The 144179-nt window shown below is 38.2% G+C and overlaps 1 pseudogene; it reads left to right on the top strand.

The window, feature by feature from the left end:
• The first annotated feature begins 34156 nt into the window (after nt 1-34156).
• Nucleotides 34157-112370, top strand: LOC101432512 (ribosome biogenesis protein BRX1 homolog pseudogene; annotated as a pseudogene).
• The last annotated feature ends 31809 nt before the right edge of the window (nt 112371-144179 follow it).

The following is a 144179-nucleotide window of genomic DNA, read 5'->3' as shown; positions in this document are numbered from 1 at the left end:
AATTGAAAACACAATCATTAAATTTATTTGGAAGGGTAAGGGGTCCTGAATAGCCAGAAACATCATATAAAGAAAAAGTAAACCCTAATCTCCAGACTTTAAATCATAATATCTACCTAAAAACAGCATGGGACTAACCTAAAACAGACACAAAAGACCAATGGAACCAAATTTGTAGTTCAGAAACAGACCCTCACAGGTATGGTCAAGTGAGTTTTGACTAACCTGTTAAACTCACACAGCTTGGGCAGAACAATCCATTCAACAAATGGTGCTGAAAGAACTGGATATCCATAGCTGAAAGAAGGAAAGAGGACCCCTATCTCACACCTTATCCAAAAATTAACTCAAAATGGTTCAAAAAACTAAAAATGAAAGCAAGAACCATAAAACTTCTAAAAGAAATTATTAGAAAATATCTTCAAGACCTGGAGGTAGGTGGTGGATTCTTAAAGAAGAGAAGGACTGAGTGGACTACTGATGTTTAATGTATGTAGAAGTTTTAATTAGCTTTCCTGTAAAATTGTGGAAATATGTAGAGTGGATGGTAACACACAGTGAGTAAGAGCTAGCTTATAAATTGGGATGTGACTGAAAATGGTAGTCTAGTTATGTAAATGCCAATTGACAGAATGCTTGAGAATAATCTAGGAACTGGATAGCACAGTCAATCAAGAGGTGGATGAGAATTGTGGTTGATAGTACAGATGTAAGAGTGTCCTTTGTTAGCTAGAACAAATGTATATCACTACTGCAGGATTTTGGGAATGTGGAGAAGCATGGAAAAAATGCAGCTGGGATAACATGGACTGTGGTTAGTAATAACAATATAATATTCTTGCATCTATGCAAAAGATGTACTGTGTTGATACTGAGGCAGTATGGAAAATGTGAGCCAAATGTACACTATGGACATGGTAATAATCAGATGATATTATCTTATCTGTAGCAAAGGACACACCACATTGTGGTGTGTTGATGGAGGGGTGTTGTTTGGGAATTCTGCACATGATGTGCATGATTGTTTTCTAAGTTTACAACCTCTGTCATAAAAAATATATATTTAAAAAATGTAAAATAAGGACTATGATTAGTAGTAAGATTTTGACAGTGTTCTTTCATAGTTTGTAACAAATGTCTCATGACAATGCAAGGTGTTGGTAGGGGTTGATGTATGGAATCCCTGTGTGATATTATGCATGTTTGCTTTGTAAGGTCACAACTTTTACTATACACTTAATTGTTTATGCATGTTTATATATAAATGATATAAAGATAAGAATAATTGGATTGGTTAGGGGAAAAATACTTTGTTTAGTAGTAATATTTTGACAATGCTCTTTAATCATTAGTTAAAAAAGTTTAAAAACAATGCAAGTTATTGGTGATAGGTTGAGATGTTATATATATGTTACTTTTGTAAGTTCACGACTATTGTACATTTATTGTTTATGTATGAGTGATATACTTCAATAAATTAAAAAATAAATAAAAATAATTAAAATATATATGTAAGAGTTTCCCATATACCCTCCACCTCGCTCATCCCAGTCTCCCACATCAACTACTTCTTTCATCATCGTGGCACATTCACTGCACCTGGTAAATACATTTTGGAGCACTGCTACACCACATGGATAATGGTTTACATTGTAGCTTACACTCTCCCCAGTCCACCCAGTGGGCCATGGCAGGACATACAGTGTCCAGCATCTGTCCCTGCAGTACCACCCAGGGCAAATCCAAGTCCTGAAAATGCCCCCACATCATATCTCTTCTTCTCTCTCTCTACCCTCAGCAACTACCGTGGCCACTTTCTCCACATCAATATTACAATTTCTTCCATTACTAATCACAATAGTTCCATAGTAGAATATCAGTAAGTCCACTCTAATCCATACTCTATTCCTCCATCCTGTGGACCCTGGGATGGTGATGTCCACGCCACCTCTATATCGAGAGGGGGCTTAGATTCCACATGGATGAATGGATGCAATTCTCTTGCTTGCATTTGTAGGCAGTCTTGGCTCCCTGGTGTGGTGGTTGACCTTCTTCACCTCCCTGTTCATTGGCCAGGGCAAGTCCAATAAACTAGACAGTAGGAGTTGCAAGTCTGCTAAGGCTCAGGGTCTGGCTGATACATGGACAGTTCAGAGATTCAGGTCTCCTGAGTATACACCAAACCCAGCACCAACCACAGATTCAGTAAAAGTGAGAGAAGAGGCATGTGTAGAAAGATCACAGGAATGCAAACTCCAAAGTAGGGTCAACTGACATGGCACAGAACTCCAGAGCCATTTTCATAAGCTGAATGCTTTTAATAAATTTCTATCAATTTCAATGGGGTGGAGAGATAGATGGCAGGTATATTTCTTTAAATGATTTCACTATGGAAATTTTTGCAGGGGGCAGATGATATCTCAGTGGCTAGTGTGTGTTCTTTGACTACTTTGAGAAATACTGGACCCAAAATTGGGTGTGTAGGTGACTCCATTCTCCATGCAGCCTCCTAAGACAACATTTTAATTTCAATGAGACAACATTTTTACACTTATTAGATCAAATATTAGAAAGAAACAAGCAGGGGAGTGGATGTGGCTCAAGTGGTTGAGTGCCTGCTTTCTTGGGAGGTCCCAGGTTCTGGTCCTGGTGCCTCCTAAAAAAAAATACAAATCTTTGTAGTGGTTGAGGGCTGGCTTCCCACATACAAGGTCCCAGTTTCAATCCCCAGCCCCTATACAACAAAACAAAACAAAACAAAACAAAAACAAAACAAGCAGGCAAAGAAGCAAGCAAATCCAGCATCAACAGTCCAGAATTCTGCCCTTTTGCCATTTCATTTTGAAAGTCTCAAAGATATTTTAAATTAGTCTCTCTAGTGCCAATTCAAAATCCTCCCCTTTGAATTCCACCCATCCCAGCCCCCTTCCAGCTTTACCTGTCTCATTGAGAGACACCATTGTCCTGCTAGATTTGCCCATCAGAAGTGGAAGAACCATCCATGACACCTTCTTCTCTCTTGTTCCTCCCATCTCCAAATCCTTGGAGTCATGTTTTCCTCCTATTTACTTCTCTAAAACCATCTCTTGTCTCCATCTCACACAAGATGTGTGCTATCTGGCAAGTCTGGTTTTATGACCCATCATGTACCACATCTCAGTTAGTCCTGGGTGTGAACATTTATCTCTAGTTACTAGATAAGGAAACTGAGGCTCAGGGAGCTTAAGGAACTTGCCTAAAGTCATATAGCCAGTCTACTAATAGTTAAATTGAGAGACAACCCAACTCCAAAGCACTCTTTTGAGTAATCTTTGCTACTTCCCTGAGTTAACTCAAGTCCAAGTTTTCCCGTTGTTCAAATGTGATTTTTAAAAAAATTTTGCCTTGCCTACATTAAAGTATTGCTGTAAGTATAGCAATCAGGACAGAAATGGATAGCACTTTAGAAATGTAAAAATTGCTGTACAAAGGCAAGGTCTTATTACTCTACTAGGCTGCAGATTTCAAACAAGCCAGGAGAGTGCATCTCAATTGGAATAATCTCTGTGATAACATCTGAGGACAATCTTGCAAAAAGAAAGTACTATCTGAGCACTCTGTCCATCTCTGTGAATAAGACCTCTTACAAAATTTATGAAAGCCTGGAGTCATACTCCATTTGAGCTGCATTCCTAGTTTCTCAGATCGGTTGATCCAGAAGTCAATGTCCAGAGCTTTAATGCTATTAAACAGCATCTAGTTCATCTCTCTCATTTTACAGATGAGGAAACTGAGGCCTAATTCTATTTTGTTTTTCCTCCCTACTCTCTAATCCCCAAGCCCAGCTTAGGATGCTTTTCCGGGATTTTCTCCACTTTCCTCTACTCTCTACATTCCTAAAACTGAGACTGAAGCTGATCCAGAGTAAGAAATCCCTGGATAAACCAGAAAACTCCAGGCCTCCTAAGAGAAGTGGCCCTTGTTGCATTTGCCTTAGGGAGACGGAAAGCTCTTCTCCGAAAGGATGAGGCTGGCCAATGGAGCCACACTCTCTGTGGGTTCCTTGGGCAAGGTGTTTTACCTCTGCTCCCGAGGACCTGCCATCCCAGCAGTTCAGGCACTGGCTCAGGCCAAAAAGGAAATGACACGAATCAGAGCCTTTCCTACCAGTATCCCTTCTACTCGAGGTGCCCCTCCATCTGGGGCTCCCCACCATTATCCCCAAATGCTCAAGTTATAGGCCAAATACTCTCTGAAGGTTCTGACAGTCCTCTCTGGTATTTATAAGTTTGTTTTCTTAACTTATAAAGTGACACTGCCTTCTAAACAGTGTGTAAGTTTATGACAATCACGTAAGCCTGCTTGCCAGCACCCGGTTGATGCTCTCTTCCCACCCCTGGATCTCACCTTTCCCTCTTCAAAAGTGGAGCTGTTCAGTTTGCATCAGTTTGTCTTTCTGGTATATCTTCATCAGCAGGGGAGGGAAGGGTTCAACCAAAACGCCTAGGGGTAATATCCATATGCAAAGCAGGCTGCTTTACAAAGTGCAGCCCTGTTCACAGTGCAGCCACCACCCCGGTCCCAACAATTGCTGCTGCTTGGGAATGCAGGTCTCAGCATTGTTCCATGCTGCAATTTCTTAAGACTGGTCCCAAATCCAGATCTTTTCTATGAAAAACCCTGACTTTAAGATGTTGGCAATGGATTTTTAGAAATGCTGCAGAGACCAAATAAGATAATTGTATAATAGATGCAATTCACAGGTTTACAGCCTCTGCTTTATAAAAATATGTACATAAATGGGGATACACTTTTTCCTGTGATTTTCTTTATTTCCCCCACTCCATACTGTTCATAGTCATCTTCCCATGTCAGCACCTAGAGAGCATATCATAAATGTTAATAATAGTTGTATAGTTTTCTGACATGGATGTATTATAGCTCACCTTTTATTTCTCCTATTGATGGGCATATAGGTGGTTGATACTTTTTCAATATTGTACAGATTCAACAGATCTCCTCTTATACATTTCCCTGATGCCTGCATGTGTGAGGGCTCACAACATTTTATTCCTTTGTCTATTCCCCTCAGTGTTTAATTAAGCATACAACCCCCAAGTGAATGACTAAGTTAATGGACTGAAAAAATAAGTCACTAAAATAAAATTTTAAAAACCTGATTTTTACCTCCAATTTTCTGGTTGACTTTTAGATAATTACTCTCCTTGTCCAAGCCTTATTTTTCCATCTGGAAAATAAGTTTCATTCAATTGTTCAACAAGTATCAAATATTTTTTGAGTACCTACTGTGTTTTAGACATTGTGTTAAATGTGAGGGACATGGACCTGGATCTTCTAGTGGATTTTCTCTAAATTCCTTTCTAGCTTTAACCTTCTTTGATCCTAGATGTCCTGCCATGCCTCTTAACCCCAAACCATATGCATATTTGAAAAGGAAAATAGTGTTTCACTCTCCCAAGAGCAAGTGCTTAGAGCCCTCTAACGAACATGTATACTATGGGGATTATTAAATGCTATGTATGGACAATTGCTAAGAGAAAATTATTCATAAGCAGGTTTCACTGTTGAAACTTGTATGCTTTGGATAATTTCCCCTGTCCTGTGAAAACTCATTATGGACTGTATTCAAAAAGCATGGTTTCCCCCAGTTAAGGTAATGGCAATTAGAAGGCATCTTTTTTTTTCTGTCAGCTGGAAAGGTAGGGTGTCCCAGCTTTGTTAAACTTATCCTTCAGGTCAGAAAGGAGTAAAAATAGGAAAAGTGAAAACAAGTAGGACTTCACACTGTGGGGAATAAGGCAATAAACTCATTAACTGTCAAAGAATGGCACAAGGGAGCCAGTATATTATAGAAGAAATAAAAATCACATTGAAAAGGGAGGCAGTATAGTAGAGTGGCTTAAATACCTGGTTTGGGAATCATGCAGACAAGGGTTCAATTTCTGCTTCAACAATTGCTGGTTGTATAAGTGTTAACCAGGCAGCTGTCCCATTTTCTTTGTTCATTGTTGACAATGCCACCTATCTCACAGGACTATTGGGTGTATTAAATAAGTATCTCTATCTATCCATTTATCTAATTTTAGTCTAGTGTCTACATACAAGGAAATCATCAATAATTTTTAATATGGTAGATTCAAATGAACTATTGTCTAGTTTCACTTGTAGCCTGGACTAGCTTTATGACCCTGGGAAAAACGTTTTCTTTCTTGGGGTTGCTGTGATATTATCTCTTTTTTATTTTATTTATCTCCTTCCACCTCCCACTGGTTGCACTCTCTGTGTCTACTCCCTGTGAGTTCATCTGTGTCTGCTTGTCCTCTCTCACAGGGAATCAATCCTGGGACTGCCGATGTGAGAGAGTGTGTAGAAGTTTGATATGGTTATGAATTCCAAAAATAGATATTGGATTATGTTTGTAATCTGATCTGTACCTGGGCATGATTGAGTTATGGTTAGGTCATTGAGTTCTCACCCTCAGTGGGTGGGGACTCACAGATAAAAGGCATGGTGAAGAACAGAGTTGAGGGTTCTTAATGTTGGAGTTTTGATGTTGGAGTTTGAAGCTGAAGTCTTAAGCTGGAGCCCTGGGGAAAGAGACAGAGCTGTTCACCTTATAGTCTACAGCTTTCCTTGTGGAGAAAACAGAGGAACCCAGGAAGCCTGAACCCTCACAGACGTTGGCAACCATCTTGCTCCAACAGTAAAAATAGACTTTGGTGAGGGAAGTAGTGTATGCTTTATGGCCTGACATCTGTAAGCTCCTACCCCAAATAAATACCCTTTATAAAACCAATCAATTTCTGGTATTTTGCATCAGCATCCCTTTGGCTGACTAATATAGAGAGGCACCCAATCACTTGAGACACCTCAGCTCCCTGGCTCTGTTGCATCTCTCATTGTCTTTCCTGTGTCTTTTTTTGTGTGTGTGTCATCTTGTTGCATCAGCTCGAGGTGCAGGCCAGCTCGCCTTCACCAGGAGGCCCTGGGAACTGAATCCAGGGCCCCCATATAGTTGATGGGAGCCCAATTGCTTGAACCACATTTGCTTTCCAGTGTTATCTCTTAAAATGGGCATCAAATCTGCCATAGCTACTTCAAAGAGCTGTAGTGAGCCTCTAAGCAAAGGAGTAAATGACTGTGAAAGCATTTGTGTGGCAATTAACCCAAAGACTCAGGTTACAAGTTTTAAAAAGTTATGGATTGGAGAATTTTACCAACATTTGATGTTGAGGTCATCTCACAATTTCATCAGGGAATAAAAATTCAGCAGCTGGGGGCAGGGCATACATCAACAACTTAATTAGATTCCATTTCTGATCCATTCATTCAAATATTGACCTCTGCTGGTACCAGTAAGAAGCTAGGAATTACTATGGTGAGCAAAAGCAACAAAGACTGTTCTCATAGAGCTTAGAATCCAATGGAGAGTGCAAATACTGATTTAATTACCATCCAATCATAGTCAGAAATTGTAATAAGCGCTATGGTAAAAGAAAAGATTAAAAAAAGCAAAGAACGGAAGGGAGACCTGATTTCAACTGGAGATTCTGGCCAGGTGAAGGGTCATGGTGTTAAGATTGTATATACATGAATACCAAGCCCCCACCCATATAATCACTGCCTCCTTCCTGATCCTGATTTGATTAGTCAAGAAATTTCCAGTCACAAAATGATGTAAAGAAAAGATCTGATTTTTCATTTAGATAATATACAGCTATCATTTATTAAGCCCTACTATGTGCCAAGAAGCATTCTAAGCATTTTACAAGTATTAATACTTTTCAGATATTCCTACCAAATAAGCACTGCTATCTCCATTTCAGAGGAGGAAATAGAGGTGCAGAAGCCCAAAGTACCAGTCATAATTCTCCTCTGAGGGAGAGAGCAACCTTGAGCAAATGACTCAGTCTCATTTCTCTGTTCTGTAAAATGGAGGTAAGAGATGCACCTGGCTTCTTAGGACAGACACAGATATCACACAGGATAATAAATGCCTTCTATATACTGAGGAAAATACCATGTACGTATAAGAGATTATTGTTTGAGGTATCACAGTTCGTGTGGGTTGAATTACCACTCTGTTAATATTTGCAACAATAGATTTTGCTCATACCTTGTAATTTCCCAGGTTCATATTTTTCATTTTTTATATATATATTTGTGCCATGATAATTCTGGGTCCCCTTCACACTCTTTTCTTTTCTGGGATATTTGAAACTGTGTTGGTAGCTGTAGAGGGCACTTAGCATCATCCATTCTTTGTATGGAGGGAACTTTATGGAGCATATTATGTTACTGTACATCCGATGCTTCAATATCCTCTAAGATACCACATATATAACTTTGCCTCATATAATATAATGGGGCAAATATCAAGGTAATTAACATCCAATGATACTGATTCTGTGAGGCTAACCCTGCCGTGGGGCTAAGCAATGTATACTTGCCTGCAGAGCTGAGGACAGCAGAACTAATTCATACCTCCTTAGAAATGGAGAAGAATCAACAACTGATAGCATCACCGGCAATGCCCTCAATAGTGAATTTTCAGATACCCTTTCTCTAATATGCCACAAAGGCCTTCAAGTCTGGCATGCCCTAAATCATGCTGGCTACTCCCCCAGGTTGGACAGAAGGGAGCATTAGCTACAAATTCCCAATCTGGGATTTGCTGAGAGCAAACCATGATGCTTTTCCTAGTCATACCGCCAGTCACAAGGGATTGTCCATCAGATCAGGTGGTGTGGCCAGCAGGATATTCTCCTTGCCTCCCCGAAGATGCCCATGTCCTAATCTCCAGAGCCTGTGAATATATCACCTTACATGGCAAAAGGGACTTTGCAGATATGATTACATTAAGGATCTTTAGATGGGGAAATATCCTGGATTATTCAGATGGGCCCAAATGAAATCACATGGATCCTTTTTCAAGGGAAAAAAAAGGGTCAGAAACAGAGAAAAGGAGATGTGACAATGGAAGCTGGGTCAGAGTCAGAGAGACATTTGAAGATGATATTCTGCTGGCTTTGAAGAGAGGGAAGATCCCATGAGTCAAGGCATGTAGGCAGAGTCTAGAAGCTGGAAAGAGCAAGGGAAGGATTCTTCCCTACAGACTTCAGGGTGGCTAATCCACTACTTGGATTTTAGTCCAGCAAGACCTACTTTAGATTTCTCACCTTCAGAACTGTCACTAATACATTCTTGTTATTTTAAGGCACCTAGTTTGTAGTAATTTCCTATAGCCACAGTAGGAAATTATTGCAGGTGGTCTGCAATTGCAGTCTGAATCTGAGAGAACTAGGTGAGTGAGTGCAGGAGAAGCAAAGCCATTGTTCAGAGAGGTAGAAAAACCTGGCTTAACTTGACTGTATTTACTGACTGCAATGCTGCCATCCCTAGATACAAAAGATCCAACAAGATGTGTATAAACCTCATGTGGCCTGCATTTCTGCCAAATTCTGTACCATATGCTAGCTCAGATCTGCCAATCAGTCATTCTCCTAGTGTCCTAACTACTAACAAGTATGTTTCCCCCTATACAAAGAAGAATTTTATAAGAACTAGATTTCTCATCAGATTATTTTCTTGGGTTTCCAGCAGTTCTAATTATCCTTATGGGTAGAATTCTGACTCAAAATTAGGGAGAGAAATAGAATCTCCTTTAATTCTCTTTTTTTTTTTCCCTTAAAATTTTAAGTTTATTATGTGTTGTTTACGTTTCCTGGCTGCTGAAGCAAATTCTATGCCATGGGTTTGCTTAACAATGGGAATTTATTGGCTCATGATTTTGAGGCTATAGGAAGTTCAAAATCAAGGTGTTGTCAAGTCGATGCTTTCTCCTAGAAGATGCATTCTGGGACTAGCTACTGGTGATCCTTGGTCCTTGGTTTTTTGGTCATGTGGCAATGTACATGGTGACCTCTCCTGGCATCTCCTCCCTTTTTCTGGGTTCTTTTACTTGCCACTTCTGGCTGTTCTCTGTGGCTTCTTCCTTCTCTGTAGCCTTCCATGTAGGACCTTCAGTAATAGGATTAAGCCCCATCCTGATTCAGTTGGGCCACACCTTAACTGAAATACCTCATCTAAAGGTCCTTTTTACAGAGGTTAACACCTACAGGAATGGATTAAGAACATGTTTTTCTGGGGTACATAGCTCCAAACCACCATATGTATGCAAGGCATTTCTACTCTTATGAAGGTAAAAATAGATACAATAAAACACGAAACACCTACTTTCATTTTTCCTCCCCAAAATTTGTTGGTACATATAGTTCTTCTCATAAACACTGTTTGTGCCTATCCATAAAGTAAATGTATACAAATTCAATTTGTTCCCTATTGATGGACTTCAAAGTCACTTCTGATTTTTCACTATTGCATGTAATATGCAATGAATAGCCTTGCGAACTCCTCTGAACCCTTACAGAAGTGCTTCAGGAGAAGAGAGTCCTGTTAGGTGGGATTGTTCAGAGAGCTGTGCATTTTAGATAATAGATTTTGCCAAAATGCTTTCCACAAGGTTTATCAGATTTACATTCCCATCACCTGTATATGAAACACCACTTTCCGTACCCTCACGATTATACTCTGGCTATACATCTTTTTAATATTTACCAATCAGATATGTGAAAATTGCACTCTGGATGTTGCTTTTATTTGCATTCCCATGGTTAGTAATGAACCTGAACATCTCCATACTCATTCTTTGGATATTTATTTTTCTTCCTTTGTGGATGTGATCCACTTTCAATGGGTTTCACAATGAAATTGTGGTGGCAAGGGATTTACAGGTACTATCGCAGTTGCAAATCAAGGCCATGCAGTCCAAGGTTCAGATTCCAACATTTTCCTGTGATGTTTGTGTGGTAGCCAAAAGCAGCAGACATAATGGAAAAAATGCCATGTCTATTTTAAGCCCACCAGAGAGAGGTTCCATTGGTACTCGTGTTCTCCTGTCACTTTGTGACTTTGAGTCATGCATTCTCCCTTCCTCAGTTCCTTTATTTATACAGTGAGAATCCTAGGAAAGGTGACAAATCTGGTCTTTTGCGCTCTCAAATGTTGAGGATCTCAGAATGAGTACCAATCTCCTCCAAGATCAAGCCTTCAGCAAAATAAATAGTCCTCCCTCATACATTTTTTGATGGGAATTTAATGGTATAGCCACTATGGAAAAGAGGTTGGCAATTCCTCAGAAAGCTGAGTATAGAATTACCCTATGACCTGGCAACCCCACTCTTAGGTATATACACAAAATGATTAAAAGCAGGGTTTTGAACAGATATTTACACATTAATGTTTGTAGCAGAATTTTTCACAATTGTCAAAAGATGGAAGCAACCCAAATAGCCATTAAGTGATGAAAGGATAAACAAAATGGGGTATATACATACAGTGGGATATTATTTGGCCATAAAAAGTAATGCCATTCTGATGCATGCTACAACATGGATGAACCCTGAAGACATCATGTTGAGTGAAATAAGCCAGACCCAAAAGGACAATTATTGTATGATCTCACTTATATAAAATAAGCTGAATATACAAATTCATAAAATCAGAAACTTCAGAATACAAATTACCAGAGGCCAACTGAGAGTGGGGAATGGGGAGTTAATGCTTAATGGGTTTGACTTTCTGTTTGAGGTAATGGGAAAGTTTTGGTAATGGATTATGGTGATGGAGGCACACTTTTAGAAATGTAATCAACACCACTGGATTACATATTTGAAAGTGGATAAAATGGGAAATTTGGGGTTGCATTTAAGTTACTAGGAAAAACACACAACACACACACACACATAGAACTGTCCAAAATGAAGTGTCGCCTAATGTAAACTATAGGCTATAGTTAATTGCATAATTATAGTAATATTGTTGTATCAATTGTAACAAAGTTATCACACTAATGCAAAATGTTAATAATAGGAAAAACTATGTGTGTGAGAGGGAGATATACGGGAACTCTGTACTATATGCATGCTTTTATGTAAACCTACAACTGTTCTAATAAAAAATTAAGTTAGTCCATTTGGGCTTCCCTAGTCTCTGACAATACCTAGAGGAGAGAATAAAAGATTACTTCAGACAGAGCAGCTTCATGAAGAGAGGGAATGTGTAATGTTTGAGGAACAGAACTAAGGCAAGGGGGAGAGTCACATGGAATAAGGCTAGAGAGGACAGGAAGAGTCAAACCATAGAGGCTTTGGACCATGTTACAGATTTTGTTGCATTCCCAAAGAGCAAAGGAGAGCCACTGGACAGATTGGGATCAATTTTAAATAGAGGGAATGATCTGACCTAATTTTTCTTACAAAAGTATCACTCTGACTACAGCATTGACTTTCATATCCAAAAGAAGGGTTCAGAACAAGGATAGATCACTTTCTCATTAGTAAGTTTTTGAAAAGAGATGAAACCAAAGCTGGTCTTTGAGGGATTCTAAGAGCACTATCATAATATTGCCTAATCTTTCCCCCAATCCTGAAAGGCATTCATTTTATATATTCAAACACAGGGTCAACAAACAACTTTCCCAAAGTTATTTATTCAGTGGTTGATGGAGTGAGAGTTGGAACGCTCATCTGTGGGTCTATTAGGACTTCCCTCTCTTGTCACATTTTTGGATGTATACAATAGAACATCAGGGTGAAATTAGTCTACCCAGGGGAAATGCTTTTCAAACAATTTCTGGAGAGAGAACAGGCTCATGAAGTAGAGGATTTGACTCTTTGGGTTCTCATTCTGATCATTTTCAAGTTTCCATTTTTAATTATCATTTATTAAACAGTTACTGGCCACTCAGAGCACTCTGCTTTTATGTATAGCTCATTTAACCATGACCCAATTAGGCAGAAAATGTCATTATCCCCATGTTAATTTAGGAAACTCAAACTTAGCAAGATTAAATAATACACAAAATTTAGTAAGAACTACGTGGCAAAGCTATGGTTTGGATCTAGTTCCAACTGCAAAACCCTCACCCTAAATGGCTATGTGAACTGACTTAAAGGTCAAGGGAATCGAGGAAGAAAGAATGCATTTTAGATTGCCTGCAATTAGCTCAATATCTGTGTATCCATAGTGCATTTGGCACTTTTAATTTCCTATATGAAATATATGTTCCCTACCCCACTGCAAGGGCTTCCCACATGCTTCCTTCTATGTTGAAATTTGCTGTCTAGAGACAGTATAGCATGATAGTTAGGAGGGTGACTGTCTAGTGGGTCCAAAATGATTTCACTCACATGCTTACAGCCTTGGTCAGGCAGCTGAAGGGCAAGGCTCAGCTAGAATTGTCTGTCTGCATTTTGTCTCAGAGCCTCCCATATGGTCTCTCTAGAAAGAGACTACACTTTTGGTAGTAGGTAGAGACAGAGTTGGATGACTCCATAAACCACTACACTATAACAACACTATTCAATTTACGTATACTAGTCAGGATTGAGACCTCTTTAGCATTGTCTCTGGGATTACACATAATCCCCAGATCTTCTTTGCCAGGGAGGGTATCACTGGGGTCAGGAAGCCTGAATTCTGCACCCAGCTTTGTCACTTCCAAATATCATGTGGGAAGCAACTTTTCTTCACATGCCTCAGTGTCTCCATCTATAGAAAAGGGTACCTTCTCCCCTGACGATTTCATAGGTTAAATGGAATGACTATGTTTGTATCAAAGAGATCACAGGAATCAGGGTACCCCGTTTCTATTCCAAATTTACTTTATGCCATTGAGCCATCATTTCTCTGTTTCTGAAACAGTTTTCCTGACTCGTGAAATGGTCTCTTCAGATCCTTCCCATCAGATATTGACAAAGATACCTTTAGCAAACAGACTCTGTGAAGCTCAAAGGGAACACTGCCATGATTAAGACTTTAAGGGATGGTATGTGCTCAGAGTGTGTCCTTGATAAGAGCAGGTCTACTTTCCTAGGGCTAGTGACAGCATCTATGAGCCTAGATCAGAATAAAGCTGAGCACCCCATATGGAACTGCATTGAGCACCTTGGCCTTGTATTAAGGTACAATTAACCAACAAATTAACCACTAAGCATTCCATATATGACTTGACATCCAAATACCAACCTTTTGAACTCACTATATGAATCATTTGTATAACACTTTTTTTTAAAGATTTATTTATTTCTTTATTTCTCTCCCCTTCCCCCCCACCCCAGTTGTCTGTTTTCTGTGTCTATTTGCTGTGTCTTCTTTGTCCGCTTCTGTTGTTGTCAGCAGCACAGGAATCCATGTGTGCGGCACCATTCCTGGGCAGGCTGCACTTCCTTTTGCACTGGGTGGTTCTCCTTATGGGGCTCACTCCTTGTGTGTGGGGCTCCCCTATGTGGGGACACCCCTGCGTGGCAGGACACTCCTTGTGCGCATCAGCACTGCGCATGGGCCAGTTCCACACAGGTCAAGGAGGCCCGGGGTTTGAACCGCAGACATCCCATGTGGTAGATGGATGCCCTAACCACTGGACCAAGTCCGCCACCCACATATTTTAAATTAACCAGAGTAGCCTAAGCCTAAGGCTAGATATTGAATGAGTGATTAAATAAATTTGAATTGATTATTATAAGTAAGAGACTTTTTATCCACTTCAGTATCCCCAACATCTACAGCAGGGTCTAGCAAGTACATCGTAAGACTCAAATATTTGTGACTGAATAAAATAAATGGTTAATGTTTAATGGACATATTTAATGGGACTCTTTAAGTCCATGCTTAATAGCAACTGTCAATTATACAAAGCACCACTTCAAATTACTTTATCTGCTTAATTGGTTATACTTAATTGAGCCTTAATAGAAGGAGATATTATTTAAGAAAGAAATTATAATGTGTGGGCATGAGCCAAAAAGGGCCCAAAAAGGGTTTGTTGCTCATGAGAAGCAGCCCACAGCTATGGCTGTGTTCTATTGAGTATATGTCACCTTCTGAGCCCTTAGGTTGCCATATCTGTAGAATTGTAATTAACTTAAAATTCACTCTGCTTCTAAAAGGCTATGATTGTGAGAAAATTCTCATTTTGCTGATACACAACATGATGAGACAAAGATTAAGCTATATTCCGATTGCTTAAGATAAATTTTGATATAATAACAATGAAAAAAAGATATTAGGGATACTTCTGGGAAGATGGATATTAGAGAGGTAGAGGACTCACTTCTCTCCCAGAAAAATAGCTAGAGGACAGGCAGAAACAGTCTGGACAACAGTTTTAGGGCTTAGGACATCAGGTGAAGGCTAGACACTACCCAGAAGAGAGAGAGGCCAAGAAAGGAGTCTTGGCTGGCTAGAAAAATCCTATAAGTAGATCTGCAGCAGTTGCTGGCGCCCATCCCCCCACCTTTGGAGCAAACAGCACTGGCTCCTCCAGCACCTGGCAAGCAGCTACAGGCTGAGGGGTTTGCAGGGGCCGTCTTCTCCAAGAAAGGGGGAAAGACAAATTCAGATTTAGGCCAGCAAACTTGGTCTGCTGCATGGAGGGGTGCACATTTTCAGGCTGGGGGATGGGGTGCTGTGACATTGTTTGCCCTGAGAGATGGCAAGGAGCTCAAGATAATTTGTCTTTTCAAACACCTTATCTACTGCCCTGGGTTGGTTGCTGAGGACACAGAGGGAGGATGTGGCCTCCCAAGGGAGGAGAGCAACTACTGAGAAGTTTGTGAAGCTTGACCCACCCTGAGGACATTGCTTCTGAACTGTCCACTCAGCCAGAGTTATAGTCAATGTGTTACCACCTAGCATAAGGAGCCTGAGCTGAGCAGTCTGCTGAAGAGTGCCATCTGCTGGCAGAACTGGAAAGTACATGCAGAGAAGGGAAAAATAGTAAGAAATAAAGAAGCAATCTGGTGCCTTTACTACCCCCTCTCTAAGGCCCTTGGAAACCGGCCTGCACCCCACTACAGGGTCATTAGCCTTGGTTTGAACAGTTAGACAGGGGCAAACCTAATTATCGAGAACAAGTTGAACCAAGAAACAAAGAACAGTGGTAGTATAAAGCAACTTAAAAGTCAATCCCTAGGCAAGGAAGAGAAGCTGAACATCACAGTAAACACAGCAACATAATCAAATGCCTAGACATCAGTAAAAAACAAAACAAAACAAAAACAAAAACAAAAAAACAACTACAAGCCATACTAAGTAAAAGGAAGATAGGACTCAGCCAAAGGAACAAGTCAAAGTTCCAGATGAGACACAGGACTTGAATCAACAAATGATGATATTCATACAAGCCTCTTAAATCCAATCATGGAGTTGTAGTACAATATGTGTAAAGAAATAAAAGACTTCAGAAGACACTGAAGGAGGCAGAATAATTAATGGTTTAAAAAGCAAACAGGATATCAAACCTCCCCTGTTCTTGCTTTCTACCCCATTTTTTCTTTCTTCCCCCAGCCAGGAACAACAAGCAAGTAAGACCTGGGCTTTTGTGATCTGTAATGGGAAACTCAGTCTGTAAATCAGCCCTCTTTATCACTTTTCAGCCCCTTCCTCTCTACCTGGGACCCATGATCTGTTATTTTCTCCCATTTCTCTTCCCTCCCTACCTTAATAAATTACTGGCCTAAGGCACTGGGTGAGAGAACAAAGAAAAGTTTGAAACCTTGGATAATGAGAGACATAATAAGTCAGATTAAAAATACAAAAGCAAGTTTGAGATCATGGAAGAAAGAATCAGTGATGTAGAAGACAGAACAGCTGAAATGGAAGAGAGAAAAAATATTGGGAGAAAAGAAAGGGAAAAATTGAGCAGGAGCTCAAGAAGTTGAATGATAATATAAAGTGCACAAAAATATGTATTATGGGAGTTCTAGAAGGAAAAAAGAAGTGAAAAGGGGCAGAAAAAGTATCTGAGGAAATAAAGGCCTAAAATTTCCAAACTCTCATGAAAGACATGATTATATGTGTTTAGAAAGCACAGCATGCTCCAGTTAGAATAAAGCCAAATAGCATCTCCAAGACACATAAAATTCAGAATGCCAAATGCCAAATAGAAAGAGAAAATTTTGAAAGCAGTGAAGGAGAAGCAGAATATCACAAACAAGGGATGTCCAGTAAAGCTTAGCACAAATTTCTCATCAGAAACCATGAAGACAAGAAGGGAGTGGTATGATATAATTAAGGTACTGAAAGAGAAAAACCACAGGCCAAAAAAAAATTTTTATGTGGCAAAATTGCCCTTCAAATAAGACGGTGAATTTAAAATATTCATAGATAATTAGAAACTAAGAGAGTTCATAAACAAGAATCCAACTCTATAGGAAACACTAATTGAGCCAGAAAAGAAAAGAAAGGAAAAGAGAAAAGAAAAGAAAGGCTTGGAGGAGAGTGTATAAGTGAAGACCATCAGAAAAGGTAACCAAAAGGGCAAAAAGACAGACAAAAATAAGATATGAAATATGAAAGTCAAAGGATAAAATGGTTGAAGTAATAACATTGAATGTTAATGAATTAAATTCCCCAAACAAAAGACATAGGTTGACAGAGTGGATAAGAAAACAGGAGCCACCCATATGCTGTTGGCAGGAGACTCACCTTAGACCCAAGGATGCAATAAATGGAAAGTTAAAAGTTGGTAAAAGATATATCACATCTACAGTAAGCAAAAGAAAGCAGGGGTAGCTATACTGGTGATGGGCAAAACAAACTTTAAATGCAAAAAAGCAATAATAGATACAGAAGGCCATTATATATATTAATAAAAAGAACAGTCCACTAGGAAGGAGTAACAGTTATAAATATCTATGCACCTAAGCAGGGTACCCCAAAATACATGAAGCAAACTCTGGCAAAACTGAGAGGAGAAATAGACATCTCTATGGTAATAGTTAGAGACTTCAATATGCCACCCACATCAATAGAACAACTAGACAGAAGATCAACAATGAAACAGAGAACATGAACAATATGATAAATGAGGTGGACCTGACAAACACTGTACCCCAAATCAGGAGGCTATACTTTCTTCTCAAGTGCTCAAGAAACTTTCTTCAGGATAGACTACATGTTGGGCCACAAAACAGCTCTCAATAAATTTAAGAAGATTGAAATTATACAAAGCACATTACCTTATCATAATGAAATGAAGCTGGAAATCAATAATAGGCAGTAAAGGGGAAAATTCACAAATAGGCATAGACTAAACAACACACTCCTAAACAATTCAGTGGGTCAAAGAAGAAACTGCAATAGAAATTAGTAGATATCTTGAGATGAATAAAAATGAGAAAACAGCTCATCAAAACTTATGGGATATGAGGAAGCAGCTGTGGCTCAATCAATTGGACTTCCATCTACCATATGGGAGGCCCTAGGTTTGTATCCCAGGGTCTCCTTGTGAAGACAAGCTGGCCCATGCCTGTGGAGAGCTGACGACCTGTACCCATGGAGAATTGATGGCCTGCACCCAAGGAGAGCTGGTGCAGCAAGATGATGCAACAAAGGAGACAAGCAGACACAGAAGAATGCACAGCAAATGGACACAGAGACAGACAGCAAGCAAGCTTTGGGGGGAATAAATAAAAATTTTTAAAAATCTTAAAAAAAACCTTATGGGATACAGCAAAGGCAGTACTGAGAGGAAAATTTATTGCCCTAAATGCCTATATTGAAAAAGAGGAAAGAACTAAAATCAAATACCTAACTGAAAAGCTGGAGAAACTAGAAAAAGAGCAGCAAACCAATCTCAAAGCAAAGAAAAAGTGAACTAAAGATTAGAGCAGACATTTTAAAAAAATTGAGAACAAAAATAACAGAGAAAATCAACAAAACCAAAACTGATTCTTTAAGATGATCAATAAAATTGACAAACCTTTGGCTAGAATAAAAAAGAAAGAAAGTAAAAAAAGAGAAGATCCAAATAAATAAAATCAGGAATGAAAGGGATGACCTTACTACTGACCCATATAAATAAAAAGATTAAAAGTGGATATTATTAGAAACTGTGTGCCAATAAATTAGACAATCTAGATGAAATGGAAAAATTCCTAGAAATGCACAATATACATTGACTCTATGATGTACATTGATTCCTACAAAGAAAACAAACAAACGAACAAACATAGGAGATTGAATCAGTTATCAAATATCTTCTAAAAAAGAAAAGTCCAGGACCAGATGGCTTCACAGGTGAATTCTACCAAATATTTTGAGAAGAATTAATACCAATACTGTTTAAACACTTTCAAAAATTGAAAAGGAAGGAAAATCATGCAACACATTTTATGAAGCCAACATCACTTTAATGCCAAAGCCAGATAAAGATACTACAGGAAAAGGTAGTATTACGCTCATGAACATACATGTAAAAATTCTCAACAAAATCCTTTCAAATCAAGCCCAAAAGCATATTTAAAAAATTATATACCATGATCAAGTGGGTTTTATTCCCATTATTCAAGGGTGTTTTAACATAAGAAAATCAATTAACATAATATACCTCATTAACAAACTGAAGGTAAAAAACTACCTGATAGAGGGACAACCAGCAAGATGGCAGCAGAGTAAGGAGCTCGTAGAGTCAGCTCCTGCACTGAGAGTCATCTGGAGCTAGCTGAAACACCTGTTTGGGGGCTCTGGGAGGCCAGAAGAGCATCCTGCAACATCCTTGAAGGAATGGAAGAATGAGGCTGCCCATCTGCAGAGAAGACTTGTAAGTAGAGCACTCCGCACAATGGAGGCTGGTGCCCATCCTCCACTAGAGGCACAAGCCTCTTTAGGAGCTGTTCTGCAGCTGGGATTGAAAGCTCCACTTCCCAAAAAATGGAGTAGAAAGAGGTGGTTGGGCACGAACTTCAGCTACTGATGAGTAAATTCAGCAGGCTAAAGCATAATCCTGAGACTAGCTAAAGTTTGAGCCTGTCCAAGTCAGAAAGAGGCTGGGAGCTGCCATCTTAACTCTGTGCCTGGCACAAGGGGAAGTGGGGCAGACTGAAAATCAATGTGCTTGTGGGGACCAGCTTCTTTTCATCCAGGTCAGATTGCAGCTCTAGCCCAGGCCCCAGTGTCACTTCTGGCAGGGAGGAAGCTGCAGGGACCTTTGCCAGCCTCTCTGGGAAATTACCAACCAAGCATCAGAGACCGGTAATTTTCTAACTCTGGCAGCACAAGCTGCCCCAGGATCTATTCTGTGACTGGAATTGGAAGGTCCATTTCCCAAAAATAGGGGAGGAGAAGACAGTTGGCCACTGATTTTGGCTACTGATGAGTACTGGCTGGCTAAGATATAACCCTGGGAACAGCTGGAGTTTGAAACTGCCCAAGTTGGAAAAAGGCTGGTGGCCACCATTTTGGTGCCACCCCCAGCCTGAGGGGAAGCCAGGCTGACCAAAAATCACAGTGATGGTAGGAACCAGTTTCTTTTATCCAGATTGGCCTGCATCCTGAGACTAGGCTTCAGTCATGCCTTTGGCAGGGAGAAGGCTTGCAGGCCCTGAACCAGCCAATCCAGGTAACTGCAGGGACCTTTGGCTGGCACAACTGAAAATTGGAAGTCTACCAGGGCAACTACAGTCATCTTGGACCCACACTGCATGGATTGCTGCCCACACTTGCAGCTCTATCCCCATTCCCGGCAGGGGAGAAAGAGTCGTGAAGTTTCATCAGTCTCTCTGGGCAACTACAGTCTTGCCTGCATGTCCTGGATTACTCCACACAGCTGTGACTCTGTCCCTACCCCTGGCAAAGCTTTCAGGAGAACCAGTACCTAGGCTTGTATCTACTTAAGCTGTTTCTGGTGTCCTGCTGAGGTGTGTGTAAGTGTGACCCCTCTAATGACATCCTGACTCTTTTTTGAAGACTCTTAGCCATATAAACTCATTTCTCTTTGCCATTTCCCCCTTTTATTAAAGGTCAAAGAGCAATTTTTAACACTTGATCCAACAAATAGGCTGAGATATTCTGCTGGTCTGAGTTGACCCTTTCATTCAAGGTCTCCTCCTAGTTGCATCACCAGTTAGTGATTGGTAGTAATCCCTCAGCACCAGGGAGACTTATCCACATGTCCCACACTGGGGGGAAGGTATTGCTGAGTTTGGCTTAGAGAGTGGTACATTTGAGCAACATGGAGGCTCTCAGGAGGTAACTCTTAGGCATCCTGCAGCTAGGCCTAGTACATATTTCAGGCACACAGCCTCATAAACATAGTCATTAGTATCAAGGGCTCATCATTGGACCATCCTTTCTTGTTGTTCTTTGCCCTTGCACTTGGGGGATTATTGCTGTTCCACTGGGGAATGTGACAGAGCTCCCCTGAGTAGGAACTCAGCACTCCCTCAGTTGTAGTTTGTAACTGTAACTACTATGGAAATACCCAACATATATCAGAACATTTTTATGCCCCTTATATGCATACCCTGGAGAACTCCCTCCCAACCATGTGCCCCCCCTCAATACCATTCCACAGCAGTGTTCCTCCCCTGCCATAGTTGAACCTCTCCGTGGTCCAAAACTTCTTTAGCAATGAAACCTAATATATTGCCCAATTCAATTAACAGGAAAATGAAATATAGTGATGGGTTTAAAGATTAGCAATGTACATACTAATTTAGAAATAACTAAGATAAAGTAAAAATAAATTGGTGTATTAATAAAAATGAAAAATATTATAAAGCTTTGTTTTTAACATTTTGACTTTCATCACTGTAATACAGGGGCAATGCACTTTCTTTCATTTCTTCCTCAGTGTCTACATCGCTTCTTCTTAAAAAAGTTTTTTCTAATTTTTAATTTTGTCTTCAAAAAAGTTTTAGATCACAGTAATTCACATATACAATATAGGGGGACTCCCTTATATTCAATATCAAGCCCTTTCTCCCTTCCCCACCAATGATCTTTTTACATGTTCATGTTACATTTGCTGCAGCTGATGTACAGATTTTGAAACATAGCTTTCAAACATGGTTCCATTTTGGTTTACATTATGGTTTATATTTTAGACTGTACAAATTTCTAAATTTTTAGTTTTCTTATGTTTTACATTATGGTATACATTTTAGCTTATAGACTTGTATACATTTTTGGTGTATGTTAACATGTCCTATATCCATCACTACGTGATCTTGTGGAGCACTTCCATTGCCACCTAGTTACCCTGCTTCTATCTATTCTAAACCTCTTTCCCTCTCCCCTCAGAGCCCACAGTGAAAATCAATCTTCACTACCTGAGGGACTAGATTTACAGATACTTGCAACAATGCTGAGGGCTTGACATACTAGACTACCTTAACCCATTGGGAGCCGATTCTATCAAGGGACACAATTCTCTCTGCTTGAGAACATCAGGTCTCCCCAGGATGTGGGTATACCTTCACACTCATTTTATGGTCCCCACCCAATGATTTAACACACTATGACAAAAGGAGTACTCACACACTCCCTAACAGCCTGCCCCCGTGTCAGAAGCCCCCCCCCTTAAGCACCTTAAACATGTAATCCTTCCTTATTATATTTTCTAAAGAGTTTCCTCAACCTCATAGTTTCAACCATATATTCAACTGTTCCCTCCCAAATTCAACTGTTCCCTCCAGCCCTCCCCCCATTTCCTTGGGCCATTTGACCCATCCTCCCAACTCCAGTCCCCCTCAAGCCTGCAAATCTCCACCCAAAGGTATCCCTATGTCCCCATCTTATCCCTTCCCTCTACAAATACTTACCTCCAACTTATCATAGACTTCACCCATGTAGGCTTCAGTTCACAACCTTCCTTCCCCCCTTCCCAATTCCTTTAAGCCTATCTTCCAGTCTTTAGTTCTCTGAGACAGCTTGGTTTGCTTGTTTCATATCAGAAAGGTTATGTAGTATTTGTCTTTCAATGCCTGGCTTGCTTCACTCAACTTAAGGTCCTCAAGATTCATCCATGTTATCACATGTGTTTGTACTGTATTCTTTCTTATAGCTGAGTAGTATTCCATTGTATGTATATACCACATTTTATTTGGGTTGATTCCAACTTTTGTCAAAAGTGAATAATGCTGCTATGAACATTGGTGTGCATATATCTGTTTGTGTCCTTATTTTTGGTTCTTCTGGTATATATCCAGCAGTGGAATTGCTGAGTCGTATGACAATTCTATAGCTAACTTATTGAGAAACCATCAAACTGTCCTCCAGAATGGCTGGATCCTTCTACATTCCCACCAGCAGTGGATGAGTGTTCCTATTCCTCCACATGCTCTCCAGCACTTGCAGACTTCTGTTTTTTTGATAGCTGCCAGTTTTATGGGAGTAAGATGGTATCTCATTGTAGTTTTGATTTGCATTTCCCTAATAGCTAGTGATTTTGAGCACTTTTTCATGTGCTTTTTAGCCATCTGTATTTCTTCTTTGGAGAAGTGTCTGTTTGGGTCTTTTGCCCATTTTTAAAATGGGTTGGTTGTCTTTTTATTTTCGAGATGTATGAGTTCTTTATATATGCAGGATTTAAGTCTCCTATCAGATATATGGTTACCAAATATTTTCTCCCATTGGGAAGGCCCTCTTTTCACTTTCTTGACAAATTCCTTTGAGGTGCAAAAGACTTTAATTTTGAGGAAGTCCCATTTATCTATTTGATCTTTTGCTGCTTGTGCTTTGGGTGTGAAGTTCATGAAGCCATTTCCTATTACAAGTTCCTGTAGGTGATTCCCTATATTATTTTTTAAGGTCTTTATGGTCTTGGCTCTTATATTTATGTCTTTGATCCATCTCGAGTTGATTTTTGTATAAGGTGTGAGTTGGTAATTCTCTTTCCTTCTTTTGCATATGGTAATCCAATTCTCTAGGCACCATTTGTTGAAGAGGCCAGTCTCTATAGTTGAGTGTGCTTGGTGGCCTTGTTGAATATCAGATGACTGTATATATGAGGATCTATATCAGAACTCTCAATTTGGATCCATTGATCAGTGTGTCTATTCTTGTGCCAATATCATGGCATTTTCACTACTGTAGATTTGTAATATATTTTGAAGTCAGGTAGTGTGATTTCTCCAATTTCATTTTTCTTTTTCAATATGTCTTTGGCTACTTGGGCCCTTTTCTTTCCAAATAAATTTCATAGTTAGCTTTTCTAGTTCATTTAAAAGCTGTGTTGATTTTTATTGGGATTGCATTGACTCTGTAGATCATTTTTGTAGGATAGACATCTTAATAATATTTTGTCTTCCTATCCATGAACAGGGAATATTCTTCCATTTATTTAGGTCTTCTTTGATTTCCTTGAATAGTGTTGTGTAGTTTTCTGTGTATGAGTCTTTTACATCTTTAGGTACATTTATTCCTAGGTATTTGATTTTTTAATTTACTATTGTAAATGGTATTTGTTTCTTGATTTCCTCCTCAGATTGCTTATGATCAGTATACAGAAATGCCACAGATTTTTGTGCATTGATCTGATCTTATATCCTGCAATTTTACTGAAGTCATTTATAAGTTCTAGAAGCTTTGTTGTAGATTTCTCAGGGATTTCTATGTATAGGATCGTGTCATCTGGAAATAGTGAACTTTTGATTTCTTCCTTTCCTATTTGGATCCCTTTTATATCTGGTTCTTGCCTCAGTGCACAAGCAAGTACTTCTAACACAATGTTAAATAGAAGGGGTGATGGCGGGCATCCTTGCCTTTTTCCTGATCTTAGAGGTAAATATTTTAGGATTTCACCATTGCAGATGATATTAGCTGTCAGTTTTTCACATATATCCTTTATCATGTTCAGAAAGTTTCCTTCTATTTCTATCTTTTGCAGTGTTTTTTATCAAGAAAGGGTGCTGTATTTTATCAAATGCTTTTTCTGCATCTATAGATATGATCATGTTTTTTTTTTCTTCAGTCTGTTTATGTGGCATATTACATTAATTGGTATCCTTATGTTGAATCATTCTTGCATACCAGGAATAAAACCCACTTGGTCATGGTGTATAATTCATTTAATGTGTTGTTAAATGCAATTAGCAATTATTTTGTTGAGGATTTTCACATCTAGTTTCATTAGAGAGATTGGTCTGTAATTTTCCTTTCTTATGGTGTCTTTGTTTGGCTTTGGTATTAGGGTTATCTTGGCATCATAAAATGAGTTAGGCAATGTTCTTTCTATTTTGATTTTTTGGAAAAGTTTAAGCAAGGTTGATGTTAGTTCTTTCTGTAATGTTTGGTAGAATTCACCTATGAAACCACCTGGCCCTGGGCTCTTCTTATTTGGTGTGTTTTTAATGACTGATTCTATCTCTTTACTTTTGATTCATTTGTTGAGATCATCAATTTCTTCTTTCAACAATGGAGGGTGCTTATGTGTTTCTAGAAATCTGTCCATTTCCTTTAAGTTATCTTTCTTGTTGGAATATAGTTTTTCAAAGTATCTTCTTATGGTAGTCTTTATTTCAATGGGGTCAGTGGGGATATCCCCTTTCTCATTTCTTATTTTGTGTCTTTGCATCTTCTCTCTTCTTTTCTTTGTTAGTCTAGATAAAGGTTTTTCAATTTTATTGATCTTCTCAAAGAACCAGCTCTTTGTTTTTGTTTGTTTTTTTTTTTTAGCACTTTCTTATTTTCTATGTCATTTGATTCTGGTCTGATCTTTGTTATTTCTTCTTTCTTTGCTTTTTGTTTTTTGTTTTTTGTTTACTAATTCCTCCAATTGTGCAGTTAGTTCTCCAATTTTAGCACTTTCTTCTTTTTTGATGTATGAATTTATGGCTATGAACTTCCCTTGCAGTACAGCTTTTGCTGCATCCCATAAACTTTGATATGTTGTGTTATCATTTCGTTCATTTCAAGGTAGTTATTGATTTCTGTTGAGATTTCTTTCTTGATCCACTGTTTTTTTTAAGAATATGTTGTTTAACTTCCATATCTTTTTGTCAAATTTGGGTCTCTGGCCCTTGCAGATTTCCAGCTTCATTCCACTGTGGTCAGAGAAATTGTTTTGTATGATTTCAATCTTTCTGAATTCATTGAGACTTTCTTTGGGACATAGCATGTGGTCTATCTTGGAGAATGATCCATGTGAACTTGAAAAGAATATATATCCTGTTGTATTTGGGTGTTATATTCCATATATGTCAATGATGTCCAGATCTTGTAACATATTATTCAAAGTCTTTTTTTCTTTATTGATTCTCTTTTGAGATGTTCTGTCCAATGGTGACAATGGTGTATTATAGTCCCCCACTATAATTTTTGAGGCATCTCTTCCTTCTCTTAGTTTTTGCAGTGTTTGCCTCACATATTCAGAGGCACCCTTGTTAGGGGTATAAATATTATGATTGTTCTTTCTTCTTGAAAGATTATCCCTTTTACTAATATGTAGTGTTCATCTTTGTCTCTCACAATAGTTTTGCATTTAAAGTCTTTTTTGTCCAATATTAATATAGCTACTCTTGCACTTTTTTGGCTATTGTTTGCATATAAGATTGTTTTCCAGCCATTCATTTTCAATCTTGAATCCCTGGGTCTAAGATGTGTTTCTTGTAGACAGCATATCAATGGGTCATATTTCCTTATCCAATCTTCCAATCCGTGTCTCTTAACAGGTGAGTCTAATCCATTGACATTCAGTGTTATTACCTTCAAGGAATTACTTATATCAGCCTTATTTTCTTTGTATTTGTGTTTATCACATGTTGTTTGATTTTTTAAAAATCTTTTTGTCATTTAGTTGTTCTTACACTCTCCTCCAACTCTGTCTCTCCTGTTTTTTTTTTTTTTTCTTTTCTTTCCTTTTGCAGAACTCCCTTTAGTATTTCTTGAAGGACAGGTTTCTTGTTGGTATACTCTTTTAGTTTCTGTTTATCTGTGAATATTTTGAACTCTCTGTCAGTTTTGAATGCCAGCTTTGCTGGACAGAGTATTCCTGACTGGGAATTTCTTTCTTTTAGTACCTTGACTATATCATGCCACTGCCTTCTTGCCTCCATGGTATCAGATGAGAAATTAGCACTTAATCTTATGAAGTCTCCTTTGTAAGTGATGGTTCTCTTTTCTCTTGCTGCTTTTAGTATTTTCTCTTTGTCTTGTGTATTGGATAACTTGACAAGTATATGTCTTGAGGCAGGCCTGTTGGGATTTATGCTATTTGGGGTGCATTGTGCTTCCTGGACATGTACATGCATCTCATTCAGTAGGTTTGGGAAGTTTTCAGCCATTATTTCCTCCAACACCCCTCTGTCCCCTTTCCCTTCTCTTCTCCTTCTGGGATGCCTGTGATGTGTATGTTTGTGCATTTTGTATTGTCATTCAGATCCTTAGGTCCATGCTGGTTTTTTTCTATCTTTTTATTGATCAATTCTACTATCTGTTTAATTTCAGATGTACTGTCTTCTACATCACTGATTCTTTCCTCTGCCTCTTCAAATCTGCTATTATTTGCTGAGAGTGTATTTTTGATTTCTTGGATTGTGCTGTTCATCCTCATCATATCCATTATCTTTTTGTGCATGATTACAATTTCTTCTGTATGCTCCCCAAGTGTTTTCTTAATACCCTTAATCTCTTCCTTCATTTCATTAAAGTGGTCCATGATACATATTTTGAAAGCTTTAATTACTTGTTTGGTGTTCCACTCCTCTTCCTGATTTTTAGTTTGTTCATTGAATTGGGTCATGTTTTTTTATGGTTTGTAGTTTTTTGTTCCTGTCTGTTCATCATCTTATCTTGATCGGTTTATTCAGTTGATTAGTTTTTTTGTGTTGGGTTCAATTATTTGTTGTTTTTGTGTGTGTGTTAAGTCTTCCCTTTGTCACTTTGTTCTTCTTATTCTATTTCCTTGTGGTTGGCTAAGATCCCTTGAAGGAAAATATAAGGGCCAGAGAAAGCAAAAGGGGTAAGAAAAGAAAAAGATAAAAGTAGTATTGATAGTGAATGGTAGCAGAAGAACCATGTGAGATCTAGGAGAATGGATATTGAACTCATGTAAGCTGTGTAGGGTATAACAGTAAAAAAAATGTAATTATAATGAGATAGTAAAGTGAATGTGGGGAGAAATATAGTATGAAATAAAAGACCAGTTTGGTCCAGAGAGGGGGAAAGAGAAAAGAAAGCACAATAATATAAAGTGTGAATAAAAGATAGAAAACAGAATAGAGATATTAGAGATAAAAAGTCAGAAGTATTGGAGTCTAAACAAAGAGAGGTGGAATGTAAGAGAAACAATAAATGATGGAGGATAGAAAGGTGTAAAGAAAAGGGGATAGAGTTGGTAGCCCAAATCTGTACACACAATAAAGAGGAAATTGAGGATAAGGAAGCACAGTAAATAAGAAATGTTACCTGCAGCACCTAATATAAGAAAAAAGAAAAAGAAAGAAGAAGAAAAAAAGGGAAAACAGAAAGAAACAAAAAAACAAGAAAAAGAGAAAAGAAAAAAAGTGTCATGGGGTGATAAAGGGCAAGGAAAAACAAGAAAACAAACCAACAAAAAAGACCAGACCAGGCCTCAAGAAAGGAATCCTTTTTGCAATTGAATAAACTGCTTAGGAGTCTGACCTTCCCCCATTCTCCCTTCATTTCCCTTTCTCCCAGGGCAGCAGGAAGGCTGTTGAGGACTCCCTACAAGATTCAAATGGGTCCCTGGTGAACCAACTCACCTCAGAAAATAATGTCTCTTAATTTCTTGAGAGGGAGCACCCACCCCTTGCCAGGAACCCTAAATATGCTATTGTAAGCCTGCAAAGCACATCCTATTGTCCCTCTCCCTTAGGTGTGTTACGGGGGGGGGGGGGGGGGGTGTTAATTTTCTGACTCCACTTTCTCTCAGTCCAAGTTTCCTATCCCAGGGAATTTAGCTAAATCAGACTCTCTCAGCAGATTCATCTCTCCTCTCTTCCTAGGCTCTCCCCAAGTCAGCTGGTATGCACCTCCAAACTCAATAAAAGGCAGGGGGATCAGAAAATTGAATCTGCTCTCCTTGAGCCCCTCTATACCTGCCACCTAAACCCTCCCACTCCTGGAGTTACCTGGTCGGCTAGGGCAATGCCAGAGTTTCTGGGAGTGCTGGGCTTGGGAAACAGAGGCCTAGGAGAAAGTGGACTCAGGGTACATGGGTCTGTGAGATGTGGATTGCACGGGTTCAGAGAACACAGGCTTGGGGTGTACGCATTTAGGGAATACAGGGCTTGGGAACTCTGCTGCGAGGTCAGTAGTTCTCAGGGAAATCTGCAGCCTTTTGCCCTAGGGGGAAGGGATTTACCTTCCCACACCTTCCAAGTTCAGTGTTAGAAACCTGCAGTTTTACCTTGAGGAAGCACTAATTTTGTTGCAGTCTCTCCAGATCAACGTCCAGACACCTCCTGTTTTGTAGGTTCCTGAAATAGCCTGCTCTGGTAGGATCACATCACCACTCAGCTGGTCCTGGGATCCATGTGGGTCTTTCGTGGAGAGCTGTGTGGATGCTTTTTAGTCTGGCAGGACCTTGGTGGGCCCTGCGTCCAGCTTGCACTCACAGTCCTGGGACTGCAGGGGAACTGCAGGGTGGGGGTTCTTGCTCCTAGCAGCCTGGCTCGCAGTAAACCATAAAGTCCCCTTTCTGGACCTGAGGACAGGCACTATCTGTCTGCCAGTGGCTCCCACTCCCATGCTCTCTCCCACTCCCATGCTCTCTCCCACTCTCATGCTCCCTCCCACTCTCCTGTAGAAGTTTTAATTAGCTGTACTGTAAACGTGTGGAAACGTGTAAAGTGGAAACGTGTAAAGTAACACATAGTAACAGCTAGTTTATACATGGGGATGTGGCTGAAAATGGTAGTCTAGGTATGTAAATGCCAATTGAAAGAATGCTAGAGAATAATCTAGGAACTGAATAGCACAGTAAATCTCGAGGTGAATGAGAATTGTGGTTGATGAATGTGGAGAAGCATGAGAAAAATATAGCCGGAGTGACCCATGGACAGTGGTTAGCGGTAATAATATAGTATTCTTGCATCTATGCAAAAGATGTACTGTGTTGATAATGAGGCAATATGGAAAATGTGAGCCTAATGGACACTATGGCCATGGTAACAATCAGATGATATTTCTTATCTGTACAAATGTTCCACCACAGTGTGTTGATAGAGGGATGTTTTTTTGGGGAATTCTGAATATATGTATGATTGTTTTATAAGTTTACAACTGTGTCCTAAAAATATATATTTAAAAAATAATAATAGGTGGGTTTGGGGAAAAACACACCAAATGTAAAATAAGGACTATAATTAGTAGTAAGTTTTTGACACTATTTTTTCATAATTTGTAACAAACAACTCACAACAATGCAAGGTATTGGTGGAGGATTGACGTATGGGAGACCTGTATGATGTTTTGCATGTTTGCTTTGTAAGTTCACAACTTTTACTATACACTTAATTGTTTATGTATGTTCATATATAAATGATGTAAAGATAATAATAATAGGGTTGGTTGGAGGAAAGATACCTTTGGATAGCAGTAATATTTTGATAATGTTCTTTAATCATTAGTTAAAAAGTTTTAACAGCAATGCAAGTTATTGGTGGTAGGGTGAGATATGAGAGTCTTGTATGATGTTATATATGTTTGTTTTTAAGTTCACAACTATTATTATACACTTATTATTTATGTATGTTGATATATGAGTGATATACTTCAATAAATTAAAAAAGAACAAACTACCTGACCATCTTGATTGATGTAGAAAAGGAATTTGACAAAATCCAGCATCTTTGTTTATAAAAAGACTTTGAAAGATAGGTATAGAAGGAAAGTTTCTCACCATAATGAAAAGGCATATATGAAAATCCCACAGCCCACACTGTAGTCAGTGGGGGTAAGGTTGAAGGCTTTTCCACTAAGATCAGGGCAAGACAAGGATGCCTACTGTCATCATTGTTATTCATCATTGTGCTAGAAGTTCTAGTTAGAACAATAATCAAGAAAAAAATAAAAGGCATCCAAATTGGAAAAGAGGAAGTAAAACCCTCACTATTTGCAGATGACATGATCCTATACACAGAAAATTCTGAAATATCTATAACAAAACTATTAGAGCTAATAAATGAGTTCAGCACAGTGGCAGGATATAAGAACAACACTAAAAAATCAATCAGTAGAGTTTCTATATACTAGTAATGAGCAAGCTGATTAGGAAATCAAGAAAAAAAATTCCACTTACAATAGCAACAAAAAGACTCAAATATCTAGGAATTAATTTAACTGGGAACATAAAGAATCTGTATTCAGAAAACTACAAAACATTGCTAAAAGAAATGGAAGAAGACCTAAACAAATGGGAGGACATTCCATGTTCATGGATTAGAAGATTAAACATTGTGAAGATGTCAATTCTACCCAAACTGATTTATAGATTCAATGGAATCCCCGTCAAAATCCCAATAGCCTACTTTACAGAAATAGAAAAATCAATTACCAAATTAATTTGAAGGGAAAGATTCCTGAATAGCTAAAAGTTTTCTAAAAATAAGGAGTAAATTTGGAGGACTCACACTTCCTGACCTTGAAGTTTATTATAAAGTTATAGTTGTCAAAGCAGCATAGCATTGGCATAAATATAGACACAATGATCAATGGAATCAGTTTGAAAGTTCAGTAATAGACCCAAGACCTCTATGATCAACTAGTTTTTGATAAGCCTACCAAGCATATTTTTTTGGGACAGAACAGTCTCTTCAACAAATGATGCTGGGAGAACTGCATATCTATAAACAAAAGAATGAAAGAGGACCAGTTTCTCATTCTCTATACAAGTATCAATTCAAAATGGATCAGAGACCTAATTATAAGAGCCAGTACCATAAAACTCCTAGAAGATAACATAGGGAAACATCAACAAGACCTTGTTGTAAGTGTGGGTCTCTTAAATCTTATACTCAAAGCACAAGCAACAAAAGAAAAAAAATAGATAAATGGGACCTCCTTAAAATTAAACACTTCTGCACCACAAGGGACTTTGTGAAGAAAGTAAAAAGGCAGCTTACTCAATGGAGAAAATGTTTGGAAATCATATCCATCAAAGGTCTAATATCCATGGTATATAAAGAGATCCCACAACTCAACAATAAAAAGACAAATGACCTGAATTTAAAATGGGTACAGGACCTGAAAAGGCATTTTTCTAAAGAAGAAATAAAAAGGGTGTAAAAAAACATAGAAAAAATGTTCAGCATCACTGACTGTTAGAGAAATGCAAACCTAAGCTACAATGAGATGTCATTTTATGCTTACTAAAATGGCTACTATTTAAAAACAGAAAACTACAAGTGTTGGAGAGGATGTGGAGAGATAGCAATGCTTATTCACTGTTAGTGGGAATGTAGAATGGTAGAACCACTGTGGAAGTCTGTTTGGTGATTCCTAAGGAAGTTAGATATAGATTTTCTGTGTGACCCAGCAATGGCAACAGCACTACAAGATATACACCAGAAGATTTGAGAGCAGATACATGAAATGATATATGCACACTGATGTTCATAGCAGTATTATTCACAATTGCCAAAAGATGGAAACAACTCAAGTGTCCATCTACTGACGAATGGATAAACAAACTATGGTATAGGCACAATAGAATATTCTGTAGCTGTAAGAAGAAATGAAGTCATGAAGCATATGACAACATAGATCAACCTGGAGGACAATATGTTGAGTGAAACAAGCAGACACAACAGGATAAATATTGTATGATTTTTCTATTACTAAATATAATGAGCAAACTCATGGAGTTAATAGCTAGAATATAAGTCACCAGAGAAAAGAATGTGGTTAGAGAATGGAAAATGAGGTTTAATCTGTTTAGAATTGGTGAAAAGTTGTTTATAAATGTTTGGAAATGAACCAAAATGGTGAAAGCACATCATAAGGTTTTTAATCAGTAGTGCTAACATATGGATATGATAGTGGTTTGTTTTTTATTTTTTTCTTATTTTTTGGAGTAATGAAAATGCTCCAATATTGATTAAAGTGATGATCGCACAACTCTATGATTATACCAAATACCATTGATTGTACACTTTAGATAAATTGTATGGTTTATGAAAAAAAATGAATAGGGTTGGGGAAAAATACACTAAATGTAAGATATTTACTATAGTTAATAGTAAGACTTTGACAATGCTCTTTCATAATTTGTAACGAATGTTTTACAACAATGCAAAGTATTGGTGGCGGGGTGATGTATGGGCACCCTGTATGATGTTATGAATGCTTGTTTTATAAGTTCACAACTTTTACTATACACTTACTTTTTATGTATGTTCATGTATGAATGATATAATTTCATAATTTTTTTTAAAAGGATATTAACCTTGGGTTGTTAAGCTTAAGGTTTAGATATGGTTTCCTGTATTTGTCTAGAAGACCTTAGGTAAGTCAGCTTACTTATCGGGGTTTTACTTTCCTCATTTATCAAATTACCACCTACAGTAAAGGTTTTTGAGATAAAAAATTAAATAACAGGTCTGTCAATGACAAAATTGCATGTCTCCTTAGAGAAAACTTTGCTGAGTCTTCCAAGAGTCCTGATGAGGAAATTTAATATCTAGAGAGGAAAAGTGACTTATCCCATGTTAAACAGTATAATCACAAAGACCTGGGACAGAGAGTCTAACTCTTTTAACATTCATTATATTTTTCAAAGAGCAAATTAATAGTAACAGTTAACATTTGAGGACTGACTAGAAGACAGGCACTCTACTAAGAACTTTATATGAACTAATGTGTGATTCTCAACATAACCCAATGAGGTAGGTATTATTATTATTCTCATCCCACAAATGAGGAGTCTGAAGTTCAGAGGGACTAAATGGATTTCTCGAACTTGCACAGGTAAAAACTGATAGAACCAGGAATTAAACACAGGAAGTTACTCTTTTAACCATTAAGTTATATTGATCTCTGCCACCATGACAGACACACAGCAACATTAAGATACACATTGGCAGATTTCACAAATGTTCTTCCATAAGCCCCAGTTACAGTATACCCAAAGGAATGCTCTGAAAAAAGAAACTCTGGCATCTATGGCATCATAAGGATCCAGAGAAAGGGTGTGAAAGCCTATGTCACTGAGCTGCCAAAGAAGTTCTGTCTAGTCTGTGGCTTAAAAATGGGGCATAGGAACGGAAGTTGGAAAGCAGGATGTTCCAGGCAGAAGGAACAGCATGTGTGAAGAATACAGCTCATCTGAGGAATTGCAGAAAGTACAGTCAGGATGAGGAGAGATGAGCAGCTGGGGAATAGCAGTGAGCATATCAACAAGGGCTTTGTGGATCCCAGCTCAGAATTTAGACATCTCCATGAGGGCAGTAAGAATCCATGGGATGGTTTTAGTCAGGGCAATGACACAATATAGTACCAGCTTTGAAAGATCACTGTGACCACAATGAGGAGAATACAGCAGAGACAAGCAAGCCTGGAGCCTGAGAGAGAGGTTAAGAGGTGTAGTAATGATCGGGAACACTTTTTCAAAATTTCTAGGCAAAATAAGGGCACTGTGAATGCGTAAGTGCCAGGCATCACCTGATTAGTTACTGACTTGCATCCCAAAATTGCTCAGCACCCACTAGGGCCTTAATGTTGATAAATCCATATCCAAATAATTTCACCAGAGTTTTCTGAGACAGAACTGGGGCTCTGCTCTTCTCTGTTGCTCCCTAAAGTGCCCACAAATCTAAGTGCTGCTCAACCCTGAGCAATGATTTGCTATCAAGCATTGCCTGTCTAGAGGTGCCTTTACTCCACTGTCCCCTGCCTTGTAGACAAAAAGGAAAACTTCAGGATGAGATGCTCTGGAAGCTGACAGATAGGCCAGACCCTGTTTGGAGGCATTTAAACTTATTTCACAGTTAATACAGCATCTGGGGCACATTTTCCTGCTTTTATGCCAATTTTTATGTGTTTCTGCCATACAGTCGGAAGCCAGGATCATAAAAAAGAAGGAAACCGGTTCAAAAAATAAAAGTAAATAAGCACATTCTGCTTTAACACTCCCAGGAGCACTGGGTCCAGTGAGTTTATGAGCTAGAGAAAAAAAACCCCAAAAATCAAAAATACAAAACAAAAAACCACATACCACTATAAATAAAGGCAGGGAAATGCTGCCCGATTGTATTAGAATACATCAAGCTCAGGAGGGAAGGGGAAGTCTGAGCTGAGAGTAGACAGAACAGCATTTTAGTCTAGAATCTATTTATCACTGATTGTCCAGGTGACCTGGAGTCAATTCACCTCTTCTCTGGGTCTGTTTTCTTATTGTATTCATTTTCCAGTGGCTAAAAAAAATACCATATAGTAGTTGAGATAACAATAGGAATTTATTGGCTCATTGTTTTGAGGCTAGGTAATGTCCAAAATCAGGGTGTTAGGAAGGTCATGATTCCTCTAAAAGACTGGTGTTCTGGGACTGATCCTTGGTTCTTGGCATTGCTGTTGCGTGGAGAGACACATGGTGGTATCTTCTTTCTCTCCTGGGTTCTGTTGACTTTCAGCTCTCTCTCTCTCTCTCTTTCTCTCTCTCTCTCTCTCTCACTTTCTTTCTCTCTCTCTCTCTCACTCTTACTCTCTCACTCTCACTCTCATTCTCTCTCACTTTGCTTATAAAGGACTCCAGGATTTTGGATTAAAGACCAACCTGAATGAGTTAGGCCACACCTTCACTGAAGTAACACCTTCTAGAAATCCAGTTTACAATAGGTCCACACCCACAGGATCAGACACTGGGGCCTGAACATACCTTCTGGGGTAAATATAATTCCCCAACATTATATGAAAATACAAATAAAAATAGAATATACATTTTATACTAAATGCCCTCCAACAGTTTCTAGTTCTACAATTATATTTATCATCTTTCACTTTGTGTGTCAAAACAGATATATAAGACCTGATTTTTTAAAATCTCAGTGAATTGAATCATATTACAAAAACAAAACTAATCCTATCTCACCTCTTTGGAGCAGGGGTTTCTCTAATAACACCTCTGTGGAACAGTCTGAAGCCTTAAAAATTGACTAATGTGGTTTTACTTCTAATTTGGAGGGAGAAAATAAATTAATGGATAGACTTGCCAATGTCCTCCCAGTATAGATAATTTATACACATCTGTTTATACTATAAAAACAAATGCAGATTCTATTTCATTTAGGACAAAATTATATTTGGCTACTTTGGTTTAAAATAACGTTTTTTTTCTGACTTTACATAAATAGCTTAAACTTTGAGGTAGGCAAAAGCTCTGAGGTTAAAACTATAAACTTCTACATTATATCTGATTTTAAGTTTAGGCTCTGATACTCTATAGCTATGAGTCTTTGAGAAAAAATATTCTCAGAAGCTGTTTCCTCAACTCCAAAATGGGGACAATAATAGCATTACCACATGTATTTATTATGGGGATTAAGTCAGATAAGGTTTTAAAGCTCTTAGCACAGTGTTTGGTAAAATAAGTGTTTTGCCAATATTATATAATGGGATATGTAGCATGATGAAAATAACTCATAAATTTGAACTGGGTCTTGAAGGAAGAGGAAGATTTAAACAAGCAAAAATAAATAACTGAAAATTCCATTTGGTGGTTTTGGTAGCTTGATTGCAAGAATAGTTCCAATTCTCTACTACACTCTGCATTCACATACTTTGTAATATGGGTTTGCCCCTCCTCCCATAAAGGGAAAGTCTGTCTCTCCACTTCTTGTATGTAGCTGACTTCATGATTTGCTTTGGCAAACAGAATATGGTAGAAAGAACATTGTGCCAGTTTCATGACCAGACCTGGTATGCCTCTGCTCATTCCCTTGAAAGCCTGTCTTTATCTTAAGTCTACATTCACTGAAAGTACAGGCTAGCCAGCTGGAGGACAAGGGTCATGTGTAACAGAGGTGAGTCAGTCAAGTTGTCCAAGCTGAGACCCCATACAGCTAAGAGAGACCAGCTAGAACCACCTATTTGACTTTAGCTGATTTCAGAGGCATGCATAAGCCCTGCCAGTCCAGCTGAGATGAGCAGAGTCACCAGAAAACCCATAGACTTCTGAACAACAACAAATGATAGTTATTTTAAGGTACTAAGGATTGGATTGTTTTGTTACACATTAGCTAACTGATACAGTGTTGATGTTGGTTGTGGTGGTCCAGAGAGAGGAAGGGGAAAGGAGTTTCAACTGGTAAGAGGAGATTAAACTGAATAAAAAAAAAGTCATACATCTATGAGTGGGGGAAAGTGAGTTTTTGTAGAAGAAATAAAGACAACTTATAGAGTGTTTTATAATTCACACAAAAATAAATGAAGAGCCAGTGATTGTAATTTATACAAAAGGAAAAATATTTTCTGATTGAAAGCACCATAAATTAGAGTGTAAAGAAAGGGACAAATGATGTTTAAAATAAATGACATAAAATATTAATAACCTTAATATGCAAAGTTTAAGAAATCTATCAAGAAAAATAAGCCATAAAACCCTTTAAAACCAATAGAAAACATGTCCCTTATTTTAGGATTGTTGTATATGTTACCAGCTTTCCCCCTCATCTATCTACATTCTATTCATGTTTTAGATCTCAGATTAAATATTTCTTCCTCAAGGAAGTCTTGCCTGAACCATGAGATTATAATAGGTCCTTCTGTTATATGCTATCAAACCAACCTGCTTTTCCCATTTCACTTATCATTATTTGTTCAGTGTCTGTTTTCTCACTTGGACTAATTCCATAAACCATGAATTGAAACTATTTTGTTCACCAATATGATTCAGGCATCTGGCAAAATTTCTGACATAGGGTAGACATTCAATAAATATTTGAAAAGAAATGAGTCCCTGAGTAATGACCATGAACAAAACAGCTTAGGCAAAACTTGAATTAAAAATAAAAAGAGACCATGATTACAAAAAAAATCTAATACCCATGAATACAAAAATCCAGCTAAACATTAATCAAGAAATGCAAAGGAAAACAAGATATTTCAGACTAAAAATAGTCTGACTTAAGTCCATGGTAAGCATGCAGCACTAAACTGATATAATTGTTATGGAATGTAATTTAAATATAAAATATTAATTCAAATATTCATATACTTTAACCTAGCACTTTCACTTCCAGAGGAAAAAATTAGATGGAGTCCAAGTTTTATGAATAAAGATGATCACAAGGCCTAATTTTAATAGAAATAACATGATGATCAGTAATATTATTGTACTTACAGTCAATATAATTTGGAGGTTGAGAACATTGGCTCTGAAATACAAAGAAAGTTAAGTTCTAATCCTGGGTCCATCCTTTAGCTATATAGCAAAAGCCTAATAATTTAACTTGACTGACCCTTGGTGGTTTCATCTGTAATGATGATAGCACATTAATCAATAAATGTGTGGATTTTAGGAATTAGGCACTTATCTTATTTTCAATGCACACACTTAATGCTCTTTGAGGAAGTAGTATCTCTCATTGACATTTCAAAATCTCAATTTGCTTTTTTCTGTTCTTTGTGGCCCTAAGCAGCTGAGAGAGGCTGATTTGTTCTGTGTACTAATGTGGTTAAATGTAGCTTAGAACTACATGAGTAAGGAAAGGACAACCGCACATCTGTGTGAGTGTCCTTGGTCTTTTGCTACTGTGGTTTCCTTTGTTCTGAGCTACCTTTCTTCTCACAAAGAGTCAACATTTGAACACAAAGTATCCATCCCTGCAGGAAAACAAAAAACAAAAAACGCACTAGTGGCTGGGACAATATAATAATAACTAACAGGTTTACTGGGCTGTGTGGTATGTTTAAGTTCTTGACAAAAGATAAGACTGTGTCACTAAAAATAGATTAAAAAAGAATACGAAGTTCTTGCACTTTAGGGTTATAAAACTAACACAGTTGCTTTTATCTTTAAAAACCTTTCTGGAGCCTAGTTTGGTATACAAATGAATTTGAGGTTAGAACAGCTATCACTGTTACCAAATTTTTGCAAAACAATTGGTGTTTTGTGTAAGAGAAGACTGCAAGAAGAAAGTGTTATGTAAAAATAATTTAAAATTGTTTCATTAATTTTGGGGCATTTTTAAATAATTTGATTTTTATTTATCAGAGAGCTTAAACCCTGTGTTTTATAGGGATAAATATTAAATCCAAAATACAAAGTTTTATTAAAAAAAAGATTAAATAAAACAGTTCAGCTAATTCCCAGTTGGTAACCAATTTACCAATTTAAGTTGGTAACTTAAATCCAGGTACCAATTTAAGTTGGTAACTTAAATCTGTAATTTAAGATTTACAGAAAAATTACAAAGATAGTACAGAGAATTCCCCTCATACTCCTCACCCACTTTCCCCCATTATTAGCATTGTACATTACCTTACCATGTAATATTTGTCACAACTAAGAAACTGACATTAATTATTGCTTTAACTCAATTTTATTTGGATCTCACCATTTTTGTAATAATATTCTTTTTCTGTTCCAGGATCCCATCCAGGGTACCACATTGCATTTTATTTATTTAGTTTTTTTTCTTTCTTTCTTTTTTAAGTTACATTTAAAAAAATGAGGTCCCCATATACCTCCCACCCCCCTCACCCCACTCCTCCCACATCAACAATCCCCTCATCATCACGGGACATTCATTGCATTTGGTGAATATTCCGGAGCACTGCTGCACCACATGGGTAATGGTCCATACCGTAGTTCACACTCTCCCAGCATCCATCCAGTGGGCCATGGCAGGACGTATAATGTCCAGCATCTGTCCCTGCAGTACCACTCAGGACAATTCCAAGTCCTGAAAATGCCCCCACGTCATATCTCTTCCTCTCTCTCCCTACCCTCAGCAGCCACCATGGCCGCCTTCTTCACATCAGTACCACAATTTCTTCCATTATTAACCACAATAATTCCATAGCAGTATATCAGCAAGTCCACACCAATCCATACTCTATTCCTCCATCCTGTGGCCCCTGGGATGGTGATGTCCACTCCACCTCTATATCGAGAGGGGGCTTAGATTCCACATGGATGATGGATGCAATTCTCCTGTTTGCAGCTGTAGGAACCATCAGCTCCCTGGAGTGGTGGTTGACTCCCTTCACCTCCCTGTTATCTGGCTGGGGCAAGTCCAGTAAACCAGAGGATAGACGTTGCAAGTCTGCTGAGGCTCACAGCCTGGCTGTCACATGGACAGTCCAGAGATTTAGGTCTCCTGAGTATATACCAACTCCAGCACCAACCACAGGTCTGGTAAAAGTAACAGAAGAGACATGTGTAGAAAAGTCACATCTGAGTTCAACTCCATCACACTCAGGAACACAAACTCCAAAGTAGGGCCAACTGACATGGCACTGAACTCCAGAGCCATCTGCCATGACCATAGAACCTGTGGGTCTCTATAGCCCTCAGGAGAACCAGTACCTGGGATTGTATCTACTTTGGCTGTCTCTGGGACCCTGGTGAAGTGTGCATAAGTGTGACCGCTCTGATGACCTCCTGACTCTTTTTTGGAGACTCAAAGTCATATAAACTCATTCGTCCTTTCCATTTCCCCCTAAAATCACTAGCTATTAGGGAAATGCAAATCAAAACTACAATGAGATACCATCTTACTCCCATAAGACTGACAGCTATCAAAAAAACAGAAGACTACAAGTGCTGGAGAGGATATGGGGGAATGGGAACACTCATCCACTGCTGGTGGGAATGCAGAAGGATCCAACCATTCTGGAGGACAATTTGGCGATTTCTCAATAAGTTAGCTATAGATTTGCTATATGACCTAGCAATTCCACTGCTGGGTATATGCCCAGTAGAATGAAAACAAGGACACAAACAGATATATGCATACCAATGTTCATAGCAGCATTATTCACTATTGCCAAAAGTTTGAATAAACCCAAATGCCCATCAACAGATGAATGAATAAATAAAATGTGGTATATACATACAATGGAATACTACTCAACTATAAGAATGAATATAGTACAATCACATGTGATAACATGGATGAGTCTTGAGGACCAACCCAGGCATTGAAGGACAAATACTACATGACCTCTTGGATATGAAATAAGTAAACCAAGCTGTCTTGCATTGCATTTTTAGTTGTCAGCATCTCTAGGCCCCTCTGGGTCTGTGACAATTCTCAGTCTTTCCTTGCTTCTCATGGCTTTGACAGTCTTGAGAATACTGGCCAGGCAGTTTGTGAAATGTCCCCTAAGCTGGGTTTGTCTGACATTTTCCTTATGTTTAGACTGGGGTTTGGGGCTTATGGAAAGAATGTCTCTTATCAGCCACAGCACAATTGATGTTAACTGTCATCACGTGGTTAAGGTAGTGTTTGCAAGATTTCTCACTGTAAAGTTATTTTTTTCCCTTTCCTTACTCTATTCTTTGGAATTGAGTTACTAAGTGCAGCCCACATTCTAGATGGGAGCAGGGACTCTACTCGTTTTCTGAAGGAAAAGGTATTTATATATATAATTTGGGATTCTTCTGTCGGAAGGATTTGCCTCTTTACTTTCATTTTTCCTTCCTTCCTTCCTTCCTTCCTTCCTTCCTTCCTTCCTTCCTTCCTTCCTTCCTTCCTTCCTTCCTTCCTTCCTTCCTTCCTTCCTTCCTTCCTTCCTTCCTTCCTTCCTTCCTTCCTTCCTTCCTTCCTTCCTTCCTTCCTTCCTTCCTTCCTTCCTTCCTTCCTTCCTTCCTTCCTTCCTTCCTTCCTTCCTTCCTTCCTTCCTTCCTTCCTTCCTTCCTCAATAATTCATTTATATCATTATGGACTTGTATATATTTATTTTATACTTTGAGTTACAATCTAACCTTATGTTATTTATTTTCTTGCTCAAATTGTTCCTGCTTTGACTATAACAGTCTGTAGCAGTTTGATATTATTGATGAATTCTAAAAAGAATTACTGGATTATGTTTGTAAACTGGTCTTTTCCTCTGAACATATGAGATTATATTTGATTCAGAGGTTTACTTGATTAAGTAATCAGTAGGGCATTGAGTCCCCACCCCTTGGTGGGTGGGGACTCAAAAGATAAAAGCCATGGCAAAGGACAGAGTTGAGGGTTTTTGATGTTGGAGTTTGATGCTGAAGCCTTAAGCTGGAACCCTGAGAAGTAAGCTCACAGAGAAAACAGAAGCAAGCTCCAGGAAGAGAGGAACTCTGAGCCCAGGATGAAGCAAGCCCTGGGAAGAGAGAAACCCTGAACCCAGAGAGAAGCAAAACCCTGGAAGAGAGGAACCCAGGAAGCCTGAACCATTGCAGATGGCAGCAGCCATCTTGCTCCAACATGTGAAAACAGACTTTGGTGAGGGAAGTAACTAATGCTTTATGGCTTGGTATCTGTAAGCTCCTACCCCAAATAAATACCTTTTATAAAAACCAACCAATTTCTGGTATTTTGCATTAGCACTCCTTTGGCTGACTAACACAGGGGCTCTTTTAGGTTGGTCCTGTGTCCCTTTGACATGCCCCCATCCTTTTGTTTGCTGAGTACTTCCTTACTTTCTAGTACTATTAGATACACCAGGCTTACCTTTACTTCCCCTGCCTTGGAATAAGAATTTTTGGCTTTTTAAATAAGATTTCTTTAGGGTACCTTGATTTCCACCATTCATTTATACCATTTAGGTGATTACACATATTTGGCACTGGCACTGGGTGCTTGGGTGCTGAGCATACTGTGATGATTGTCTCCCAGTAGTCTCTCACTGCGTATCTCTACTCCCTTTCTAGTGTCTTTGGTTAGAATAAAAATAATGTACTTAAGAACATTCCTGATAAACAAAATGAAATTATGATGGGACTAAGCGAAAACTACCTTCTCACCAAACTCTTTTTCCGAAACCTCTAACGTCTCACCAAACTCTTTTTCCGAAACCTCTAACGTCTGTGGCTTGGGTAAGTCTCCATCTTGTGAGCATTACTAGCCAATTTTAAATATGGGCTAATAACTGCAAAAGAAACAGAATGTTAGAGTGATTCCAGTGCAAGATGTAATAGGAAAGGGTGTGGGTGAGAGATGCTTTGCCATTTGATTGATCATAGGTCTTCTGCAGAATGAGGCAAAGAGGTCTGTTTGAAGGAGAGGGAAAAATGAAAATACACTCTTAGCCTCCCCCTTTTCTTCCCTCTGACTTCACATTACCATCTCCCACCCCTTGAATTCCCTAAACGTTCAGTCTGTATCAAACCCATGGAAACACTAATGATGCTGATTTGTCCATGCTTTCGATCAGAATTTTGTTCTCTCTACTCACCAAGTGCCATTTGAGGAAACATTCAGTGCTGGCTTCATTCACCTGAGTTTTATGATACCCACATATTTGAGGGTTTCCTTCAGCCTGTTCCAGGGCCTTCACAGTATAATTCAGAGAATGTACATTTCAAGCCCTCCCTCATCCTATTTCTATACATTTAGTCAAATGCAAGGCAGAGTTTGGGGTATGCTTGTTTCAACCAAAGGTTTAACTGTATCTTCAATGTCCTATGGAAGACCTGCGCTTTGTTTCTAAAAAAAAGACATAGCTTTATCCAATCAGTTGCCACTTTCCAAAAAAAAGTTTTTGTCTGGTGGTCAAGAGACCTCAGTATGAAGGAAGAGTCAGTCTTAGATCCTACATGTCATAGTATTGGTGGACTCAGTTTCCTCATCTATAAAATGGGGCTAACTGCATTTGTATTGATAACTTTTGTGGGAAGGATAGCTGAAATATCTGAACATGCTTTATATGGAAATGAATGTTATCAAGTAGGGGAAAAAACTATCTGACATAAAAATTTGCCCAGTCCTACAGGTTAATTGGCTTAGATTGAGCAAATACTGATGTTGAAAACCAAGGATATTTTGTTTAACTTATGGAGACCTGATAAAGAGAAGAAAGCACAGCTCACAAAGGACTATGCCCCAGCATTTAGCAATTAAAGTTAGGTCAGAAATGACCTAACTTGGAATCTGAATCTTTGAGGACTATTGCTGGAGATGCCAACAAGTTCTCTGTCCCCTTAGTCCATTGTCCCCAATGCCACCTCAATAAATCCACAATGTAATCACACCTTAAAATATCATTCACATATTCTCCCAAATCTTATATCATAGTTTCTCAAGCTTCAGGGTACATCAGAGGCCCTTGGGGGGTTTGTTAAAGTATGAATTCCTGGAATTCAGGAGGGGTGGAATGGAGCCACAATCTTCCCTTTTAACAACCAGATCAGGTGAGGCAGGAACCACATAAAAGATAACCAGACCCCAGGATGAAGTTTGGACTACTTAGCCTGACACTCAAGGCTTTTCTAAATCTGTTTCTCACCTGCCTTTTTCCTCATGTTATTTATCTTCCACCACAATTGGCTTGGCAACTAACAGGAATAAGGAATACAGAGCTCTCATCTTTAGGAAGCATGCCAACATCTGAACATATTATTTCAGGATGGTCCCTGACGTTACCTATCCAGAGTGTACTCCCAATCCTTGGCAGCTGATAGCAGAGTCCCCATCCTCTGAAGTTTCATTGCATGAGAATTACTGAATTGCATCTTTGGGAAAGTGAAGGGGATGGCATTGAGGGAAGTTTTCCTAGAAGTTCTATCATTTGAGTTGGGGATATAAGGAAGGAAAAGACTTCCACAGAAAGAGTTCACTCATAAATGAGGAGGAGCACTTCACACAGAAAACCCAGCACAAGCAAAGGTAGAATGTGTGCACATTAAAAAGTAAGTTGCCTAGAGGGTGTGAAAATGCTTAATGAACATGGAAACTTGAAAGTTTGTCCAAGGCCAGGTCACAGTGAGAATCTTGAATGCCCTTTAAAACTTCTTTGCCTTTCTTCCTGGCAGAGAGAATGGTTGAAGTTTTCTGGGCTCTTACAACAGAGCACTTTCTCACCCAAGCTCATGAAAGGCTCATCCTGGTCTGGAGACTGACTGCTTAAGTTCAAATCTCAACTTCTCTATTTCTCAACTGAGTTACCTTGGGCCAGTTATATCACTTCTTTGAGCTAATTTTATCATCTGGATTAAAGTAATAATAATAGATCCAATTTTATGGGGTTGTTTCATATGTATGGCAAAGAAACATCCTTCACTATGTATGTGATAAGTGTTTTATACTCAAATAGCTTACAGGAAATGGATACCTTTCCCTTATCCAAAAATGAAAATTACACAGAAAAGATAACTTGTTTATAAATTCACAACTAGTAAGAGTAGAATTGGGAAGTATTTTGCCCTACATAAAAGCAAGGCTGGACTTAGGGAACCATTTATATTAACACCCACATGTTCTAGTAAAGAAACCCGAGAATCATGCTGGGTTTAAGATATATGTAGGGGATTCGAATCTCTGGACTGATAATATGACACCCAGGCCCAGAGCCTCAACAGACTTCAGCTCCTACACTTTGATTTATTGGACTTACTCCACTCAGCTAACATGGAGTTGAAGAAGGTCAACCACCACAACATGGAGCCTAGAGTGTCTACAACTGGAAGCGGGAGGAGTGCATCCAGTACCCATATGGAATCTAAGCCCTCACTTGACATAGATGTGCAATGGACACAACCAATCCAATGTCCACAGAGAAAATGTGGAATGGGTGTGGGAACGGTAGCCATGGTGGCTGCTGGGTGTGGGGAACGGGAGGAAGAGATGAGATGTGGAGGCGTTTTCGGGACGTGGAGTTGTCCTGGATAGTGCTTCACGGACAATTACGGGACATTATAGATCCCCCCAGGGCCCACTGGATGGAACGTGAGAGAGTCTGGGCTATGATGTGGACCATTGACTATGGGGTGCAGTGATGCTCAGAGATGAACTTACCAGGTGCAATGGATGTGTCATGATGATGGGAGAGAGTGTTGCTGTGGGGGGAGTGGGGGGGGCGGTGGGGTTGAATGGGACCTCATATTTTTCATAATGTAATTAAAAAAAAAAAATGACAACACCTTCCCAACATCCTATTCTCCTAATTCTTAATTAATTCCTGTTTTTCATAACCTTGATAATACAGTCATACTATGTAATGGTTATTTAATGAATTTATATAATACCATAATGAAAAATACTATAGCATAAAAAAAAAAAAAAAAGAAAAAAAGAAACCCGAGAATCAGAGTGGTGCAGTGAGGTGATTAACATCACACAGCAAGCTCTATGAAGACATCCCAGTGCTAGGTAATATAGGAAGTATAAAGATGAGCAAGACAGACTGCCCATAAGAAGCCTTCAGATCAGCTGGCAGATAGCAGGTGAAGCAACAAGTCTGAAGTGGAAGAAATCAGATGGTCTGGGATGGTCAGAAAGAGGTAGATTGAGTCTGAGTCTTGAAATCTGAGCCCACTGACCAATAATCAAATGCGGGAGACCTAAAAGATTAAAATCAGGATTATACTGGAAATACCTTACAACACCTTCTCAGCAATATGCAGTTCAATTTTTGGAAGAAGTGGGTGGCGGACTTGGCCCAGTGGTTAGGGCATCCATCTACCACATGGGAGGTCCACCGTTCAAACTCTGAGCCTCCTTGACCCATGTGGAGCTGGCCCATGCGCAGTGCTGCTGCTCAGGGGTGTCCCCCGCGTAGGGGAGCCCCACGTGCAAGGAGTGCGCCCTGAAAGGAGAGCCGCCCAGCGCTAAAGAAAGTGCAGCCTACCTAAGAATGGTGCCGCCCACACGGAGAAATGACACAAGATCACGCAGCAAAACGAAACTCAGATTCCCGTGCCACTGTCAACAACAGTAGCGGACAAAGAAGACACAGCAAATAGACACAGAGAACAGACAACCAGGGTGGGGTGGGGGGAGACAAATAAATAAATAAATCTTCAAAAAAAATTTTTTTTGGAAGAAGTAACACTGAAACAACCATAATCAATTAAAACTGTGTATACTTGCATTTGCTTAACAAAAGGAAGAAAACTGGAGCAGCAGGGAATAGACCTTGGTAGTTAGTCCTAAATCCTCCTGGCCCAAATCCCCCGGGGCACAGGCAGTGACAGCTGTCACTCCCCAAGTAGCTTAAAAATCCTGAAGTGGCCTTGAAGTTGAAACTAGAACCAAGGAAGCTGCCTCTGCCCCCCCCCCCCCCCCCCCCCCCGCTGGGGAGGCCTCACACAATGTACTGGCAGAAACCTTTGAAGCACAGCCCAGAATCTAGAGGCACCACAGGCCTCAGCAGCCCCGTTCTTTCCCCTGACAGGCAACTGCTGTGCTTCAGTGTGGACCCTTCTCCCAGCTGACAAACTCTAAGACAGATCTGAGGGCTGGAATCCCTCTCCAGAGCCTTCTGGGGCTACCCGCATCGTTAATCACTCCGATGGCCTCACAGGAGAAGAGGGTAGGCAGGAGAAGTGGTCATTAAAAAGAGACCTTGCTGAGAGCAGACAGCTGGGGTTGCTTTGGACTGAGGAGCTGGTGATCCAATTGTACATTTCAAGGGATCCTAAATTTGGGAGAGACTGGACACAGGTTAAATGCAAAGCTCAACAAGAAAAGGCTGAGTAACCCTGTGGAAATTAAATTTTTTGTTAATGAGAGGGAAATCCATGCCACCTCCCCTTGTGGTCTGCTACCTTCCCTGAAATTCTATCTTTAGATGGCCACACTTCATTTCTTTGGTTCATGAAAGGTTTTTTTTTAAGGATCAGCCCTTAGAAGCAAGCTTTAGTTGTCACCAAATACCATAGAGAGGAAATTCATTTAGTCTCCCTTCCAAACCTGACCACTAGTTGAGAAGGAACAAGCCACACTGAACACCACTGGGGCTTGGGGCTAGTCACAGTGGAAACTCTGAATGAGACAGGTGGTGAGTGCCTTTGCTACATTTTGCCATGACCATCGACGGATCTTTCAGTCCCCATAACTGGAAGTGCTGCCAACTTTCTCAACTCAACAGGAATCAAGAAGAAGCTTTTTAATCAGACCTAGCCACTATCTATCTCTTCTGCTGGCTACACTGTGTCATCTCAGCAAGGTGGTAAATTATCATTTGCTCATAACTACAAAGAGCTACTGTCCGTATTGTTCTTTTCAGAGAATTTTCTGGTCCTTAGTCCTACACATCTTTTGAAACCCTAGAGCTGTGCTACCTCCCTCAGGGAAACTTCATTTCCTGCCGGCAGCCATGGGGATTCTCTTTCTCCTCCAAGCTACTATACCGTTACTTTACTCCTAAGAATCTAAGAGTTAGGGATCCTCCTTAATGAATGTTTGCTGCATTTTTTTGACCTTTAGGAGTTCCTATGAAAGTAAAAATTACAACCCAATACATTCACTAATTCATGATATCTTATAAAATCGATATCTATATTACTATCTCTATTCACCGAACACTAACACCAATGTAGCCCATGGCTCAACAAACTTTTTCCATAAAGAACTGGATAGTAAATATTTTAGGAATTTTTGGCCATAAAGTCCCTGTTGCGACTACTTAATTCTGCTGTTTTAGCATGAAAGCAGTCATAGACAATATGTATACAAATGAGCACAGCAGTGTTCCAATAAAACTTTATTTACAAAATAGTCAGCCAGGTTTGGTTCTTAGGCTATAGTTTGCTGACCTCAATATAGACCTTCATATAGACCTTCAATGGACAATATTGTATTATCACAGATTTTACTATTACAACACAATGCAAAGCAGTTGCAAAGTCAATTTGCACACTACAATATGTCATGATGTCCATGAAAGTGATGTTGGAAAATTGCATGAACTACACTTAAGCCATAGACAAATAAGAATCTGGTGGAATTAAATTGGGAAAGGAGGAAGAGTCACAATAGCATAGGTAAACAAATGAGATGGAATTGAGTATCGAAAGAATCAAAAGAAGTGGAATGTCCTTGAGAAAATTGATTAAACCATCAAATATTTTTGCTAAAATAACTGATTTTATGTTCATGATGCAAAGAATGATACATTGGTCTAAGCAAAATTAAAGGAAAATTATGTCAACAGATAACAGAGTTCATTCTTTATTGGGATATTGTAATTTTAAATGAAGTTCTAATAAATGTAAAAATAAACCTGTTTTTATAATTTTAATTTCATTTTTTAAGATCATTGCTTGGTCAATTTTTACCCTTATATATTTATTATAAAAATTTGGTCCCTATTTGAAAAGCATTTATTTTAAAGGAGCTTTCTCTATAGGAACTATCCTTAAACAATAAAGATTTCCTTTATGTACGGTGCTCATCTTTTTTTTATTTAAAGATTTATTTTTTATTTATTTCTCTCCCCTTCTCCTCTGCTCAGTTGTCTACTCTCTGTGCCCATTCACTGTGTGTTCTTCTGTGTCCGCTTGTATTCTTGCCAGCAGCACTGGGAATCTGTCTCTTTTTCTTGCATCATCTTGCTGTGTCAGCTCTCCGTGTGTGTGGTGCCACTCCTGGGCAGTCTGTACTTTCTTTTACATGGGGTGGCTCTCCTTATGGGGTGCACTCCTTGGCCCGTGGTGCTCCCCTACACGGGGGATACCCCTGTGTGGCACGTCACTCCTTGCACACATCAGCACTGTGCATGGGCCAGCTCACCACTCAAGTCAGGAGGCCCTGGGTTTGAACCCTGGACCTCCCATGTGGTAGGCAGAAGCTCTATCTATTGAGCCAAATCTGCTTCCCCTCATCTTCTTAAGGAGAACTTGAAGTCCTTTAGCATAGCAAGTACATCTGATTCATTGTTTTCTCCCACTGCTCCCAGAATCATATTTCACAGCCAGTAAGTGAATACTTACTTCATTTGTGACTCATGCCACCCAAATTCTTCCTTTCGAAGGTCTATTTTTCTTTTCTCATATATTGCTGGTAGGAGTATAAATACACATAAACATCACAGAAGACAACTTGCTAATATCTATCAAGATATAAATGCACATGGGCTTTGCCTTAGCAGTTCCATTTTTTGGTATTCATTCTACTATTATAATTATATATGTACAAAACAATATACAACATGTTTGCTTATTTATTGCCACCTTGTTTATAGGAGCAAGAGATCATAACAACCTAAAAGGTTTCTCAATAAATAAGTGGTTTAATAAGTTGTATACATATATACCATGGATTATTATACAGCTGTAAAAAGAAATGAGAATGTTTTTGATGTATGGACATGGGAAAGTTTCCATATATGTTAATTGAGAAAGCAAGATGTAGAATATTATGTACAGTATGGTACCTTTTTACAAAATGGAGGAGAGAGAGCAAAAATAAGAACATTTGTATGTATTTGCTTATATTTGTAAAAAATAAACTGTGAAATGATGCAGTGAAATCAATGGTGTTTCTTGTGAAACTTGAGAGTGGGAACTGGCAAATGGAAGACTGGAGTGAAAGGGAAACTTACTATAAGTGTGTGTGGGTGTGTGTGCACACATATGAACATACACACACATATATGTAGTCTTTGCTTTGGGCAGTTGTGTGGGGCCACAAAAGTGACTGTACAAACTGAAACCATGCAAAACAATCTTTTCTTTTTTTCTTTCTTTTTCTTCTCTCTCTCTCTTTTGGCTTTTCTTCCTTTATTTTATTTATTTACTTATTTAATATACTTTTTAATTTTTTTAAAAAAGATACTTAGATTACATAAATGTTACATAAAGAATATAGGGGATTCCCGTATACCCTGTTCCCTAGCCCTACCACATTTTCCTACATTGACAACATCCTTCATTAGTGTGGTATATTCATTGCAATTGATGAACACATTTTGGAACATTGCCACTAAGCATGGATTATAGTAAACATTGTAGTTTATTCTTTCTCCCACACATTTTTGTAAGTTATTACAAGGTACATAATGGCCTTTATCTGTCATTCAACATCATTCAGGGCAATTCCCACGTCCCAAAAATGCCCCCAAATTACATCTAGTTTTCCCTATCCCTTCAGAACTTCCAGTGGCCACTGCCTCCATATCAATGATAAAAGTTCTTCCATTGCTAGAATCACAATAAGTCTATAGTGGAATACCAGTAAGTCTACTCTTTTCCATCATTCATTTCCCAATAGTGGTTTGAACAGTGCTTGCAGTTTTCTTTTTGTATAACTCATGACATGGAGTGAGCATCTTTTCCATGCCTTAGTGAATTGTTATATACCTTTCTAAGTTAAAGTAAGTTTCTAACATTTCTTCCTTTGTTCTTTTAAGGACATGAAATATCTCCAAGAGTTCTTTTAATGTGAAGTGTTTTGCTGGTGTCACTTCTGGGACATCTTTGCCCTTTACATCATGATCATGTATGTTCCTCATTTATGGCGATAATTTCACCTTCACTAACTTCCTCTGTTTCCACATGTCTCAAATGAGGGCAATATCAACATCCCACTATCAACAATGTCTTCTATTAACTCCACTGATATCCAGTCCAAATTTCACTTCCAGGGTTATCACTTTTTGTTTCTTTGCTACACTTCCATCTTTGTTGGCCAATATCAGTTATTCATTTTTGCAAATTGTCTTGTGGGTTTATCACTGGAAGACAAGAATGCAAAATAGCTATATGCTTTGCTATCTGTGCATGAACTTAATAATAGATGTACAGTGTATAATTACCAACAGAATTTGAAAGAAGTGATGATTGGTCACTGATCATAATGTATATCTGTTAATTTTGTAGTGATTTGTGGGCTGAAGAACAAACTGTAGATTTTACTTTATGCAATTACTATCAGTTAATATAATGTGGAAACTGAAATTTGAACCACGATGCTAGGGGACTAGTGTTATTTAACTAAACTGTGGTAAACACAATTTGTTCATGGAATTGTGCAAAGCAAAGACTGCCTGTATATAGTCCAAATTTTACTTTTGACCCATTGTTTGAGTTTCCTGGCTGCTAAAACAAATACCATGCAGTGTGTTGGCTTAAACAATGGGAAAATAATGGCTTATGATTTTAAGGTTAGGAGAAGTCCAAATTTAAGGTTTCATCAAGGTGATGATTTCTCCCAAAAGACTGGTTGGTATTCTGGGGCAGGCTGCTGATGATCTTTGGTCCTTGGATTTTGTATCATGTGGGAATGCACACGGCAGCTTCTCCTGGCTTCTCCTTTCTCTTCCAGGTTCCATTGTCTTCCAGGTTCTGGCTGCTCCTTGTGTCTTTCTCCTCTAAGGTCTTCTCTATAAGGCAATCCAGGAAAAGGATTAAGGTGCATCCTGATTGGTTAATTTGGGCTGCATCTTAACTGAAGTAACCTCATCAAAAACTTGGCTTCTATTTACAAGAAGCGTTCATACCCACAGGGATGAATTAAGTTTAAGAACTTGTTTTTTTTCTGGTGTGTATAGCTCTAAGCTACTATACTCATACCAATTATTATCAATTCAAATACTCAAGAAAAGTTTTTACATTAATTACTTCTTACTGTTACACCCCAAAGAACCTCACTGCACCAAGAAAGTTCTGTGCGCATCTCAACCAGTGGAATAAAATATGTTCTTTGGTCAATGATCCATCCCATGCCTCACAATGGGGAACACAGCTATTCTTGTACATGAGTAGATGGCTGTGTCCCACCTTCTGGTAAGCCACAACAAAGGCCTACACCTCACTCCTGGGCACACATCCTAGGGTGAAATAACTCAACAAGTGCAGGAGAGTTAGGAGGCAGCATGCTGGAAGTGGGTACACAGTAAGGACTAACACCAGGCTTGGGAAGGGGCAAAAGCTAAGTAAGTTAAACAGAATTGGTAGTAGTTCACAACATGAGGGTTTAACCTCACAAAATAATAGATAATTGACACTTTCTATCATCTGACTGACCCTGTGGAATAACAACATTAGGTAATATTTCACCTCTATAAATCCACAGTGAATGCACATAAATTTCTTTACCCTGAAGATTCTTCCCAATATAACACCACTACTCTACGACTCACAAATACAACACATTGCATTTTTCACAATAAACCAGAGGTAACTGAAGTCTGGAGTAGATTGCAGCATGCCCAAAGTCCCACTGAAGTCTGACTTCTAGCCCATGACAGACATAGTCACAGATGCCTTAGAAATACGTGAAAGGCAAGACATCTTTTGGGGTAAAAATTATACTTCCCATAAACTTACGGAGGAGAGTCAGTGATGGAACTCCATGATGAAGTGGGAGCTACGTGGGAGGAAGTAAACTTGGTATTATACACTAGTCTCAAAAGAACATTCCTCTGGTCTCCAAATCCAGGGATGAGAATTTTGATGACTCTTATAATTTTTACAACATGGTAATTAATAGTAATGATAGATAAAAATGTGAATATAGAAAAACAAGGTTATACGCCCTCACCCTAGAGCACAAGTAATGTACCTACTCATGGATGAATTCTCATTCTCATGCACTAATGATTATCTCTCTTGATAAGCATCTAAGAGCAGACTCCACCAACTAGCCATTTCATTTTAGAGGGCACTTTAAAGCCTGCAGCAAGGCATCTTTAAGTTCTGTGGTTGGGGTATCTTCTATAGCGTCAGCATAGGCACTGGTAGGGGACATGGTGCCCCAGGAGGTACCTGCTGGGGTTGGGGTAGGAGTATAAGATTAAACTATTGGTTTAGTAGAGAGAAATTTAAACCAAACTGGGGACTTCCTATCTGCTGTAGACCTCTCTCCCTATGTTCAGTACATGTCCTCCCTGTGTCCTCCTTCTTCTATAATATTATCTTAGTTTCCTTCTAAGGAAAAGTTCTCCTACCTTTCATTCTCATTTCATTTGACCCTAATGACCACTGAGGCTCCAGAAATTAGAATGATCCAGCCCTAGTTAAATCAACCCATCCCAACCACAGTGACTGTTCAGGGACAGACACATAATGCAAGGCCAGAAATGATGCTTAATTCTAGTTCTTTTGTCAGAATGGTGAAATGGGATACTCCTTCCCTATGCCAGGCTTAGGCCTGGACAAGTATAAGACTTTAACTGCTAGGACCCACCATGCAGAAAGCCTGCCTAAGAGTAAGGTTAGAACCAGTACATAGAGTGTGGCAGGGTTCTGCAATCCTGGTAGAGTCCCTAGTTACAACCATGGCCAGAAGCCTTTTCAGCTTTGTGATCTGATAATATTCCTAGGGTAAGAATGGAGAAGAAGAAATTTCAGTACAGCAAAAGGAAGGGCTTTACTCAAAGTTACATGGCTGGTGTTTTAGTTTGCTAAAGGCTGACAGTGCAATACACCTGAAATGGGTTGGCTTTTACCATGGGAATTTATTAGGTGAAAGGCTTACAGTTCTGAGGCTGTGAAATGTCCACAGCAAGGTATCATCAGGTGATGCTTTTCTCCACAAGGATCAGCTGCTGGTGTTCCTGGATTCTTCTCATGTGGCAGGGCACAAGGGCAGCATCTGACAGTTTTGATCTCTGCCTTCTCCTTCAGGTTTCATTGCTTTCAACTTCAGGCTGTTCCACCTGTACCTTTTCTCTCTCTTGGGTTCATCAACTTCTGGAGACTTCTCTCTGTCTCTGAAGATTTGTGTGTGTGTGTCTGTGGCTTTTTATTCCTCCAATTATAAAGGACTCCTGTAAGAGGATAAGACCTACCCTGGGCTATGCCCTGCTGGAACAATCTAATAAGACAGCCCTTAACTAATCTAATCTAATCAACGTTTCACAATAGGATCAAATTAAGAACATACTTTCCTGGGGTCCACAAAAGACTCAAACCAACACACCTGGTAAGAGTCAGAGTCAGAATCATGACCTAGGTCTTTGGACCCAAAATTCAGGCCTTCTTTTACTTTCCTGGCCCAAGGATCAAGGCTTTTGAAGCTAACAAAAAATATGAGAGATAAAATTAGCAGAGTCACAGTCCAGACTAGGAGTAAAATGCACTAAAATGACTCCACAGAGGAACATATGTCAAACGTCCAAACTAGGCACAAGGCAGAAATGTTACAGCATAGTTTTGGTCAATCAGACAGGACCAAATAATGTGGTTGATGAGGCACCTAAAGCAAAGGTTTTATGATTTATTCAGAAATCACAAAGTGAGGTAATGAGGACTTTAAAGGTAGGTATTTAGATTTCTCAATTGTTTAACTTTGATAGCACAGGAAAATATTCCTAATCATTGAATTCTGAGTAGGTACCAATGTTACTGTGTTCATCTTGATGGGTTGAAAGATTGGTTGGAAGGACCGACACTTCAATTCAAAGAGCCCACAGTACCACCTTTCAGGGTTTGCAATTATTTTCATTTGGACCCCAAATCTTCATGAAATTCATGAAGGTCATATTATTTTTCTGCTGGATTACTACTTTATAAAAGCCAAGTCCCAGTAAATTACACAAAAGTATGGTAGAATTATAGGTGTTCTAAAAATGTTCCTTGGAAAAACATAATTCTATTGAGAAGCCAGAACTGAGGCCTTTCTCTTATGGAATTGCCTGTCATCAATCTTGCCTCCAGACAACCCAAGAAAGAACATACCACAATGTCTTGTGTATGTCCTTGTAACTCTCAGGAGCACATTTGGATCTCGTCATCCATTTTGTTTTTAAGACAACTCTGCATGATATTATGAGGTTGAGTGACAACAAAACATTTCTATTTTTCTTCAGAATAAGAAAATCTAAGGAATTAATGCCTGTGTTTGATGACAGAGAAAATCAAATTCTGTTTTATATATTTTTTCTTTGGTTTCTGGACAATGAGAATAATCCTTACAAAACAAATGGTAGAATGGCTTTTATTAGTGGAGAATGGAAACCCAATATCTGAGAAACGATGGTAAGAATTACTCTCAGAAAATTCAATTCTCCTGGCTTGGAAGAACATACTGACACAATTGCCAGATAAGATTACTGAACCACTGTTTTGAGGAATCCTGCTAAAACCACAAGTTTTGAGGAATCCTGTTAAAATGGAAAAGGTCCTAGAAAATTTGAGATAAGTAAGGGGATTCAAACAATTCTTGACCAATGAATATAATGTTAATTTTGGAGGAAAATTTATAATAAAGTATTCAAAGATGCAAATTGTGACCCCATTTAAAAAGAAGTTGTGCTAGTAAGAGCTGGTTTGTTTTACTCAGAATTATTGATTTAACCTTAAAACATAAGTGGAGATCCAGGAATTGTTTTGGCTGTTCATTCATATATGTTGTTGGGTAACTCCAGTCCCCACTCTTGTGGTCTTTACAGTCTAGTAGAATGAGAGAGACAAGTAAACAGATACGATACCTTCAGTTAGTGGTTAATACTATAAAATATATATATATATTATGCTTAAGCAATAGCAAAATAAATTAATCCCCTTTACCTCCTTGATATTATTTTTTCCAGAGCAAGTGGTTCTTAACTGGGAATGATCCCACAAAGGATCTGTGGTGGCACAGGGCAATGGGGCTCCTGCCAGTAACAGGGAAGCTGACACAGTGGAACTGGCCGAACTGGGACCCCTGCTAGAAGAGAAGGGCAAACGGGTAATCGCCAATCCAACCAAAGCTGAAGAAGAGCAAACATGCCCAGTGCCCCAAGAAGAAGAGGAGGAAGTGCGGGTACTGACACTTCCTCTGCAAGCCCACCATGCCATGGAGAAGATGGAGGAGTTTGTATATAAGGTCTGGGAAGGACGTTGGAGGGTCATCCCATATGATGTGCTCCCTGACTGGCTAAAGGACAATGACTACCTGCTACATGGCCACAGACCACCCATGCCCTCCTTTCGGGCTTGCTTCAAGAGCATCTTCTGCATCCATACTGAAACTGGCAACATCTGGACCCATCTGCTTGGTTTCGTGCTGTTTCTCTTTTTGGGAATCTTGACCATGCTCAGACCAAATATGTACTTCATGGCCCCTCTACAGGAGAAGGTGGTTTTTGGGATGTCCTTCAAGGGACATTTGGTAGTGTCTAGAGACATTTTTGGTTATTTCAACTTGGGGGGAGGGTAAGCTACCACCATCTAGTGCAGGTGTTCTTAACAGGGGGTCTGTGAGCTTGAATGGAAATTCAGAAAAACATTATTCTTGGGGGCCATGTTGGTGTGGGTGTGATATAATAATTAAATAATACACAGGATAGTATGGATTTAGTAAGGGGCCCGTGGAACAAAAAAGGTTAAGAACTGATTCTAGTGGGTAGAGGTGACGGATGTTGCTACACATCCTAAAATGCACCCGACAGCGGCTACAACACAGAATCATCTGTCCCAAAATGTCAATAGTACTGAGGTAGATAAACCGTGGTGTAGAGCATTCTCAGCATGACAGATACTTCCCCCAAGGGAGTGAAAATTGGTTTTTGGAGAGTGAAAAACAAAACAAAACAACCTTATTCTTTTTATGTGTGAAGCACAGATATACATATCATACATAAACAGATGTGTAGTATATCTGAAATATTAAAATGTCAGAGGGTAGGGCTGACTAGGGAAAAATGTATTGAAAGAATCCTGGGAGAAATCATAATGCAAAAAGAAAAAAGAGAGAGAGAAAGACTGGTCTAGAATAGGGATTGGTACTTTTTCTGCAAAGGGCCTAATAGTAGATACTTTTGTCTTTGCAGGCCATAAAATCTCTATGGCAACTATCCAACTCTGCCATTGTAGCAAAAAACAGTCATAGGCAATACATAAACAAATGAGCATGGCTATATGTTCCAATAAAACTTTATTTACAAAAAGCAGAAGGCTGAATTTGGCCCATGGGCATTAGTTTGCTCAACCTTGGTCTAGATTCCAGAAAAAAAAAGAATCAGATAAATTATTTCCGGAAGTGCAGATACATCAATGATGGTATCACTTTTATATTTGGAGGAACAATAAGAAAATACTTTGTTTTATGAATGCTCAATTAAGGGAATTTTTCCTTTGAGAACAATTGAGCAGTTGTCCCTCAATATGTGATTAGTTCATGAACATGGAATTTGAGGGAAATCCCTCATGATATTCTACGAGATAGTATTGCTGGCCTTTCAGTTAAAAACAACCAAAATTTTAAGAAATAAATTCAGGAGGCATAATTTTCACACAGAAAACAACTGGTTATAAGGAGGGAGAAAAATGCTTTAAATAGCAGGTTAGTGACTACAACAGAAAGGAATGGTGTTTGCATTTGGGATGAAGAAATATAGTGAAGTTTTAGTAACAAACTGAAGTCTCGAAGAGCACTCAGTTTGCATTCTGAGACAGCCCCTGGCATAACGACGGTGACTAGCTTTAGCTTACAATGTTTACATCTTCTCCATGTACTCCCCAATACTAAAGCAATGCTATCATATATTTTGGCTAGGTTTTAGCTGCTGAACTTCACCTCTGGAACCAAAATGCAGGGCTCTGGTACTGTTAGTAAGCTGTAGGTCAAGCTGCGTGTAATAGTCTTAAGTGCACAGTGACTTAAATAAGAAAGGTTTATTTCTCCATCAGGTAACTTTCTAAAAGTGGGTAGTCCATGGCTGGCAGAACATCTCTGCTCCATAAGATCATCCAGGGACCCATATTCCTTCTTAATTTGTTGTCCTGCCTGTCCCTAAGATGTGGCCCCTTATCTGCATGGTTCAAGATGCCTTGTCACCACATCCATAATCCAGGCACCTGGATTAAAAGGGGAAGGAAAAAATACCTTCCATTAAGATTATGATTGAGAAGTTGTATGCATCACTTGTATTCCCATTTCATTTACCAGAACAGCCATATTCTGTAAATAATATAAACTATATTATAGTATATATAGAACCATGTACCTATATTATGTAAGAAATGGCATATGGATACTGAAGGCCAACAGGAAGGCTATAATACAGAATTTAAATGAAGACAAAATTGTTACATAGCTCAAGGTGGGTGGTCAGTGTGTTTGAGGGACCTGAAGCCGTGTCATAGACAGAATGAAAGGATATTGGATTATAAAAGAAAAGATACTGAGGAATTATATAATCAGTCTTCAAGTGCTTGAAAAATAGGTAGAAGTTCTTTATATACACTGTCAATATGGACCAATCCTAGGATCAATAGCTAGAAGTTACAAGGATTAAATTAAGAAGACTGAAAGAGAAGATACCAATATGAGGTCAAATAAAGTAGAACTGGCTACTTGTGAAAGAGAACATGCCCCTTTTAATTGTAAGTTTTCAAACATGTTCTATAAATTAAACAAATATTTATTTGGTACTTACTCTTTACCAGGCACTGTTCTGTGGGCCAAGGATACAGAGATGAATAAAACAGCTTTGTCCCCTGCCCTACTGGATAATAATAAGCAGTGAGTAGTGTGGAGCGTATGTGTGTGTATGATATGGGAGAAATGGTTGTATTGTAAACTGACAGGAACTTTTGGAAATTTAAGCACAATATAAGGGGTTCTTCTGGACTTTTAAGATCCAGAAATATTTTCCATTCTCAAGTGCCACCAACCATTTGCCTTGGGATCAAAAGCAAGAAATAGTTTAAGGGGTGGTAGACTTAAAAAAATCCAATATTTAAAATACAACAATTCTTGTTTGTTTTAAGGACTCTAAATTAAATATAGTGCCGAGGGAGTCTAATTGGCGGTTGTATTTATTCACAAGTCATGGCCCTTTTCATTCTTGTAGAAAACTATAATCCTCATGCTGGAGCACCCTGCAATCTGTCACTAGGGGGTTCTGATGCCCAGTGGGGAGCAATTTAAATGCTCGGGTGCCCTGGTAAGAGCAAGCCCATGCCCTCAAGCACTGCTTAAGGTACCTCTATGAATAAATCTTTTCAGCCAGTAGGAAATCAGAGCTCATTTACAGCAATAAAAGCAAGAGATGTTTTGCAGGGAGTGGGAGGAGATATATCCAGGGCAGTAGAAGGAGCCCTGGCCAAAGATAAAAGGATGTCTGGGTTTCATGTCAAACCTGACCACTGAAAAACAGTACAACCTTGGCAGTCCCCTCTGCTTCTCTTGGCCTCGGTTATCTCACCAATAAACTGGGGCTCATGATCCCAATCCATCCTTTCTATAGGATTTATTTGACTTATATTTGCTTTTTAAAAACTACCCAGAAAATCTATAGATAGGGTGTGACCTGTCTAGTATGCTACAGTCCCCACCACTCCCTAATGTCATGCCTAAGCCCAGCTTACTCCTGGTCATTGCCTGCTTATTCTACACATTTGAATTTGAAACCTGAACTCATAGTAAGTGAACATTTACTGTGGGCCAGGCATTTTCAAGCATTCACATATATTATCTCATTTAATTCTCAGAGTAATCCTCTGAGGGGGGTATATTTTATAGATTAAAACACTGAGCCTATAGTAACTTGCTCAAGCTTATATAGCTAGGAATTGGTTGAGACAAAATTCAGATCTAGACATTTGACTCCAGAAATTGTATTGCTCACCCTCTATATTCTGTTATCCATCAAATTTCTTAGGTTTTGGGAACAGAAAGGAATGTGTGGGGGATTAAAGAGCTTGGAGAGTTAACAATATCCAGATCCAAATCTAGGCTCCACAGTTGCTTGCCTGCATACTTCTAGGTTCTTAGGAAGCTTAAATGAATTAAAACATGCTAAATACTCAGCTCAGAGAACTCGTTCAGTAATTATCCATTACTATGCCAAAGTGTTCATGTAGTATATATAACAAAAACAGTAGTTGAATGAATGAAATGTCATTCTTTTGGGTATATCCATTATTATGCTAAAGTGTTCATGTAGTATATATAACAGAAACAATAGTTAAATGAATAAAATGTCATTCTATTGGGTCAAAGATAGTGGTCCAAAGCTGAAGGACCTGGACTAGTTTGATTATTGGCATACTCCATAATGTTCTTTTCTCAGTTACTCTTGTATCAGAAGAATATACCCCTAAACCAGTAGTTCTCAATTGGAGTGAATTTTGTCCCCACAAGACATTTGACAATGTCTAGAGACATATTTGGCTGTCATAACTGGTAAGGGAGAGTTGCTATTGCATCTAGGGTGTAGGGCTGAGGGATGCCACTAAACATCTTATAGTACACAGGTCCAGCACCCTACAATAAGGAATCATCCAACCCAAAATGTCAATGGTGCCAAGATTGTGAAACTCTGACCTAGACTAGAGTGAAAGACCTCTAAATAATCTTTACTTTAATCTAGTTGAGTAGAACAAATGTTGTTGTTGTTTTTAAAGACCAGCCTTTGCACAGCATTACTATATTCTCTCCATCCCCTCATGGCTTCTGATGTAAGAAATGTACCAACCATACGGTACATTCAAAGTGCTTTTGAAGGAAGGGTGTAATACTGGGTAAGGCAGCATGGTCCAGCTCCCAGGCAGCCTGACTCTGATGAAGAAGGACTTTTCTTGTTTACATGTGGACTAGGTAATGGCCAAATCTCCATTTAGCCTATATCCAAGTTGCCTACTTAATAAAGCACATTGTGCTAGACACACAGGGGAATTTCAATCGACAGAAAAGATGCTTGAGAAATTATAACTTGCAAAAATATGCACAGATTATTTACTTGATTCATGCATCTGAACTCTAACCTAAGGATCCCAACTTCATTAAGCAGATCTAGAAATACCAGCATTTTGTTAGTACTCCTTTTTCTACTTCAGAGATGTAATTTTCCTTGGTATTTGTTGCTCTTTAAATGTATTTCATGATTTAAGAGCCCTATAAAGTTCATGACCCTAAATTGGTCTTCTGAGACGAGAGCCATAGCTGCTAATAACCAGAGAAATATTCCATTTTATTGTGTAAGCCATATGAAGACCAACTTCTAATCCTTTTAATCGTTTAGTGGATTTGATTCACAACTTATTTCATTTAAAAGAAACTCAGCAAATTTAATCCCATTGGTATCTCAGAGTAGTTTAAAATACAATAGCCATAAACTAGTTAACCAGATGAAAGATTATACATTTTATTTTAGTGCTATAAACCTCAAAATGTCCCTGGCAAAAAACATTAAAGTATCATTATGGACATAAAAGAGATTCTGTTAAAGTGGTATCCTGGTGTTTCATATTTGTTCTTCCATTGTGTAGCATTTGAAATCAATTTTACTTTCTGAAGTTTAAGCAGTTTTCTCTCTAATTGTCAACAGAGTGCATTCTGAGACTCCAGGAACAGGAGGGTAGAGGCTGACAGACACTGTGAGTGCCTCTGATTCAATCTTGTGGTTTTATAGATGAGGAAAACAGAAACATAAAAATGGTGTCTTGTTCTAGGTCACAGTAAATTTGAGGAATCTATCCCAAGTCTTAGGCAACACTTTCTTTCCTATATAATTGCTTCCATTAAAAGAAATTCAAGGTATTTCTAGTCACCTTCTTAAGCTAGTTACCTCCTTATCATATTTTGGTTGATTTGTCCCGAAATTTAACTAAAAAGAGAGGATATTCTAGTAGGATCTTAAACAGAGGGATGATAGTGATAGTAAATCGAATTCAGTGTAGTCTCATTCATTCAACCATCTATTCATTTAATGATCTATGTGCTAGTAATTGTGCTAGACAAAGCAATATAGGGATGCATAGGGCCAAGAAGATTCCCCTTCTCATGACATTACATTCTACTGGAAAGCAGAAATACCCCACATTAAGCAAACATGATAATTATAGAGTTTAATAAAGGCTGTGAAAGAAATAAAGGGGTGAGGCGATAGAGATTAACTGCACGTACGAGGGCTATAGGTAGCAGAGCTATGTCAGAAAAAATGGTCAGAGATGTCCTCTCTGAGAAGATGTGATCTGAAGTGAGACCAGAAGGATGGGAAATCTCTTCTAGAGAAAGAAAATTCCAGGCAGAGATTATAACCAATGCAAAGGTCATGCTATCATAGTGGCTTTGGGTGTTTGAGGAACAGAAATGAAACCAAAGGAATGGTACACAGTGAGTAAAGGAAAGATGGATGAGATAAGTTTTGAGAGGTAAACAGGGAATCAGATCATGTAGGGCTTTGAAAGCTATGGTAAGGATTTCTGATTCTAGAAATTCATATGAGCTATATAAACTATTAAGTGTATATAAGAAATATAAAACTAATTTGCTCTATCAATGAAAATGGCATAATATGGATCTCCAAAAATCCTCTTTTCCATAAAGTCAACAAGAACACTGGCAAAAAACTGCCAGAAACAACATTCTTAGAACTCTGGAAGTTAGTTGTGATGGTTAGGTTAATGTGTCAACTCAGCCAGGTAATGGTGCCCAGTGGTTTCGTCAAGCAAACACTGTGCTAATTGTACTACAAGGGCATTTCATAGACTTTAATTATCAATAAGTTAGTTGCATAGGTTGTTGGTTACAACTACAATCAACTGAGGAAGTTGCTGTCAGCAATGAGTGTTGTCTCATCCAATCAGTTGAAGGCCTTAAAAGGAAATGTGATTTCCCACCTCTAATCAGATCCCCTGGTTTGCAGCCTGCCCAATGGAATTTAGACTTGTGAATCCCCATGGTTGTGTGAGACAATTTTATAAAATTGCATACTATTTACAGGTATCTCTTGTCAGTTCTGCTTCCCTGGAGAACCCTAATGCATTGGTTAACCAAAGTCTTACAGCATTAAAAGGAGCACTTATTTAAGACAGCCAGCTGAATATTGGTAAGAACAGCAAACTTTGTGGCATTTTAACTTGCCCTATCTGCATGCCCAATTCCTCAGTTATACAGTAGCCTTGAAAACCAACAGATGGCAATGATGGTGGAAACCATCAGCCTGGCAGTCTCTAGTGGGAACAAATAGGGTCGAGCTCCTTCAAAGCCCCATTCCCAGAGAACTGTGATCATTTTACCTGTTTGGTGGCTCCATGGAAGATTCCATTTACAAAGCTGCATTTATTTGACCTGTCTTGGGAGCTTGTCCAATGTAAAAAGACTTCTCCCTGAGAGCATTAGTTGAAGACAACCAGAGGCAGTTATTGGACATTGCAGTACCCTGAGGTGGTTAACAACACTTGGAACAAATATGAGATGTAACCAAAACACTTAAAAGGAAAGCGTGGGAAATGAGATGCCAACAGGGAGTTGTGAAAGACCTCAACATATTCCTGGCAATCTAGAAGGCCATGTTTGTGCAAAGGGCTATGTGCACGCCCAGGGCTGTGTAAATATTCAGGGAAGACAAGGCCCTAAGAGCTCACATCTGGCTAAACTTGAGGTTTTGAACAAGCATGAAGTGGAGGCTAAGGTGGATCATAAGCTGCTTGGCTAAATGATGAAGGTATGCCCCCAAGAAGCTCAACAAATTCCAGGTAAGATAAAATCAAAGAGATCCACACCTGGACAAATAGTAATGAAACTGTCAGAAGCCAAAGACAAAGAGAATGTTGAAAGCAGGAAGAAATAAGTGACTCATTATGTACAAGTGATCCTCAATAATAACAACAGCTGATTTCTCATTAAAAACCCAGGGCTAGAGGCATTGGGATATTCAAAGTGCTGAAAGAAAAAGATGTCAACTAAGAATTTATGTATTCAGTAAGACTGTCTTTCAAAATTGAAGGTGAGAGAACCAGCAAGCTGGCAGCAGAATAAGGAACTCCCAGAGTCAGCTCCTGATACAGGGTAGTTAGTTAACACCCAGAGCTATCGGGAGCTAGCTGAAGCACCTATTTGGGGGCTCCAGGAGACCAGAAAAGCATCCTGCCACTTCCTTGAAGGAATGAGAGGAGGAGACTGCCCATCTGTAGACTTGTAAACAGAATTCTCCATGCCATGGAGGCAGGTACCCATCTTCCACTGGAGGCACAAACCACCTCGGGAGCTATTCCACAGTTGGAATTGCAAGCTCCACTTCCCAAAAACAGGGGAGAAAGAGATGGCTGGGCACCAACTTCAACTACTGATGAGTAAATTCAGCAGGCTAAAGTATAATCCTGAGAACAGCTAATGTTAGAGCCGGTTGAAGTCAGAAAGAGGTCAGTAGCTGCCATTTTTAAAAAAAAGATTTATTTATTTATTTATTTCTCTCCCCTTCTCCCCCCCACCCCAGTTGTGTCTATTTGCTGCAAGTTCTTTGTCCACTTCTGTTGTCAGCGGCACAGGAATCTGTGTTTCTTTTTGTTGTTTCATCTTGTTGTGCCAGCTCTCCGTGTGTGCAGTGCCATTCTTGGGCAGGCTGAACTTTCTTTCCCACTGGGTGGCTCTCCTTATGGGGTGCACTCCTTGCGCGTGGGGCTCCCCTGTGTGGGGACATCCCTGTGTGGCACGGCACTCCTTGCGCGCATCAGCACTGTGCATGGGCCAGCTCCACACCGGTCAAGGAGGCCCACGGTTTGAACTTCAGACCTCCCATGTGGTAGATGGATGCCCTAACCACTGGGCCAAGTTCGCTTCCCAGTAGCTGCCATTTTAACTCCACACCTGACACAAGGGGAAACAGGGCAGACTGAAAATCACAGTGCTGGTAGGCACTGGCTTCTTTCCATCCACATCACATTGCTGGTCTAGCCTAAGCTGCAGCCCCACCTCTGGGAGGGAGGAAGCTGGGGTTACCAGTGTCAGCCTCTCCAGAAAATTACCAGCCAAGCCATGGAGGCTGGTGATTTTCCTACTTTGGCAGTGCTAGCTGTCCCAGGAGCTATTCTGTGGCTAGAATTGGAAGCTCCATTTCCCAAAAACAGGGGAGGAGAAGACAGTTGGCCACTGATTTTGGCTACTGTTTAGTAGACTTTGCTGGCTAAGCTATAACTCTGGGAACAGCTGCAGTGTGAATCTGCCCAAGTCAGAAAGAGGCTGGTGGCTGCCATTTTGACTCCACCCCCAGCCTGAGGGGAAGCCATGACTGAAATCACAGTGATGGAGGGAACCAGTTTCTTTCACCCAGATCAGCCTGCAGTCCTAGCTTAGGCTTCAGCCCCACCCTTGGCAGAAAGGAGGCTGACAGGCCCTGCATCAGCCTATCAGGGTAACTGCAGCTACCTTTAGCTGGCACAGACTGAATAATTGGAAGTCTACCAGGGCAACTGCAGTCTACTTGGACCTGTACTGCATAGCTTCCTTCCCCCACCTGCAGCTCCATCTCCAACCCAGGCAGGAAAGAGTCATGAAGCCTCACCAGTCTCTCTGGGCAACTACAGTCTAGGCCTGTATGACTTGTATTATTCCATACAGCTGTGACTCTGTCCCTACTCTTGGGAAAGGAGAAAGTTGGGAGAAGTTTCATTGGTCCCTAGAGCAATGAGGGAAGCTTGAGCCTCCACAGTTTATAGCACCAACTACATCCTTGGCTCCTACTGTACAACCAGCAAGGGAAAAAGGGCAGGAAGCCCTAAATTAAAGAGAAAACCTGTACCCAGAATTAATACCTTGTAAGCCAGATGCCAATACACCAAGAAAAAATTACAATCCAAGCCAAGAAATGGGAAGCTATGGCCCAGTTAAAGGAACAAGATAAGTCTGCAGATGACAAAAGGGAGTTGAAACAACTAATCATAGATGTTCAAACAAATTTGATTAATAAATTCAATGAGATGGCTAAAGAGATTAAGGATATTAAGAAGACACTGGATGAGCACAAAGAAGAATTTGAAAGCTTGCACAGAAAAATAGCAGATCTTATGGCAATGAAAGGCACAATAAGTGAAATTTAAAAAACACTGGGTGAAGTGGACTTGGCCCAGTGGATAGGGTGTCCGTCTACCACATGGGAAGTCCACAGTTCAAACCCTGGGCCTCCTTGACCTGTGTGGAGCTGGCCCACACACAGTGTTGATGTGCGCAAGGAGTGCCCTGCCATGCAGGGGTGTCCCCTGCATAGGGGAGCCCCACGCACAAGGAGTGCACTCCATAAGGACAGCTGCCCAGTGGGAAAGAAAGTTCAACCTGCCCAGGAATGGCACCACACACATGGAGAGCTGACACAGCAAGATGATGCAAAAACAAAAAAAAGAGACACAAGAGTCCCATGCCACTGACAACAACAGAAGCAGACAAAAGAAGAACACGCAGCAAATGGACACAGAGAACAAGACAACTGGGGCAGGGGTGGGGGAAGGGGAGATAAATAAATAAAATAAATCTTTAAAAACAAAACATTGGAATCATATAATACCAGATTTGAGGAGGCAGAAGAAAGGATTGGTGAGCTTGAAAAAATGGCCTCTGAATGTGAACATACAAAAGAAGAGATGAAGAAAAGAATGGAAAAAATTGAACAAAGTCTCAGGGAACGAATGATAGCAAGAGATGTGCAAACATATGTGTCATGGGTATCCCAGAAGGAGAAAAGAAGGGAAAAGGGGCAGAAGGAATATTTAAAGAAATAATGTTAGAAAATTTCCCAACCCTATTGAAGGACATAGATATCCATGTCCAAGAAGCACAACGTACTCCCATCTGAAAAAATCTGAATAGACCAACTCCAAGACACATACTAATCAGAATGTCAAATGCCAAAGACAAAGAGAGAATTCTGAGACTAGCAAGAGAAAAGCAAGGCATGACATATAAGGGATATCCAATAAGATTAAGTGCTGATTTCTCACTTGAAACCAAGGAGGCAAGAAGACAGTGGTCTGATATCTTTAAGATACTACAAGAGAAAAACTTCGAGCCAAGAATCTTACATCCAGAAAGACTGTCTTTCAAAAATGAGGGCAAGATTAGAATATTCACAGATAAACAGAAACTGAGAGATTCCTAAGCAAGAGACCAGAATTTCAGGAAATACTAAAGGGTGTGCTAGAGCCTGAAAAGAAAAGACAGGAGAGAGAGGCCTGGAAGAAAGTCTAGAAATGAAGATTATATCAATAAAAGTACCTAAAAGTCTCAAAAGAGTGGTGAAAATAAAATATGACAGATAAAACTCAAGTAGTCAGGAAAAACTTAACCAATAATGTAAAGTACTTGTATTCAGAAAACTGCAACACAATGTTAAAACAAATTTTAAAAAACCCTAAATAACTGGAAGAACATTCCATACTTGTGGATTGGAAGACTAAATATCCTTAAGATGTGAATTCTACTCAAATTGATATATAGATTCAATGCAATCCCAATAAAATTCCACCAGCATTTAAAAAAAAATTGAAAACACAATTAGCAAATTTGTTTGGAAGGGTAAGAGGTCCTGAATAGCCAGAAACATCATAAAAGGAAAAGTGAACCCTAATCTCCAGACTTTAAATCATACTACCAAGCTATAGTGGTAAAAACAGAATGGTACTGGCATTAAGACAGATATATAGACCAATGGAATCACACTGATGGCTCAGAAACAGACCCTCACATGTATGTCAAATGATTTTTGGCTGGTCTGTCAAAACTACACAGCTTGGGCAGAACAGTCCATTCAACAAATGGTGCTGAAAGAACTGGTTATCCACAGCCAAAAGAAGGAAAGAGGACCTTGATCTCACACCTTATCCAAAAATTAATGCAAAATGGATCAAACACCTAAAAATAAAATTAAGAACTATAAAGCTTCTAAAATAAATTGTGGGAAAATATCTTCAAGACCTGGTGGTAGATGGTAGCTCCTTAAAGGAGATAAGAGAAGGCCTGAGATGGACTACTGATGTTTAATGTATATGGAAGTTTTGATTAGCTTTAATGTAAAAGTGTGGAAATGCATAGAGGGGATGGTAACAAATAGTGAGTAACAGCTAGTTTATAAATGGGTATGTGGTTGAAAATGGTAGTCTGGGATGTAAATGCCAAGTGACAGAATGCTAGAGAATAATCTAGGAACTGAATAGCACAATAAATCAAGAGGTGGATGAGAATTGCGGTTGATTGCACGGATGCAAGAGTGTCTTTTGTGAGCTAGAGAAAATGTACATCACTACTGCAGGATGGTAGGAATGTGGAGACGCATGGGAAAAATAAAACTGGGGTGATCTATGGACTGTGGTTAGCAGTAATAATGCAATATGCTTGTATCTATGCCAAAGATGCACTGTACTGATAATGGGGCAGTATGGAGAATGTGTACCAAAGATACATTATGGATGTGGTGACAATCAGATGATATTATTTTATCTGTAACAAATGTTCCACCACAGTGTGGTGTGTTGATAGATGGATGTTGTTTGGGAATTTCACACATGTGCATGATTGTTTTATAAGCTTACAACTTGTCATAAAAAATATATTTTAAAAGTATTAATAGGGTAGGTTGAGGGAAATACACCAAATGTAAGATAAGGACTATAATTAGTAGTAATATTCTGACAATATTCTTTCATAATCTGTAACAAATGTCTCATGACAATGCAAGGTGTTGGTAGAGGGTTGAAGTATGGGGTCCCTGTACAATGTTATGCATGTTTGCTTTGTAAGTCCACAACTTTCACTACATACTTATTGTTTGTGTATGTTCATATATAAATGATATAAAGATATTAATAAAGTAGAGTGAGTGTGGGTTGGGTGAAAATACTTTGGTTAGTAATAATATTTTGACTATGCTCATTAATCATTAGTTAAAAATGTTTAACAACAAGGCAAGGTATTGGCAGTAGGGTGAGTTATGAGTCCTGTAGGATGCTGTATATGTTTCTTTTGTAAGTTCACAACTATTACCATATACTTATTATTTGTGTATGTTTATGTATGAGTGATATACTTTAATAAATTTTAAAAATCTATGATAAAAATGAAGATGAAGTTAAGACATTGTTAGGTAAACATAAACAGAGACTTCATTGTTAGTAGACCTGCCCTTAATAACGTAGACTTTATTAAACTCTATAATTATTGTGTTTCCTTAACTCGGGCCATCTCTGCCTTCCAGTAGAACATAAGCTTCATGGAATGGGGAAGAAATATTAAAGGGAGAACTTTGGGCTGTAATGAGAAGACACTAGAGAGTAACTCAAATTCACATGAAGAAATGATGTCTTCTGGTAAGTGTAACTATGTAGGTAAATATAAAAGACAGCATAAATGTATTTTTGTTTGCAATGTTTTTTTTCCTATATGATTTAAAAGACAACTGGTATAAAACAATGATTATAAATCTGTAATAATGGGCATGCAATATACAAAAATGTGATATTTATATAAATAACAAACAAAAGCAGAGTGAGGGAATGGAGTGATATAAGAGCACAGCTTTATATACTATTGAAAATAATTAGTAGTCATTCTAGCTAGCATTAAAAGTTAAGACGTTGTTATGTATTGAATAACATCTCTCCCTCCCCCACCAAATATGTTAAAGTTTTAATCTCCAGTACCTAAGAATGTGATCTTATTTGGAAATAAGATCCTTACAGATGGAATTAGGCAAGTTAAAGTGGGTTCATCTGTAGTACGGTGAGCCCTTAATCCAACATAACTATTGTCCTTAGTTTAAGAGGAAAGTAGGCAAAGACAAAGAGACAGAAAAGAGAACTCCTTGGATTACTAGCTGTGGCAGTTTGATATTATTTATGAATTCCAAAAAGAGATATAGATTATGTTTGTAAACTGGTCTTTTCCTCTGAGCATGAACCCTTTGATGCTGTTAATTTAAAAGGCTTTATGTTTATTTGATTAAATCAAGATTAGGGCTTTGACCATGTCATTAGGGCATGCAGAGTTGAGTCCCTGACCCCTTGGTGGTCTATATAAATGGATGCTCAATCAAGAACACAGAAGCAGATATGTGAAAAAAGAGGAAGGAATGCCATAGACATGGTGGCCCCAGGAAGATGAGCCATTCACTTGATAGTTTACAGCTGATCTTGTGAAGAACCTGAGCAGCTGAGCCTGGAAAGAAATGAGCCCTCCACCATACATCTAAGATCAGCAGGAGCTGGAACCATCGAGCTTTAAGAGAAAGAGTAAGATTGAACCCTCACAGACATGTCCCACCATCTTGTGTCAATATGTGATAAACAGACTTTGGATGAGGAAATACCTCTTATGGTATGTTGAGTTGGACTCTTTAGAGCCTTGTAATTACAAGTTTCTACCCCAAATGAAAACCCTTTATAAAAGCTGACAGATTTCTAGTACTTTCCCTCAGCACCCCTTTGGCTATTACACTAGCAAAACACCAGAAGCTAGAAGAGGCATGGAACAGACTTCCACCTATGGACTTCACTTGACAAATGGCCACCATGATATTGAATGTCTAGCCTCTAGAATTGTGAGGAAATAGTCTGTTGTTTTAAGCCACCAAATCTGTGGTATTTTGTTACAGCAGTCCTATAAAACTAAGATAGATATTAATTGTGATCCCCGAGGAGAACTGTTAAGAAAAAAACTAAGAAAAAACTCATAACTGAAAGTAAAAGGTTAGAAAAAAACATAACTTGCAAATAGTAACCAAAAAGAAAGGGAGTAGTTACTTTAATATCAGACCAAAAAGACTTTAAGACAAAACCTATTACTTGAGACAAAAGTAGACATTATATAATGATAAAAGAATCAATCTTTCAAGAAGAAATAAACATTCATGCACCTAATAACAGAACCCAAAATGCATACAGCAAAATCTGATATAATTAAAGGGAGATAAATAATTCAACAAGAATAGTGGAAACTTCAATACCACGCTTTCAATAATTAATAGGACAACTAGATAGTCAACAAGGAATTAGGAGACTTGAACAACAAAGAAACCAGCTAGATCTAACAGACATCTATAGAACACATCACTCAACAGCATTAAATATACATTCTTCTCAAGTGCACATAGAACATTCTCCATGATATATCATGTTAGGCCACAAAAAATTCTCAATACATTTTAAATGATGGAATCATACTGAGTATGTTTATTGACCACAATATAATACAATTTAAAATCAACAACAGAATAAAATTTGGCAAATCCACAGATATGTGGAAATTAAGCCACATAGTCCTAAATAATTGATATATCAAGATGAAATTGCAAGGAAAACTAGAAAACACTTTCAGACAAATGAACATAAAAATACAACATATAAAAACTGAGCAAAAAGTAGTGCTCAATTACTTCAAAATGGTTTAAAGACCTAAATGTAAGACTAAAACTATAAAACTCTGAGACAAAAACATAGAGTCAATCTTTTGACCTTATTAGGCAATGGTTTCTTAGATAGCATAATGAAAGCCCAGGCAACAGAAGGAAAAGTAGGTGATTGGAAAAGGCAACCCACAGAACTTTTACATGTCAACACTAAAAAGACAAATAACACAATTAAAAATGGGCAAAAATTTTGAATACACAGATCTGCAGAGAAGATACACAAATAACCAATAAACACATGAAAAGATGATTAGCATCATGAAACATTAGAGAAATGCAAATTAAAACCACGATGAGATACTACTTCATAGCTATCAGGATGACTACAACAAAAAGGACAGAATATAATAAGTGTTGACAAGATGTAGAGAAATTTAAACCTTTGTGTGTTGCTGCTGAGGATGTTAAAATGTTTAGTTACTTTGGAATACATTTTGGCAGTTCCTTAAAAAGCTATACACAGAGTTGCCATATGATCTGGTAATTCCACTCCTAAGTAAATACCCAAAAGAATTGAAAAGTATGTCTGCACAAAAACTTACACAGGAATGTTCATAGTAGCATTATTTATAAGAGCCAAAAAATGGAAACAACTCAAATGCCCATCAACTGTAGAATTAATATAAACAAAATAATATTCCATTGTATGGATATTCCATGGTGTATCCATACAATGGAATATTATTCATCCATAAGAAATAATGTACTGATATTTGGTACAAGATGTATGAAACTTGAAAGCCTTATGTTAAAGATGCGAGACACAAAAGACCACATACTGTATGATTCCATTTATAAGAAGTATCTAGAATAGGAAAATCCCTAGAGAAAATAGGTTAGTGTTCCCAGGGATAGGAAGAGGGTAAAAAGGAAGTCACTGCAATGTGGTTTCTTTTTGGGGTGATGAAAATGTTCTGGAACTAGATAGTGGTGATGTTGCAAAACTTTGTGAATGTATTAAAAGTCACTGAATTGTGTATTATAAAAGGTGAATCATAGAGTATGTGAATTGTATCTCATTAAAAAAAAAAAAAGTAATTTCCACTGTGTGAGCATCCATTGACCAGGTCCAGGAAAAGGTATTTCACTAACATGTTTATTTATTTTTTGTCTTTATTCATTTTTTAAAATATTACATTAAAAAAAATGAGGTCCCCATATACCCCCACCCCCCTCCCCCCATTCCTCCCCCCATAGCAACATTCTCCTCCATCATCATGAGACATTCATTGCATTTGGTGAATACATCTCTGAGCATTGTTGCACCTCATGGTCAATGGTCCACATCATAGCCCACAATCTCCCACGTTCCATCCAGTGGGCCAACACTAACATGTTTATTGAGATGGACTGATTCTTCATGGAACAGTCAATGAAACAATGTGGAGACAGACAAATCTGGATTGAATACTTTATAGCTGAGGAGAACTGTGAACAGTATAATGAGATTATTATGGAAATAGGGTATTCTGGGTTCTATTTAGCCACAATTAAAGTGTGGTAATAGATTACAATTTTCATGCTAATTCTAATGGATTTGAAGTGGCTAGTTGGACCACTGTGCTGAAAAGTCTTCTGAGGCTTTGTCCAGGTTGAACAGGGAGGTGGTAATGACTGCCATAGGATAGTGTTGCCATACATACTGCAATGTTATTGATTCTGCAAGACATTCTGTGATTTGAAATATGTATCATCAAAATGTTTTGTGAACATATACTCAAATAGGTGTACTAAATGATCTTTAAGCATCTGCCAGTTTTTAAAGCTTTGTGATTATATGATCTAATGATACAAGTGCCATATCATTCAAAAATATGATTTATACAGTGTTTTTAAAAAGGGTTTAAAAAATAAGCAATGTCAGTAGCAAGCCTGTGCAATCTGAAATATTTGAGCTGGAGGAGTATATAAATAGCTGTGGTCGATGATCTTGCCTTGTTCTTTTCTAAATACAGTGCTTCTCAGTGCTAGCACTTAATTATGCACTGTACTTGGATAAAAATGGGCATTAGGAAAGATTAGCTTTTATGATGGATTTGTCAGTTCCTAAATATGGTTTAAATTTTTGCTACTGCAATTGGAAAACCAACAACCCACAAATGAATGCTCATTTCTTATGGATGTGCATTAGGATATATTTGCTCTGGTATTATTTGAAGATAGATTCATATGCAATCAGTATAGGCTTTAACATGTGACAAGATGGATGTTGCAATCTTTCAAGTGGTCTCTAACTCCAGCCAAAATATCCGACAAATTATTCTGACTCACTTGCCTCGTCACTCTCTAACTGGAGAGTCTGATCAAGTATTCCAATTACTTAGAACAATTTTCAAGCTTTCTTCTTCCCTTAAAATGTGGGGCACATGATATTCAAATGGTTACATACTCCTATCAGGCTATCCTAGGGTATGTACAAACTTCTATAGGTGGGCAACGGTATTCTAGGGTATGCAAACATTTCTATGAGGAAGATTTAAGTATATACAACCCTCAACTCAAAAATAATGGAGATAATAGCAATGGTAATTATTGGCATCTATATTGAACACAGTGTATATTAGATGCTGTTGTGAGAACTTTAAATACATTAACTCATTTAATTCATAACTACTGCTATGAAATATTATTATTGTTGTTGTTGTTATCTTTTGGTGAGGCACAATTGGATACAGAGAGGTTGAAGAACTTGCCCAAGGTTGCAAACATAATAAATCACAAGTCCTAGATTAAAATCCAGGCTGTTTTCTCAGATGAACTTCTTCCTAACCATTAGGCTATGCGGTGTCTTGGGATGCATGCTAACTAGAGGGCTTGGTACACAGCAAAAAGAAATCATTTGGTAGTTTATGTATTAGCAGCAATGAACTACTTAAGGAGAACATCACTAATACCTCACAGATGACTGTGCTCCCTGTGTGCAGAGTATTGCAATTGAGAAGCTGTGGCCTTGAGCAAGTACTCACCTCACCAAACTTTCTTTTTTTTGTATGTTGTCCCTTATGCCAGTGAACCCTCTACTTTAAATATGAGTGGATTTTCATATGGTCTTCTACCCACTATGCACTTGACTCATCCCTTTTGTTCTGATATTTTATCCCTCATCAGCTTATCCTATTTATTATACAAGATGAACTAATCTAATAACCGGGAATTAATCTCTGCCCATTCCGTGTTAGTCCAAACACAACACGGACATCACATCCAGCTAGGAGAGCAGAAGACATTTGCTTCCCTTGTCTATAAAGTCACGTTCATTTTGGAGCTCTCTGCTCACCCTGCACTCTTCTAAGCTTCCACCCAATATGCCCCTAGCCACAGAGTGCACACAAGGTCTGCCTGGGCTTGGTAAAGGGTTCCAGTCACATTGGTCTGGGGATAGGCACATGGTATAAACCAGAACAATCACAATTCTACCCCCAAGATATATTTTAAACTGCAACTGTCCAACAGGGAAAAACCTTTGGTTTCTGAGTATGAAAGCCTCTTGCAAATGATTACGGGTTTCTGGACATAGAAGATTTGAAAATAGAGCTGAAACCCAAAATAAAAAGCAGAAAAGGGAGAGAAAGAACCCAAGTGACACTCAAGCCCCTTGTTGCAGCTGTCTCTAAAGCCCAATCTTCCTATTTCCTTCCAGAAATTTGACTCTGTGAGACAACATATCCCCTTTTTAATGCATAAATTTGGGTTTCTGTCACTTCCACCAAGAAGGTTTAGCTAATATAAATAGACACTAAATGGGATATTGACATATAGGAATGGTCCTGACACGGAGCACAGAAACAGAAAAACAGACCACACCAAGGAAATTTGAAAGTAAGGGTGCTATTTTAGCAGAATAGAAGATTGGGTGCAGCTTTTAAATACCAAAAAGGCTAGGTATTAGTTATCTATTGCTGTGTAACAAATTATCCCACAACAGCCATTCAGTTGCCTAAAACAAACAAAAGGGAATTACCAGAGATGTAATCACTATTTTCAAGTGATATTTAAGGGGGGGTTTATCTTTGTGTGGGTTGGAGAAGCCAAGGTTATAGGGTTGGATGACATCTGGGCTCTCTTTATTACTAAAATTTTATTTTCACAGATATATCTTTCTTCATTTAACTCCTAAAACACCTTTTAACAGATGTTGGGATACTCTGCCCATATCTGCTTGGTCTACCCTGGGTTTATTGATAGACAATGTCCATATGTGATTCCTGTATTCCTCTGTCTAAGGTGGTTTTCTGGTGAAGAAAACCTTCAAATACTTAGGTGCAGGAATTAGAGGATAAGTACTCCTTTGCCCTCTGGTGGGAAAACCTTGAATCATGATCCACACAATTGCAAACAGAATTTCCATCCTGGGGAGTCCTGATACATTCTCTAATAGAGTACATAGGCAGTGCGAATAAGCCAGCCATTGATATAGATGCTTGTACTTATGAACCTTGTTATTGTGAAATTGAAACTTACCATACTATTATCTATTTTCTAAGATATTAGATAATATATAATAGATACTATTATCTATTGCCAAATGTGGCCTCTCTCTAAGTCAAGTTCAGCATATAAACTCACACTACCTTCCCTCCTGGCATGGGACATAACTCCCAGGGATGAGCCTCCCTGGCACTGAGGGATTATTAACAAGTGCAAACTAGTGATGCATTTGGAAAATGACCTAGACCAAAAGGGGGAAATATTAAATACAAAAGAGTTTTTCAGGCTAAGAGATTTCAATGTGAGTCAGGGGGTCATTCCAGAGGTTACTCTTATTCATATCTCAGGAGGATCTCACTGACTTCCACAGTAAACAGTGCCTCAAGCAGGGGTGCTCTTGAGGGCTCTAGAGATATCTAGACATTATAGGCAGGGCAGACAACTCCAGGAAATCAGCACCCCGTCAGTGGGCCTTACCTTGGAAATTATGATAACTTATCTCTTCAGTGTATCAGAGTTAGACTCATTTATAATTTTCCTACATATGGTTCTTTTGTCCCTTTTATTTGAACCTATAATTAGCACAATGTCCATTAAATGTATGTTCCAGAGACTTGAATCTGGCTGTTCAGATGCTGATTGAGCCCTGAATCTCAGCAGAGTTGAAACCTACACCTACTCTCCAGGTCATTGGACTCGCCCAGGACAACTAACAAAAGGATGGAGATGGACAACTCCCATCCCATATAACAGAGAGTATCTACAACTGTAAGTAAGACAGTTCCATCCATCTACCCCTTGGGATCTAAGCCCCCTCTCAATCAGAAACAGATTAGGCATCACTGTTCTCAAATCTCAAGATTGAGGAATGAACAAATATAAGGTGGGAATGCAACTATGGACTAAATTAATCTTATTATAATTCTAGTAATGGAAGAACTTGCAACATTGATATAAAGATAGCGGTCAATGGAGGTTCTGAAGAGTGGGAGTGGGAAGAATAGTTGTAACATGGGCATTTTGGGGGCATTAGAATTGTTCTGCACTATATTGCAATGCCAGATACAAGCTATTTTACATTTTGTATAAACCTATAAAATAGTGTATTGCAAAATGTAATCAACATAAAATATAGACTATGCTTAGTAGCAATACTTCAATGTGTGTTCATCAATTGTAACAAATGCACTGCACTAATGAAAGATGTTGTTAATGGGGGAGAGTGTGGGAGGGGGGAGGGGTTGAGGTATATGGGGATCCTCTATATTTTCAAAGTCACATTTATGTAATCTAAAGCTTCTTTAAAATTAAAGAAAAAGGAAGTCTGTGAGATCATGCCCTATTTGCCCACAGTGGTAACCCTCTAATTAATACATTGGTGATCAACTTTTACCCTTTCTTTCCCTGTCTCACTACCTTATTCCCTCAATGTGCTTCCTGTGATCACTGCCAACTTAAGCTATTCATATCCAAGTGCTTCTTTCAGGTATTCATTTGGGGGAGCTCAAACTTAGATACGCGTCTATTCCAAATCTTACAACTGGGTACCCTATTGCGTGTTCTGGTTATTTCAGATATAAATGCACTTAAGATGGTAAACATCCTGCCCTTGAGGAACACATTTTATGCTTTGGTTCTTCTTTTTCACACCAAGTCATCAACTCCAAAGATGACAAGAGAAGAAACCCCATCCTTTGTTGGTAGATTAGAAGCAGCAGCTAGCACTGGACTAGGAATCAGAAGTCCAAGATTCTAGCAGGTCTGCTTCTCTCTGTTTATATGATCTTAGGCACTTGCCCTTCCTGGGCATAGTTTGCATACATATAAATAAATGCTGCTCTAATCCAATAGTTCTTAAACATTTTGAGCCTTTATAAACCCTGATGAAAATTTTCTACTCCCTTCCTTTGAGGGAAATCTAATGTGACCAATGTTTACATACAAGAATAAATAAGTCTGTGCATATTCCCTGGTTATTAATGAAGCTATTGAGACCTACCCATGGTTTATAGGTAGAGCTCTATGGACCCCCAGATTATAATGTCTTGGTCTTGATGTTCTTTAACTTCCCTATAAAGTTCAACACTTTATAATTCAATGAGTAATTGATTAAAGAAATAACGGCAGCTTCTAGATCATGATTTTTCAAGGAAGCAGATGTCCAGCTAAAATTCAGCTGTTTCACTAAAACTGACATTAGGGTCAATGTCCAATCTATTGGAAGTTCTTGCTTTGTTCTCCCAGACAGTGTGGCTTCCCTGGAATAAACAGGGAGTTGGCTGCCCCAGACAGAAATAAGCAAGAGTATCTCTTGGGCCAAATCCATACCAACAGTTGGTATTTTTCTTAAGCTGATGGACTACTTCTAGAAAACATATGATTTCCTAAAATAAACGTCTTCACCTAGCCAAAGCGCTCAGAAGGAAGACTAGGGCAGGAAATTCAATCCCACTTCTCAGGAGTTGAAATATCTCTGGACAACTTCGATAAAGCTTTACTGAAGTCTCCTCTCTGCTTTCACAAAAGAAAATGATCTTAAATCAGGACCTAGAGTAGAATAGGGAGGAAATATTATTCAGACCTTATAAGACACCCATTTCAAGCACCACATGGATTTGTGGGTAGTTTTTCCCCAATCTTCTCTTTGGGTAATGCTCAGGAAATGAGGTTTCAAATAGGGGCAGTTGAGTTGCACAATTTATTGTAATTATGTCTGAAAGAAATCATAATCAAATCCTCAGGACCACTAAAAATCTCAACTATGAAAATCAAACCATTTTCTTTTGTTCTTTGAATATATTTCGGCTGCCTTTTCTCATTGGTGCCTGCAAGGAAAATCTATGGAACCAAATTGCATAGCTGCAGAGGATGAAAACCTAGTTGCAGATGCTTAGAAAGATGTTTTGCAGCACAAATTCAGCCATTGACCATTGTGTTTCATCTATTTAGAAGGCTTAAATGCTTGTCACTCAACGTAAGCAGTGTGTCTAAATATTTAATCTGGTTTGAATGAAAACAAAATAAGTTGGCACTTATGCAAACAAAAAAGTGGTGATAATTGTTACTGACCAGAACTGGCTTATCTCTGTTAAGGGAAACATGCAGCATTGAGTTAAACTTTCAAAATTATCAGTTGCCAACTTGTTGGGTCCAACTGCTTCTAATGGAGATGATAAACATGACATTAGAACAGCATAGAAGTTCTGAGCATGAATTTAGAGTTCATTAAATCTGGGATCAAGTATTTAGTTTTATATATACCAGCTCTATGACCATGGATGAGTTACCTAACTCAATTTGGTTTCGTTTTCTTACCTGGGGATACCTTTTTCCTTGCAGGGTTCTGGGAGAAGTAAATAAGATAGTGTATGTAACATCCATAGCACAGTGCCTGGAGCATATCGAGCTTTCAAATAATAAATGTTATTGTCTTTAGCCAATATATTATATATTAATATATATTAATTAACAAGTGAATAATATATTAACACAGCAAGTGAAATTCCCAAGAAGGAGATGGGGCAAAGGATTTATTTCCACTTTGGCAAAGTTCTGACCCTGGATGAGCAAATTAGGGGCAAACAGAGTATGACCAGCTGCTCTATCACCTACTCTATTTCAGCAAAAAAATATTCAACAGTACAGCCTACCACTAAAGTAGCTTAAAAGGCACCATTGGGCAATACAGAGAGAACTAGAACAATGAACAATTAAGAACAATGTAAGGGCAATTCTGGACCACAGAGCCCTGCCTTGAGTACCAAGAGCATTAGATTTAAATATGGAACCAGCAGAATCATTGGTAAGAACTGGGGATGGAGGAACTCTAACACATTGTACCATGATAATCATCTGTTTCATCTGAGTCTCCTTGGTTGAGTCCAATACTACTTTAACTATGAAATCTACTGTCCTGCTTCTCTCCACTCAAAGCTCCCCCACTCTCTACTCACATAGCATTTTTACCTAGCCATTTTACCACTCATCACACTGGATTTAAAGGTCTATTTATCTAAACATCTTCTCCCTTAGCGAATGCCCCAAGGATGAGATCAGGGATCATGCTTGTCTCCCTTCAGAGTCCCAGAAACTTACATTCTGTCTACAACCCAATAAACAATTAAACATAGTAAGTACATCCATATTCACTGGGCAAGTAAGGTAAATGAAACTTAAGATGACAATGATACTGATAGCAGCAACATCATTATTATATCATGAATCACAATCATCACCATTTATATAGGACTCACCATGTGCCAGGCATTTTGCTCATCTCTTCACATTCATTATCTACTTTAAGCCTTACAACCACTTCTTGAGGTAGATGTAGGCACATTAGCCTCATTGTACAGATTAAAAAACCTGAGATTTAGAGCACAAATGTCTTGCCCATTTCATACAGCCAAGAAGTGGTAGACCTGGGATTGGAATCCAGCTCTATATGACTGAAAAGCCCTATATTTTACAATTTTTGCATAACTTGCAAACTTTGCATAACATACATAATGAATGAATACCTTGAGGGCAAAATTTTATTATGACCTTATGGACTATGCACAGAATCATGATTTGAACCCAGGCTCTTGATAAAGAGCTGAGTGGTCTACTATACCATAGCTGATCATTCTGTCCTATCATTTGTAACAATACAAAAGTAAGAATGCCGTGATTTCTACCTTTCAGCACTGGAACATGAACAGCTTCAAATGAGACTGGATAGAGATTTAGACTAGACTGTAAGTGGGGTTAGGAAGATCTGTCTGTGTTCATATATCTGGGATATAACAGATAGCAAAGGATAGAGGAGGAAGCAAGTATATTTCAGCTGATCTAAGGAAGTGAGTAATCTTATATTGACCATGTCAGTGGGCACCAAAGAAGAGGCAAAGGCCCTAAGTAAGAGACGGAATAATGATGATGATGATGATGCCATACTAAGCAAAAAGCCAGGGCACCTGAATCTAGAGACAATTTCTGGGTTCTGAGGGTCAGGAAAAACTCCCAGCACAGCTCAGCTAAATGTACAGGTAGAATCAGGTGACCTATCACCTGGCTAAGATGATGAACAGAGTCAACCAATGAAGAGAGGCAGCTGCAGGTGAACAGAACCTGGCGCTATTCAGAGGTCAGTGTTTCATAAAACATGATCCCTAGCCTCCTGCTTCAGAATTATCTTGGATGCTGTTAGAAATGCAGAACTCTGGCACCTTACTAGTCCTCTTCAATTGGATTCTCTTGGGCCTTATGCAGGGATGGAAATCCAGTTGCAGAGAATCAGTATTTTATTAAGCTCCCGAGATGATACTTTTGCACACTGAATTTTGAGAGCCAGTGTCCTAGGCATTTCCACGAGGCAGAAAGTTGAGTTAGGTGAACAGGTTCTCCTAGGGTACCAGCTACTTCCCCACAGAAGTACAATGGACTAAGATGTCTCAGTACTATGCAGTCAGTAATCAAGGACCTTTGTTGCTATTTACCACTATGCTTTCCACACTCCATCTTCTGGGCCACTTATGCCTTCTCCCTCCATCCTCCCTTTCTTCTTCCTTCTCTCCCTTCCTTGTTTCTTTCTTTCCTTCCTTCTCCTTTCCTTTATCCCTTTCTCACACTCTTTTTTGTCTTTGATTCATTCTTTCCTTTCTTGTTCTCTCTTTGTCACTGTTCTACTCTCCTTCCCTTCATTTTCTTAATTTCATTTTTTCCTTATTTCCTTTTTTTCTAGATATTTATCATCCATTATTTGCAGGCATTGTGCTAACTAATATAGGGGATGCATAGGTGACATTCATTGGTCCCTCATTCTAGAAACTTACAATTTACATGGGAGATAATACTGGGACATTGACAACTAGATTTCAAGGTGAACTATTTCCAGAGTCCAAATGGAAATGTATATGAAGCTCTTAGAGCATTTTTAGAATAAAAGAAGCCCTTCTGACTAGGACAAGATAAGGGTACAATCAAGGAAGTCTTCCTGGAAGAGGGCACTTGACTGAACCCTTAATTATAGGCAGAATTTGGATATGAGGAAAGGGCATTCAGATTGGAAGAAACAATATGAACAAAGTCAGGGAACCTAGAGAGTGAGCCAGGGTAGGACCAACTCTGCTTGGCTCTAGTAGAGATATTGAAGTGGGGCCTGCCATGAAAAAGGCAGGCAGTTCCAAGCATCACTAAGGACTCAATAAGAATCTGCTTCATCCATTGCCCTAAAATGTCCTAGAGCTCTGTTCAATAATACTCTGCTGAGAAAGAAAGAGAAATATAGAAAAGCTGTCCAGTACTTATTAATCTGAGGTAGAAAGACTGCACTGTACTGAGTTTTTGCAAAATAAAAAATGGTTTGAGAAAAGAGTAGCAATGACATTTACATTAGTTGTAGCTAATGTATATTGATTGGATTAAATATGACATTATGAATAAAAAAGGTCTCTGTTGGAAAATGAAATGGCATTACTTTCAAGGAGGAGGTGGGGAATAAAGTAAGAGCTTGGATTCTGTTTTGCCTGAATTCTCTGGGTTTAGTGGGAGTAGGGTCATTGATTTAAGCTCTTTCCCTGAAAATGCATTAATAAAACACGGTTTTAAAGTTAAAAAGAACCCATCTGGGACTTTTTTCTCAAGGACGTATTATTTGTACATGCATAATGCATATATCTGCAATACCCACCTCAATTAATTTTAAAAGTACAGTTTCTCTGCAAAACAATTTAGGCGTTGCACTACACAATTGAAAAATGTCTGCTTGTTTGTACAAGGAGCCACATTCTGTGAATCAATGCAGGGAATAAATTACAATCATTGTCACATTCAAAGCCACAAGGCTTGGTCACAATCTAGGCAAGGGATGCAGCTGGGCTGCTTTTCACTGTCATGAATGGTTTTGGGGCTTGCAGCTGGTTGGCTAAAGAACCCTGGGCTTACAGGGTACTGAAAATTCCTTCTGTTAGTGGGCTTAGGGTGCTGTGGGCAGCTGCTAAATTCTGGGCTTGTAGTTCCAAATGAAAAATATATATATGTTCCAATAATAAAATCCCTCTATCAGGTAAAAAATACACATGCTTTCTATACTAGGTAAACATTTTTCCTGAGCCAGAGACTTGGATAAACAGAAATGTTAAAAAGGAAACCTGCTTGAATGGGTTTTTTTTCTTTCTAATTATGTAAATATGTATTACTCACTACGTTTTTTCTTCCTAGCTGCTGGCAGCATGTACACTTGAGAAGGTATGTTTTATTCAGAAGAACAAAACAGGCAAGGACCTAAGACTTTGGTGAATATTAAATTGATTTTGACTTGGCCTTTTAGTTCATTATGAATCTTTAAAATGATGAATGTACCTCTTTTCCCTCTCTTCTGAGCTCTCCAGTCATATACTAGGATGATGAGGTTAGAACTAGGGATATAAGAACCAGAAAGAAAGATAAATTTGAAAGGATAACTGGAGCTTGGGTTCAAAGGATACAGTTGTGTTTTCTTTCCTTCCTTCCTCCTTCCTTCCTTCTTCCTTCCTTCCTTCCTTCCCTCCCTCCCTCCTTCCTTCCTTCCCTCCCTCCCTCCCTCCTTCCTTCCTTCCTTCCTTCCTTCCTTCCTTCCTTCCTTCCTTCCTTCCTTCCTTCCTTCCCTCCTTCCCTCCCTCCTTCCTTCCTTCCCTCCTTCCCTCCTTCCTTCCCTCCTTCCCTCCTTCCTTCCCTCCTTCCCTCCTTCCTTCCCTCCTTCCTTCCATCTGTTCATCTGTCTTTCTTTTATAATGGTTAAGGTCATGAGCTTTGGAGCCAGATGCTGGCTAGAGTTCAAAGCCTGCCTCTGCTACTTAAGATCAATGTGATCTTAGGTAGTTACCTAACTCCTTTAAAACTCAGTGTCCTCATCTATAAACTGGGTAAAATTAATAGCTATCTTTCAAGTTATGAAGGATTAATGACATATATTTTTAAAGTGCTGAAATTTTGTGCAGTGGTTAGTGCCTATTAAACTTTCAGTAAATAGCAGCTACCATTATTAACTTAAGATATTTATTAGTAAGCTACTCTATGTCACATATTAGACTGAATGTAATCTAACTTTGACACAGAGCTTACACTCAAGAGCTGCATAGTTTAACATGGAAGATGATACTTATTCATGCAACTTTAGAGTAAGTTTGGAAATGATGAGAGTGATAAGGAATGATCAGACGTAGAGTTTGGTTAGTTCAGATGGTAGACCTTACTTCCAGATGTGGAGAGAGGGCAGAGCTCTGTGGAAATGATATTATTGGAGCAGGATTTTGAAAATATATAGGATTTATAATGAAAGAAGTTAGCAAGGGAAAGATTCTAGCATATGCAATCTACCCACTATAAATCTGCTACTCTAGTGGAATTTCACATACTTAATTTCATTTAATTCTCACTACACTTTTTAAAAAAGATTTATTTATATATTTATTTCTCTCCCCTCCCCTCCCCCACCCCAGTTGTCTGTTCTCTGTGTCTATTTGCTGCATCTTCTTTGTCCGTTTCTGTTGTTGTCAGCGGCACGGGTATCTGTGTTTCTTGTGGTTGCATCATCTTGTGTGTCAGCTCTCCGTGTGTGCGGCGCTATTCCTGGGCAGGCTGCACTTTCTTTCGTGCTGGGTGGCTCTCCTTACGGGGCACACTCCTTGTGCCTGGTGCTCCCTACGTGGGGACACCCCTGGGTGGCAGGGCACTCCTTGCGCGCATCAGCACTGCGCATGGGCCAGCTCCACACGGGTCAAGGAGGCCCGGGGTTTGAACCTTGAACCTCCCATGTGGTAGATGGATGCCCTAACCACTGGGCCAAGTCCACTGCCCTCACTACACTTTACACCCCACCTGGGTGTGCTGTGGTGGTTGGTATTATTATGTCACCTTGCTGTGGCTTAGAGAACTTGAATGACACACCAAGGCCACCTAAACAGGTTTGAATCTTATTATCTCCTTGATTATTTAAGGATAGTAATATCACCCATCTGAAAAAATGCCTGTGATGATTAAATGAGGCAATGCATTGAAATATCTAGAACAATGGAAGCACACAATAAATGGTAGCTAGAACATTGTTTGGGGGATGATGCCAATAATGATCATAATGATGCTGGTAATGACATGGGGAGGTCAGAAACCTAACTAAATTTTGTCTGGCTTTAAGTCCTATATTCTTCCCACGGGCTTTGAAAATGTAAACAACCGTGAAGTAATAGGTTGAGGTGGCATTTGCACAAATCAGTTACCTATGGTCTTCTAAGACATAAAATAACCTTTAACCCTGACCTGGGCAGAGGTCTTTTCCAGAATCCCAAAATGTCAGCGATAGGAAATAATTCAGAGATTTTCTAACTATCTTTTTCAGCTAGGTCCAGAGAGGTTAAGTCACTTTCCAAAGGTGACACAGCTAGTTAGAAGCAGCCCTTGGTGGAGAACCATGTCCTTGACTCCCAGACCTGCAGAGAGGCTTCTCCTAAATTACAGAGACCAGGATCCTTTAAAGTCGATCACAACCGTCTCCTGCCTCCCATCAAGAGTTTGATAAACCACACTGTCCAACAGATTTAGTGTGAGATTCACAAATGCAAGACATGTATATAATTTAAAATTTTTCAGTAGCCACATTTAAAAAAACTAAAAAGGAAGAAATGAAATACATTTTAATAATGTATTTCTGTTTAACTCCAAATATTATACTACAAAATTATAAATGCAATATGTTACATGCCTTTCTTCATGCTAAGTCTTTGAAATACTATGTGTGTTTTATATTTATAGAAAATCTCCATTTGGAGTAGGCACATTTCCAGTGGTAAATAGCCACCTGTGGCTACAGTGTTGGACAGCACAGATCTGACTTTTCCTTAGACCTTCAGTGTCTCACATGGCAGGGCTTCCAATCTACGGAAAATTCTGGTCTTTAGAAAGTTTCCTGTAACATATTCACATTTGGCCCAGTTCCACCCCTTAGAGCCGTGCTGAGCAATGCTTGTTTCTCTTCCATAGTTTAGTACTTGAGAGGCGCTTGTGTTGTGAGTGAATCACTTTTCTTCACCCTTAGCTGCTTCAGTCATGTCCCAAAGTACAGGTGTTCTTTTAAAATAATACTATGGGAAATTTTATACATTTATTAATATTAAAGTAAAAAAGAATGCAATGAGCCTTGTGTACCCATTGCATATACTCAGAGCCAGAGTTTCATCATATCTCTACCATTCCCCCTCTACTATTTTGAAGCAAATACCACATATCAAATTATTTTATGCTTCAATACTACTGAATGCATTTATAAATAATGAGGAGTTATAAATAAAATAAAAAACATAACCACACCACCATAGCTAAAATGTTATTAGTAATTTCCCATATCATTAAATGTCCTGGGCCATTTCCGCTATGTTTGAACAGGCTTCCAGGAGTAGTATATGCTGTGGTAGCTATTCCTTTGACCATAGCCTTGCCAGAAGAAAGACGAGAACTTCCATGACTTAAATAGAATAGCATAATTCAAAGAGTCTAGAAATCTACACTTGTCTTAAAATGTATTGTGTTGGCTATTTATTCATGCAACTTGAGAGTCGAAGAAGACAAAGAGGAGTGGCAAGGGAAGGATATTTAAAAGTTTCATTTGTTCCTTTGGGAACACCCAGTACATTCTATTAGCAAAGTGTGTTATCGCCCTAGAAATATCCACACTCTCCTTGGACCAACTAACTGGAAAATATACGCGTGAACTGATAGCTTTTTGTGAAATTTTTCCCAAGCATCTCCTATTTTCCCAGCAGGAATAGAAGTGTGGAGTTACTTACCAAGGAGGGCAATTTGCCTCAGGCTGTCCAACAGCTGAATTTGTGGAACTGGAAAGAAAAGAGTGAGGGGGCAAAGATCCATTTGGAAATAACTTTCATGGGTAATTATAACCTACATGACCATGGAGTTGAGTGTAATCACAGATGTTCCTTTTTAAAATTATTTTAGAACTTTCCTCAGCTGTTCCCCTGGCAGGCAGCTAAATGAATTGAATTGAACTCCTCAATACAGCTATACCACTGCGACCAGTAGGACCCAGCATTGCTATGTGAAATCACTTTTACCAGGAGCAATATGAGTCAAGGTGTCTACAAACTTATAACTATTTTATAAGTCACTGAGTTCATAATTTACCAGTGCCATCTGGAAAGGAAGAACAACTATTTATAGTATCGTTGGCCTACAGGGAGACATGTGGCTTACTTCGTAGTCTGCTCAAATCCTCCATCTCCCCCATGAAACCATCCCTTGTAATCCCAGGTGGCATTAATTTCTCCTTCTCCAGTCTGCCATTATGTATTATAACAGTTTAATAGTCTGCCTTGAATTCCAGTTACTTTTATGGATATGTCTCTTCCACATATATCCCTGTAAAGCAAGGATTCTGTCTTACTCAGTAATACATATTATAAGTATTAGCAAACACTTGCTGAAATGAAGTCCTAAAATGTACATTTAATAATTACAAGAGGTAAAATTAGCACACGAATCCTAAATATGTAGACTTTGAAAATTCTATTCAATAAGCACTTGTTAATATCTACTACAAAAATTTTTAAAGTAGTTAATTTTGAACATTCACTATGCATCCAATATGGTGATAAGAACTTGTTTCATCATCTTGTTTAATACTCAAAATTACACAGTGAGATAGGAAGCTCAGTTACCTTCACTTTACAGTTGAGGAAATTGAGGAGAGGCAACCTAAGCACCCTACCCAGCTGAAGTGTCAGGGATGGAATTCATCCAAATCCAGAGACAAATCTGGAGCCCTGAACTGTTGTGCTATACCATCTCAATGTTAGACAAGAGGTAAAATTACATACATGGAGATTGTCTGTGCCAGTCTGTTAGAATATAGTTTATGGCAGGGGTTCTTAATCAGAGGTCATGAGCTTGAATTGAAAAAATACCAATTTTTAGCTTTATTTTCTCTGACCTCTAACTGAAATCTATTATTTCCTTCACTTTTGAATGCATGTCATAAATAAATTATAGTCATAATCATTTCATCTGACTGGCAAAGGTGCAATGGTTAAGAACCCTTGGTTTATAGCATAGCACCTTCATGTACACTTGTCCAGTGTTTCTTGATCTGCTCATGAAAGTTACCACAGAAAAAATGGTAAGAAAATCTTCTAGTGGAAGAGCTGGAAGGGATCCCAGGAAGCATCTAGTTTAAATTCCTCTTCCACATATATAGGCACAGACACTGAAGTCATTTCACTCAGAGTAAAAGTCAAAGCCCTTTAACAGTCCACATTACCCACAGTTCCTTCCTTATTTCACATTTCTGTCTGCTTTGCTCTTTCCAAACTAACTGCACTTGGCCTCCTTGTGTATCTCAGACTACACCAGGTATACTCCCTTTAGGGTCTTGATCGAGGTATTCTCTTTGCCTCAATGCCCTTCCCCCAAATACCCATTGACTGACTGACCCCTTACTTCCTTCAGGTCTTTGCTCAAATTTTACTTCCTCAAAGAGCGTATTTAATGCTGTAACTTGCCCTTGCCCAACCCTAGCACTCTCTATTCTGCTTTACACTGTTCTACTTTTTAATTATTCTAAAGTACTCAATACCTCCGGACATACTGTGTCATTTACTTTATGTTTATTTTTTTGGCCGCTGTTCCCTCCTAACAACTTATTTGTAAACTCCATGTGGGCAGGGATTTTTGTCTCTTTTGCCTTGAGTATTTTGCCAAGAGATGAGAACAGTGTCAGAATGTCAAACAACAGTGTATGAATGAACAACCTACGTGTGGTTGCACAGCTAGTCAGTGCCAGGATATGAACTAAAATCTAGGTAACCCCCAGGCCAGTGTTCCTTCCACTGTACCATGCTAAAGATTGAGGTGAGGAAGGTGACCTGGCATAGCACCATTTGAGATAAAGCCAGGGACTGAACTACAGAGAATAACCACTTAATTCCTCTTTGAGCCTCTAGAGAGAAGAAATTTGGAACTCTGACATATTTGTGAAGGGGGATTAAGATACCAGTAGAAGAGGAAACTAGCATTTATTGACATCACACAAGTATGATGCCTTCAACATACTTCATCTTATGTAATCTCTTTTTTCCTCAAGTAACAGCAACCTATTTTGTATAAAAAAAGTTACAGAATACTGATCACAGGAACAATCGGCCAGTTGCACTGAGTGATATTGTTCATATACTATAATGTTATTTTACATTTATCTGATCTATTCCAGCTCTTTTTTTGGTTACTATTTGCATGGAATACCTTTTTCCAAACTTTCACTTTTCACCTGGTTGTGTACTTACATCTAAGGTGGGTCTCTTATAGACAATATATAGACAGCTCATATTTTTTTTAATTAATTATGTCAGTCTATGTTTTTTGATTTGGGAGTTCAATCCATTAATATTCAATGTTATTACTGTAAAGGCATTACTTCATTCATTTTGTATGCTTGCTCTCTGCTGTCATATCATTCTATTGTCTGTCTTTTTATCCTTTAGTTTACCCTTCATAATAATCTTCATTTCTAAGCTCTTCTCCAAATCTCTCGCCTTTGTTTTTTTTCTTTCAGGCTGCAGCACCCCCTTTAGTATCTCTTGCAAATCTGGTCTTTTGGTAACATATTATATTAGTTTTTGTTAGTCTGTGAAGACTTTGAACTCACCCTCATTTTTGAAGGACATTTTTGCAAATACAGAATTCTTGGTTGGCAGTTTTTCTCTTTCAGTACCTTAAGCACATCATAACACTTTCTTCTCTCCTCCATGGTTTCTGATGACAGGTCAGCACTTAATCTTATCAAGTTTTCATTGTGTGTGATACATTGCTTTTCTTTTGCTGCTTTCAGAATCCTCTATCTCTGATGTTTGTCATTCTGTATAGTAGGTGTCTCAGGGTATGTCTATTCAGATTTATTCTGTTTGGGGTGTGCTGCCCTTCTTGGATACTAATATTTATGCCCTTCATAAGGGTAGGGAAGTTTTCAGTTATTATTTCCTCAAATAATCTTTCTGCCCCTTTTCCATTCTCTTCTTCTTCTGGGATACCAATAATGAGAAGGTTTGTGCATGTTGCATTGTCATTCAATTCCCAGAGACTGTTCCATTTTTTTTACATTTTCTTCTCTTTCTATTCTCCTGTCTTTTCCAGTTAAGATGTTCGGTCTTCAAAATCACTAATTTGTCTTAAAGCAATTCAAATCTGTTCTCACGTGCCTCTAATGTATTTTTAATCTCATTCATCGTGTTTTCCATTCCCATAAGGTCAGTTACTTCTTTTGCAGGCTTTCAAATTGTTCTTTATGCTCTCCCAGTGTCTTCCTAATATCCTTATTTCTTTACTCATATGTTCTTTAAATTCTTTGAAGTGGTTTAGAAGAGTTGTGTGATTATCATTGATTAATTGTATTAAATCCTGTATCTCTTCATGATATTCATTTTGTCTGGGCCATCTCTTTCTATTTCCTAGTATGGCTTGTAATTTTTTTTTTTTATTTCTAGGCATCTGGATATGTTGGTGAATTTATTCTGATGCCTAATTTTTCTTTCTTGGCTATTGTTTTGTTTTTCACAGCTCTTCTTTTCTATTTGGTTCAACTTATTCTCAGTATTTAAAATTATCCAGCTTAAGGTTTTAAAATCAGGTCAGAGACTCACTAGAGGGGCACAGATTTTTTCCCAGGGATTGGATATATAGAATGCCAGCAGTTTTTTATCCATGCAATTTCTAGACCAGCCTGCAGATGTGTGCTAGTTAGTGTACATTTCCATGGAGGTGTTTCAGTCTCAGCTTTCCTGTGTTCCCGTGTTGAATCTCCAGATCAGAGATTTAAAGAGGGCTCTGCTGGCCAAATTCACTGAAGAAGAGTACCCTGACTGCCATCCCCTCTTCCCTTGAAGTGGTTGACAGGGAGGAAGATGTCTGTACCCCTTTCAGAGGGCTGCAGTGAGCTAGGTATTCTACCCCAGCTTAATATCTTGGGGGTAGGGGAGGGGACCCCTTCCTGGCCACCACAGGGGCTTGGTAACTCATGTTTGTTGTTTTGGCTTCTTTGTCTCTCTGTCCCTCACCTTCCTGGTAGTTGTGCAGCATTGTACTGGATTGCTGACCTCAGCAGGTCCGTAGGACAGCTTTTGGCTCCTTCTCTGTTGTTTTTGTGAGAGCATTAATTCTGCCTGTAAATCCATTGACACCTTCCCACAATCCTCTACCTATCTCATTTAATCTTTATAAAACATTATCCCAGTTCTACCTATGAGGAAACTGAGGCCCAGAGAATTAGGTAATTCTTCTGACTCCAGTGCTGACATATAAATTAAAATACAAGGACATCTATTAATACTCTCAAACCTTTGACTTTTCCACTAACTAGTGCTACTGTGTTAGGCTTCCAAAGGGTGTAGGATAATAATAAGTTTATTATTTAAGAGATAGGAATAAATATTTACAGCAAGTATATGAACAAAGACAAATATTTACCTATGTATTTAACATGCAATGAATTATTTTTTTCTAATTACCCAAATCATTTTATTTTATTATTTTATTTTTCTTCTTTGTTTTCCTTTAAGTGTTACTTTCAAAAAATATAAGGTCCCCATAAACCCCCCACCCCCTCTACCTCACTCCTCCCACATCAACAACCTATTCCATCATTAAGGCACATTCACTGCACCTGGTGAATACATTTTGGAGCACTGCTGCCCCACTACATTGTAGTCCACACTGTCCCCCATTCCACCTAGTGGGCTATGGCAGGACACACAACGTCCAGCATCTGTCCCTGAAGCACCACCCAGGACAACTCCAAATCCTGAAAATGCCCCCACATCATATCTCTTCTTTCCTCTCCCTACCATCAGCAGCTACTGTGGCCACTTTCTCCACATCAATATTACAATTTCTTTGCTTACTACTCACAATAGTTCCCCAGCAGTCCACTCTAATCCATATTCTCTTCCTCCATCCTGTGGATCCCAGGATGGTTATGTCCAGTCCCCCTGTACATCAAGAGGGGGCGTAGATTCCATATGGATGATGGATGCAATTCTCCTGCTTGCAGTTGTAGGCACTCTTGGCTCCCTCGTGTGGTGGTTGACCTTCTTCACCTGCCTGTTAGCTGGCCAGGGTAAGTCCAATAAACCAGAGGGTAGGAGTTTCAAGTCTGCTGAGGCTCAGGGCCTGGCTGTCACATGGACAGTCCAGAGATTCAGGTCTCCTGAGTATACACCAGCCCCAGTGCCAACCACAGGTCTGGTAAAAGTAACAGAAGAGGCATGTGTAGAAATGCCACTTCTGAGTCCAACTCTATCACACTCAGGAACACAAACTCCAAAGTAGGGCCAACTGACATTGCGTTAAACTCCAGAGCCATCTGCCATGACCATAGAACCTGTGGGTCTCTGTGGCCCTCAGGAGGACCAGTGCCTGGGTTTCTATTTACTTTGGCTGTCTCTGGAACCCTGCTGAGGCATGCATAAGCATTACCCCTTTGATGACTGCCTGACTCTTTTTTGGAGACTCATAGCCATATAAACTAATTTGTCCTTTCCATTTCCCCCTCTCATCCAAATTCAAAAAACAGTTTTTAACACCTGATGTTACATGTAGCCTGATATATTCTGCTGGTCTGAGTTGACCATTTTATTCAAGGTCTTTTTTTGGTTACATTATCAGCTGGTGCTTGGTACTAATCCCTCGGTGCCAGGGAGGCTCATCCCTGGGAATCATGTCCCATGCTGGGGGAAGGTAATGCATTTACATACTGTGTTTGGCTTAGAGAGTGGCCTCATTTGAGCAACATGGAGGCTCTCAGGATGTAACTCTTAGGTACCCTGCAGCTCTAGGCCTAGTTCATATTTCGGGTACACAGGTTCATAATTGAAGCCATCAGTTTCAAAGGCTCCTTGTTAGACCATCCATCTTTATTGGTCTTTGCCATGCAATGAATTATTGAGTTACTGCTATATTCAAAAGAATGTAGCAGGAAGTGCTAAGTAAGCTATTAAATACTGATTAGCACCTACCATGTGCCAGGCATTGGGCTAGGGAGTGAAAATGTTCACATTAAAAGACATGGTGCCTAATTTTCAAACAGTTCATAGTATGGGTCAGCATTTCAATGATAAAAGGGTGTAATGAAGCTTCATGGAAGGCATAATATAGAATCTATTCATTCAACAAATATTTACTGAGTACTTAACATGGTCCAGTTGCTTTGTTAGGCACTGGGGACAAAGTGAGTGTTCTTGTCATGATATCTCCCCAATGGGCCCAGTGGGAGAGCCTGGCATTAATGAAATAATCACATAATTTTGTAATACCCAATAGTGGTAGGTGTTGTGATGAAAAACTCAGGGAGCTGAGACTGTATTTAACAGAGGGAACTTCTCTAGTCTTGGGGATGGAAAGTGAAGGGTGGTTTAATTAAGGCTTTCCCATGAAGGTAACAGAGAAAGCAGCATACACAGCTTCACAGTGTTTTAATCATTTTCAAAGCACTTTTCCATTTCTTACCTCAATCTTAACAAAAATTCAGTTGAGTTAATAGAGGCACAGGTTATCAACTACATTTTACACATGGGGAGATAGACTTAGGCCAAGCTCTAGAACACAGTTCCTCACATTCTTGGCCCAGAGTGCTTTTCATTGTAGCAAAGTCAGAAAACAGCTCTAATGAGGCCATAAAAAGAGCCATGGGTTTAATCTCCATGAGGGGCAGCTTAATTATCTCTGCCAAGTTTCTGACTACCCTATCCACATTCTATCACCACTCTGGATAGTTTCACAGCCATGTTCTTGATATTAAGGTAGGGTAAAGAAAACATGCAGATGATGTTTACTGAAACCTGTACATGCTCCTGGGAATAATTCAAATCATGGTGGTGAGCCATTTATTATATCTTCGTATCAGCTCCAATCCACCCACCTACCACCTTCTCCCAGTAAATTGTCTACTTATCAAATTCCTACCCAGCCCAGATAGCATCTCTTCTGTGAAGTCTCCTCTGACTCCCCTATTAATTTAGTGATGTTTTTTCAGGTTTGAAAGCAAGTGATTCATACCACCTGTAGAGTACTTTTCACACTGGCCTATAATTACCTGCATTTTCCCAGGCTTGCTATTCAATCTGGCAATAGATAAAATCACATTAGGTACCCCAGTCCCTGCAAAATTGTACCCTCATTTCTTTATTAGAGATCCCAGGAGGATCTCACTTTTACTCATGAATGTGATGTTTCTATTCAGGTTTCACCTGATGGGTACCATCTGCCTCCTTTGAGGCTTATCCCCCTTGGTGATCTCTACTTCTAGGGGACTTGGTTCTCTGTGATTTCATGAGCTTCTTTCCCTCTGTAGTGCTTCATTGTAGGTTGGGTTTTCTGGGAAAGAGAAAATGAGATGAAGTTGGGAGTATAAGAGGTTTATTGGGGAGTAGAACCTGTAAAAGGAAAAGGGCAAACACAAGATAGAACAGGGGGAATTATTAGACTGTGGTGCCAACTTGACAAAGTTCTACCAGTCCAAAGGGAAAGTCCAGAGCAAAGATTGCTATCAAATAAGTCCCCCATTGAGAGGAAATTGCTTGGCCCTTATACTCCTATTTGCCCCATATATGCTAGGGACCACCACATGAATAATGTGACTTTTACTTGAAAACTGAAGAAGATACTGAAGGCTCTTAACAAAGCTCATTCCTCATAGATAGTCAGTGAGTCTTCTCATAAATGGGAGTCTGGGTGGCACATCTCTGTGTCTGCCAAACACAGTGGTGGACTACAGTCAGCTTGTATTGCAGCTGATTGTTAAATTCCCAGGAATTTTGAAGCTGGTTGTTAAACACAGCCATTATTAAAAATTGCATAATATAAGCTGAAAAAGTACACATGTTATATTAAAAATGAAGGTAAAAAATACTCACCACTGTCTGGGTGTTTACTATATTTCACTATTATTATCTGTGTTTCTGAGGTTCCTGATGTCAGTTGTGTCTATATGATTATATTATACCATATAATTGCACATCTCTTCCCAACTTCCCTTCAGGAACATTAATTTGTAGCTCGAATCTGGTCTTATTGAGAGTACTTTCCTTGTGGAAATGGGCAAACTCTATAAATCAGAACTTGATTTATGATTTATTTGGTTGTCTAGATTTAAGGAAGTGATAGAAAAAATGTCAATAATGCAAGTTATATTTAAAAGCATGTTATGACCATAACCATTAGATTATGAATAACACAAAAATTGAGGAAATATCTTCTGGCATTCAAAATCCATTCTCCAGTTCAGTAAAGAAGCTATTATTGACAAATGAGGGAAGTTCCTTGTTTCACTTCATTGCAGTCATTAGCATGAAGAAAATATCAACTAACATTCAGGTTGGAACTACATTTGTTTGTCAGTTGCAACCATAAGATGTACAAATACAAGAGTTTGGCAAAAATCAAACGAAATCATTCCATGAGAATCAATTGGCTACATGGAATTTACAAGGAAGAATATTGAATATTTTATTAATAGTTGCAAATTGTACAATGCACATCCTGTATTTCAGTAAAATTTATAATTAATTTATATATGTATGCATATGGACACATTTTCTTTTCCTGTGGAGTCAGTTGTTAAGCATTGACCAGCATACTGTGCCTTTTGCCCAGTACCATCACCCCAAACATTGCTGTAGTCTTCACTGTGTGTACCTCACCATAGGTGCTCTGGTACCCTCAAGGTGCCAAATGGGCTATGCTCTCTGAGGTTTTCTATATGCTGAAACAAGCCATAGTGCAGGCAGAGGTGGCATCCACTCTTGTTAGTGACATGGGCCCCAAAGCAATGCTGCTTGTGTATCAACTGCTTACATAGTTTTGGTGAATGTTCTTCTCTCAGTTTTAACTCACCTATTCTTCCCTCTTCCCTTGAGACTCATGCATGGTGAGTCCAGAGTATACTGGATGAGAATGGGAAGCTGGGAGGAGGATGTACACTATGTTAAAAATTGTCAACTTCCCTCCACTAACTGAGGCTTTGTCATTCATTGTCTACCTGAATTGCTCTCTCCCAGAAGATTTCTCAGTACTTCACATTAAGATAACCTGGTACTTTTAAGTTACTAATCTGTTCACATCTGTCTGAATCCCAGTTACGGCAGTAGTTTAGCACTGGGCTTCCCCCACTACATATGTGTATCTCCCCTACAATACTGTGACCTCCCCGGGGGAAATAACATCATCTTTCCATTTCCAGCACACCTAGCAGAGTGGGCACTGAACAAATTATTGTCTAAAGAATGAATTCCACACAGCAGAGGAAAGATACCAGTATATCAACCTTCCAATCATGGTATTTTTCCCACTAGTATATATGAAGGGACATGCTCTCCTAACAGCATGAAGATCTTTTTGTCTGGGCAGCATTTCATGTATGAAATAGCTGTAATTGAGTCAGAGGTTTTGTGGGTTACATCCTGACTACACAGCATGGGAACAGTGAGTCTCCCTTTTTGCTCTCTCATATGGAATTGAAGGTCACCAAGTTCTGTTTAAAGGCCTCCCTTTCTCATTTTTTTAGGGTGCTGCGTGATGTTCACTCTTTTGTTCTGACATTTAAATTTCTTCCTGATGCTTACTGTGAACATAGGCCCCATGCTTTGACCTGTTTTCATAACATCTTTTCTAATATCTTTTAAGGTCTTGGTATCAGAGGGACATTGTCATATCCCTCCCATTCACATAAATTATTAAGATGTCTTCAGATTGGGGAGGCAAACATCTCCAAAGATGTCTTGGTCATGGCTGTTACAGGTGATAAGGACTGGTGAGATCACTTTTAAAGATGCAGGTGCAATGGTTATCAAACTCTCTAAGGTTGAATATTCCCCTTCCTTCTTCTAAACTCAGAAAAGCATAAAAGCTTTTATTTTCTAAACTCAAAAAAGCAATTCACCCCATTGCTTATTGGTGAAGTCCAAATTCATTTTTTCTGGTTTTCACAGAAATCACCATTTTAGCTTTGATTTATTTTCTCATAATTAAATAATATATTTTACTCCTATGCTGAACCAGCCATTGTACTAGAACCTTTGGATAAAATGGTAAATAAAGCAGGCATGGTCCTTACCTTCTTAGTATTTATAATGTGACAAGAAAAATGGATTAAAGTGTGATGAGTACAAGGAAATGAAAAACTGAGCAGGATCATAGAGCAGAGGAACCTAGCCCAATCCTGAGACTTAGGGAAGGCTTCTCTGTAGACATAATATTTACTCCAGTACTCTGAAGGTGAGTGGGATTCAACTGTAATAAAAATAGTTATAGCAAACCTTCATACAGCCCTTTCTATGTTGTAATTGATACATGCTTTACTATATGTTCACTTAATCCTCAACCATCTGAGGTAGGTACCATAATAAGAAAGTGGACAGAGTAAGAATTTGAGTAACTTGCTCAAGATCACACAAGCAGTAAATATCAGAACCAGATTTCAACACAGAAGTCTGGCTCCAAAGTCCTGTTCTTAACAACTATCCTAAACCTGCCTCCCTGGTGTAAAGCATGCACCCAATTATGCACTTTTAATGAATAAATGAAGAAAGAATCCAAGAAAGAGAGAGAGAACATTTCAAGCAGGGAAATCCAGAAATGCAAAAACCCTGCAGCCAGAAAGCAAGATGTGTTAACTGGAATACGTTCCCTGTAGCTGAAGCATGGAGAGCAGTGCAACTAGTTATCTGCTGAAGCTGGAGAGGATATGGGGCCACATGAAGGATTTATTACAATTGATGAACATATATTAAAACATTATTTCTTAAAGAGATGCTGAAATTTTTGAATAGCTTTACATTAAAAAACTAGATTTTATTATCTTAAAAAAAAGGAGACATATCTTTTGACATTTTTGGGATCTGAATCATCAAAGTGAAATGTGACAATCCTGAAATCTTTGCAATAAATAAATAACACTGATGAATTAAAAAAAAAAAAAAAAAGAGCAATGGGCAGCTGTTGCTTAACTATAGGTAGGAGAGTGACCAGATCAGACTTGTCTCTTTTAAAGATCACTCAGGCTGCAGTGTGGAGAATTGCAATGTGAGAAAGGATGTGGGGAGGATCATTAGGAACCTACAGCAATAGTCCAGATGAGAGATGAAAGGATCAGAGAGGTGGCACTGAAGGAGCAGAGAAATGGACAGATTCAAGCTATAATTAGAAGCACCCTCCCCTCCAGTCCGATGTGTTCCCACAGGACACTTTGTCTATTCCCACTTTCTGTACTATTGCTCACATTGTTTCTGGGACCTGGAATGCCCTTTCCCTCTTCCTGCCTATTCAAACCCCATTTTTCTTGATGCCTCTAGCCTAAAACGCTATAGTCATTACTTCAGTTCTCCCTACATAAAACTGATCTTTGCATTTCTAGTTACCTTTGTAACTGAATCTATCTTCTCTCTTCAATTATATATGTTTCTTGATCAGGCTAGCTATTGTACCACATGTTGCTCTGCAGCTCCCACAGCTGATCTCACTCTGCTTTGTGTTTAGCAGATATGGTGTGATGTGGGAGGTAACTGGTATATTGTACAGCATACTGGACTAAGAGTTAGAAGTCTTTTAAGATGCATAGCCATGAACGAATCATTTTCTTTGTACATGTGTTTTCTCATTTGCACAATAGACTCAATTTCCTCTTCCTTAACTATTTTCAAGGATTCAAGGGTTGTTGTGAGAATCCAATCAGGTGATGAAAATGAAAATAACTTTTAACCTAAAGAGTGGTTTACAATTTTGTTGTATTATGAATAATATTAAATGCATAAGGCAGTACAGTTGGGTTGCATTGAGAGAAACTGAACTTGATCTGGCTAAAAGAAAATATGGGCTTTATGAGAAGGATATGGGGATGAATCACATAATCAAAGGAAAAGCTGCAGGAATCAGGGAAACTCTGCAGCTCAGGGCCTGGAACCAGGGACTCAAATGACATCAACATTATTCTCTCTAAGATTCTCCCTCTTTCTCATACTGTCTCAGTCTCTCTATATTTCTATCTTTATCTTTATTTCAGTTGACTGTCTCTCTGTGATTTAACCTTTCTTCTCTGCTTTTCTATATTGGCTATGTTCTCTGTACTGCAGATGACTCTTCTCCACAGGCCACAGGCAAAACTGGGCTTATATAATTTTATCTTAGAAAGGTGAGAGGAGAAAGGTCCTCTATGTCAGCTTCACTCAGAAAATTCTCAAAAGATTGGTCTGGCTTGAGTCATGGGTCCTTTCTGGATCCCACCCTGAGACCAGGATGTGGAGTACCATAATTGGCGAGATGTTCCTTTTCTCATCTCTTCCTGTAACCAAAGCTATAGGGTGCTCTGGTCCACAGCCCAAGCCATAATCTTATAGCTGGAATCCCCAAAGGAATGGAATTGACTGTTAATGAACAAAAGAAGTTGTAGTGCCAAGAAAACAACTCGAGCTAGTTGGCATGATAGATAGGAAGCAAGACACAGTGTTAAACATAAGCAGTATACCACCAAAGTCAAGTCACTTTGCATAGATGATATACTCAGAATTAATGAACAGAGATGACCTACAAATATCAACCAAAGACACCTGAGTTGATAGTATCTCACAACAAAAGATGCAGTTTTGCTGAAGGGAATCAAGACAGACAGAACCGTGTTAGATAGTAAGGGGTAGCAAATTAGAAAATGGGAAAAAATAGTGCAAATAAATCAACACATGCAAAGTGCCATACTATTAATGTTCTTTTCCTGATGGAGATGGATTCTAATTACAAACAGAAGCCAATAGATTGTGTGCAGATTTTATTTATGATTTGATCTGATTACACAAAAGATGACAAATGTGAAACAGTTTTAAATTGCCCTGTAATAAGCTCTGTGTTGCTAGGTAACAAAGCAATATGATTCCCAGTAGAACCAAATAAAAGGTAGGAATTGAATTGAGGGAGAAGAATATTTCCTGGACCTCCCTCTTCTACCTTTTTGGGACTTCTGCAGTGTATTAAGCTTTAAGGATTTCCACTGGGATTCTCATATCTCATTCAAAGTGAAATGCCAGATTAGTTTCAGTTCTCTGACTAGAATTTTCTCAGAAGGCCTACCCAGAATGGATGAGAAAAGAGAGGACACAGAAACAACACAATAGCTGTCTTCAAATGCCTTAATTCAATTCATCAAATGTTCATTTAGGTTTTCCTATGTGAGGGATGTGGTTCTAGACACAGTAGGGTATAGAAGAAAGTATGTACACCTGTACTTGCCGTTAATATGCATGGGAGTAAGGGGCATGTAAACAACTAGCTGCAAGATAGTACAAGGGATTGTATACCTATAGATGTCCCCGGGGAGGATGAATATATGAGAAATGATTGAAGGGAATGGAAATGCTCAGCTCTGAGAAGTGAAGGCTTTACATGGAGGGTAGATTCCAAACTACTTTCAAATATAAAGGCATGTCCTGTGAAAGGTAGACTAGCTTTCTTATATGTGGCTCAATAATGGGTAGCCCCACTATCAATGAGTAGCAGTTCCAAGATGGATATCTTAGTTCTACAGAAGAGAGACTGGTAACGAGAGGTGTCTGAAAATGGAGTCAGATCTCTTGAAAGGTAAGGTCTCCAACCAGCTGTAGCCATCTGTCCAAAGGACCACTTTTATGGAATGCCCAGTGTGGTGAGTAATGAAGAAATAAGTGGTGTAAATTTCCCAAAGTGTATAGTACAGAATGCTAGGAATACTGCCTTAAAATTTTCAAATAACTCTCCTAACATCTTACAGAAATAGAGCTCTGGGGATCATATTTTGAGGAAAGCTACTTTGTTGGATGGGAGATTAAAGTTCTCACTGTGAGAGTTCAGGGTAACTCTACCTTCTCTCTTCTCTGAATATAGAGATAAAGTACTCTTTCCTCACTTCCAGCTCTTTTTAACAAGGTTGTCAAGAATCTAAACTCACAAGGGGATATTAGAGGTACACATGGAGATATGAGTGAAAAGTTCTGAATGCTCTGAGAAATATTTTAAGAAAAATAAATAAACAGGACCAAACAAATATTGAGGTTAGTGGTCCTCTAACTACCTGTGGCACATCACTTCGCTGGCCCCAAATATCCTCCAGGAATCCTCATCCCGAGCCAGTGTCTCCCAGATTTCTGTCTGTAGCCTGATTTGTTGCTGACTAATTCAAATGACTAGTTGGAAACTCCACCTGGGTACCTATAGTAGTTTGAGATGGTTCATGAATTCCAAAACTAGATTTTGGATTATGTTTGTAAACTGGTCTGTACCTGGGCACGATTAAGTTATGATTAGGGCTTTTATTGGGCCACATCAGTAGGATGTTGAGTCCCTGCTCCTTGATGGGTGGGAACTCACAGATAAAAGACATGGCAAAGGACAACATTGGAGTTTTGAGCTGGAACCCAGGAAGTGAATACATAGAAGAAGAACACAGAGGAATAGAAATAGCTCCTTTCATGGCAGAAGCACCAGGGAGAGATAGAGTCATTTGCCTGATAGTCTACAGCTGGCCTTGTGGAGAGAGGCAAATCCTAGTGAACCTCATAGTCTACAGCTGACCTTGTGGAGAAAACAGAGTAGCTGAGCCTGGAGAGAAATGAACCCTGGGAAGAGAGGAATCCTGGAAAGAGAGGAACCCAGGAAGCCTGAACCCTTGCAGACATTGGCAGCCATCTTGCTCCAATACTTGGCAAAAGACTGGTGAGGGAAGTAACATATGCTTTAAGGCCTGGTAACTACAAGCTTCTACCCCAATAAATACCCTTTATACAAACCAACTGATTTCTGGTATTTGCATCAGCACCCTTTGGCTGACTAGTACAGTGCCTATTAGGTAGCTGAAACTTAGCACTACTTGACTTATGTCTTCTCCTGCCGTCCTAAGCTTTCTCCTTCCCTAGCCATTTCCATTGCAATAGATGACGCCATAATCACCTCTCACCAGGACAAATATATTATGCTCCCAGTTGGTCTACCTATTTCTACCCTTATCCTCTGTAATCCATTGTTTCACACAGTAGTCAAAATTATTTTTTAAATGTAAATCAGACCTTGCTACTCCTCTGCTTAATAGCCTTCGTTGGCTTTCCACTGCCTTGTATTAATCAGATATTGCCACAATAATGCTGCATCACAAACCACCCAAAAGCTTGGTGTCTTATAAAAACAATCATTTCTTCTCACTCACATGTCTGTATTTGGAAGTAGTAGCTCTGCTGCTCTCAGTTGGACTGAGCTGGGCTTGGCTCCAGGCTGCATGTTTGGTTTAGGTCTATAGCTTGTGTTTCTCATTCTTCTGACCAACAGGCAACCCTAAGCGTATTCTTCTCATGGCAGTGGCATGAGCCCAAGAGCAAAACTAACAACACAAGCAAATTTCATGCTCCTCCTTGCACCACATCTGCTAACAGTTCATTGACCAAAGCAAGTCACATAGCTGCGCCCAAACTCAAGTCATAAGGAAGTACACTCCACCTACCCAGAGATGATCTCGATGGTGTAGATTTGCAATGATTGTCCATACAGCAAATACTTATGAGCAATAATTCAATCTACCATACAGACAGAATAACATTTAAGCTCCTTATTGTAGCCTCATGTTCTTAAATGATTTTTTTTAAGATTCAGAGACCTGAATTACCTTTAATGACTGCCTGACATCTGTAGGGTGGATTTAAATTCTCCTTCTTTTTTGTTTCTTTTAAAATTTCTAAACATACCCCAAGATAGAGAGAATAGTATCATGATCCCATGTACCAATCACCCAGCTATCAATCTTGTTCCATCTATTCTCATATTCATTTGCTTTTTGTTTTAGTTTTGATTTTGTCCTGGAGACTTTTAAAAGCAAATCCCACATATCATTCCATTCCATTTCATTTTTTAATACTTCAGAATATATCTCTAACTAATACAGACATTTTAAAAAACACAACCACCATACCATTATCATGCCTAACAAAATTAAAAATAAATAATTTCTTAATTTCACTGTACACCCGGACCATATTTCCCCAGGTCCTGATAGATGTATTTTTATAGTTGATTTTATTAAATCAGGATTCTAACAAGTTTTACACAACACAATTGGCTGTTATGTGCCTTCAATCTCTTTGTTAATCTGCACCCTCACCTGCTTTTTTCTAGGCCACTGATTTGTTGGAGAAAGCAGATAATTTAGAATCCTCCACATTTCCAGATTTGACCTTTTCTTCCTCATTGAGTGGTTTAAGTTGGCCCTTTGTTGCCAGTAAATTGGTAGTTATGGGAATATGTTAGATAAGATTCATATTCATTTTTTTAAGTGAGCATATTTCATAGGTGTTTCTCTTTAGCCCTAGTTTAGTGATGCTAACATGGATTGTAGGGGTCATATGGTATCAGCCTGATCTCACCATTTCAGTTTTCCCCATCAATCTTTCACTATTTGAATGGCTAGATCCCTCATTTCTGGGCCTGATTTTTTAATTCTTTCATTCCTTCTGCATTTATTAGGTGGATTCTTCTCTAAAGATGATTATCATCCCAAGACAGTTTGTAAAAGAAGCTAAATAAATGCTTGATTCTTCCCCAACCATTTTCAGAGAAATGGACTGGTGTTACCAGACTAACCTCCACTGGTGACTAAAGTGTTTTTTCTTTTCCCTTGCATATTAATTTGAACTCATGCTTTTTAAACAGTTGTTGAGTTTCAATCCACTGCCTTTGCTGTTCTTTCTGATGCACAAAGTTTCCTCTAAGGAGATGGAGCCCCCTTTCAGCCGGCTGCTGTAGCCTTTGGAATTATAACCATTCAATAAGTAATTTAATGCTTTATGACTCACCATCATGTTCTGGTCTCATTTCAATCTTTCCCTGGTCCAGGCCTGAAATTAGTAATTTCTCCATGAAACTCCAGTTCTCTTTAGTTGGCGTAGTACTTAGTAACCAAGAACTGGGCATTAGTTGTGCTCATTGCTACTGAGTGTCAATGCCTCTATGTCTTTTCAGTGGACAGAACTAGGAATACATATTTCATAAAGAAAAAAAAATCATGATTTCTTAAGTCCAAATTTACGAATCAGAATTTTTATTTATTTGATTTTATAATAATTTATTTTTCTTTTTATTTCTTTAATTAGAAAACTTGTGATTTTAAAGAAAAATCATTCAAAGTACAGATTCCCATATTTCCCCCTCACACACACAGTTTTCCCTATCATTAACACTTTGCATTAGTGTGGTACCTTTGTTACAATTGAAGACACAATATTATTACAATAATACCATTAACTATAGTACATAGTTTACATTAGGGTTCACTGTGTTGTACAATACTATGCTTTTTAAAAAAAATTTTTTCTGGTAACAGTAAAACAACTGAATTTTATCCTTTTAACCACGTTCAAGTATACAATTCAGTGCTGTTAATTACGTTCACAATGTTGTGGTAATATAATCAACATCGATTTCCAAAACCTTTCCATCATCCCAAATAGAAACTCTGTATCAATAAGTATTAACTCCCCATTCTCTACTTAGACCCTAGTATTCTGTATTCTAGTTTCTTATTCTCTAAATTTGCACTTTCAAATCATTTCACATAAGTGAGATCATACAATATTATCCCTTGGTATCTGCTTTATTTCACTCAACATGATGTCTTCAAGGTTCATAAATATTGCTGCATGTGTTAGAACTTTCTTTTTACAGCTGAATAATATTCTATTGTATGTATATACTACAATTTGTTTATCCATTCCTATGTTGATGGACACTTATTCATTCCTAGGCTTCCATCGTTTGGAAATTATAAATAATGCCACTATTAACTTCAGCGTGGAAATATACATTTGACCTGAGATTGCCAGGTAATATGATAATGCTATACTTATCTTTCTGAGGAACTGCCAAACTATTTTCCCCAGCGGGTTCATCATTTTACAATCCCATGGACAATGAACATGTGTTCCTATTTCCCCACATCCTCTCCAACACTTGTTAGTTTTCATTTTTTAAATTATAGCTATTCTAATGAGTAGGAAATGGTATCTCATTGTGGTTTTGATTTGCATTTCCCAAATGGCTAATGTGCTTATTGATCATTTGTATATCTTCTTTGGAGAAATGTCTATTTAATTCTTTTAAGGCCCTAAATGATTTGACCCTTGACTACTTCTCCAACATTATCCAATATCACTTGTCTTTTCCAATGCTTTCCAAACACACTGATCTCTCATTTCATCAAATATGCCAAGCTCATTCCTACTCTAAGGCCTTGAATCAGCCTTTCCTTTCCCTGAATGTGTGTTTTGTTTTGTTTTCTTTTGTTTTAGTCCATATCTATACAAGGCTGGTTTTTCTTGTCTACTTAAAGATTAATTCCCTAGAGGGAACTGTACCTCCAACAGAGAAATCTCCCCTGCCCTATCTATTCCCATTTACTTCACTTTGTTTTATTGTCTCCATAGCCCTATCTTTGCCCACTACTTTGTTGTTTATGCATTTGTTGGCTACATTATTATCTGCCTCTGTACTACAAAGTAAATTCCATGAGATAAAGCTGTCTGTCTTGTTCAATTTTGCATCTTCAGCATCCTAGAATAGTGATTGGCACCTAGTTTTTGAATGAGTAATAATATGTAAATACAGAAACTCTCACAAGGAAATAATCTCCTGGAATATGGTAAATAAGCATTCAATAATATGACTATATTTCTGTTACCCTCTCCTCTTTTTTCATTCATACATTTATACTTTCATTATAGAAAAAAATATGTGTAAATTGGCACCAGAAATTACCACAAAAAGAGAGAGTATATCTTTCTAAGGTGTGTGTATGTATATATATATAATTATTATTATCCTTATACTCCATTGTGGCAGTTTGATATTGTTTATGAATTCCAAAAATAGATATTGGATTATGTTTGTAAACTGGTCTGTTCCTCCAGGCATATTAGATTATATCGAATTCAGAGGTTTCACTTTTACTTGATCAAATAATGATTAAGGCTAGGACATTAAGGCAGGACATTGCATTCCCACCCCTTGTTGAGCGGGTACTCACAGAGAAAAAACATGGTGGAGAACAGAGTTGGACTTTTTAATGCTGGAGCCGGGGAAGCAAGCACACAGAGGAGCAGAGAGATGACTTGATTAGACACGGCAGACGCCCTGGGAAGAGAGACAAGTTGTTTGCCTGAAAGTCTACAGCTAGCCTTGTGGAGAAAGCAGAGCAGCTGAGCCCAGAGAGAAACAAGCCCTGGGAAGAGAGGAACCCAGGAAACCTGAACCTTGGAAGATTTTAGCTCAATGTCCATATTTTCCTACATCTCTTTGAATTAATTTAGAAGATTCGTTTGAGCTTCTTTGATTTGTTCCAAATTCTGTCTCCACTGAAATCTTCATTCATTCCCTTGACTGGAAAGCCATATCTTACTGTTTCTTAGTATGGCTTGTAATTTTTTGCTGAGTTTCGTGCTTCTGGTTGTTTTCATGTATTAACTCTGAAGGTCACTTTCTTCCTCTTTTCTAAGGTTTTATTATTGACTGGCTTTGTGTTAAGGCTATTCTTTGACACTTGTTTCAAATTATTCTGGACTTTTAGAGTAGCTCATATTTAACTGTTCAGATTTTCTCAGCATTTCTTCATCTGTCTTGCCCTGGATATGCTGTACAATTTTTAAGATTGTACTTTCTGTGCAATTGTTTGAACCCCAGGAGAAAACTTCCATTCCTCTGTTTCTTCTCTGGAAATTTTTATCTGTTTTGTTTGATTTTGTACGGAATTTTCTTTCCAGATCCTATGATTCCTTTAATTTCTCTCCTTCACTCGTCCCCTTTTCCTTACATTTATCAGCTCTGGAATCTGTCCTGTCTTAAAGGGGCTCAGTCGCTCCCCCACCCCCCCTTTTTTTTTCTGTGAGGTTGTTCTGTCTCTGGTTTCTTCCTCATTATGGTATCCTGCCCAGGGGACACAGATGGGGTCAATCCAAAAGGTGAGTAAATCCAAAACAGTCTGTTTTGCATTTAAGTAGACCAGCCATCAAAGCATCAAAGATTGGATTGAGCATACATACTTCTTTTTTTTTTTTTTTTAATTTTTTTATTTTTTATTGACTTTGTAATAATATTACATTAAAAATATATATGTGAGGTCCCATTCAACCCCATCCCCCCACCCCCCCTCTCCCCCCCCCCCAACAACACTCGTTCCCATCATCATGACACATCAATTGGATTTTGTAAGTACATCTTTGGGCACCTCTGCACCTCATATACATTGGTTCACATCATAGCCCATACTCTCCTCCATTCCATCCAGTGGGCCCTGTGAGGATTTACAATGTCCGGTGATTGCCTCTGAAGTACCATCCAGGGCAGCTCCATGTCCCAAAGACGCCTCCACCTCTCATCTCTTCCTGCCTTTCCCCATACCCTTCGTCCACTCTGTCCACTTTTCCCATTCCAATGCCACCTCTTCTATGTGGACATTGGATTGGTTATACATACTTCTTGCCAACAGTTCTGCCATGGTCTCTTTCCCCTCTGAACCCTATGCCTTGGGCCCCTTTTGTATGTGGCACTCCTTAGTGGCTTGTGTTCTGCCCTGGACTTGGATCCCCATATAGATACATAGGGTTATGTAGGGCTGGGGAAGCATAGAGGTATTGAGAGATGACTGCTAAGTGGTGTGGAGTTTTTCTTTTTGGAGTAATGAAATTGTTCTAAAATTTTTTTTGTGGTGATGAACGCATAATATTGGGAGTATACTGGAAGACTTTGATTATATACTTTGGATGGATTGTATGATATGTGAATATATCTATCCTTAAAAAATAAGTAAGTGTGCAAGAATAGCCAGAAATAACAGCTATGTATGACAGGGGAAGCATAGAGAGATTGAGAGGTGAAGAATTTTGTTTGTCTGTTTTTTTGTTTACTATTATTATTATTGAAATAATGAAAATGCTCTAATAATGATTGAAGTGATGAATGCATAACAATGTGATTAAACAAAATACAATTGATTGTACACTTTGGATGAATAGAAAGCTTTATTATTATGTATCAATAAAATGGATTTTTTTTTGTAAAAAGTAATATAAGTGCTCTTTTCATTAATAAAGCAACAAGACCCAGCAGCATATCTGTAACTACCATAATTTCAAAGTAGCACGGAGTACAAAAAAGAGTTTGAGATATCTGTAAGAACTCTAGAATGATATGAAAATATATGTGATTTTTACTGGTGACAAAGTCACAGGCATGTCTAATACTACTGTGATTGCTGTTTGTGTTCACAACTGAAGAGATCTAAATTCAGTTAGAGATTAGTAAAACCAAACTGTAGTATTTCTGCTATCCAATTTCATGGAAACACTGAATGCTATCTGAGGAACTTTTGAGGGTCCATAGAGGAGAAATTTCCATCTGGAGCAATACTCTTCGAAACATGGTACAAGGCTGCACAGACCTTCAAGGGCAATCAAATATCATGCACACTGAAAATGTTAACTTCATTTTTCATTGAGTTATTGTGGAAGTGAACAACTGGATGTTAAATAATGTGGCTTTGTTAAATAATGTAGCCATAGCATTTTCATGAACTTCTGGTGGGAAAGTAAGCTGGTATAATTTGATAATTTTATTATGTGTTTTTAAAGTCTTGAAAATGTGATAATGTCCTTTGACCCAGCAATTCTCCTGCTAGAATTTATCCTCACAAACTAGTGAGAAATGTATGCAAAGATTTAAACACAAGGATATTCATGCTCACCTGCATAAAGAGACAAGATGCAGCCAATAAAAGATGATGCAGTTCCATGCTTATTGATATGAAAATGTGATAAACAGAAAGTAAAAGCAATATATGAATGTATTAGTCAGCCAAAGGGGTGCTGATACAAAATACCAGAACTCTGCTGGCTTTTATAAAGGGTATTTATTTGGGGTAGTTACCAGGCCCTAAAGAGTCCAACTCAAGGTACTACAAGAGGTATTTTCTCACCTAAAATCTTTTACCACATGTTGATGCAAGATGGTGGGTGATGCAAGATATCTGTGAGGGTTCAGCCTTTCTCCTTCTTCTTAAGGGTCCATGGTCCGAGCTTCTTCTGATCTCAGCTGTAGGCTGGCATAAGGTTTGTCACTTTTCCTGGGGCTCATTTCTTTCTGGGCTCAGCTGCTCTATTCTCTTCACAAGGTGAGCTGTAGACTATCAGGCTCATCTCTGTAGGACCCTGTCTATGGAGCACTCTCTTTTCATGCGTATCTGCTTCTGTGTTTTCTTTCTCTGTGTATTTACTTCCCTGTCTTTGATTGAGCATCCATTTATATAGCCCACAAGGTGGGGGGGGGGGGGGGAGGGAGAGCACTCAAACCCAGTTGCCCTAATGACATGGTCAAATAAAATCTTGATTTAACTAAAATAAAAGTGAAACTCTGAACCTAATACAATCTGATATACCCAGAGGAACAGACCAGTTTACAAACACAATCCAATATCTATTTTTGGAATTCATAAACTAATACAAAACTGCCATAGTCCTATTTCCTGACAATGCAAACACAAAATATAAAGGGGCAATATGAGACAAAAACAACTTAAAGAGGGAAAACACAGGCATATGGGACAAATAACATGAATGCTATTGAAGCTAAACTGACATTTTTTCAAATTGGTACTGTGCAATACAAACCTGAGGGAAATCACAAAGAAAGTATTTCAAACATTTACTGAGAAAAAAATGAGAAAGGAGTCAGAAACATCACAAAAGATCAACTATACAGAAAAGGAGGATGTAATAAAGGAAAAGAGAGACAAAAAATAAAAATAAAAAGACATGACATATAAGACCAAGGGGGAGCGAAAGTGGCTCAAGGAGTTGAGCGCCTGCTTCCCACACGGGAGGTCCCAGGTTCAGTTCCTTTGCCTCCTAAAAACAAAAACAAAACCAGAACAAACCACAAGCACACAAACAAACAAACAAAAAAACAACTAGAGGAGCATATGTAGCTCAGTGGTTTAGTACCAGCTTCCCACATACAAGATTCTGGTTTCAATCCGTGGCTTGAGTACCTCAAAAACAAAACAAAATAAAACAAAACAAAAAAACCCAAGTACCAAGGGACATAATGGCTGAAGTAAGTACTGCTTTTACAGTAAAAAGACTGAATATTAATGAATTAAACTCCCCAATCAAAAGACACAGATTGGTAAAACAGATAGAAAGAAATATCCAACTATACATTATTTATAAGAGACTTATCTTAGACCCAAAGACACAAATAGATTAAAAGTGAAAGGATGGAAAATAATATTTTATGCAAATAGTAACCAACAGGGAGCTGATGTAGCTATACTAATATTGCACAAAATAGACATTAACTCAAAAGCTGTTATAAGAGACAAAGGACACTATGAATAAATTGGTCAATCCACCAAGAAGAAATAACAATCATAAATATTTATGCACCTAATTATGTCATCCCAAAATACATGAGGCAAACACTGGGAAAATTAGAGGGAGAAATAGAGATCTGTACATTAATAGTTGGAGAATTTCTGTCATTAATAGTTAGAATATCTAGGCAGAAGATCAATAAGGAAACAGAAAGCTTGAATAATAGGACAAATGAACTAGAATTAACAGACATATACACAACCTTGCACCCCAAAACAGCAGGATATATATTTTTCTTGAGTGCACATGGATTGTTCTCCAGGATACAACATATGCTGGGTCAAAAACAAGACCCAATAAATTCAGAAAAAATGAAATTATAAAAAAGCATCTTCTCTGACCATAATGGAATAAAGCTGGAAATCAGTAACAAATAGAGACCAGGAAAATCTACAACTATATAGAAGTTAAATAACACACTCCTAAACAATCAGGTCAAATAAGACATTACAAAGGACATTAGTAATTATCTTGAGATGAATAAAAATGAGAATGCAACATATCAAAACTAATATGAGATTCAGTGAAGACAGTGCTCCAAGGGAAATTTATAGCCCTAAATCCTAATGTTAAAAAAAAAAAAAGAACTAAAATAAAAAACCTAACTGTAGGCAAAGAGCAAAGGCAAGATGGCAGTGTCCACTAAGAAGAATCATGGAGGCTTGTCAAGCCAAATATAATGCCAGAGAAGCAAAAATAATGCTAGACCTTCGGCTAAGTGACTAGATACAGCAGAGGAGGCTGAGGAACAAGAGAGTATATCCCAGACTCTATTTGCAAGAGCAAGTGGAAAAATAATGAATGGATTCTCATCTTTTCTTTCAGAGGAATAAATTTCAGGACAAGACATTTAATGCAAGATTTTAAGAATGTTGATGCCTCATTCTAAAGCAGATACTAAAAGGAATTGTAAAGATAAGTTATTTGATTTTAATGAAGCCAGTCAAATGAAAAATTGCAATAAATGTATCTATTTTGAAATGAAGAGAAAACAAGACCTCTATATGTGGCTTTCAAATTCACCTCATGGGCCATCTGCTAAATTTCTTGTTCAAAATATTCATACCTCAGCTGAACTAAAGCTGACCAGAAACTGTTTGGAAGGTTCTTGGCCTCTGTTGTCTTTAGACCCTGCTTTTGATGAATTACATTACACTTTGTTAAAATAACTCTTAATCCAGAATTTTTTGTACACTATGGTATCATCCCAAAAGCCAGCCATTTGTGGATCATGTGTTTACTTTCCCCATTTTGGATAATAGGATATGGTTTCAGAACTTTAAATTACGGAAGAAGACACTGCTCTTGTAGAAACAGGACCTTGTTTTGTCTTAAATTTCATAAAAGATATTCCAGGAAAGTTTTGGAGGACAAATTTTATATGAAAATCCTCATTACCAGTCACCAAATATGCATTGGCACATCATGAGCACCATCACAACTGCAAAATGCAAAGAGAAAGAACAAATGAAAGATACGCAGAAACTGAGAAAGAAAGAACCAAAGACTATTCTTCCACATGATCCTACTGAAGATGTTTTTGCTATACTGGCTGAAGAAAAACCCATAGAAACACAGTGGGTAAAACCAGAGCCAAAAATCAATTTGAAAGCATGGGAAAAAATGATATACAAAAGGCAAAGAAAATTGAACTAGAAGATAAACCCAGGGAATGCAAAATGAATCAATGGATAACTAATTTGCTTTTCAGTTATTTTATATTTATTTTGTTTCAATGTATAAATACTTTCATTATCCATAACTGTCTTATAGCTAATTGGTGTGACATTTAAAAGAAATAAAAATTAAAATGCCAAGGTATTTGTGGGAGGGTGGCAGGGACCTAATTGTACACCTGGAGCAGCTAGTAAAAGAACAACAAACTAAACCCAAAGCAAGCAGAACTAAAGAAATGAAGATTAGAGCAGAAATAAATGAAATAGAAAATAAAAATCAATAGAGAGCATTGACAAAATCAAAAGTTGGTTCTTTGAAAAGATTAATAAAGCTGACAAGCCCTTACCTAGGCTGACAAAGGAAAAAAAAAAAGGAGTTTCAAATAAATAAATTCAGAAATGAGAGGGGGACATTACTGCTGACCCCACAGAAATAAAAAAAGGACCATTAAAATATGCTATGAACAACTATCTACCAACAAATTAGAAAATGTAAATGAAATGGACAAATTCCTAGAAACCCACAAATAACATACACTGATTCTAGAAGAAATAGAATATCTCAAAAGACCAATTACAAGTAAAGGGATTTTATCAGTCATCAAAAACTGCCCAATGAAGAAAAGCCCAGGATCTGGTGAATTCTACCAATAATGCCAAGAAGAATTACTACCAATCCTTCTCAAACTTTTCCAAAAATTGAACAGAAGTGAATATTATCCAACTTATTCTATGAGGCCATCATCACCCTAGCACCAAAGCCAGATAAAAATATTGCAAGAAAAGAAAAGTACAGACTGATTTCTTTTATGAATATAGATGCAAAAATCCTCAGCAAAATACTTGCAAATGGAATCCAACAGCATATTAAAGATTTATATGCCATAATCAATATATTGAAGGGAATATATTCAACATAAGGGAATATATTCAACATAAGAAAACCAATTAATGTAATACACCATATTAACACATTGAAGGGAAAGCATTTCAATTGACAGAAAAAGGCAATCGACAAAATCCAGCATTCTTTCTTGATAAAAACACTTTGAAAACTAGGAACAGAAGGAAATTTCCTCAACATTGTAAAGGGCATAAAAGAAAAACCCAAAGTTAACATCAAACCCAATGGTGAAAGCTTTCCCTCTTAGATTTGGAACAAGACAAGGATGCCCACTGTCACCACTGTTATTCAAAATGGTGCTGGAAGTTCTAGCCAAAGCACTTAGGCAAGCAAAAGAAAAGGCATCCAAATTGGAAAGGAGGAAGCAAAAGTTTCACTATTTGTAGATGACATGATCCTGTATATAGAAAATTCCCCCAAATCTACAAGACACGCTCAAGGATTGGAAGTCTAAATATTGTTACAATGCCAATTCTACCCCAAATGACTTATAGATTCAATGCAATCCCAATAAAAATCCCAACAGCCTACTTTGTGGAAATGGAAACACCAATTATCATATTTATTTGGAAGTGTAAGTGTCCTGAATTGTCAAAACCACCATGAAGGAGAAGGATGAAGTTGGAGGATGCATACTTGCTGACCTTAAAGCTTATTACAAAACTACAGTAGTCAAAGAAGTATGTACTGGCACAAGGATATACTTATAGACCAACTGAATCAAATCGAGGGTTCTGGAATAGACCCTCAAATCTATGGCCAATTGGTTTTTTGACAAGTCTTTGAAGTCCACTCAGCTAGGAAAGAATAATCTCTCTAACAAATGGTGCTGGGGGAACTAGCTATCCATATACAAAGAATGAAGGAGGATCCCTTCCTCACATCACATACGAACATTAATTCAAAATGGATCAAAGACCTAAACATAAGAACCAGGCAATAAAACTTCTAGAAGAAAATATAGAGAGGCATCTTCAGCATCTTGTTTTAGGCAATGGTTTCTTAGACTTTAAAACCAAAGCACAAGCAACAAAAGAAAAAAAATAATTAAATGGGACTCCATCAAAATTAAAAAATGTTTGTCTGTCAGAAGACTTTATCCTAAAAGTGAAAGATAACCTACTCAATGGGAGAAAATATTTGGAAGTCACATATCTGATAACAATTTAATATCCAGAATATATAAAGAAATCCTACAACTCAACAAAGAGAAAAACAACTAAATTTTAAACATTGGGCAGGAGACTTGAATAGACTGTTCTTCAAAAAGGATATGCAAATGGCTAAAAAGTACATGAAAAACTGCTCCACATCATTAGCTGTTAGGAAAATGCAAATCAAAACCATTAGACACCATTTCACACCCATTAGAATGTCTGTTATTATCAAACAGAAAATTATAGTTGTTGTAGACGATGTGGAGAAATAGAAATATTCATTGCTGGTGGGAAAGTAAGGTGGTGCAAATGCTATGGAAGACATTTTGGTAGTTCTTCAGAAAGCTATGTATAGAATTACCATATGACCTGGCAATTCCACTACTAGCTGTATGCCCAAATAGTTGAAAGCAGGAACTCAAACAGATAACGTAGTGGCATTATTCCCAATTGCCAAAAGATGAAAGCAACCCAAGTGTCCATCAAATGAAGAATGGATAAACAAAATGTGGTATATACATACAATATAATATTTTTCAACATTAAAAGTGAAAGAAGTTCTGGTTCATGAGGCAACATGGATGAACCTTGAAGACATTAGTTTTAGTGAAATAAGACAGACACGAAAGGACAAATATTATCTCACTGATATGAAATATTTAGAATAAGCAGACTCATGGAGTAATAGTCTAGAATTTAGGTTACCAGGGCTTGGGTTGGTGGTAAGGAATGGGGAATTAATGCTTAATTTGTACAGAATTTCTATTTGGATTGATTGTAAAGTTTTGAAACAGATGTTGGTGATGGTAGCATAACGTTGTTAGTGTAATTAATAGGACTGAATCGTGTAATATATGTGACTGTCTTTAAAAGGGGAAGCTCTAGGAAGTATATATGCTACTAAAGTAATAAATAAAAAATAAAACATGACTGTATAACACAATGAACCCTATCATAAATGATGGACTATAGGTAATAGTATAACTATAAAAATGTTCTTTCATGTATTATAACGAATATACCACATTCATGCAAGATGTTAATAATGGGGTGATATATTGGGAAAAAATACACCCTAATATAAACTATGGGCTATAGTTAATAGTACTATTATAATATTCTTTCATCAAGTGTATCAAAGACACCACACTAATGTAAAGTATTAATAACAGGGAAGTGAAGTATATTGGAACACTGGCATTTTTACATGATTTTTTTCTGTAAATCTACAAATTTTCCAAAAAAAAAAAAAAAAAAAAACTAAACTAAACTATGTGGTTTGGCATGGTACTGTTACTGATACTATTTTATTAAAAAGTTTGCTTTTTGGACATTAAATCTGATTTTTGAAACATTGCTTTAAAACATGTTTTATATTGATTACTGAGGTTTTTTTGACAGCACTTAAATATTGAGCCCAAGGCAAATGCCCTGCTCCCCCCACCCTCGTCTCTGCCCTGCTACATTCATTTCTTCCACCTGTAAATTAAGAGGTTTGGACTAGTTGTGTGCTCCTAAACCTGCCCCAGGATCAAAATGACCTGAGAAGCTTCATAAAATTAGAAATTTCCACACCTTTCTAGGGAGAGAGTCTGACTCATTAGGTGTGGGTTGGTCCTCAGGAAAGATATTTGTCTAGAGGAACCCCAGGTAATTCTGATAATTGATTCTGTTTGAGAACCACTGAACTAGACAGTTTTTAGTCTCCTTCCAGCTTTAATATCATAGGATTTTATTTTATGTTAATTTTCTGTTTTTAATGTAAATACCTCTGGGATAATACTCCATTAAATCAGTAACATTTTTCTCTGAATTAATCGCTTGTTTTTCTCTTGACATAAAGAACCTTGGAATACAAGCCTCTGAAAACTGTGGAAGGGGGTCTGCTGGGAGGTGAGTAGAGCTCAAAAAGATGTTCCCCCCTCAAAGAAGTTTCAACAAACCTGGGGAACCAGGAACGGCCTCTTGGTTCAACCATGAACAACAGGAAATTGCTTTTAATCAATCTGAAATAAATGGAACCAAATTCCAGAGCATCTTCCCTTTGAAGAGATGTCAGGAGCATTTTCAATCTTTTATCTTCCCGAAAACAGCGGGAGGAACGCCACTGGAATCAGCCCTGTAATTTCTACTCAGTAATTATACCTGTCACCACTTCCGACAGAGGAGATATAAATAGCCAGTTATCTTACTTTTTCTGCTTTTCTTTGTATTATTCTTTCTCCAACGGCAGACTTCGGTGGCTGATGCTAATACCCGTGCGCGACACAAAGCATTCACAGAACAGTCGCTGCTAGACATTAGATCAGTGTTCCAAGAAGGCACATGAAATGGGTTGGGAGAATCTCATTTGCCCAAAGAGCTCTGGCGTCTAAGATTTATGACAGGTGACAGGGCACGACAGGCAGAAGGGAAGGGGTTTTGCTTTCCATTTCTATTTTCGTTTTGCTCGCTGTAGGGATGCACACGTGCGCACATGCCCGCTGCACTGTGTGTGTTCCTACACCCACGTACCTGCTCTCCGCTGTGCCCAAGTGACTCACTGCTAGGATGTCAGATCTTCTGGGAGATGGATTAACCCTTTCAGGTCTCTGAGAGGCCTGCTGTCCTCAGAATTGGGCACAAGAGCAATATGCCAAAAAGTATTCCTTTTGAGGAGAGTTTTTGTTATTGCTCTTCACAATACCGTTTCACAGTTATACAGTGCCTTAACTTGTGCCTCAAAGGAGTTTCACATAAACGGTCATTTCGGAACCCCCCCACTGGAAGCAATGTGCATAGTGGAAAGAACATGGGATTTGAAGTCAGATGTTCCAGCATTCAAATTCTGGCTTCTCTACTTGCTAACTGTGTTGACTTTCCGCGAAACAATGTTTCAGAGTCTCATTCTGCGAATCTGTGAAATGGGGATAAAAATAATGCCTACATCAGATAATTTTATCTTGGAAGAGTATAGAGGATAGTGTATGAAGAGCCCTACCATTTTCTATCACAACGGTTCTCAACAGATTCTCATACACCAGAATCTCCTGAAGGGCTTGTGAAAACAGAGTACTGGGTCCCATCCCCGGAGGTTCTTATGGAATATGTTGGGACGGAGCCTGAGAATTTGCATCTGTAACAAGTTCCTAGTTCATGTCACTGCTAGTGCTGCTGGAGGTAGTCCAGGGATCACAGTTTGTGAACCACTGATAATCTCGCAACACATGTTAGTTTTTCCTGTTTGGTTTATTTATCCAATAAAAAATTATCAAGTCCCCTCCATTTTCCAGGCACTGTGCTTATTACAAAGAAGAGTAAGACAGACATGGTCTCTTCCCTTATAAAATATATTCTAAAGGGGAAGAAAATCAGGTCCAACACACAAGTACACACACACACACAATTAGTATGTTCAAGGAACTAAGCAAGAGCTGGGTGATACGATCCAGGTTGGAGAGAGAGCAAGGGAAATGCTGATACCCACTATCCTTATCGCCTAGCTTGTAAATCACATGAATTATATTCAGTAGACATAGAGAGAGTCTTACACATTTTGGGAATCCACTTTAAGAAAATGGACACAAAATTAAGGAAGGGATCTATGTAAGAGGGACGCAGATATCTTATTATCTTCATTATCTTCATGCAAATCTCATTGCTGTATATGTTGAAACAAATGCACCATTTAGGTCCCTGATATCAAGAAGTCTACAGCATTGCTGGGAGACCGATCTGACCTACCTACCTTAGAGCTGAGAGCATCTGCAAAGGATTGAAAAAAAATGAAGCGCAGGGCAAGAGAAATGCTAGGAAAGGGGATCTGGATGGCGAAGTGTGTCTTATGGGATTACTCTTTCCAGCTCTAACTCCCCATTGTGTGGAGCGCACAAGACCACAATTCTTTGAGGCCTGCCATGCTACATACTACGTCTGGAAGGCAGAGACTCCAGGTTTGGGACTCATGAGGCCTTGGTTCCAGTCTGAACTTGTGGATAGCTTGCTGAGAGATCTTAGGCAAATCATTTCACCTTTTTGAGTTTTGGTTTCTCCATCAGTTTTTATAGGTAAGGATCTAATTTTATGAACTGTTATCAGTTTAGCTTTAGTGGAATCTGGGCCCCGATCTCTAATGGAAAAAAGCAGCCCAGGATGCAGGAGGATCATTTGTCCAAGGTTCAACTAGACTATAGTGGAGAAAGTTTCCTTGGGGGCAAATGACAAAGGTGTTGCCCATATTTGCAGTTGAGTATTATCTGGCATGACAAGGCAATCATCTCTTGGGAGAGGGAGGAGTGTGTTCCAATCTGTCATATCATTTTCCTCAAATATTCTAGGGAGATCGTGGTCTTTGGAAACAACCTATCACATCATGCGACCTCATTTGGAACCCTGTTGGACAGGTTTTTCCTGTTTCGTTTATAGAAACACAGAGAGCAAGCAAGCATGGTTTCTAAATTAATAGAGATGTTTGGCAGAGAATTTGCTGAAATTCCCTTTTCTTCTCCCTTGTTGCAGATACACAGTGTGACTTCTAGGAGTTAAAGTCCTGCTTATTTCCTTCAGAAAGAAAAAGAAGTCATTACATGCTTGTGTGCATGTGAGTTTGGGGGCGGAGATGAGGATGGGAATAGTTTCAGGAGCCTTAATGAGATTTTTTTGAGTTTCTTATATATTGTCCCCAAGATCTTCAGATTCCTGCTGAAGGGAGAGCACAAAAAGCAACTGCGGTCCACACAAGCCCCTGAATACAATTTTACTCTTCCCATCGTGGACTCATCCCTATGTCCCTTTGCACTGTTTTCTTACCCAAATCATTCACCTGGTATTGGCAAAGCAGTTTAAAAGATCATGGTTTTAAGAGAGATGGATACTAACTATGAAGATGGGCATTTTGCTCACCTCTTTGGATCTCAGTGTCCTCACCTGTAAAATGGGGAGAAATTATTTTATCTGCCTATCTTATTATATTACTATGAATTCTAAAGAAGATATGATTTATGACAGTTGTTTAGAATCCCACATATCTCTTTGTGAATGCCATATGAAGAGGTCGTGTATATAGTAGAGGGCTTGAGAGTTTTGGCTGCAATTCAGAAAGTTCTGGTTTAAAATGATCCCAGCTTTTCTACCTAGAAGCAATGAGATAGGTTATTTCATCTCAATTTCCTCATCTGTAAATGAGAATACTACTTACTAATACTCAGTTCATAAGATACTTCTGATATTTTTTAAAAAATGTGAAGGGACTGGTACTAGTTTCTCCTGCCTCTTACCACTATCCCTTGTCCCTGTTTAGAAAATTCTCTCTGTTTATCGTCGGGGTCCCTCTTGAAAATATAACTTTCATCAAGGCAAGGACTTTGTCCATTTCTCTATCCTTGAAACCTTGTAGCGCATGTGGCATGTAATAAGAGCTTGATAAATATTAGTGGAATGGATATTGAATAAAAGGTTTTATTGACAAGTGAGGATTGTGGGATAAGTGGTCAACAGATACTGCCTATTATTATTAGCATGGTAATCGGGGTTATTGTGTCCTACTTAGCTTCTGCAATGTGATACTGGCCAGAAGATTTTTTATCATCTCAGCCTTTGGGAGGAGGCGGCTAAATCTCCCTGGCTTGGCATTGGTGTCACATTTTTCAGTGTCTGATTTGAGAATGAAGCTGATGGGCTCTGAAGGGACTGCCATTCATCACTCAGTCTTTCCATCATCGACTCTGAAAATGACAACCACTGACGAGAAAGAAGGGGGAAGGGGAGCTGACTCAGAATTAATGCCCTGCATCTGGAGGGAGGCATGTTAAGATAGCAAATATTCAGGGAGCAAATCCAGGCTGTCAGATCAAGGACAGAGAGGCAAACCCAGATGCCCTGGCTGAATGCAGCTTTGCACCTGGGTAACTGCTTTGTTTAAGGCCCTCAAGCAAATGTGACTTGGACTTTTAAAAATTATTTATTTTATTATGGAAGAGAGAGATAACCCTGGGAATGGAAAAATTACCTGGATGGCCCATTTAGACAATGGAATCAGTGTTATTTATTCATCAAACATTTACTGAGTGCTTATCATATGCTAGATCCTATGAAGAAAGTGTTATTATTTCCAAGTATGAAGAAAATGAGGCCCAGAAAAATGTAATAATTTGCCCAAGGGAAATCAACCACTAAGTGGCTATTCCTCAAACATTCAAGTTCATTCTCCCTTCAGGGCATTTACATGAACTGGTCTCTCTGAACCAGTGGCTTCCATCATTCAGATTCATACAGCTGTTAGCTCCTCATAGAGACTCTCCTTGATCCTATTATCCAAGGTAGTCCCTCCCATCATCCTCTGTCACATGACTTCACTTTGTTTTTTCATTATTTCTATTATTTGAAGTTACATCTATCTATCTATCTATCTATCTATCTATCTATCTATCTATCTATCTATCTATCTATCTATCTACCTACCTACCTACCTATCTTCCCAAACTAGAATGTAACCTCCTTTAAAGCAGGGCTTTAATGATATTCTTCTCAGGTTTCAGCATCCTGAACAGGGTCCAGCACACAGGCATTAATAAATACTATTAAATGAATAAATTTGTGAAGATGGGCTTCAAACCAGATCTAGCTGAAACCAAAACCCATGTGCCTAAGTGCTAAGTTCCCTGCCTCTTAAATAGCTGTGTTAATGCCCTGATATAAAATAAAGAGCTCTGGGAACTTGTGTGAGTAACTTTACTCCTCTGGGCCTCAGGTTGCTCATCTGTCAGAAACGGTCCCTAATCTTCACTTTTCCAGACTCAAGGGATGCTCTAAGATACCCACGAATTAAAGCTTCTGTGTTTTTTGTACATATCAAATGCTGTATATTGTAAGGCACTAAAGCATTATCTGAAAAAGAGTGTGTGGGGGTGAAATAGTTCTGTGTTCAAATTGTGGCCTCACTGCTTATCTAGGTTATTTTTGGACAGATACCTTAGAAGGAGGTTGTGGAGATGAAATGATGTGCCACATCAAAGACGCAAAACAAATCCTGCATGTGAGAGATGCTTGAAAAATGAGTTGCCTCTTTTCTGCTTTAATAGTATCAAGCAACAAAATCTTGGCCAGTATTAAATCCCTCAGGGATTATAGATGGATAAGTGAATCTAAGGACCGGTCCTTCAGTCAGGAGCAAACATGGGAAGCAAAGACCCAGCAGTAAGGGGGTGTTTAAAATAATATATTAACAACTGTTGCTGAGCAACTACTGTGTGTCCAACCTTATGCTGAATGAGACACTGTCTATAACTAATGAGAATGACTTGTAGAGAGTCTTCTTTTTTTGGCTGCCATTCTCTCTCTCTCTCTCTTTTTAACCCCTCCCTCCCTCTCTCCCTTTCTTTCTTCTTTCCTATGCTGCTTCATTACATATAAGGGTAACATATGGAGAGAAAACTGAAGAAAATGGAGAAAAATAAAAATGAAAAAAAGAAAATGACACCAGAAAATATGGTACATTTGCTGACCTACACTGTAAATTTGACTCGGAGTTTCCCATGGCCAAAGTAAAAGGGAGAAGTGATCAGTTAAGATATTGTATCTATAAAAAATATTAATAATAACAGCTTTCCTAGTCACTTAAACTGGAGAACTATTTCATCTTTGAGTCTGGATAAAGGGTGGTCTCCAAAAAACAGCATCTTCAACATCACTGCTAAAATACAAGACACAAAAGTTTTTAATTTTGATGAAGTCCATTTTATCTACTGTTGTTATTGTTGTTACTTGTGCTTTTAGTATAAAATCTAAAAGTCCATTGCCTAGTACAAGGTCCTGAAGATATTTTTCATATATATATATATATATATATATATATATAATTTCTTATGTTTAGGCTGTAGATCCATTCTGAATTAATTTTTGTGTATAGTGGTAGATAGGTGTCCATTTTCATTCTTTTGCATGTGGATTTCCAATTGTCCCAGTACCATTTGTTGAAGAGACCATTCCTTCCCCATTAAAATGACTTGGCACTCATAAAAAATCAGCCAACAGTAGATGTGTGGATTTATCTCTAGACTCTCAATTATGTTCTATTGTTTTATATGTCTATCCTTTTCCCAATACCACAATGTTTTAATTACTGTAGCTTTGCAGTAAGTTTTGAAATCAGGAAGTATGTATCCTTCAACTTTGTTCATATATTTTCAAGACTGTGTGGCTATACAAGACCCCTTGCAATTCCTTATGAATTTGAGGATCAAATTCATTTCTATTTCTGCAAAAAAGTCTGCTGGAATTTTGACAGGGATTTGTATATTTGTATATTTGTATATTGCTTTAGGCAGTATTGCTTTGTGAACAATATTAAGTATTCCAATCCATGGACATGGGATTTCTTTCTACTTATTTAGGTCTTAAAATTTCTTTTAGCAATGTTTTGTAATTTTCAGTGTACAAGTCTTTTACCTCCTTGATTAAACTTATTTCTAGGTATTTTATTCTTTTAGATGCTATTATAAACAGAATTGTTTTCTTGATTTTCTTTACAAATTGTTCACTGCTGGTGTACAAAAACTCAACTAACTTCCGCAGTTTATCCTGTATCCTACAACTTTGCTGACTTTGTTTATTTTAGTAGCTTTCTTGTGAATTATTTGAGATTTTATACATATTGGATCAGGCCATCTGCAATAGGGATAATTTGACTTCTTCCTTTCCAATTTGGATGTCATATTTATTTCTCTTGCCTGAGTGTTCTGGCTAGTACTTCCAATACAATGTTGAATAACAGTGCTGATAGTGGACATCCTAGTCTTTCTCCTGATCTTAAAGGAAAATCTTTCAGTTTTTCACCATTTAGTATGATATTTGCTATGGGTTTTTCATAAATGCCCTTTATCATGTTCAAACAACTATTCCTAGCTGTCTGTTTTGTTTTTTTTTAAATCATGGAAGTGTTTTGGTTTTTGTCAAATGCCTTTTCTGTATCAATTAAGATGATCATGTGTTTTTTTTTTTTCCCCCTCATTCTATTAAGGTGATGTATTACATTGATTTTTTAATATCGAATACTTCTTTCATTCCTGGAATAAATTCCACTTGACTATGGTGTATAATCCTTTTAATATGCTGTTGGATTATGTTTGCCAATATTTTGCTGAGGATTAGGAATGTTGGTCTGTAATTTTCTTGTGCTGTTTTTATCTCACTTTGGTAACAGGGTAATGCTGACCTTATAGAATGAGTTAGGAAGTAATCCTTCCTATTATATTTTTTAAAAGAGTTTGAAGAGTGGTTTTAAATCTTCTTTATATGTTTGGTAGAATTCAGCAATGAAACCATTCTGTCCTGGATTTTCTTTGTTGGAAGTTTTAAAATTACTGATTCAAGCTCTTTATTTATGATAGGTCTGTTAAGATTTTCTCTTTCTTCTTATGTCAGATTAGGTGATTGTATTAGTCAGCCAAAGGAGTGCTGATGCAAAATACCAAAAATCTGTTGGCTTTTATAAAGGGTATTTATTTGGGGTAGGAGCTTACAGATTCCAGGCCATAAAGCATAAGTTACTTCCCTCACCAAAGTCTATTTCCATGTTTTGGAGCAAGGTGACTGCCGACAGCTGTGAGGGTTCAGGCTTCCTGGGTTCTTCCCTTCCAGGGTCTTGCTTCTCTCTGGGTTAAAGGTTCTTTTCTTCCAGGGACTTGCTTCTCTTTCCTCTGTGTGCTTAATTCCCAGGGTTCCAGCTTAAAACTTCAGCATCAAACTCCAACATCAAAACTCCAACATTAAGAACCATTCACTCTGTCCTTTGCCATGCTTTTATCTGTGAGTCCCCACCCATATGTGCCCTACTGACACAAGAGGTTTACATAACTACTTTTTTTTTTTAAAGATTTATTTATTTCTCTCCCCTTCCCCTCCACCCTGGTTGTCTACTCTCTGTGTCTATTTGCTGCGTCTTCTTTGTCTGCTTCTGTTCTTGTCAGTGGCATGGGAATCTGTGTTTCTTTTTGTTGTGTCATCTTTTTGTGTCAACTCTCCGTGTGGGCAGCACCATTCCTGGGCAGGCTGCACTTTCTTTGGTGCTGGGCAGCTCTCCTTACGGGGCGCACTCCTTGCGCATGGGGCTCCCCTACACGGGGGGACACCCCTGCGTGGCAGGGCACTCCTTGCATGCATTAGCACTACGCATGGGCCAGCTCCACACGGGTCAAGGAGGCCCGGAGTTTGAACTGCAGACCTCCCATGTGGTAGACAGACGCCCTAACCACTGAGCCAAGTCTGCCGCCTACATAATTACTTAATCAAGTAAACCTCTGAATCCAATATAATTTAATATGCCCAGAGAAAAAGATCAGTTTACAAACATAGCTAATATTTCTTTTTGGAATTCATTAATAGTATCAAACTGCTACAGCGATTTTCATGTTTCCAGGAATTTATCCACTTATTATAGGTTTTCTAATTTTTCATTTATAATTGTTCATAGAACTGTCTTATATTCTTTTTTATTTCTGTAAGGTCTGTAGTAATGTCCCCACTTTGATTCCTGATTTCAGATATTTATGCCTCTCTTCCTTTTTTTTGTAAGTCTAGCTAAAGGCTTGTAGATTTTATTGATAATTCACAAAACCAACTTTTGGTTTTGTTAATTCTCTATTATTTTTCCATTCTCTATTTTTTAAAAAAATCTCGTCTCTAAGCTTCACTATTTCCTTCCTTCTACTAACTTTAGTTTTAGTTTGCTCTTCTTCTAGTTTCTTTAGGTGAAAAGTTAGGTTATTGATTTGTAATGTTTCCTTCTTATAGCAGGTAGAGCTGTAAATTTCCCTCTGATAATTGATCTCACTGCATCCCATACATATTGGGATGCTGTGGCTTGTTTTCATTCTCCTCAAGATATTTCCCAGTTTCCCTTATGACTTATTCTTTGACTTATTGTTTAATAATATGTTGTTTAATTGCTACAAGATTTGCAAATTTTCTAGTTGTCCTTCTGTTATTGATTTCTAACTTTATTCTATTCTGATCAGAGAAGGGACTTTGTAAGATTTCAGTATTTTAAATTCCTTTAAGATTTGATTTGTGGCATAACATATGGTCTATCCTGGAAATTTTCCCATGTGTACTTGAGAATATTTATTCTGATGTTGGGTGGAGTGTTCTATATATGTCCATTAAGTCTAATTGGTTAGGGTGTTGTTCAAGTCCTCTATTTCCTTTTTAATCTTATGTTTAGTCTATCCATTATTCAAAGTGGTGTATTCAAGTTTCCAACTATTATTTTGGAACTATCTATTTCTCAATTCAATTCTGTCAATTCTTACTTCATTTATTTTGTAACTGTTGTGAGGTTTCTAATTATGTATTCTTACTGGATTTAATTGTTTATCAATATAAAAGTAATCTTTTTGACTGTAAGTCTATTTGATCTGACAAAAATATAACTACTCTGGGTCTCTTTTGATAACTGTTTGCATGGAATATCTTTTTCTGTCCTTTTACTTCCAACACTCTGTGTTTTTGTACCTAAACCAATTCTCTTGGAGACAGCATATAGGTATATCATGCTTTTTAATCCAATCTACAATCTCTGCTTTTTAATAGGGAAGTTTAATCCATTGACATCTAAGGCAATAAACAACTGACAAAGAAGGGTTTGCTTCTGCCATTTAGCTTTAGCTAATGTGATATTTATATCTTATTTGCTTTGATTTCTCAATTACTAGATGCTGTTTTTTTGTATTTAGTTGCTTTTTGTAGCATATTTTTTATTCCCTTCTTTCCTTTTCTCTATATTTTTAAGTTATTTTGTTCATAGTTACCTTTGTAATTACTATTACATCTTAAAATAATAACCTGTCTTGACTAGTACTAACCAAGTCTCAGTGGTATGAAAACTTTAAGTTTCTAATATTTCTGTCCCTCTCCCTTTATTTTGTTATTTCAGATTCCCATCTTTATACCTTGTATGCCTGATAACATAGATTTAAAATGTTATTTTATGTTTGCCTCTTGTGTATTCAAAGACATTATTAAGAAAGTGAAAAGACAACCTAAAGAATGGGAGAAAATATTTGTAAACCACATATCTGATAAGGGTTTAATATCAAGAACATATAAAGAACTCCTACAATTCAAAAACCAAAAGACAAACAATCCAATTTACAAATCTGCCAAAGATCTGAAGAGACATTTTTCCAAAGAAGATATTCAAATGGCTAATAAGTATATGAAAAGATGACAATAAACTAAATTAATGCCATTAAATTTTAATTGCTGATTGACCACTAGTCATTAAAAGTGCAAATTAAAACTATAGTGAGATATCATTTCATACCTCCTAGGATGGCCTTTGTTTAAAAAAATAAAAACTGAAGATAAGTGCTGGTGAAGATGTAGAGAAATACATTGTTGGTGGGAATGTAGAATTGTGCAGCCACTGTGGAAAATAGTTTAGTTGTTCCTCAGAAAATTAAATGTAGCATTAATACATTAGCAATTTCAGGTATAGATCCCCCCAAAATTGAAAGCAGAACTTCTAACAGATATTTGTACACCATTGTTCATCACAGCATTCTCACACTAGCCAAAATGTGGAGCAACCCAAGTATCCATCAACAAATGACTGGATAAACAAAATGTCATATAGCCATATGATAACATATTATTCAGCTTTAAAAAACTGAAGTTCTGGTACATGCTACAACATATAGCTTGGCACAAAAGGATAAATACTATATGATTTCTCTTATGTGAAATGCTTAGGACAAGGAAAATCAGAGAAGAAAGCAGAATAGTGGTTACTAGAGTTGGCGGTAGGCAGAATAGTGAATTATTGCTAAATGAAGATAAGCTTTTGTTTGGGAAGATGAAAATAGTATGGAAATAGTGGTGAAAGTTAATCAGTATTATCAATATACTTAATGTCACAGAATTGTCCACTTAAAATGGATACAGTGATTTTTATGTTATGTAGATTTTACCATAATTAAAAATAAATTAATTATAAAATATACAAGAGCAAATGTTTCATAAATTACCTGTCTGTGTCATATAATATCACAACTCATATCAATAAAGTCAATTCTATAAGAACAAAATCAACAATAGAAAGGAATGTGGCTCAGATTTGCTGCTCCCTGGTGGGCTTGCTGGTCCTAAGGATAGGGTTAAGATACTCAGAGGAATGCCAGCTCTAAGTATCCTCGTATTCTCAAGTAGTCCTCTGTGTGCACTGTTGCTCTCTGCAGAACTTCTCATAAATGTGAAGCAGACGCTCAACCACCGAGCTTTACTCCCCTGAAGAACTTTTGATAAACTGGGCAGCAGTGAATTCTTAGGCCACAGCAAGGAATGTAAGCTGTCACTAGTTTAGGACAGATGCATCATCATTAATGGTCAGAAGCAGAGAGTGGGTTTTATAGCTTCTTAGGACATTTGAAGCATGTGACAAGAACTGAGGCCTAAACAGAGGCTGCCTCACATTGCACTGTTTTAGGGCTAGGGTGGGTTTGCGGCAGGTCCAAGATTTCCTTAGAACAATACTTGGTCTGTGAAAAGAAATGGATGAATGAACAATTGAAACCCCTGACTTGACACCAGAAAGGAGAGGTTTAGAAATCATATGCTGAGAGCTGCCACAGGTGCTGTGGGGGCGAATTGGAGCTGCTTCCATATGCAGGGCTTTAATATGGTGCGTAACAACCTTCTCCTCCAGGCTCATTCTTTCCTTTTGCAATCAGCACTCTTGAAACTTTGTACTTAAGTGATCCTGTAATCCTCTTGCTCCTGGCACAGGGCTTGTTTCTTTCTGTGCCTCCCATATCAGTCTTGAATCTTTGGGTCTTGTTCCAATTTCAGCTGTAAGCCATTAGGCAAATGGCTTATCTCTCCCTGGGGCCTCAGCTGTTTGAGTATCATCACATGGCAGGATAAAAAACGGCAGACCTCTCTTACTGTGTCTATCTGAGTGAGAGTCGAGTTCTAGCAGACCTGGCAAGGTGGCGGGCACTCACCCTGAGTCCCACCTCACTGACTTCATCCAATATAAAGCCCTACAGCAATCTAAACAGGTAATTTAATCAAAGGCCCCTCAGCTGAATTTAATACAATCAGAGGGTATCACATCCAGAGGAATAGATGAGTTTACAAATATAATCTTTCCCTTTTATGGGTTCATAAAATAATCTCAAACTGCTACAGGTAGTTTTGGCTCAAGAGCATTCATGAGTCTGTAGCTGAATCAGCGTGGTTGGTGATAGTCTCAGCAAACCCATTTCCAAGCTCACTCATGTAGGGTTTTTGACAGGGTTGCTTCATGACATGGCAATTGGCTTCCCACAGAAACAGAAATCCAAGAGAGAGCAAGAGAGAAAGAGAGAGCATCCAAAACAGAAGCCATAATCTTTTTGCAATATAATCTTGGAAGTGATACACCATTCCTTTTATTCTATCTACCTATCTATCCATCCATTCATTCATTCATACATTCAAATGAACAGCATTATGTTCATTAGAAGGAAGTCATTAAGTTCGACCCACATTGAAAAGAAGAGGATTACTCAGTGGCATGATACCTGGAGGAAGGGATCATGGGGGACCAGAATAGAAGGTGCCAATCACATCTGGCTTATAATTTTATTTGATAAAAGAACACTCTGCTATAAATAAGCATATAAAATATTGAAAATATATTCCATAGGCTATTGCCATGATCCTTTTAGCCTATAACACTGATTCTCAATCTTGACTACCCACTGGAATGACTTGGGTTATTTTAAAAATACTGTGTCTGGGTCCCATCGTCAGAGATTCCTATTTATTTGTTCTGTGATATAGAATGGGAATTGAGATTTTTTAAAAGCTCCCCTGGAAGTTCTAGTGTGTGGGAAAGTCTGAGAACTACTAGCCTAGAATATTTTCTGAGAAAGTATTTTTCATAATCCAGCATGGTCATTTGAAAACATCTCAATAATATATCTAAGGAACACTGAACTTCGAACCATGTGACAATCAGGTGAACCCTTAGACATGAACTAATTGTAAAATGTAATAAGATAATTACACAAATCTATCTGCTTATAGAAGTGTTAGCATTGAGTCAGTCTGTCTTTTTGGGTAGGAGAGGCTGTCTGCCAAAAATGATCTGGTTTCAGGGCAGTTATGATTTGGAACCATTTATTTCTGACAATTCAATAACAGGGCAGTGGGGTATAGAAAACACTCTTGGCTTATGAAAATAAACCCTCACCAGGAACACTATGGGAGGATGTCTGTTACATATTGAATCATGTCCCCCCACAAAGATACTTTCAAGTCCTAACCCTTGGAGATCCTATTAAGGTGAAGTTGACCTGAATTAGGGTGGGCCTTAATTGAATATGGCTGGAGTTATTAGAAGCAGAGGAAATTGAACAAGTTTGGAGAGGTAAGAGACCAAAGGAGACTGATCACCATGTGACAGAGGCAGAGATTGAGTTGTGGATTGTTGACAAGCCACCACCAGAATGCTACAGATTTCTGTCTAATAACTGTAGCAGAGGAAGCTGCAAGTAACTTACGTAAGAATGGAGTAAAGGGAAGAAGATACTATAAAAAAAGAGCATATCTCTCTTTTATCCCTGCTCCAACCATTATTTGATCTAACAAGAGATTTTTCCCCTATTTGTCCTCACTCTTTCAGTGGGATTAGGGTGACTGTCCTATGTAAATATCACTAATGGAAAGGGGAGAGAGCACTATGGAGAGACCGAAGAGTGCAGCTGATATTTTGAGGATTGATTTTAAAAGACTTAATAATTTCCCTTAACTAAAAGGAGAAAAACAATAGCCATGTGAACAAATCAAATTAATCTAATACATAGGAAAAGACAACCAGAATGATACCAAGGACATTAAAGGAAAAACAAAGGACAACACTCAAAATAGCATCTGTATATTAGGCTCAAAAATCATCATGGCAGCAAAAGTAATACACATGTCTACTTCGTGGATGCTTCTTGCTGTCAGGAAAGAGATGAGCAAAAAATGAATGACACTTTTCATATTAGAATCACTAGTTATTGGATATGGATTGGAAAATTGTTACCATAATTACTAACATCACAAACATTGAATTTACTAGGGGTTTTGTTACTGTATTACATACTCTAAAAGCATTATCTTACACAATGCTTTCAACATTTGTTTAAGGTAGATATTACTATTTCTACTCAAGGAAATTGAGGCACAGGGAGATTAAGTGACTTGTACAAAGTCACACAGCTACAATGTGGTAGAGTCAGGATTTTAACTTAAGTCTTCTGGTTTCCAAATATACACTTTTTGGATTATAAAAGATAAAATCAGGAAGTGACCTGGATTATATAACTTTAAGGAAAAGTTATTTTTTGGGCTAAATTTGAGATAATATTTTGCCTATGTCTGTGATTCTGTTTTACTGGGTCTCTAGGAGTCTAACATTCTGAAAACCAAACTTTGTTGGCCTTGTTGAATTTCATGTTCTTTTTACTCATATACAGAATGAAAGAATGAGAGAAGACCAGTGAATACTGCAATTGTGTTTATGCAGATCTTGTGGATTTCTTTACAAAGTAATAAACGTACAATCATAGTAAATGATGAAATAGTCCTACATCTAAAGCAGAGCTGCTGGTAATACAGAATATTGACCTAAGAAGCCAAGAATGCAATATATCAGGTAAGAAATCATCCTGCATTTCAGATGGAATGTATTGCAAGCTAACTGCTCTCTAGGTTATAAAACAGAATGCAAAATGTGCTATAATGTAAGTCTGAGCCATGTCTTATGAGAAGGAAGCATGGGGAGAAAGTAATTTGAATGGCCCTGAGTTTGAATGTAAAGTAGAATAATAGGAGTCTTCTTGAATTTGAAGTCATTGGATCTGACCCTTGAAGAGTATATAGCATTTCTAGAGGCAGAGTAGTGATATGTTGGAGCTGGCTCACAAGAGTTGAATGTGCACGTCTTCCTAACTCCACATCCTATTGGTGGCTTGAAATTGGCCATATGGAATATTTACACTATGGAAAATTGGTAGGACCTTTTTTTTCTTTTTCTCTTTTTTTCAGAGTTGTTTTTACTAACATACCACTGGAAAAAAGATTAAGGATCTCTTGCAGTCACAGATGCCCAGAAGTATGGAATGCACACTGGAAGAAGCTTGATAAAATAGGTTATGTGGGGAAACAGAGTGGTGGATGAAGTACCAACTTCAATAGGATTGAGCCAGATTATGGGACCTCCTTGAATGTCAAACCAAGAAGGCTTGATTTTAATTTTATAGGCACTGTACCTATCAAAACTCTGTGACAAAATCTCATTTGTATTGTTGGATAATAATTCTAGTGCCAGAGTCAAAATTAGGCTATAAAAGTGGTGAGGGATTAGAAGTGAGAGACCAGAGAGGAGACTGTAACAAGTAGTGCAATAGAAGGATGATAGAGACCTGGATGGAACAGGGACAGTGGGATGGGAGAGAATGGAATAGACAGAAATGACATGGATAGAAAAAAAATTAGAAAACTTGACAACTGAAGTCGATTCAGAGTTTTGGGGATAGTGTAGGGGATGTCAGATATTACTAAAGTCACTCACTTAGAGGACTGAGAGGTGATGATTTTATTTACAAAGGTAGGAAAGACAAGGGGCAGAGTAGGACCCTTAGGTATGGACATGTCGAATTTACAGGTGTTTTGGACATTAAGAAATTCTCTTCTAGATCGCCAGAGAGAGATCAGAGATAGAGACGAATAGGTAATAATAGAGGTCAAGTGGAAGATAGAATCCAGGAAGAGAATACAGTGCATGAAGACACAAGGGAGATAATGACACAGTCCTGCAAAACTTTCCACCCACACATTGATTTATTTACTAATTTACATGTTTAACAAATATCCGTTACATGTTGGGTACCATATATCCTACTTTGTCTGGGTCAGACCAGTTAATGCTTCTTTCCTAGCTTAATTATAAATAGCATCCCTTTCTACTCCCCAAAATGTCCCAGTTTGGTTGAAAAATCATATGGTCATCTTAGTTATGTGCCACAAAATGTGTCCACAGTCAAAAACTCAAAGATTAGTTCACATAACAAAGACCCTGCTATTAAGGAGCTCAGCTGAATGTTGTTCATTGTGTTATAAACCATGGCAGTAAAGATACACCTTCTTCCCTCATGGAGTTTGTAATCTTGGGGGGGGGGGCGTCACTATCCTTTACACAATAATTCAAGTGCTAGAAGAGTTTACCCAATACCATAACATCAGCCAGTAAACACTAAAGGACCAAAGAGAGAGATTGATCATTGGCTCATGTTTTCCTTTTGTCTCTCCAAATCCACTTTCTGACTTTTCTACGCTGCGCTGTGCCCAATGTGCTGATACGCTGGAATTGCATAAATGGATTCTTTTGCTTTCTGGCTTGCAGTTAGGTTTGGAAAATGCTAACAGGAAATCCTAAGACAGGGAGGTTGGAGGGTTTATTCCTTTGGCTGCCTTCATGCTAGGTCACTGTAGGGTGGCTGCATCCCTTTACTGAAGCACACCTCCATTAAGGCAGCTCTCACCATACAGATACCTTCTCGGGGTTCCAGTAACAATTTCCTCACCTTGTCCCTGAAGGGTAGAAGTATCAAACCTCAGAGGCGGACTTAACATTAAACTTCTGGGTCCTTCATTTGCACAGACCTCTTCCAAACACTGGAAGGGATCGCAGGATTGTGTTCATTTGGTCATATATTTTTTGACTACTTTCCTAAAATAAGAAATTGTTATAGACAGAGTTCTAAGAATGATGTCCAAGATTTCATACCCTAATCCCCAGAAACTGTGATACAATAGATGTCACCCCTGTGATTATATTACTTTCTATGGTACAACTGACCTTAAGATAGGGAGATATTCTGGGTGGGTCTGATATAATCACACACAGGAGTCTTTAAACCTGGAGTCTTTTCTCCCGCTAGTGGCAAAAGAAAATGTCAGAGATATATGAAGACAAGCAGAATTCAAATTATCATTGGTAGCTTGGATATGGAGGGGTTGGAGGGGGACCACCGGAGAAGGAATGCAGGCAACTTGAAGGTGAGAGAGGCCACCACCGACAGCAATTAAGGAAATGAGGAGCTCAGATCTATAGTGGAAAGAAACTAAATCCTGCCAAAACCTAACTAAACTTAGAAGATTTCCTCCCAGAGCCTCTAGAACAGACTCAGCCTGGTAAGTTGATTTCAGTCTTGTGATATCCTGAGCAGAAAACCTAGGCACACCCAGGCAGATTTTTTACTTAGAGAACTGTGAGCTAACAAACGGGTATTGTTTTAAGCTGCTAAATGTGTGATAATTTGCTGCACAGCAAAAGAAAACTAATGCAGATATTTGAATTCATATATATATATATATTAGGAAGTACTGGGGATCAAACCTAGGACCTTGTTCATGGAAAGCAGGTATTCAACCACTTGAGCTACATCCACTCCCTTTTAATTCATATTGAATAAGACTGTTCTTCTTTCTCCTACTTCCCTTTGTCACATTTTCCTCTGTGTAAGGTGATGTGGAGTGCCATGGGAATTCTGGGACTCTTACTAAGAATCTTACTTGAGATAGGGATACATTTAGTTTGGATTTAGTCAGATATAATTTGCATGGTTCAAAATCATTTCCATGTATACGTGTAGTCCATGTAAGTTATGGGTGGGCTTCCAGGTAAGTCCAGAAATACTTCTATAATCCACTTTGCTAGTTTATCTGGCATCATGATGTGGAAATACATAGCCAGGAGTTAAAATGTGATGTTCCTGTAGTGCCTGACACAGAAATAACTAGGTCATCATGGAGGAGAGGAAAAGTTTGAAATATGAAGGACCAGAATGTAGTCTACAGAAATTGTTTCCAAATCATACAGGGCACATGTGAAAGAAACTTGGTAGAGGTTTTCCCATATTTCACAATAATCCTAAAAGTTTACATGACATTACCAATAACAACTTATGAAGCACACTTGTCATATGAGAGGGAAATCAAAGAATATGCTGCCAAAAATTTAGGGGAAAAGTATTATAGAGTTTTGTCAGGCAAGTAATTCTTACCATGTTTTTGGGTTTTTTCTTTCTGTATTTTGTAATCTTTGTGGTGGTTGTCAGTTCAAACTTGCAAGTTATTGTGGTATTTCTCATTTGAAAACATTTATTTGCTTTATTAGTTATTTCTAATTTCACATTCCTTTTCTTAGAAGTAATAAAAATGAGTAAATGAATAAACATCAAGCACCACAAAATCCAGACCTACCCAATATGCATTCCCACTATTCCTAGCCTTTGGGTACTGTGCTATTTCTTATGGATTTCTTAAACCTTGCCACAACTTGGTAAAATGTGTTTTTATTTAACTCCCCTCAGATGGTCCAGCTGGAGTATGCCTTGACTGATGCCATCAGTGTTGTCTTGGGAGACCTTGAGGAATGGGTGGGCTTCAGAGTGAAGAGAGGGAGGGAGTGGACTGCTCTGGTTCACAGAGTTGCAAGAGCAAAGGGAAGGACAGTAGGGAGGACCCTGAGCTTGACTGGAGCAGTAACAGTGTTCACACGTGGGATTAGTCATCTGCACATTAAAACTAATCAGTTTAAACCCTAAATCCATGAGCCGGCACTTACAAAACTTGGCCAACTGTTATTTTTGCCAACTGTTGTTTTTACCTGTAGTTCTTGTAGCATTTCACCTTGTTCTCATCTTATGTTGCTCATGGAGGCAGTATTAACAGATTTTTAACAGATTTAAAAGTTTCCTTCTGCTTTATTGCTGAAAACCTAAAGGCTTATTGGCAGAATCAAGGTACCATTTTTCATCCTATTTATGTTTTGATATATACAGTACCAGGTGGAGACACCACAGAGGCCATTTCACAGTGCCTAAAGTAGGCTCTCAGTGAGCCATAGAAAGTGCTGTTTTCCCAAACAATGGCTGACTTCCTGAAATGTTGCAAAGGGCAAGAGGGAATGGCCAAATAAAGATACCCAATCTTAGACAGGACTGCTTATCATGATAGAAAGTCCTGATGATGAAATTCACTACCCTGCAGTTTTATTTCTTTTGATGACTTAAAAAAAGTTACAAAAGTCACTCGTACTCACGCAAAAAACCTGAAAACTTGAAAATATATATAATAAACTTAATTACCCTTCAATATTTTGCTATATGCCCTATAAATATTTTTCTGTATATACCTAATTTTAAATGTTGTTGTTCCTCAAATACTCTGTGTAACCTCCTTCTTTATTCAGCAGTACATTGTGAATATTTTTGCCATGAACACAAATATACTTCCTTACCCTGATTTTTAAAAAAATATGTTTTTATTAAAGTATATCATTCACATATGAACAAGCATATACAATAAGTGTATTTATAGGTTGTGAACTTATAAACATTCATAACATTACACAGGGTTCCATACATCATGCCTCCACCTACGTCTTGCATTGTTGTGAAACATTTGTTACAAACTATGCAAGAACATCATCAAAATTAACTATAGTCCCTATCTTGCATTAGGTGTTTTTTTCCCCCAACCCATCTTATTATGTTTGTAATATATTTTTATTACAGAGGTTGTGAAGTTACAAAACAATCATGGGCATGTGTAGAATTCCCACACAACACTCCTTCACCAACACACCACACTGTGGTGGAATATTTGTTACAGATTATGAGACATATCATGAGACTATTACCACCACCCATGGTCCATAGTGTACATTTGGCATACTTTTTCCACCCACCCCCCTTTATCAACACAGTATATCTTTGGCATAGATGCAAGAATATTACAGTGTTGGTGTTAACCATAGTCCCATAGGTCACAGCAAATGTATTTTTCCCATGCTTCTCCACTTTCTCACTGCCCTGCAATAGTGATGAAATAGCAATCTGCTCTAGCTCACAGAAGGACACTCTTAAGTCTGTACCATCAGCCACAATTTTCATTTACCTCTGTGTTCACTGTGTTATTGATTCCCTAGATTATTCTCTAGCTTTCTTCCAACTGACATTTACATCCCTAGGCTACTCTTTTCAACCACAATTCCACTTACAAAACATCTTCTACTCACTGTGTGTTACCATGAACATTATATATTTTCACACTTTTACAGTCAAATTAATCAAAACTTTTGCATACATTAAGCATCAATATTTCTTTTCAACCCTCCTCTTATCTCCTAATGACCTATACTCTAGGATTTTACTTCATGCTAGATTCATTTTTAGTTCAAATTAATGAGAGCATGCAATATTTGTCCTTTTGTGTGTGGTTTACTTTGCTTAGCAAAATGTCTTCAAGATTGATCCATGTTATGATGCGTCCCAATTTCATTTCTTCTTACTGGAGCATAGTATTCCATTGTATGTATATACCACATTTTGTTAAGCAGCTAATTGGTTGATGGCCTCTTGGACTGGTTCCAACTTTTGGCAAGTGTGAATAATGCTGCTATGAACATCGGTATGCAGATGTCTGTTCATGTCACAGGTTTTAGTTCTTCTGGATATATTCCTAAAAGAGGAGTTGCTGGATCATATGGCAGTTCTATATTTAGCTTCCTGAGGAACTGCCAAATTGTCTTCCACAGAGGCTGCACCATTTTACAATCCCACTAACAATGACAGGAGTGCTCCTATTTCTCCACATCCTCTCCAGCACTTACTGTTTTCTGTTTTTTAAACAATGACCTTTCCATGTGGGGTGAGATGATATCTCATTGTCATTTTGACATGCATCTCCCTAATAGCTATTGATGTGGAACATTTTTTCATGTGCTTTTTTGGCCATTTGTATTTCCTCTTTGGAGAAATGTCTATTTGAATCTTTTGCCCATTTTTTTTCTTTTTTTAAAAAAAATTTATTGAAGTATATGACTCATACATAAACATGTATAAACGTAAGTGTATAGTAATAGTTGTGAACTCACAAAGGAAGCATATATATATAAATATAAACATACATTACTACTAACCAAATAATAGGGTTATTATTATTATTTTTATATCATTTATATATGAACACCCTAAACAATAAGTATATAGTAAAAGTTGTGAATTTACAAAGCAAACATGCATAACATCATACAGGAGTTCCATACATCAACCCTCTCCTAACACCTTGCATTGTTGTGAGACGTTTGTTACAAGTTATGAAAGAACATTGTCAAAATCTTACTACTAATTATAGTCCTTATTGTATATTTTGTGTATTTTCCCCCTAACCCACCCTATTATTATTTTTTAAATATATTTTTTATGATAGAAGTTGTAATCTTATAAAACTTCCATGCACATGTGCAGAATTCCAAAGCAACACCCCTCTATCAACATACCACACAGTGGTGGAACGTTTGTTACAGATAAGATAATATCATCTCATTGTTACCATGTACATAGTGTACATTTAGCACACATTTTCCATACTACCTTATTATCAGCACAGTACATCTTTGGCATCAGTGCAAGAATAGTATATTATTACTGCTAACCACAGTCCATAGGTCACTCCAGTTTTATTTTTCCCATGCTTCTCCATATTCCCACCACCCTGCAGTAGTGATGTACATTTGCTCTAGCTCACAAAGGAAACTCTTTTTTTTTTTAAAGATTTATTTTATTTATTTCTCCCCCCCCCCCCCCCCCCTGTTATCTGCTCTCTGTGTCCATTCACTGTGTGTACTTCTGTGTCCGCTTGTGTTATCTGGCGTTACTGGGAAAAAGCGTCTCTTTTCTGTTGCATCATCTTGCTGTGTCAGCTCTCTGAGTGTGCAGCACCACTCCTGGGTGGGCTGTGCTTTTTTCATATGGGGTGGCTCTCCTTACGGGTGCACTCCTTGCGCATGGGGCACCCCTATGCAGAGGTGCCCCTGTGTGGCATGGCACTCCTTGCACACATAGCACTGTGCATGGGCCAGCTTACCACACAGTTCAGGAGGCCCTGGGGATCAAACCCTGGACCCTCCATATGGTGGGTGCTCTGTCAGTTGAGCTATGTCCGCTTCCCACAAAGGACACTCTTGCATATGTACCATCAACCCCTATTCTCATCCACCTCTTGGTTTATTGTGCTATTCAGTTCCTAGATTATTCTCTAGCATTCTGTCAACTGGCATTTTCATACCTACACTACCATTGTCAGCCACATCCACATTTATAAACTAGCTGTTACTCACTGTTTTTTTTACCATCCACTCTGTACATTTTCATACTTTTTACAGTAAAGCTAATTAAAACTTCTACATACATTAAACATCAGTAGTCCATCTCACTCCTCCTCTTATCTCCTTTAAGAATCCACCACCTACCACCAGGTCTTGAAGATATTTTCCTACAATATCTTCTAGAAGCTTTATGGTTCTTGCTTTTATTATCAGGTTTTTGATCCATTTTGAGTTAATAATTGACTGAGGTGTAAGATAGGGGCCCTCTTTCCTTCTTTTGGCTATGGATATCCAGTTCTTTCAGCACCATTTGTTGAATTGCCTATTCTGCCCAAGCTCTGTGGGTTTGAAAGCCTAGTCAAAAATCACTTGACCATACATGTGAGGTCTGTTTCTGAACCATCAGTTTAGTTCCATTGGTCTATGTGTCTGTCTTTATTCCAATACCGTGCTTTTTTTTTTTTTACCACTATAGCTAGGTAATATGATTTAAAGTTTGGAGATGAGGGTTTGCTTTTTTAGAAAAAGAGGTTTCTGACTATTCAGGACCCCTTACTCTTCTAAATAAATTTGATAATCATGTTTTCAATTTAAAAAAATGCTGGTGGAATTTTTTCAAGATTGCATTGAACCTCTAAATTAATTTGAGTAGAATTGACATCTTAAAGATATTTAGTCTTCCAATCTGTGAGCATTGAATATTCTTCCAGTTATTTAGGCCTTTTTTTCTTCTTTTAACATTGAGTTGCAGTTTTCTGAATGCAAGTGCTTTACATCATTTGTTAAATTGATTCCTGACTATTTGAGTTTTATCTGTCATATTTTACTTTCGCCATACTTTTGATGCTTTTAGTTATTTTTATGGATATAATCTTCATTTCTAGATTCTCTTTCAGGCCTCTCTCTCCTGTCTTTGCTTTTCAGGCTCTAGCACACCCTTTGTTTTTCCTGAAAATCTGGTCTCTTGGTAGAAATTCTCGCAGTTTCTGTTTATCTGTGAATATTCTAATCTCACCCTCAGTTTTGAAAGACAATCTTTCTGGATATAAGAGTCTAGGTTGGAAGTTTACCTCTTGTAGTATCTTATATATATATATCATCCCACAGTCTTCTTGCCTCCATGGTTTCTGTGAGAAATAAGCACTTAATCTTATTGGGTATCCCTTATATGTTATGCATTGCTTTTTTCTTACTGTTCTCAAAATTCTCTCTTTCTCTTTGGCATTTAACATTCTGATGAATATGTGTCTTGGAGTTGGACTATACAGATTTTTTCAGATGGGAGTATGCTGTGCTTCTTGGACATGGATATCTGTGTCCTTCAATAGGGTTGGGAAATTTTCTGCCATTATTTCTTCAAATATTCCTTCTGCCCCTTTTTCTTCTCTTCTCCTTCTGGGACACCCATAACACATATGTTTGCATGTTTTTTGCTGTCATTTAGTTCCCTGAGAACTTCTTCAATTTTTCCATTCTTTTCTTCATCTGTTCTTTTGTATATTCACTTTCAGAGGCCATTTCTTCAAGTTCACCAATTCTTTCTTCTACCTTCTCAAATCTGCTATTACATGATTCCAATGTTTTTTAATTTCATTGATTGCACCTTTCATTCTCATAAGACCTGCTATTTTTCTATGCATGCTTTCAAATTCTTCTTTGTGCTCATCCAATGTCTTCTTAATAGCCTTAATCTCTTTAGCCATCTTATTGAATTTATTAAGGAGATTTGTTTGAACATCTATGATTTGTTGTCTCAACTCCTTTATTTCATCTGGAGACTTGTTTAATTGGGCCATATCTTCCTCTTTCTTGGTGTGGAATATAATTTTTTGTTGGTGTCTTGGCAATCTGGCATACTAGAGTATTTAGTCTGGGTGTAGCTTTTCTCTTAGTTTAGGGCTTCCTGCCCTTTCTACCTTGCTGGTTGGGCAGTAGAAGCCAAGGATGTAGTTGGTGCTATAAGCTATGGAGGCTCAAGCTGTGTCCTCATTGCCCCAAGGACTGATGAAGCTTCTTCCAACTTTCTCCTTTTCCAGTGGTAGGGACAGAGTCACAGCTGTGTGAAATAATCCAACTCATGCAGGCCTAGAATATAGTTGCCCGGAAAGACTGATGAAGTTTCTTGCCCCTTTCTCCCCTGTCTGGGGTGGGGATGGAGCTGCAGATGTGAGCAGCAATCTATGCAGTGATCCAAGATGACAACAGTTGCCCTGGTAGACCTCCGATTATTCAGTCTGTACCAACTAAAGGTTCCTGTCGTTACCTGGATAGGCTGGTGCAGGGACCCGCCAGCCTGTTCCCTGCCAGAGGGCCTAGCCTAGGGCTGCATGTCAGTATGGATGAAAGAAACAAGTTCCTACCATCACTGTGATTTTCGGTCAGTCCAGCCTCCCCTCCTACTGGGGCAGAGTCAAAACGGCATTCACTGACCTCTTTCCAACCTGGACAGATTCATATCCTAGCCAGTCAAATCTACTAATCAGTAGCCAAAATTGGGGGCCAAGGGTTTACTCCTCCCCTATTTTTGGGAAATAGAGCTTCCAATTCCGGCCACTAAAAAAGTTTATTAGGCAGCTTGCACTGCTAAAGTGGACCTCCATGGCTTGACCAGTAATTTTCTAGAGAGGTTAGTTTCTGGTTTATGACATTTCTGGCTACTTAGGGACACTTACCCTTCCAAATAAATTTTATGATTGTATTTTCCATTTGTTGAAAAAATGCTGGTGGAATTTTTGGGGTGATTACATGAATCTATATATCAATTTGGGTAAAATCAACATCCTAATGATATTTAGTCTTCTAAGCCATGAGCATGGAATAGTCTTCCAATTATTTTGTTCTTTTTTATTTTTTTAAACAATGCAGTATAATTTTCTGAATACAATTGCTTTATATTCTTGGTTAAATTTATTCCAAAATATTTGATTCTTTTAGTTGCTATGTGTAGTGGTTTGATATTAGTTATGAATTCCAAAAAGATACTGATTATGCTTGTAAACTGGTCTGTTCCTTTGGATATAATACCCTTAGACTGATTTAAATTCAAAGGTTTTAAGTTTTACTTGATAAAATCAAGATTAGGGCTTTGATTAGACCACATTGTTAGGGTGAGTCAGGGTTGAATCCCCAGCTATATAAATGGACACTCACACTGAAGGAGATATAAACAGGAATGGAGATTGATGCATAGATGCCAGAGGAAAGAACTTTGCCAGCTTTGATCCTGTGAACCAAGGAAGAGAGATGAACCATTTGTCTGAGAGTTTGCAACTGAAGAAAACAGAGAAGCTGAGTCTTATGGCAGCCTACAGCTGAGATACACAGAAGAAGCACGACTCACAGAGCTTTAAGAGGAAAGAGGAAGGCTGAACCCTTGAGGACATTGCCTGCCATCCTGCTTCAACATATGGCAAAACATTTTGGTGAGGAAGTATCTCTTTTGGTACCTTAAGTTGGACTCTTTAGGGCCTTGTAATTGTAAGCTTTTACCCCAAATAAATATCCTTTATAAAAGCAAACAGATTTCTGGTGTTTTGCATTAGTACCCTTTTGGCTGACCAATACACTATTGTAAACAGATTTTTTTTCCTGATTTCCTCCTCAAATTGTGCATTATGATTTTATAGAAACACCACTGATTTTTGTGTATTGATCTTGTACCCTGATACTCTACTGAAATTGTGTATTAGTTCTAGCAGCTTTGCTGTAGATTTTTCAGGACTTTCTAGATAAAGAATTGGGGCCATTTGGCATTGTTTATGAATTCCAAAAGTAGTTATTGGATTATGTTTGTAAACTCGTCTTTTCCTGTGTGTGTGATTTAATTATGATTAGGACTTTGGGCCACTTCGGTAGGACATTGAGTTCCCACCCCTTTGGGGACTGACAGAGAAACTGAACCACAGAGAAGGGAGGTCAGAGTTTTGATTCGGGAGCCTGGGAAGTAAACACATAAAGGAGCAGATATATGAGGAAGGAGAGAAGGTTCAATTGGGAACAACAAAGACCCTGGGAAGATAGATGAGCTATTTGCCTGATACTCTACAGCTGGCCTTGTGGAGAGAGTGGGGGAGCTGAGCCTAGAAACAAATGAGCCCCAGGAGGAATGGAATCCAGGAAGCCTGAACCCTTGCATATGTCAATACAGTGGCAATAGACTGATGAGGGAAGTAACTTATGCTTTATGGCCAACAGATTTCTGGTATTTTGCATCAGCACCCCTTTGGCTAATACAAGGATCATATTTTCTGCAAATAGAAAAAGTTTTACTTCTTCCTTTCTCATTTGGATGACTGCTATTTCTTTTTCTTGCCTGATTGCTCTAGCTAGACCCTCTAATACTATTGAACACAGTAGTAACAGTGGGCATCCTTGTCATGTTCCTGACCTCAATGGGAAAGTTTTCAGTCTTTCACTATTGAGTACAATGTTAACTGTGGGTTATTCATATATGGGCTTTATCTTGTTGAAAAAGTTTCCTTCAATTCCCAACTTTGTAGTATTTCATAAGAAAGGATGCTGTATTTTGTCAAATGAATTTTCTGTGTCAGTTGATAAGATCCTGTGGTTTTTCTTCTTTGACTTACTAATGTGGTGCATTATGCATATTGATTTCCTTGTGTTGAATCACCCTTGCATGCCTGATATAAAACCTACTTGATCATGATGAATAATTCTTTTAATGTGTTGTTAGATTTGGTTGACAATATTTTCTGAGAATTTTTTCATTCATATTCATTAGAGAAATGGATGTGTAATTTTCTTTCTTTCATAATATCTTTATCTAGCTTAGGTATTAGGGTGATATTGGCTTCATAGAATGAGTTTGGCAGTATTCCTTCTTGCTCAATAATTTTGGAAGAGCTTGTGTATGACTGGCATTAAGTCCCTCTTTGAATACTTGGTAGAACCATCTGGTCCTGGGCTTTTCATTTTGGGGAGTTTTTTGATGATTCAATGTCTTTACTTGTGATTTGCTTATTTCTTCTATGGTCAGCGTAGATGTTTGTACTTTCCTAGGAATTTTTCCATTTTGTCTACATTGTTTAGTTTTCTGTCATACAGTTGTTCATAGTATCCTCTTATGATTTCTTTTTTTTCCTGTGAGGTAATTAGTAGTATCCCAGTTTTCTTTTTTATTTCATTTACTCACATCTTCTCTTTTTCTCTTTGTCAGTCTAGTTAAGGGTTTATTGACTTTGTTAATCTTCTCAAAGAATCAACTTTGGTTCTATTAATTCTATTGTTTTTTTGCTCTCAAATTCACTTATTTCTGCTCTGATCTCTGTTATATCATTCCTTCTACATTAATTTGCTGTTCTTTTTCTAGTTCCTCCAGTTGTGTAGTTAGGTCATTGATTTAGCTCTTTCTTCCTTTTTTTAATTTAAGCATTGAGGGCTATGAATTTCCCTCTCAGCATGCCTTTGCTGCATCCCATAGATTATGATAAGTTGTTTTCTTGTTTTCATTTATCTTGAGATATTTATTAATTTCTCTTGAAATTTCTACTTTGACTCACTGTTTATTTAAGAGTATGTTGTTTAATCTACTTATATTTGTAAATTTCCCCTTTT

The sequence above is a fragment of the Dasypus novemcinctus genome, chromosome 2, assembly GCF_030445035.2.
Source record: "Dasypus novemcinctus isolate mDasNov1 chromosome 2, mDasNov1.1.hap2, whole genome shotgun sequence".
Taxonomy (NCBI): domain Eukaryota; kingdom Metazoa; phylum Chordata; class Mammalia; order Cingulata; family Dasypodidae; genus Dasypus; species Dasypus novemcinctus.
The sequence above is the reverse complement of the archived record's forward strand: the minus strand, read 5'-3'. Positions and strand labels throughout refer to the sequence as shown.